The sequence below is a fragment of the Neoarius graeffei genome, chromosome 26, assembly GCF_027579695.1.
Source record: "Neoarius graeffei isolate fNeoGra1 chromosome 26, fNeoGra1.pri, whole genome shotgun sequence".
Lineage (NCBI taxonomy): Eukaryota > Metazoa > Chordata > Actinopteri > Siluriformes > Ariidae > Neoarius > Neoarius graeffei.
Window position 1 is genome coordinate 25,837,605 of NC_083594.1, and position 104,094 is coordinate 25,941,698.

General features: G+C 44.0%; 2 protein-coding genes across 2 annotated transcripts; one reads left to right on the forward strand and one right to left on the reverse strand.

Moving 5' to 3' along the window:
- The first annotated feature begins 14,843 nt into the window (after window positions 1-14,843).
- On the forward strand, window positions 14,844-57,942 carry bloc1s1 (biogenesis of lysosomal organelles complex-1, subunit 1). The gene is made up of 5 exons (XM_060909927.1): window positions 14,844-15,026; window positions 15,115-15,116; window positions 25,760-25,830; window positions 28,660-28,792; window positions 57,547-57,942. The coding sequence occupies exons 1-5, from the start codon at window positions 14,966-14,968 to the stop codon at window positions 57,655-57,657; spliced, it is 378 nt and encodes a 125-aa protein (XP_060765910.1). The 5' UTR covers window positions 14,844-14,965; the 3' UTR covers window positions 57,658-57,942.
- Window positions 57,943-64,021: 6,079 nt separating this feature from the next.
- Window positions 64,022-72,475, reverse strand: LOC132874030 (general transcription factor II-I repeat domain-containing protein 2A-like). Its single transcript, XM_060909899.1, has 4 exons — window positions 72,318-72,475; window positions 71,845-72,066; window positions 65,919-66,054; window positions 64,022-65,815 (listed from the first exon to the last, which is right to left on the reverse strand). Exons 3-4 carry the CDS (start codon window positions 66,001-66,003, stop codon window positions 64,302-64,304), a joined length of 1,599 nt encoding a protein of 532 aa, XP_060765882.1. The 5' UTR covers window positions 66,004-66,054; window positions 71,845-72,066; window positions 72,318-72,475; the 3' UTR covers window positions 64,022-64,301.
- Window positions 72,476-104,094: the final 31,619 nt, after the last annotated feature.

The window sequence follows — 104,094 nt, forward strand, 5'->3', positions numbered from 1 at the left end:
TGTTTTATTTCCCAAATAGCCAATCAGAGACATTTATGACCGTAGGGATGAAAGTAAAATGATTATGGGTTAAATGTGCATTTAGGATGCAGTAATGATGATTTGATGTGATGTATGTTTTATACCGAGAATATATTTTTCTTAATAGTAATGTAGAATGTACATGCATGTATTTTAACAGGGATTTAGAGTAGTATAATTTTGTTGTCTCACCTTTTTGTTTTGTCAGAATGGTTTCAACCACTTATTCAGTTAATTAGGTAATTTGTCAATTAGGCAGTGTATAAAAACAGCAGTTTTCTCAGTCTGGGTGTGGGAGCTTAGGAGAAAGACTGGTGTTGGAGACTGTCTGTTGAAAGCTGTTTTTTTGTGCTTATTGTAGATTTATAGGTAGTTTTATTTGACAACCTTTGTGTTGATTTTTTTTTCTTTTTTGTTTATTTTTGAAAAGTTTTTTTTGTTATTGCACTGTAGAGTACTGCAAATAAATCTGCCCCTCCGCATTTGCACCGTACGTTCCCGTTGTGCTTCCTTTTTCTTCAGTTTGGTGACCACCCTGCAGTGAAGGCTGAGCTGGACGGCTCAGCTACTTCACATTTGGTGTCAGAAGTGGGATTGTGGCGCCGACATTGAGACAGAGGCCAACAAGACGGGCACAGGTACGGAGTAAGATGACATACAGGAAGATGAAGAATGATCTCCTGGGTCAGCTACCAGCCGAGGAGGAGGCCGAAGGAGCCGTAGGACGAGAGCCACAAGCACACCCTGATGACGGCAGACAACCAGAAGCATTTGACCTCTCAGCCCTGTACAGTCTGCTGAAGCAGTCCATGCAGACACAGGAGCAAGAGATGCTTAAGCAAGAGCAGAGGTGGCGCAGCATTCAAATCCAGCTGAACAACGTCTGTGACGAGTTGGAGGCCGACCGCAGGAGTGGCAGTGGAGGACAGCAGCACTGGGGAGAAGGGGCCAGGCCAGCACCAGTACCAGGCACAGCCCCAGCAGTACCACCTCCCGTGATGCCATCCTGGACACCACCTCCTGTACCACCTGCAGCAGCGACAGCAGTAGCACCAGCACCAGTGTATCCAGCTCCATCAGCAGCACCACCCGCAGCACCATCAGCACCCCCTGGGATGCCGGTGAGGCCTCCGGCAGCTCCTCTAGTCTTTCCACCATCCCTGTGTCCCGATCCAGCAGCCCCAGCACCAGCGACGTGGACTCGAGTAGCAGTGCCTAGGCTAGAGGACGGTGAGGATGTGGAGCAGTATATGACCACCTTTGAACGTCTAGCTACAGCCTACAGGTGGCCTCCAGCTGAGTGGGCCACATTCCTTGTGCCATACTTGACTGGCAAGGCTCGGGCTGCCTACGTCGCTATGGACTCGTACGAGGCAGCGGATTACTACAAGGTCAAGGAGGCCATCTTGGCCAAGTACGAAATCAGCACTGAGAGCTACCGGTCACGATTCAGGGAGCCGGATGTTCAACCTGGTGAGACTCCAAAAGAATTTTACAACCGTCTGAAGGACCTGTACCAAAAATGGATACGGCCAATGGAAAAGACTGGGACTGTTGGCTGCCGTACCTGATGTTTGCCTACCGGGAAGTCCCTCAGGCATCCACTGGGTTTTCACCATTTGAGCTCCTGTATGGCCGGCAGGTGCGTGGACCTCTTGACCTGTTGAAGGATGTCTGGGAGTCGCCCAAGTCCACCACCTCCAGCGTGATCTCCTATGTCATGGCCATGAGGGAGAAGATGGAGGAGATGGCCAGCCTGGTGTGCGACAACCTCCAGCGTGCCCAGGAGACTCAGATCACCTGGTACGATCAGAGTGCACGTCGAAGAACTTTTCAGCCAGGCCAGAAAGTCCTTCTTCTCCTGTCCACTGAGGAAAACAAGTTGCTGGCTAAGTGGCAGGGACCCTACTGCATCACCAGGCAGTTGGGACCAACCACGTATGAGCTGGAAATGCCAGAGAGAAGGAAACGGCAGCAGGCATTCCACGTCAACCTCCTCAAAGAGTGGCACGAATGGGAGACGCCACTCAGTCCACAGCTGTTGGTGCAGGCTGTGAAGGAAGAAGAGGACACCCCAGAACAGTTCTTCCCCATAGACCAACCAGCTGGGACATTGGATCTTGCCCACCTAACCTCTCAGCAGCAGCAAGAACTACGGGCCATTGTCCCTGAAGGCCTGTTCAGTGACCAACCGGGGTACACATCAGTGGCCGAGCACTCCATCCGTCTTAAGGATTCTACACCCGCCAGGCAATGGATGTATAGAGTCCCAGAGCGCTTGTTACCTGCTCTCCAGGAGGAGCTGCAGAGACTGGGGGTGATTGAGCGTTCGGAGAGTGCCTGGAGCAGTCCGGTGGTCCTGGTGCCGAAGAAAGATGGCACCATGCGCTTCTGCATTGACTTTCGGGAGGTGAACGCTCAGTCACACTTCGACGCCTACCCCATGCCCAGACTGGAGGACCTTATTGAGCATCTGGGGGGTGCCCACTACATCACCACGCTGGACCTGAGCAAGGGCTACTGGCAGGTGCCGCTGGCTAAAGAGGCGAGACCGTATACGGCCTTCAGGACGCCTCAGGGCCTGTTTCAGTTTACCGTGATGCCCTTTGGCCTACAGGGGGCGCCTGCTACCTTCCAGCGTCTGATGGACCGGGTGCTGGATGGCACCGCCAGCTTCGCGGGGGCCTATCTGGATGACATTATAGTCTACAGCAGCAGTTGGGCAGAGCATGTGCAGCACCTGGCTGAAGTGTTGCGTCGCATTCACGAGGCGGGGCTGACTATTCAGCCCAACAAGTGTGTGTTTGTTCAGCAGGAGGTACGCTACCTGGGACACATTGTTGGACGTGGGGTGATCAAGCCTCAGCAGGACAAGATTGAGGCTATCCGGGACTGCTCGCGACCAGAGACCAAGAAGGGGGTCCAATCCTTCTTGGGGCTTGCGGGGTGGTACCGGAGGTTTGTCCCTAACTTTGCCACCAGAGCTGCACCCCTCACAGATCTCACCAGAAAGGCTGTCTCTGTCCGAGTCAGATGGGAGGAGCAGCATGACAAGGCCTTCAGAGACCTGAAGGAGGCTCTCTGCAGTGGGCCAGTGCTGCAGAGTCCGGACTTCAAGCAGCCGATGACTGTCCAGACTGATGCCTCGGGGGTCAGTCTGGGGGCAGTTCTGCTTCAAGGGGAAGGAGATCAGCAGCGCCCTGTGGCTTATATCAGCCGCAAACTCTTTCCAAGAGAGACCAGGTACTCAGCTGTTGAGCTAGAGTGCCTTGCTGTTAAATGGGCCCTTGATGCTTTTCGTTACTACCTTTTAGGTAGACAATTTGTTTTAGAGACTGACCACCGGGCCTTGAAGTGGCTTGGGCAGATGAAGGACACAAATGCCCGTATCACCCGATGGTTTTTGGCTTTGCAGCCCTACAGTTTCCAGGTCCACTATTGGGCGGGCAAGCAGAACCCAGTGGCGGATTACTTGTCTCGCCACCCCAGTGGCGAGTCTCCAGAGGAAGGGGGAAATGTGAAAAGGCAGCCCTGCCTTTCCACAAACGTGTCAGACTTTTGCGCTACAATTTAGTCTGCTAATGTTATCTGGCAGGCACTAACACGGACACCTGCACACACACACACGCACACACAAATATTGGACTCTCAATCGCGGAGCTAGCAACCGCGTTTGGAGTTCTTTGCAGCACTAAACATTTCAAGAACTTTCAGTACTCACCCAATGGACTAATCAGCACAGCGCTCAGTGAGGTACCCGCCGAGATTGCTCCATACTTCCATTCCATTCCGTTTAACACATTGCATACACAAACACAAACACTCACACTTCCTGGTGCACAAACTTTCTTTCCCCTGGAAAACACGAGCTGTGGGAACTGGGATGTTTTATTTCCCAAATAGCCAATCAGAGACATTTATGACCGTAGGGATGAAAGTAAAATGATTATGGGTTAAATGTGCATTTAGGATGCAGTAATGATGATTTGATGTGATGTATGTTTTATACCGAGAATATATTTTTCTTAATAGTAATGTAGAATGTACATGCATGTATTTTAACAGGGATTTAGAGTAGTATAATTTTGTTGTCTCACCTTTTTGTTTTGTCAGAATGGTTTCAACCATTTATTCAGTTAATTAGGTAATTTGTCAATTAGGCAGTGTATAAAAACAGCAGTTTTCTCAGTCTGGGTGTGGGAGCTTAGGAGAAAGACTGGTGTTGGAGACTGTCTGTTGAAAGCTGGTTTTTTGTGCTTATTGTAGATTTATAGGTAGTTTTATTTGACAACCTTTGTGTTGATTTTTTTTTCTTTTTTGTTTATTTTTGAAAAGTTTTTTTTGTTCTTGCACTGTAGAGTACTGCAAATAAATCTGCCCCTCCGCATTTGCACCGTACGTTCCCGTTGTGCTTCCTTTTCTTCAGTTTGGTGACCACCCTGCAGTGAAGGCTGAGCTGGACGGCTCAGCTACTTCACATGTGACCTATTGTGACTACATCATGTGCACAATGTCTCAGTGAGATTATTTATGTACCCCAGTTCTTGCCCCAAGTCAGCTGGGTTGGCTCCAGCTCCCCTGTGACTCTGACAGATAAGCTGCATAGATAATGGATGGAAATGCACTGCACTGTACTTTTATATATCAGTGGCAGCTGGTAGTTTTTCAAACAGGGGAGACTGGTCGGTTACAATATTTCCAGATTTTAAAAGAAAAAAGAAAAAACACTTCAGTTTTGCCCATACTCTTGCCTCTGATCTGGCTGATTGTTGGCAGGGTCACAAACTGTGAAATAACAGGTTCTTTTGGCCCATTAGCCTACTGTCCAATATACATGATGGTGGTGTTGGGGGGGTATATTTTAACATTTTATATTTTAAAATTGTGGCATGTTGTTTAAAAATTGATCATTATTGAAAGCAGCTCTTTGTCAGGAACCTCAGCAGTAACAGCAGAGTGTTCTGGAATAGGCACAAGCACTGACCTTGGGGAGCCAAACATAGAGCTGGGTGCCACACATTTCATTCAATGACACTTTCCCTATATTTTACTTATTTTGATTGAGAAATGTTTTATTGACAATTTTGATAACCCTTCACTTTTAATCCAGGTCAGTAGTGTGAAATGTTCTCGGCTGTGTTTTTGTTTAAAAATGTTTTCCAAATTGTAGCTGTGTTTAATTCATATCCAGAAAAATATATATTCCAATATAATATACTCGGCATAAACATTTTAAATAGATTCTATATTTTTGGTCCATCCATGACATATTACTCATCCTCATCATCTCTAGCCGCTTTATCCTTCTACAGGGTCGCAGGCAAGCTGGAGCCTATCCCAGCTGACTACGGGCGAAAGGCGGGGTACACCCTGGACAAGTCGCCAGGTCATCACAGGGCTGACACATAGACACAGACAACCATTCACACTCACATTCACACCTACGGTCAATTTAGAGTCACCAGTTAACCTAACCTGCATGTCTTTGGACTGTGGGGGAAACCGGAGCACCCGGAGGAAACCCACGCGGACACGGGGAGAACATGCAAACTCCACACAGAAAGGCCCTCGCCGGCCCCGGGGCTCGAACCCAGGACCTTCTTGCTGTGAGGCGACAGCGCTAACCACTACACCACCGTGCCGCCTTGACATATTACTAAAGTAGCCTATTTACTGTTGTTGATGTGCGTCACTTGCTGTTAGCCAATTCACTTTCTCGTACCAGGAGAGCTGAAAGGAACGAGTATTATTCCCTACCTTTTTCACCAAGTCAATTTGAGGCGTTGCTCTACCCTGCTCTTTAATTTTAATTTTTTCCTCCAAAGGAAGACTGGCAAATGGCTTCGCCAAAATTAAATCAGCAATGCTTGGCATCCGTGCGCAGCTTTCTTGCTAGCTGACTAGCCCCCTCAAGTTCAAGTTCAGTCACTCAAATTAACGAAATTTCTGGAACTAAGATAGCAAACTTGACAACACTATATTTACAATGAAAATATATACAAACTAAAAAAACTGGTAGAAACCGTATGTAATGAATGAAATCGAAATGTAAGCTGATCTCTTACAATATACCACAGCACTTGCGAATCCGCATGGGACTGAACTGAAATTCACCGCTGCCTGTCTATAGTTGAAACGAGCTGTCAATCAAAGAAAATATCCGGCCGCTTTCACCAATCACCAGTCTCCTCGCGGAAAGCTTTGCCATGTCCCTCCCACTGTGAGGCTGGGAGTCCGTGGGTGGGCATTTTCGCAGTATTTGTCCAATAATCGTCTTGCATTTTGATATTGACAAGCGCATAGCTCCCAAATGCCATTGAAGTCCACTGAGGCTGGGAGTCCGTGGGACTCCATGGGCAGGCATTTTCGCAGTATTTGTCCAATAATCATCTTGCATTTTGATATTGAAAAGCGCATAGCTCCCAAATGCCATTGAAGTCCACTGAGGCTGGGAATCCGTGATGCCATTGAAGTGCACTGAGGCTGGGCTGCATCGTGCTGTCACGGGGGGGGGAACTCACGCGCACAATAGGTGAACTGGGGAAAGTTATAACGGAATGATTTCGCACTGTAGTTGGGTTGAGCACATATATTTCTATGATTCTGGATCTGAAATAGCAGTGTTATAAGGTCGGCTATAACATAAGCCTGTGGCGTATTGTAAATAGTTACAGTATTATCTCTGCCCAGATGGGGGAGCTGTTACATGTTTGGGGGTTTATCTGCAAGGGGGGGAGCAGCAAAGAAGAAAATAAAAAGATGGCAGTTCGAAAGCAGTCGAGACTCACGTACAGTTATTTCATAGAACACAACATGGTGTCAGAAGTGCTGTGATTTCGAACATTAGGCACCAGTGCACATTAGGATCACCTGGTGATTAGAAAAGGACAGAGTTGGTGAGGCAGTTTAATGAGTGGCAGCGACAACGGGCAAGTTGAGCAAGCTGAACCAGCACCAGTGCGTGAAGAGGGGGCTAGCAGAATGGCTACTTCCAGCGCAACATTCAGCATTCAGCTGCCTGATCCATTCGACTTCTCCAAACCACATGAGTGGCCAAAGTGGATTAGAAGATTCGAGCGGTTCCACCAGGCAAGCAATTTAACATCAAGCTCGGAGGAAAATCAGGTGAATACTTTAATGTATTGCATGGGAGATGACGCTGATGATGTTTTAAAAGGACTGAAACTAAGTGCTGTGGATCAGCTCAATTATGCCAAAGTAAAAGAGGGGTTTGAGAAGTTCTTTATTGTCAAAAAGAACATTGTTTATGAGTGTGCAAGATTTAATTCCCGGAAGCAAGAACCGAATGAGAGTGTTGAGACATTCGTGACTGCTCTGTACGGACTAGCAGAGCATTGCAAATATGGGACTTTGCATGACGAACTCATCTGAGACAGAAGTCGTCGGATTGGCAGATTTACGGCTCTCGGAGCGTTTGCAAATGGAAGAGAATTTAACCCTTGAGAAGGCCATTGACATGGCTAGACAATCAGAAGAAGTGAAAAAGCAACAGGCTTTATTAAGGCATGATGCAAGCACAAAGCAGACGGATGCTACCTCTGTAGATGCCCTGTGGCAGGGAAGGCCACAGAAAAATAAAAGTAAATTCAATCAATCGAAAGCCTATGGGTCAAAGCCACATGACAGTCAAAGCAAAATTACAAAAGGCTCCAACTGTTATAAATGTGGAGGTGCGCCGCATGGTAAACACGAATGTCCTGCAAACGCCGCCGAGTGTCATGGTTGTGGGAAGATGGGCCACTACCAGCGGGTGTGTCGTGCAGGCAGGGCTGTGCATGGTATAGAAGAGGAAGAGGAAGGCTTCTTCCTTGGCGCTGTGACCAACGACTGTGATGCATGGACTGTTGACATAGGTATACTGGACAAATCACTTACCTTTAAGCTTGACACTGGAGCTGATGTAACAGTTGTCTCACAGTCAGACTTCCACAACATCTTTTCAAATGCCAAGCAACCAGTACTCCAAAAGCCAAAGAAGCCCTTGTATGGGCCGGGACAGATCCCATTGGATGTGGCAAGTTTCACCAGACTGCAATTGGTAATAGGAGATAAGCACGCTCTTGAGAATGTTTATGTAGTCAAAAATTTAAGTAAGCCACTGCTTGGGGTACCGGTCATTAAAGCCCTTGGTCTACTGCACCGTGTCGACAGCATAGACATGGACACACTCAAATCTGCTTACCCCAAACTGTGCAGTGGCCTTGGCATGATACAGCAGCCATACACCATCAAGCTGAAACCAGGAGCTGTACCAGTGTCCCTGAAAACACCACGGAGGATTCCTCTGCCATTGCTGGACAAGGTTAGGGACGAGCTCCAGCGTATGGAAGCCCTGGGTGTTATCAGCCGGGTGGAGGAGCCAACCGATTGGTGCGCAGGAATAGTGGTCGTTCCCAAGAAGGACAACAAGGTCAGGCTGTGTGTGGATTTGACTGGCCTTAATCAGTACATATGTCATGAGAAGTACATATTGCCATCTGTAGAGCAGAGCCTGGGACAACTTGCCGGAGCTAAAGTGTTCAGCAAATTGGATGCCAATATGGGCTTCTGGCAGATTCCCCTTACAGAAGCATCGGCAAAGTACACCATGTTCATCACCCCTTTTGGCCGGTTCCACTTTAATCGGCTTCCCTTCGGCATTGCCTCAGCTTCAGAACATTTTCAGTGCAGGATGGCGGAGGTCATTGAGGGACTGGAAGGAGTGATTTGCCACGTAGACGACCTCCTGGTGTGGGGGCAAGATCGGGGCAGCATGACCTCAGACTGCATACTGTCCTACAAAGACTGGAGGACGCTGGCATTACCCTGAATGCAGAGAAGTGCGAACTCTCAAAGGGAAAAGTCGTCTTCTTAGGCCATGTCATCTCAGTGGAGGGCATACACCCCGACCCAACGAAAACCGATAGTGAAGTGCAAGGCACGTGCTCGTGAGTCTGTGTGGTGGCCGGGACTCAGCCAGCAAGTGAATGATATGGTGCTCAGGTGCAGGACCTGTATTCAAGAACGACACAACCCCAAAGAGCCGCTCCAACCAACAGAATGTCCTCAGTGCCCATGGCAAAAGTTAGGGTCAGACTTATTCACGCTGGAGGGAAAAACTTACCTGCTGGTCGTTGACTACTTTTCCAGGTTCGTTGAAATTGCCTTGTTGTGCCACGCCAGGTCCACCGATGTCATTACTCACCTGAAGTCCATGTTTGCCTGCCATGGCATCCCAGAGACACTGATGTCAGATAACGGGCCACAGTTCTCGAGACAAGCCTTCACTTCTTTTGCGGCTTCCTACGGGTTCAAGCATGTAACTAGCAGCCCAGCATTCCCACAGAGTAACGGGAAAGCGGAGCGGGTGGTCCAAATGGTGAAAAATCTTCTGAAAAAGGCAGAGGACCCCTACCTGGCTCTACTTGCCTATAGGGCCACACCTCTCCAGTGCAGGTACAGCCCAGCCCAGCTGCTTATGGGCTGGCATCTTCATACCACTCTGCCATCCCATCCCTCACAATTTGACCCTGCACTCCCAGACAGTGCCAGTTTTTCGCTGATGGAAAAGGAGGAGAGGATTTCGGCTGCAGAGAATTACAACAGGCGTCACCGTACCCGAGTGCTCTCAAACCTGTCACCAGGTGATGAGGTATGGGTGACCAATGAAAAAGTGCCAGGAACTGTGATTGGAAATCACTCCACCCCCAGGTCGTACCTGGTAGATCTACCTCAGGGGGTAGTCAGAAGAAATCGTCAGCACCTGATACCTCTACAAACACCTGCGCAGGACGCTGGGGCCCCAGCACAGCCAAAAACACCTGAGTCGCCTGCTGTGCCGCCACCTTTGTCACCTGTTGTGACATCACAGGCTGCATCAGCAGGGAGCCCCTCTCTCAGAGCCAGATCTGGGAGGACCATTGTCAAACCTAACAGAATGGACTTGTGAACTGGGGGGGATTTTTATCAGTTAATGTGTGGGATTAGTTACAGTTAGTTACAGTTACTTAGAGTTTCAGGTTATGTGATATTCCAACAACTTTAGTAATTTTTATTTTACATTTTTGTTAGGAACAGACCTTCCAACCACTGGGGCAGAATAAACCCCAAGGTCTGTTGAGACAAAGGCAGTCTACCCTCTGTTCTCTAGGAAAGGGAGATGTGGTGTATTGTAAATAGTTACAGTATTATCTCTGCCCAGATGGGGGAGCTGTTACATGTTTGGGGGTTTAGCTGCAAGGGGGGGGAGCAGCGAAGAAGAAAATTAAAAGATGGCAGTTCGAAAGCAGTCGAGACTCACGCACAGTTATTTCATAGAACACAACAAAGGCTAGCGCAATTCATCCTACACGATGTTCGTCATTTTTAGAGGAGGCTGAGCCTCCCTCGTTGTCTTAGAGCAGGGGTGTCAAACCTGATCCATAAAGGGCCTTGTGGCTGCAGGTTTTCATTCCAGCCATGCAGCAGCACACCTGACTTGGCTCATTCAATCAACTGAACTGTCTTCACACAGTCAAATACTTGCAGCCACACCTACCCTTGATTAAAGGGTGGGTGTGTCAGTTGATTGAATAAGCCAAATCAGGGTGCTGCTGCATGGCTGGAATGAAAACCTGCAGCCACATGGCCCTTTATGGATCAGGTTTGACACCCCTGTCTTAGAGCAATCGCCCGTGATATATATATATATATATATATATATATATATATATATATATATATATATATATATATATATATATATGTGTGTGTGTGTGTGTGTGTGTGTGTGTGTGTGTGTATAAAACCCTTAACTTGTGGGCTTTCGGTACTATACCATCCCCTCTCTAGAGCATGACTGACAATACCAGTCAAAAGTTTGTACACCCCTAGAAAAAAAATCAATTTAGTTCGAATGGGTTGCAGTATTCAACATACTCTTGCAGTAACACAATTTGGATGTTGAGAAGAAGACAAACCCTTTAATATTACGCTGCGTGTGCGCGCGCACACACGTGCACTAATCAGCTCTGATGCCATGTAGCTAAGCTAACTGTATGCACTAACTTCTGCTTCATTTCTTTGAAGGAGGCGTCACGTGAGCTGGTCCTCATTACACTAATGATTATTTTCAAGCACGTGTGTTGTTCGACTTCCTCTCTTCAAAATAACAAAAAGGAGACATAAACATTGTTAATATTTATTAGAGCTAGAAGGTCATCACTTTCATTTCTGATACTCAAACTCTGAGTGTCAGTTTTCTGATTCTGATACACTGTAAAAGGTAACACCACTACTTTATTAAATAGCATTAGTATACATTACTTATTTCATGATGGCCTAGTGTTTTAACTCATATCATTTTAGTAATGTACTCGATTTACATTAAAGAGATCCAATACTTAACATGCCTGAGTAAACCACACAATGTAGCCCAAAGTAAACTGGCAGACCTCTGCAGTGCGCATGTGCAGAGGAGCAATATATGGTGATTTGGTATGCATATTTAAAAAAAATGTTATGGCAGCATGGTGGTTAGTGCTGTCGCCTCACAGCAAGAAGGTCCGGGTTCGAGCCCCGTGGCCGGCGAGGGCCTTTCTGTGTGGAGTTTGCATGTTCTCCCCGTGTCTGCGTGGGTTTCCTCCGGGTGCTCCGGTTTCCCCCACAGTCCAAAGACATGCAGGTTAGGTTAACTGGTGACTCTAAATTGACCGTAGGTGTGAATGTGAGTGTGAATGGTTGTCTGTGTCTATGTGTCAGCCCTGTGCCAGCCTATCAGCTGGGATAGGCTCCAGGTTGCCTGCAACCCTGTAGAACAGGATAAAGCGGCTAGAGATAATTATATATATATATATATATATATATATATATATAGAGAGAGAGAGAGAGAGAGTCAGCTGGGATAGGCTCCAGCTTGCCTGCGACCCTGTAGAACAGGATAAAGCGGTTACAGATAATGAGATGAGATGAGATCTCATCTCATCTCATCTCATTATCTCTAGCCGCTTTATCCTGTTCTACAGGGTCGCAGGCAAGCTGGAGCCTATCCCAGCTGACTACGGGTGAAAGGCGGGGTACACCCTGGACAAGTCGCCAGGTCATCACAGGGCTGACACATAGACACAGACAACCATTCACACTCACATTCACACCTACGGTCAATTTAGAGTCACCAGTTAACCTAACCTGCATGTCTTTGGACTGTGGGGGAAACCGGAGCACCTGGAGGAAACCAACGCGGACACGGGGAGAACATGCAAACTCCGCACAGAAAGGCCCTCACCGGCCACGGGGCTCGAACTCGGACCTTCTTGCTGTGAGGCGACAGCGCTAACCACTACACCACCGTGCCACACCATTTTTATATATATATATATATATATATATATATATATATATATATATATATATATATAAATAAACATTTTCTTATAGAATTTCCTGTAGAAAATCTACAGAACCTTTCCTATGCTACGTTTACAGAATTTCGATTGAAATTCATCTCAAAGTTTGATAAAATATTTTTTCTAAAGAAAACTCTATAGAAAATGGAATTCCTTTTCTATAAGATTTTTCTACAGAATTTCTATATAAAATGTTTCTTATCTCTACAAAAAAAGTCTGTTCTAAAAAGTCTAAAGGGTTTCTATAGAGTTCTATAGGAAGGCATTCATAGGTTTTACTGTATTTTGAATATTTTCTACATTATTGAACAATACTGAAGACATCAAAACTATGAAACAAGCCTGTCAATGACGGCGTAGCTCACTCTGGCCCGTCTAGTCCAGAAGGAACGATCTAAAGTGGGCCACCTTGCGCAATAAATGTTGAAAGCTATATACACTATATACAAGCTATATATAGAAGCAATATACACCCTAGGAATACCTACCTATTTGCCAGAAAGAATCCAAAACGGCGAGGATTCGACCAAGAAGATGCGATTTTTGTTGAACTGCTCATTAAGGCTTAATTAATGCATAACTTCATTAATAATTGCAATTAAGCAAATCTGGGTAGAAGTTATATGCCCCCTAGGTACCCCTACCTTCATGCCAGAAAGAATCAAAATCGGTGAAGAATTAAGGGTGAAGAATTAAGGGAGAAGATGCGATTTGTATGGAAACTGATTTTTAGGGCTTAATTACTCCATCCATGAGTGCAGATCCCGGGGGAGGGGGGGAAATGACCCCCGCCCCCCATTTCTGAAAAACATGAATTGTCCCCCCCCAATAAAAATCCCCTAAATTATTCAAAATTGTACAAACAAATGTATTTTCAGACAAATGATTCCCTGTGCAGTACTTTTTGAATGATGCGGCAAGCCTCTACGAAGTTGTGATTTATGGTTGCATGGTATGAGTTGCATACGGGCAAAAAAAAAAAAAATCACTTTTGTGTCCCCCCCAATCCTGACATCGGATCTGCACCCCTGTCTTTATTATTAATTGCAATTATACAAATTTGAGTAGAAGCTATATGCACCCCAGACAGACCTACCTTCCTGCCAAAAAGAATAAAAATTGGTGAAGAATTGAGAGAGAAGAAGCGATTTTCATGAATTGTGGACAACGCCGGATGGACAACGGACGATGGTTAACACATGATGGCATAAGCTCATCGCCTGTTGGCTGGATGAGATAATAACACATAGAAAATATATGGAATTATGTGGTAAAGAAAAAAAGTGTTCAGAAAACAAAATATGTTTTGTTTTATTTTAGATTCTTCAAAGTAGCCACTGTTTACCTTGATGACCCTTTGCACACTATTAGTATTATCTTAACTAGCTTCATGAGGTAGCCACCTGGAATGCTTTTCAATTAACAGGTGTGCCTCGTCAAAAGTTAATTAGTGCAATTTCTTGCCTTTTAAATGCGTCAAACAGTAAATAGTAAATAATAAAAATACAGTAAATAGCCCAATTCCACAACTGTAGTAATCCATATTATGTCAAGAACCGCTCAATTAAGTAAAGAGAAATGACATCCATCATTACTTTAAGACATGAATGAAATGTCTTAAAGTAATTAAAAAACCCCAAAACATTAAAATAGTTGTGTCCAAACTTTTGAATAGTACTGTATTTGTACTGTCATCTCATCTCATTATCTCATCTCATTCTCTCATCATCTCTAGCCGCTTTATCCTTCTACAGGGTCGCAGGCAAGCTGGAGCCTATCCCAGCTGACTACGGGCGAAAGGCGGGGTACACCCTGGACAAGTCGCCAGGTCATCACAGGGCTGACACATAGACACAGACAACCATTCACACTCACATTCACACCTACGGTCAATTTAGAGTCACCAGTTAACCTAACCTGCATGTCTTTGGACTGTGGGGGAAACCGGAGCACCCGGAGGAAACCCACGCGGACACGGGGAGAACATGCAAACTCCGCACAGAAAGGCCCTCGCCGGCCCCGGGGCTCGAACCCAGGACCTTCTTGCTGTGAGGCGACAGCGCTAACCACTACACCACCGTGCCGCCCTTGTACTGTCATAAGGATGTGTTTTTAATGAAGACTATAAAGCACATCTATGAGTTTTCTCTGCATAATGGCATCTGCCAAATTATGTACATGTAAAATATAGACTGTATTCTAACGTATTTATTTCATTGCCTGTAAATAGACATAATAAGTCCAAGCCCTCGATGTCTTCATTCTCAGCAAAGAAATTAGTCTAACATATAACAACAACTGTTCTTTCATGAAGTAAAACGCGAGGAAGTAAAATGTTTCCTTGTTGTAGTTTACATTATTATTATTATTCACTACCGCCACGTTTTGAGACTTTTAATTTGACAAGTCGCTCCGCTCCGCCCATAGGAATACCCACTGGTCTGTCACATGACTTGGGCCCAAATACCGTCAACAAATAATTCAGGTTTTTTTTTTCCCCCTTCGGAAGATACTGTGCCTTTAAAAATATATATAACATTAATGCAGTAATTTTTGCAGCAATGTTATCGCGGCTGTTAAAGGAACATCAGGCAAAACAAAACGAAAGGAAAGAACTTCAAGGTATGATGTGTGTATTAGAGACGTGTTAAGGTGTGGTAGTGTATCAGAGGAGTTAATGATCTGCATGCATAAATGTGCTTTCCAATAGAGGTACCGCGCCTTAAAATTTGATACCTGGTGTTTGGTTGCAGGCCTACTACCTGTCTTCCATGTACGTGGCCTTGTCTATATATGGGCGTGTCTTTATTTTTAATGTTTGCACTGAGGATGGTCTGATTGTGACCGAAACGTTTGCACTTTTCACTTGGGTAGCACTTTTTTGGTTGTTTTAATATGTAATAACAGTACATTATTACATCGGCATAAATAGGTGTGCGAATTCCTTTTGTTTTGTTTCTGCATGCATAAATACTATCCCGAATAAATACAGTAGACAAACTGAGTCAGATTATAGTAATGTATAACTACAATACAGTAAAGATTGGGCTTTTTTCTGCTCTAATACTTCTACTGAAGCTGAAGGGTATGTTCATTTGGTTTGTGACTTTCTGGTCGTAATACAGTGGACTTGCCCGTTTATTGGTAACTTAAACTTACAAAAACACAGCCTCTGTTCAGGGGAAATGTATGCTCTAAAAGTCGCTAGAAGCCGCCAGATGACGCCGCATAATTATTTACGTGTGCATTGAATCGTCATGGTCATTTGTATATCAAACAGTGTTACATGAAGTAAGATTTTTTGAAGGCACTTACAATAGTTTTTTTTTCCCCTTGCCTATTATTGTAAAGCGACCTTGGGTTTTGAGAGGCGCTATATAAATTGAACATATTATTATTATTATTGTTGTTATTATTATTATTATTATTATTATTATTAATAGTATAATATGGAATATTTTATCAGAATAAAGAAAGGGTTTTTGGTTGTGGTACCCCAAACTATTTATGTATTTACAATTTACACCAAGAACTTTGACATAAAGAATCAATGACATTACATTACATTACATTACATTACAGGCATTTAGCAGATGCTCTTATCCAGAGTAGCATACAACACATCCAGAGCCAAGCTTGTAGTACTTGAGTCCGACTTGTGACTCGACTTGGACTTGAGCACTGATGACTTGGACTCATGCATTAACTGCATTCGGATTTGTAAATTGGAGACAAGGACTTGGATTTTTTCTTTATTTTTTTGTCACATGCCATAATAATTTGGCATAAGATATTTACAGTATATCTACAGTAATTTTGTACTAATTTCGTGCAAGAGTGTCACACCCGCGCGCCTTGCTGCGTGCGTCAGATAGACTCTTGGGCACGACCTGGACAGTGCGCGCGCCAAGCGGACTCTCATGCATGCCATAAACAACTCACACCTGCACAGGATTAAGGCACAATCAGCACGCTTATATAAAAACTGTGAAAACACACTTATTTTGCGAAGTATTGAGTTGTGTTACTGACACATTACTGAGCCTTATTTTCTTGTTTGGTTTCCTGATCCCTGATTTCCTATTTCTTGTCTTTGATTCTGCTGAGTCTATGATGACCTGCTTGTGCCTTGCTTGACCTACTGCCTGTTTCACTGTTTTACGATTTTGCCTGCCTTTCTGGATTGTTTACCTGTCTTCACTTGTATTAAAGGATATGGGACATGGATTTTTTTCTGGGCATAATTATGTATAAAGGACATAAGAAATGCCATCTAAATCACTGCAGGGCGTCAAAAATGTGAAAATCATCACATTATTCAAGTTTTTTTTATACATCAGCGTAAAACAAGGATTCGTTAATGAGCTAGGTGGTCACGTGACCCGTGACGTAACAAAAACTTTCCAAGGAGCCAGCGCTTGGGAATCTAATGTAAACAGGTTACCGAAATGGACACCATCGACAGTGATATTCCCGATGTTTCACAGAGATGTGAAGTTAGACCCTATCAATTCGAACCGATAGCTGGAAATTCACATGAACATGGATCTTGTCTTTACTCTGACGGGTCAGATGATTCTGAGAGTGAGAGTTCATTCAATCCCCATGAAACTGAAAGCGGTCGGCTCGATAACACTTCCTGGTAAGTTAAAAACAATTCTGCTCAAAGGCTAATGATCTGTTGAAAGAAGTATTATTTTTGTATCATACATTGAAAGTTCATCATAGATCTATCTAAAGTCGGTTGCAAGCTAGTTTTTTTTTTTTTGCTGATATTTTTCGAGATTGATTGAGATACAATGCTTCCAGAGTCCGAGATGAAAACATTCAAAATGGCGAAACGAGTCAGAATTATGATAATCAATAATTGATACACCCAAAATTATAATACTAATCCTTACCTCGGCTTTCAGTCGCTTAGCGAATGCACCTCGTGGTGGCCGTAGCACTTCGGGTTTCACTCCGCCGTCTTGTTCCTGAATTGGGACATTGGGAACGGCTCCATCTTTAAGTAGCCTCTTAAATTTGGCTTGGCAATTAATATCGCTCAGTACCTGAGTATTAATGTTGAAAGAATCCTCAGTGAAATGGTCTGAACACAGTTTGTGGGAAACAGTAGGTGCAAAGTTTTTTCAACAGGTGTTCTGTAAAGTTATCTTACCTCTTGGATTTGTCCTACTAAGCCTACTGCGCATGCGCGAATTTCGGCTCTTTTTCGGGAGCCGGCTCTTTTGGCTCTTCTACTATAAGGAGCCGGCTCTTTCGGCTCCCAAACGGCTCCTGGGATTTTATTTTTGATTTAATTGCTGCAATTAACTAGTTAATTAATTACATTATTATTTATATTTTATCAATAGGATGTTTTCCATTTTATTTTTTAGTTTTTGTAGCCATTGTAAAGCTTTGTAAAGTATAGCAGTGTAACAATGTTCTAGCTATAGAAATAAAACTTACTTACCAATTAATAAATTATTTTCTCACAAACATAATGCAAATCTGTGTTATATTACCAATATAAAATACGCAGAAGACATCAACTGTTTATCCTTTATGGCTTTATTTCACACTCGACCTTGAACAAAATGCCACAAAATAAATTATGAAGGCCTAATCAGGCCTAAGAAACTATGAAGCAAAGTTGGAAATTATTTTAACAAACACAGAACAATGTGCAACAAAATATTTTATTAAATAAAATATTAAATAAAATATTAGACTCCTCTCCCCTGTGCTCCACAGCTTTAAGCATTACACCAATTTTCGTATTTTCGCAGCTGTGAATGACATCAAACCCCCCCCCCCCCCCCCCCCCCCCCCCAACCAAAAAAAGTAGGCGTACACCATGCTACTTTTTTTCCTTTGAATGGTAAGCAGAGATGGGACCAAGTCACCCATATGCAAGTCTCAAGTAAGTCTCAGGTCTTAACCTGTAAGTCCCAAGTCTTTTTTGTCTTGGGCAAGTCAAGTCACAGGCTATGTCAAGTCAAGTCCTATAATAAGTCAAGTCCAAGTCAAGTCACCTTAGGCGTATTGGTGTAATTTTAGCAGCAGAATATGAATTTAATACATTGAAAAGGCAATACATAAGTAAATGTCAGTAAACATCCCTGGCACATGTGCCCAACCTGTTAAATATTTGCATTTTAAATACTCATGTTCTGTAAAATACATCATGGAATAAAACAAAACAGGGCGGCACGGTGGTGTAGTGGTTAGCGCTGTCGCCTCACAGCAAGAAGGTCCAGGTTCGAGCCCCGTGGCCGGCGAGGGCCTTTCTGTGTGGAGTTTGCATGTTCTCCTCGTGTCCGCGTGGGTTTCCTCCGGGTGCTCCGGTTTCCCCCACAGTCCAAAGACATGCAGGTTAGGTTAACTGGTGACTCTAAATTGACCGTGAGTGTGAATGGTTGTCTGTGTCTGTGTCAGCCCTGTGATGACCTGGCAACTTGTCCAGGGTGAACCCCGCCTTTCGCCCGTAGTCAGCTGGGATAGGATCCAGCTTGCCTGCGACCCTGTAGAACAGGATAAAGCGGCTACAGATAATGAGATGAGATAAAACAAAACAGTAATAATGTCACAAAGTTATTTATTGATGGCAAAATTGATTGCAAGATTGAAAGCCAACTAAGTTTTTCACATTGTCATCAGCCAACAAGAAAAATAAACAAAGTGTTATAAAAACATATTACGATAGGAGTCATTTTGAAGGAGTAATGTATTTTGAACTTCTTGGCTTGCTATGATAAAGTCTGAGGTATCGATGCCAGGTCCATCGTGTAAACACTCTACCATGCATTCCTATTCACAACTTAAGCCTAGTTGATTGACCTTCCTGTTTTTTTCTTTTCTTTTTTTTACTGCCTTAACTTGTTATAAGTATTATGTTTCATAGTTCACTCTCGCCTGCACAACAGATTCCATGATGCCTTGCATCACAAATTGCAGGTCTACACACTACTGCTTCATTCATTAATTTTTATATTTTATTTATTTCTGGTCAGTGATGGGAATAACAGCAGCCGCTACTAACACCTTTTACTTGATCCAGTAACGGGCCATCTAATTAATTATTAGGGATGCACCGAAATGAAATTTTGGGGCCGAAGTCGAACACCATGTCTAATGCCGTACACACTATGTTTAATGTAATTGTACACCCTGAAGTTTAAGAACAGCAAAGGAAGATGAAAAATTCAGGGCGCTGTCTGTCTCATTTTTCACAATAAAATAAAACTAAACAATATATAAATAAATACATATAAATAGTAAATGCAAAAATTAATGAAAAAAACACCCCATTATGGTAGCCTACTCATGCAGAGAATTGGCATTCTGTTATGTGCGTAGTTAAAAGAGGGTAGGACGACACCTTGGGTTAACAGGGGCATGAGCTCCTCCAATCTCTAATCACGTCAGATGAGATGATTATTATTAATAAGATACACGTGGAGAAACCTGAAGTGACTTTGATGTATGTTCGCGCCAGTAAAAAAAAAAACCCAAAGGATAGAGAAATGTGTCAGACATAATTTAGGTCTCAAAAAGAAGACCTGTTCGCCCGTGCAAAAGTGACATCATCTTACCCCATATGACAAGCTACAGAGGTGTGTGCAAAAGTGCTCTCTCGCTCTCTCCCTCTCCGAGGCTGCCTCAGCCTGTGCGGAGCGGGGACATACGACTTTGGCGCGGGAGTCTTGGTTCCCGCTATAATAGATTGTTACGAAAATAAATGTTACATGAAATATGCATCCCACGCATTCCTTTCCACAGGAACTTTGCTCACAACGTTTCGGTCGTGGCTAACGCACTGTCCTCCTTACCACAAGTGCAACGTTTCGGGAACAATACGGAAAGGACAGTGCGCGGGATTCAGCTTTCCTTGAACAATTACCCAGAGACTTTTTAAATTACCTCACTGGGAAATATCCAATGCACCTGTGCAGTTACAGAGTTGTGCTCTCTAAATTGTAGTCATTCAAACCATTGTTTTGGCAGCCTGGTAGCCTGATATACTAAATGTAAATTCATGGTTTGGATGACTGCACAATTTATTTTCGTAACACTGTTACAGCGGGAACCAAGACTCCCGCGCACAGTCAGCCTATTTTGCAGAGTTTAGTATTGCTGCTAGCCTGTATTCAAACAGCGAGTGGCATGTCGGTGAATCCAAATCGTGGCGCTTTTTTCAATAGTGCATGATAGGCAGTGGGACTGAGTTTTCTTTTCTTTTTTGATCGGGTAGTGTGACGAAAAAAATGTGCAGGTTGCTGCACTGCTATTTCAAACGGCTATGATAAACTCCCCTGCCTCTATGCCCTATGGACAGTCTGGCTAATGTACACGAACACACTTACACGAATTTGTACTGCTTATGAACGTGTACATGTTCACAAGCTGACCATTAGCTTAACCCTGAAACAGAACAACAACAGGGTAGGAAGCTGCTTATGTTATTCAGCATCACGACTGCAAAGTGCACAATCAACTTACTACTACTGATATATCATTAAACTTGACGTAACTACATTGCTTACCAGCATTCACATAAGAATTTCACAATAATAAACTGAATCCCTAGCTACATCTGCAATGGCTAAAATCCTCCTACCGCTCACTCTCGTGGCTAACATTGGCTAACGAGGAGTTTAGCTGCTATCACCAAATAACAACACATTAATAAACTTACTGGGCAGAATGGATCTTCAAATGCCGGACGAAATTGGAGGTTGTGGTCTGGCTGTCAGAAATCGTCACGTTGCAAATCTTGCACTGCGCCGTTCATCGTTTACCTTCTAGGCAGTAGCCCTTGAAGCCGAAAGTGATTACTCTTGGGATGGCTGACATGATGATATGATGTGAAATCTGTGAACACATCGTGGCATGGGGCGTGGTATATAGCCCACGCAGAGAGTGTGCCTGATGGACAGGGCGGTGACAAGGCAACGGCAGTGCAATCAAAATTACTGAAGTATGTGCATATTACATTTTATTTTCACAATAAAAACACGATGGAAATAACACTCAAGTCACTCAAGTCATCGTGTGTCAAGTCAAGTCAAGTCCTGAGTCTTAAACTTCCAAGTCCGAGTCAAGTCTCAAGTATTTTCATGTTTTGTCAAGTCACAAGTCATGAAAACAGTGACTCGAGTCGACTCGAGTCCAAGTCCCCAAGTCTCAAGTCCCCACCTCTGGGTAATAGACAACACAAAGACGCAATCGGACAGCAACTTTTTTTTTTGTGAAAGTCTCTCTCTCTGAGGCACCTAAGGACAAAAAACTAATTCGGCTCCCCAACTCGGCTCCCACTGAAGAGCCGGCTCCCGTCGTTCACTTCAAAGAGCCGGCTCTTTGAACCGGATCGTTCGCGACCGACACATCACTACTGCGCATGCGCAGGTGAGCCCACACTTTCCTCAGCTTCGGGTCCTTGGGGAATGCAAAAAAATCTTACTCCAGGGCATTTCCCATTGGAATTATTGCAACCATAAGCAGCACAATACACCATGATGTTCAATGTACGTTAAAGACTATAAAAACAATTTTCTTGTCATCCACTTCTCCATTCATCTACCCGCTTGTGCTGTGCCCGAAAGTTTTTGTGACGTATGATCACGTGACAGCGGCTCTTCCGGTTGTAGAAAATGCATATCGAAAGTCGAGCAGAAATGCCATATAATCATCACGAATATAACGATTTTGCTGAATTTAATAGATGATTTTGTATTTGTTGATGCAATTAATTCATATTTTTAATGGAAAGAAACTGATATAGCGTGCATTTATGTTTCATGTCCCATATCCTTTAATAAACACAACTTCTGCACTTGTATCTGTCTCCCAACCATCTCTGATAGAATACTTCGCACTCCCTGACAAAGAGAATGCACATTCACCTGTTCATACATCCTGTTCAGGAACAAACTAATGTTAATGGTGCTAAAACAGCCACCGTCAAATGGTGAGGTTGGAATCTTGTTCTTGGACTCAGATCAATAGTGGACTCGACTCGGACTCGACTCAAATTTTTTTTTTAATGACTTGGACTTGACTCAGACTTGAACAGTGGGGACTCGAGACTGGACTCGGACTTGAGGTTTAGTGACTCGAATACAACACTGCCCAGAGCAGCCTGGGGAGCAGTTGGGGGTTAGGCGCCTTGCTCAAGGGCACTTCAGCCATTCCTGCTGGTCCAGGGAATTGAACTGGTGACCTTTTGGTCCCAAAGCTGCTGAGTAGACAAGAAAGAAATGGTCATGAATGGAATGACTTGCTTTATTATTACTTGTAAACATGTAGCCAAGAAGAGAGTTTAAAACAAAGGACAAAGTTCATTGGGAACAATAGTGATCAGTAATTGGTCATTGGGAACAGTAGTGATCAGTGATTAGTTACTGGGAACAATAGTGATCAGTGATTGGACATTTTGGAACAACAGTGGTCAGTGAATGGTTGTTGGGAACAACAGTGATCAGCGATTGGTCATTTGGAACAACAGTGATCTGTGTTTTTTTTTTTTTTTTTCCTTTGTGAATTCAACAATCTGTTGAATTCACAACATAAGTACTAACCCCATTTCCAGAAAAGTTGGGGTATTTTCTAAAAAAACAAAAATCTGTGATTTATTAATTCACGCAAACCTTTATTTAACTGACAAAAGTACAAAGAAAAGATTTTCAGAAGTTTTGCTGACCAACTTAATTGTATTTTGTAAATATAAATGAAGTTAGAATTTGATGCCTGCAACACATTCAGAAGAAAAAGTTGGGACAGAGGCAAAATAAGACTGAAAAGTTTATAGATTATTCAAGTATCTCCATTTTGGAAGATTCCACAATAAGCAAGTTAATTGGTAACGTGATTGAGTATAAAAGGAGCATGCACCAATGGCTGTCTTTGCAAGCAAGGATGGGTCGTGGCTCACTCCTTTGTGCCAAAATTCCTGAGAGAATTGTTAGTCAATTCAAAAAGAACATTTCTCAATGCAGTTTAGAATTTAGGTCTTTCAAAACCTGCAGTAGGCGGCACGGTGGTGTAGTGGTTAGCGCTGTCGCCTCACAGCAAGAAGGTCCTGGGTTCGAGCCCCGGGGCCGGCGAGGGCCTTTCTGTGTGGAGTTTGCATGTTCTCCCCGTGTCCGCGTGGGTTTCCTCCGGGTGCTCCGGTTTCCCCCACAGCCCAAAGACATGCAGGTTAGGTTAACTGGTGACTCTAAATTGACCGTAGGTGTGAATGTGAGTGTGAATGGTTGTCTGTGTCTATGTGTCAGCCCTGTGATGACCTGGCGACTTGTCCAGGGTGTACCCCGCCTTTCGCCCGTAGTCAGCTGGGATAGGCTCCAGCTTGCCTGCGACCCTGTAGAAGGATAAAGCGGCTAGAGATAATGAGATGAGAAAACCTGCAGTACATAATATTGTGAAAGGATTCAGGGAATTTGGAGACATCTCAGTGCATAAAAGGCAAGGTTGGAAACCACTGTTGAATGTGCGTGACCTTCGAGCACTCAGGTGGCACTGCCTGAGAAACTATCATGCTAATGTGACAAATATAGTCACATGGGCTTGGGAGTACTTCGGAAAACTGTTGTCACTTGGCACAGTCCACTGCTGCATCCAGAAATGCAACCTGAAATTGTATTATACAAGTAGGAAGCCATTCATCAATTCTTTGCAGAAACACCGCTGAATTCTCTGGGCCCAAACTTATCTCAGATGACTGAAAGACAGTGGAAATGTGTGCTGTGGTCAGATGAGTCCACATTTCAGCTTGTTTCAGGAAAACCGGATGTCAAGTTCTCACTGTCAAAGGTGAACACAACCATCCAGTTTATCAGAGAAAGGTGCAAAAACCAGCATCTGTGGGGTTCATCAGTGCCTACAGCATGGGTAAGTTACGTGTGTGAAGGTACTATTGACATATTGGGATTTTAGAGAGACATATTCATCAAAGCAACGTCTCTTCCTGGGAAGTCCATGCTTATCAGCAGGACAATGCCAGGCCTCATTCTTCATGGGCTACAAGAGCATGACTTCGAAGACACAGAGTGCATGTGCTTGACTGGCTTGCTGTCAGTCCAGATCTGTCTCCTATTAAGAATACATGGATCATCATGAAGAAGAGAATTGGACAACGGTGATGACGGACTGTTGAGCAGCTGAAGTCTTGTATCAAGCAAGAATGGACAAGTATTACAAAACTACAACAGTTAGTATGATCAGTTCCTATACCAGGGCTTTCCCCAGAAAAAAAAAATATCAGAGCAGTGCTATTGATGCGGGGCCCAGCCCGTAAGGGCTGCCCAGGCCCAGAGTGCCCTGGAGGTTGCTAGGGGGTCTGGAAGCATGCTCCCCTAGAAAATTTTGAAATTGGAGACTTCAAATGGTGCATTCTGGTGGCATCTAGGGCTGATTTAAGCACAATTTAACATTTTATTAAATTTGCTGTTTTTTACCTTGTCAAATATGCAAGGGGCAAAATTTAAAGGGCAAAATTAGATTTGAAATGAAAACACTTCATAGCACGCCTCTTCATTTTTCAATTCCAGGATACCAGGAACAGAATTGAGGTCAAATCACACAACAGCGCCATCTAACAACCAGCGCCTAGTATGGTTGCGAATAGCAGTCAGTGCACGCAGCGAAACCCTTTATTTTCACTTCTGGGTTGAGTGCCAGGATAATCTAGACCTATATATTACAATATCCTCCTATGTCTATAGTTGGAATAGGAGATATTTAGGTGCAGAAAGTACTCTGCACTGCTCAATTTATGGTATTGATTTTTTTATTTTTGGTGTGCAAGTGACAGCATGGCGCTGACATTGCACAGCGCATCGGCGTATCACATATCTGCACTTTGGGGAAAGCCCTACATACGATTAAGTGTTATTAAAAGGAAAGGTGATGTAACACAATGGTAATAATGTCTCTGTCCCAACTTTTTTTGAGTGAGTTGCAGCATCAAATTCTAACTGTTTATATTTGCAAATACAATGACGTTTATCAGTAAAACTATTGAAAATCTTTTCTTTGTGCATTTTGTCAGTTAAATAAAGGTTCATGTGAATAAAACAAATCACAAATTTTTGGTTTTATTGTATTTTGGCAAATATCCCAACTTTTCTGGAAGTGGGGTTTCCTATTTCCCAGTAAAATAATTGTCACAATTTGATTGTTCACAGTTGGTCTTTGCACTTTTTCTGTCAACTGGTTAATTAAAATTATTCCAGCGTTTTTTAAAAACTTCATCTTGCAAAGTGGTAGCATCTGTGATTGGCATGAACAAGTATTTCAAATAACTTTTGCTTTTGCATGCTGTAACTGCTCTTTGATCGCACTTTTGTCCATGTTTCCCTTTAATACAGAGCGCGACGCGTGAAGCCATTGCAGCTGCCACCTGTTTAACAGAGGCCTTAGTGGACCATCTGAATGTGGGGTAAGAGTCTGGTAGAGCTATGCCCTATGATTTTAGTGTAAGTTAAATATTGGTTTGAGTAATGATAGTCATTTATTTATGAACCAGTGCACATAAATAGAAGCACAAAGCTGAAAGAATGTGCATGTGACTTGAGGATCTGTGGCCATAATCATAATCTGGGATTGTAGTGAAGAAACCGTGTGGGGTAATAAAGATTAGAATTAAAGCACTAAAATAGCACAAAAACACTTAAGATTATGAGACTAAATTATTTCTGAATTGGGCCAAAGATTAAAAAAGAAAATAAATTGCACAAATATTGCAAGGACGTGTACAATATGCCAAGTCTTTTGTTGTCTTTGTACAGATTTATACAGACTTTATTTTCCTTAACATGTTTGTTTTATATATCTTTTATACCATCCTGTCTTTTGTTTCATGTTTATTTTTATTATGCTTATTTTTTATGATTAATAAAATAACACTTTTTGTTAACTAATTAATCTGCCCTCTACAGCACTTTTATCATCTCTATTCTTTTCACATTAAATGCACTTCAGAAAATAAAATGCAGTAAATCAGATTGACTTGACATTACATACAGTGGATATAAAGTGTACACACCCCGTTAAAATGATGGGTTTTTTACATCAGAAAAACCTGAGACCAAGACAAATAATTTCAAAACTTTTCCCACCTTTAATGTGACCCATGACCTGTACAATTCAATTGAAAAACAAACATATCTGTTAGGGGGGAAAAAAATAAAAAATGTACAATAAGATGCCCTGTACAGCACTTTTGTCATCTTCTATTCTTTTCACATTAAATGCACTTTGGAAATAAAATGCACAAGTGTGCACACCCTTAAACTAATACTTTGTTGAAGCACCTTTTGATTTAATTACAGCATTCAATCTTTTTGGGTACACATCTGCCATCAATTAAAATTACTCTAATTAACCCCAAATAAAGTTCAGACATTTACTCAGTTGCATCCTCCAGCAAAAGCCATGGTTCACAGATACCCCTTTTCCACCAAATCAGTTCCAGGGCTGGTTCGGGGCTGGTGCTGGTTCACAACTCGTTCAACTTGCGAGCCAGCTGAGAACCAGTTTGCTTTTCCATAGCTCGCGGTGCTAAAGGAAGCCATGTCAATTACGTCGCTGTATACGTCATTACGTCACTGTATACGTCAGTTACGTTGCTACGTTTGCATAAACCTTGGCGCGAATATCGAAGCAAAAACAACGCGTAAGAAACAGCAACAATAATAATAATGGATGACTTCGCGTTTGTACAGCTGCGGCTTCTCGTCGCTTAAAAATGGCGATCTTTCGCGGTCTTGTTATTGTTGTTGGTCTTAACAACTCCCCCCCCCCCCCCCCCCCCCCCCCGCTGACATAAGCGGTTCTTTCCTCTGGCCCAGCAGAGAGTTGGTGCTAGCCTGGAACCGGTTTTTCTGGCCCCAGAGCCAGTTCTTTGTCAGTGGAAACAGAAAACCCGGTTCCAAACTAAGCACTGGCCCCGAACCAGCCCTGGAACTGCTTTGGTGGAAAAGGGGCAAGAGAGCTTACAAAGCATCAAAGGGATCTCATTGTTGAAAGGTATGTCAGGAGAAGGGCACAAAAAAATTTCCATGGCATTAGATATACCATGGAGCACAGTGAAGACAGTCATCAAGAAGTGGAGAAAATATGGGACAACAGTGACATTACCGAGAACTGGACGTCCCTCCAAAATTGATGAAAAGACAAGATGAAAACTGGTCAGGGAAGCTGCCAAGAGGCCTACAGTAACACTGAAGGAGCTGCAGGAATTTCTGGCAAGTACTGGCTGTGTACAACAACAATATCCCGTATTCTCCATATGTCTGGACTATGAGGTAGGGTCAAAGAAAAACATCCAGGCCTGACTAAATTTTGCAAAAAAAAAATGCATCAACTCTCCCAAAAGCATGTGGGGAAAATGTTTTATGGTCTGATGAAACCAAGGTTGAACTTTTTGGCCACAATTCCAAAAGGTATGTTTGGTGCAAAAACAACTGTGCATCACCAAAAGAACGCCATACCCATGGTGAAGCATGGTGGTGGCAGCATCATGTTTTGGGGTTGTTTTTCTTCAGCTGAAACAGGGCTTTAGTCAAGGTGGAGGGAATTATGAACAGTTCCAAATACCAGTCAATTTTGGCCCAAAACTTTCAGGTGTCTGCTAGAAGGCTGAAGATGAAGAGGAATTTCATCTTTCAGCATAACAATGACTTCAAAAAAGTTTTGGAATGGCCCAGCCAGAGCCCAGACCTAAATCCAATTGAAAATCTGTGGGGTGACCTGAAGAGGGCTGTGCACAAGAGATGCCATCGCAATCTGACAGGTTTGGAGCACTTTTGCAAGGAAGAGTGGGCAAATATTGCCAAGTCTAGATGTGGCAGGCTGATAGACTCGTACCCAAAAAGACTGAATGCTGAATTAAATTGAAAGGTGCTTCAACAAAGTATTAGTTTAAGGGTGTGCACACTTATGCAACCAGCTTATTGTACTTTTTTTTTTTAATGTTTTTCCCCCCTAATGTTTTTCAATTGAATTGTACAGGTTATAGGTCACATTAAAGGTGGGTAAAAGTTTTGAAATTATTTATCGTGGTCTCTCTTAGGTTTTTCTGATGCAAAAAAAATTCATTTTAACGGGGTGTGTACACTTTTTTTTTATTTTTATTTTTTTTTTTTATATCCACTGTAGGCTATATTTTAATTCTGTCAGTTCTATGAACTTGCTGCATCTGCCACTTTCCTCTTTTCACTGAGATTATTTCCCTTTAATCTGTCCATCACTTTGTTCCTCTTGTCAGAGTGGCTCAGGCGTATGTTAATCAGCGCAAGTTGGACCATGAGGTGAAGACTCTACAGGTGCAGGCAGCTCAGTTTGCCAAACAGACATCGCAGTGGATCAGCATGGTGGAAAACTTCAACCAGGCATTAAAGGTAGAGTCACATTGTTGTTCTTATGAGTTCAGGCGTACAGTTGTACATTTTGGTATGAAATTATATACAGTATGTCTATATTAGAATGCTTACAAGGTGATAGAGACACCAGTTCAGGGATGAATACTACTATGAAAACAAGTGCTCCCTCATTATTGTTTTTTGTAATATTCTCTGATCTCATAAATTCAAGGTGTGGGTGTTTGTTTATTTTTGTTTGATTGTTTGTTTAAAACTTTCTTACTTAAAGCATATACGCAGAACCATGGCCTCAGTTTTTATTTATAAATGCCTGTGGGTGGTAAAAGGCAGCAACTGGACTTGCTTGAAGATTCTTGAAGACGTTTCACCTCTCATCCGAAAGGCTTCTTCAGTTCTGTCTGACTAATAGGGAGTATCAGGTATTTATCCCCTCATGGATGAAAAGCAATCCTAAGGTGTCATTGAGTCATCCTGTTGGTGTGGGTCACTGGGGGCTGGGTGTGAACGACCTAGAGAGTCATTGGGGTGATCAATGGATTGTTGGTTCTCTCTGTCTTCCTGTGAGTCACTGGAAACAGCTGGGTTTTGGTGTGCATTCAGTTGTCTGGGAAGTGTGCCAAGGACTGCATTGTAGGTGGCTGATAAATGGTGTCTTAGACTAGAGGTCTGCGCGGGTCGGATTTTTCAGTCCCGCCCGCGCCCGCATTGGGCGGTCATGCTCCCGCCCACGCCCGCAAAGAATTATGATTTTCAGTCCCGCTCCCGCCCGCGCCTGCCATATTTTGTCCCGCTCCCGCCCGCAAATCCCGCATGATGCAGACGTTCGCGTTATTTCCCAGGAAAGTTCTTGTCTTGACACAGCGTGATGGTGCCCCGCCCCCTACTTTGAGTGGATTTGAGCATAAATATCTACAGCTCACGTTCACGTTTGTTATTATTTACCTTGTTTCTGAATTCAGCATGTAGTGTCTCTAATAATAAGTGCTGTCAAGCGATTAAAATATTTAATTGCGAATCGCACATTTTTATCACATGAGAAACCATTGTAATTCTCTGATCAGCATAAAAAAGTGAATGGGCTTGCTTTGTACCAATGGTGTCTTTCTTTTTTTTTATTGCAAAGCAGAGCTAGCAAGAGGAGTGAACTTCACTCTTCTTCCACTTCACTCAGTGAAGTGATTTACTGCTTGAGTTAGTCTACAACTCAGAGAAACAGGTTACACAGTGACGGTAGGCTTGACATGCTTGATTATAATATAAAGTACACTATTATATTAACTTTAAGTTGTTCATTGATAAATATTGCATTGAGTCTGATCTTTACTGTTTCATCTCACTTAACACATTTCGTACTTTTACACTTTTTCTGCCTGTTGATGCGTCGCGCTGTCCAATCAGAGGCGGCCAAATTTGCATATTACAGGAAGGATTTCTGGGATAGCATTGAGTTTACAGACGCTGTCTTCTTAAAACTGAATAAATATTTAAAAAGAGCTAAATGAGCCAGTCTTCTGAATGGCTCTTTTCAAAGAACGGATCATAAAGATGCGGCTCCCATCAAAGAGCCATAAATCCCATCTCTACTAGTTTCAAAAGCTTATGAAAAACCTACATCATGTCACAGAGCGTTAATCTCGCGATAAAAAAAATTATCGCCGTTAAAATTGAGTCAAGTTAACGCGATAACGCGACATTTTTTACAGCAATAATAATAATAATAATAATAATAATAATAAAAGACAGGCGAGCACATAATTCCAAGTGGAAATTTGGTGTATTTATTGTTCAGCCATACAAAACATTAGGCTTCCGCGTCGTACACGAGTGAGAACGACTTCCAAATGTCCGATTTCAGGACTCTTGACTTTTTAACGGTAAATGTACCTCTTTTTAAACCAGCACTTACTTTTGAAGCACTGTGAGATTCAGTAAAGGAGCTCTGCTCTTCTGCCATGATCGGAGATCTCAAACACGGAAGAGGAAAAGAATCGAGAAACGAACGAGAGATATTTATCCTCTCCTGAATCAGAATCATAATTCTGATGACCAGCTCATCTAAGGTGTCATTGAGGCATCATGTTAGTGTGGGTCATTGGAGGCTGGGTGTGAACTGCGAGTCATTAGAGTGATCAGAGGATTTCCTGTTAGGGTAATCAATGGCAAATTTAAGATGCCATTCCTCACTCAATCTGGCAATCTGACTCTCTCTGCAAATTTAGGCATCTTAAAATGTTTGTATTAATGCCAAATAAAATATCCAGCACAAATTATATATGATAGACATAAATTAATAATTTATAAATTTTATTTCAAACACGTTTTTAGTTAGCGGGACTGCAGCTTATCACGGCTCCCGCCCGCGCCGCATATGTGCACTCCCGCTCCCGCGCGCATATGTGCACTTCCGGTCCCGCCCGCGCCCGCAATGAGCTTTCAAAATTTGTCCCGCACCGCACTGCTTTGCGGCGAGTCCCGCGGGACTCCCGTGGGAGTGCAGGGCTCTATCTTAGACCACCACCTCTGTCCAGTGATGGTCGTTCCAGGTTGACAAAAATGGCTTCTTTAAATCCTCACTCATACCAACGATCCTCTCTGGCTAAAATGCGTACATTGCAATCCTGAAATGAGTGTCCTTTGTTGTTAAGATGAAGATAGACAGCAGAGTCCTGGCCTGAGGAACTGGCTCTCCTGTGTTGAGCCATGCGCCTGTGAAGCGGTTGTTTTGTTTCCCCAATATGAGTCTGAGCATTCCTCACTGCACTGAATTGCATACACTACGCTATCCTGTTTGTGTCTGGCTATTCTGTCCTTAGGGTGGACCAGTTTCTGCTTCAGGGTGTTACTGGGTCTGAAATGTACCGGATTGTTGTTTATAGAATATCCTCCTGAGTTTCTCAGATAGACCAGAAATGTAGGGAATGACAATGTTCTTGCGTTTGTTCCTGTTATCCTCCTTGTCCTTATGTTCCTTTTTCTGCTCTTGAAGAAAGCCTAGTTGGGATACCCCCAGTTCTGAAGTGCTTTCTTGATGTGATTCTGCGCCTTCTCTTTTCCCTCTACCGTTGTAGGAATATTCTGAGCCCTGTGTTGCAAGGTCCTAATGACCCCCAATTTGTGTTCCAGTGGGTGGTGTGAGTCGAAGAGTAGGTACTGGTCTGTGTGTGTGGGTTTCCGGTAGATCTCGATGCTAAGGCTTCTGTCTTGTCTAATGTGTACATCACAATCCAAGAAGGCTAGATTATTCCCACTGACGTCCTCCCGGGTGAAATTTATGTTGATATCCACTGCATTGATGTGCTTAGAGAAGGCTTCCACCTCAGGTTTTGATCTGTTAGAAAACGACTCCTTCAAGACAGTACCTTACTGGATAGAACAAACCTCACCACGGACCAGATTTGCACCCTGCTTGACCTCTGCCTGACCACCACCTATTTCCAGTTTAATGAAAGTTTCTACAGACAGAAGCATGCATGCGCCATGGGCTCACCAGTGTCCCCTATTGTGGCCAATCTTTACATGGAGGAAGTGGAACATAAAGCTTTGACCACTTTTTCAGGAGTTGCTCCCAGCCACTGGTTCAGATATGTGGATGACACCTGGGTTAAAATCAAAACCCATGAGGTGTATGAGGATAAATACCTGATACTCCCTATTAGTCAGACAGAACTGAAGAAGCCTTTTGGATGAGGGGTGAAACGTCTTCAAGAATCTTCAAGCAAGTCCAGTTGCTCTCTTTTACCACCCACAGTTTACTATGACCTGGATGACTGAGAATCTTCACAGACTTATAAATGCCTGAAACCTCAAGAATGGCATAGGAATATTTTAAGCGTTAACAATAAATCTAATATAGTCATTTTTACAATTAAAGTGATTCATATAGGTAGTGGTCTGAGTGAATGATCTTGAGATCCGTGACGTCACAGCAGGAAGTTTATCGGCCTCATTGCCATTTCCGCTATACTAAAACACAGCTGACTGCAGCGCCGATCCTCCATTTTGAGCTAATTTATCACCATGCCACGTAGATGTGTTTTTGGCGGGTGCAGCAACACGACAAAAGGTGGATTTACCTTGCATTCATGGCCCAAGAATGTTCAAACTGCAAAGATTTGGAAGCGTTTTGTGAGAAATTCACAGGCACGTTGGGCGCCTACGAAGTGGTCTCTGCTCTGCACATTTTACTGAAGACTCGTACAAAACCTCTGATCTGTTGAGGAGTGTTGGCTATAAGCCCGTATTGAAAGAGGGTGCAGTATCAACAATTAAAGGAAAATAAAACTATAAGAAAAGGGAAAGTAAGTTCAGTTGCATCAGTTCCCCCGCGGGGAGTGTGAGCCGAGGGTTGTTGCTAAAACCTGGGAAGAAACGGAACATGTTATCGCTCGAGCAGTTACCTCCCCACGGTTGTTGCTAAAACCGGTGACGTCCCATCCCGTCCCGGGTTTTAGTAATTGCCTGAGCCAAGCAGTAATGGCAGAGTACTCAGTATGGAGAAAATGGAGAATGAGTGGACCAGCCGTCTGATTTCTCCGCTGGATTGCTTGCCTCAGCAGCAATATCTCGCCCTTACGTGGAAGAAGCAAATGAACGGAGAACTGAATGAACAACTGAAAGTCAGATTGTTTCAAAACAATTGGCTACAAGATCGGCCTTCAAGAAGCGAGAACACAGACAGGTAAGCTGTGACTCTCATTTGGATAAAAAACAAAAAAACAAAAACACGACTTGTTGTTTACATGCATTTAGATTAATACATGTAACTTGTATTGTGTATTTAAGTTACCGGAATAAGATTTAATTTGCTTCAGAATGTGATTGTCTCAGTTCATCTGATTATCTAATTAGCCTTTTACATTTTATCAGTGAAAATGCATGCGTTTACATGTACAGTGGTATGCAAAAGTTTGGGCACCCCTGGTCAAAATTGCTGTTACTGTGAACGGTTAAGCAAGTTGAAGATGAAATGATCTCCAAAAGGCATAAAGTTAAAGATGACTCATTCCCTTTATATTTTAAGCAAAAACAATTTTTTATTTTAATCTTTTACATTTTCAAAATGACAAAAAAAGGAAAAGGGCCCGAAGCAAAAGTTTGGGCACCCTGCATGGTTAGTACCTAGTAACACCCCCTTTGGCAAGTATCACAGCTTGTAAACACTTTTTGTAGCCAGCTAATAATCTTTCAGTTCTTACCTGGGGATTTTCACACATTCGTCCTTGCAAAAGGCTTCCAGTTCTACAAGTTTCTTGGGCTGTCTTGCATGCACTGCTCTTTTGAGATCTATCCACAGATTTTCAATGATGTTTAGGTCAGGGGACTGTGAGGGCCAGGGCAAAACCTTCAGCTTGGGCCTCTTGAGGTATTCCATTGTAGAGTTTGAGGTGTGTGTTGGATCATCGTCTTATTGTAGGACCTATCCTCTTTTTAACTTCAACTTTTTTACAGATGGTGTGATGTTTGCCTCCAGAATTTTCTGGTATTTATTCGAATCCATGCTTCCCTCCACCAATGAAATGTGCCCTGTGCCACTGGCTGCAACACAACCCCAAAGCATGATCGATCCACACCCATGCTTCAGAGTTGGAGAGGTGTTCTTTTCCTGGAATTTGGCACCCTTTTTTCTCCAAACATACCTTTGCACATTGTGGCCAAAAAGTTCTATTTTGATTTCATCAGTCCACAGGACTTGTTTCCAAAATGCATCAGGCTTGCTTAGATGTTCATTTGCAAACTTCAGACGCTGAATTTTGTGGCTAGGATGCTGGAACGTTTTTCTTCTGATGACTCTTCCATGAAGGTCATATTTGTTCAGGTGTCGCTGCATAGTAGAACAGTGCACCACCACTCCAGGGTCTGCTCAATCTTTCTGAAGGTCTTTTGCAGTCAAACAGGGGGTTTTATTTGCCTTTCTAGCAATCCAACAAGCAGTTCTTTCAGAAAGTTTTCTTCATCTTCCAGACCTCACTTTGATCGCCACTGTTTGTTAACTGCCATTTCTTAATAACATTACAATCTGAGGAAACAGCTAGCTGAAAACACTTTGCTACGTTCTTGTAGCCTTCTCCTGCTTTGTGAGCATCAATTATTTTATTATTCAGAATGCGAGGGAGTTGCTTAGAGGAGCCCATGGCTGTTGATTTTAGGGACAAGTTTGAGGAGTCAGAGAATTTATACAGCTTTGAAATCTGCATCATCTGACCTTTCCTAATGAAGAATTTGAACAAGCCACAGCTCAATAAGCTAATTAAGGTCTGGAACCTTGGTAAAAGTTACCTGAGAACTCAAATGTATTGGGGTGCCCAAACTTTCGCATGGTGTTCCTTTTCTTATTTCACGCTCCAATTGTACAAAACGAAAATAATACACAAATCTTGCAGAAAACGCTGAAAAGAAATGTGTCATCTTTACCTTTATGCCTTTTGGTGATCAGTTCATCTTCTGCTCACTTAACTATTCATAGTAACAGACATTTTCAGTAAGGGTGCCCAAACTTTTGCATGCCACTGTATGTTGCATAAGTTATAACGCCTATCCTGTTTTAATGAGTCAACCCACAATCAGTGAAGTCAAATCAGTCTCAGTTGAGCAAGTTGGTAACAGTATTTCTTACTTTCACCATAAATTTTTATTTATATGACTTTTTGGTCTATAGCTGTCAAAGGCCTGAAAACCGGTTACTGCTGTGACGTCACTCACCCAGGGCTGGCTGGCTCAGCGGGGCAGCTCGAATGCCAACTTTTGCAGTCGATTTTAACTCTCAAAAATATATTTTTTTCATTCCCATTTATGCAGCATACTAGAGTCAAAGATGGAGATACTATCCACTCAGAAATTTTATTTAAAAATAAAGGTTCTGCGTATCTCCTTTAAACTTACTTGGCAAATAAATAGTCTGGCAGGAGTTTGTAAGAAAGTTGGCCCCAAGCAAGATCAGTCATGAGCTTTATCCACAACAACAAAAGTCTGTGTTCAGCATGCAGAAACATATATTTACGATTGTCCTGTGTCAGTGCTGAGGATCGTTTGCATTCCTAAAAAACAGATTATAACTTGATTTTTTTAAAAATCAAGCTGATTAATCATGATTTGATTTCAATACTTAAGTACTTCTAGATCGAGTGTACAGTATATCTTTGTAACGGAACAGAATACAGCTGTATTTTGTGCTCTAGTATAACCAGTGTGAATGTACAGCATGATACCCATAAAACTCAACATCACAGCTTTCAGTATATCATGGCATCTGTGTACAACTCTATTTTTAAATAGAATGATATAAAATGCAATAACTCTGGAGCACAAAAGCTTAACTTGTATGCTAGAATATTGTTTAAAATTACTTGTTAAGGGGATCAGTGCAGTTTTGTGTGTTTTTAAAAATATGCAAACTTGGATAAAATGTTCAAGCTGATTCACTTGCAGAGGCAGAGATTTCAACTCAGCATGGGTATTCAACAATTAGCAGATATAGACGCCTAATACAAATATTGAATCAGTCTCCTGTTGGAGTCATTTGTGCAATTATTTTTTGTAAATTAGTCACTACATATACACACAATTTATCTGACAACACTTCAATTAACCATTTGAGATATTAATAAATCAGGGCCTTGATCTCCAGTAGTACCGCACTTTGGCTGATTTTGGCCTGGGATGTATTTTATAAGGTAGGCAAACATTTAGCTCTGAAAAATCTATTAATAATAACACATTTCAAACTACTGTTTTTTTTAAAATACTTGTATCACTTAATATTAACAACATAACTATTTATAGTCATTTATTCCCTGTATTGTCATTTGCGGGTGGCATGGTGGTGTAGTGGTTAGCGCTGTCGCCTCACAGCAAGAAGGTCCGGGTTCGAGCCCCGTGGCTGGCTGGAGTTTGCATGTTCTCCCCGTGTCCGCATGGGTTTCCTCCGGGTGCTCCGGTTTCCCCCACAGTCCAAAGACATGCAGGTTAGGTTAACTGGTGACTCTAAATTGACCGTAGGTGTGAATGTGTGTGTGAATGGTTGTCTGTGTCTATGTGTCAGCCCTGTGATGACCTGGCGACTTGTCCAGGGTGTACCCCGCCTTTCGCCCGTAGTCAGCTGGGATAGGCTCCAGCTTGCCTGCGACCCTGTAGAACAGGATAAAGTGGCTAGAGATTGTCATTTGCCTGTAAAAGCCTAAATAATGTCTTTCTGGCATCTGTTAATTTTTGGGTCATGCCTCTAGGTTTATTGGATTAGTTGACTTGTGAAAGGATCTTTTGTCTCTCCGAAGATTAAGTAGGTAATTCTGCCCCAAATCATCAGATTTAGAAAAATGTTCGCCACTGACCATCTCAGATTTGCTTCATACTTTCTGGAAATATTGTCAGTGTGCCCAGTAGTGTACAAAATTTTAGGTTTGTACCTTCATTAGTTTCTGAGATATAGGGGCTTAAAATAAGGGCCGTGGCCCCAATTTCACTGTTGAAACGCGTGCTGCAGAAAACGGACCTAAATTCCATAAGTCATTACTTTTAAACTATTCATGCAAGATACATGAAATTTTTAAGGATTGTTCTTCAATGCCAGACGCCTTTAAAGACCTAAAAGAGAAAGTTCACAGTTCAATATTTGCCAAGTTATGGCTTGCTGAAAATCATAAAAAAATGTCTTCTATCGTGCTTTGGAGCAACTTTGATGCCCCATATCTCCACATTAAAGCACATCAGATCTTTCAAATTTTATTTATTACTCATGTTATAGTACTCTTTAGGCAACTAGGTATGTGTTCAAAAGAAATCAAACTTTCTGATTTATTAGGCTTAAAAAAAAAAAAAACATTTTGCGCCTATAATTAAAATGCATATTACAAATGTATGACCAGGTCTACCATAAAAACAATTATACCACTGGAAAGAGCTTGTTCTGATGAGCAAATTCACAAAATATGAAGTTGGTACCCTAAACCAAACTGTAAATATTAAGGTATCAAGTACAGCATGTTTTACGAAAGACAGAAATGCTGTTTTATTGAAACTCTAACTGAAAAAGCAGACAAACTAGCAGAACATCATTTCATTTCCAAACACCAGAGTGGATGTTTGAAGAATTTGAAGGAAAATCTGTCAGAGGATGAATGCATTATGCTTTTGGATTTTGCTGAAAACTATTCATTCTGTGTACAGGATTCTGCCCAGGGATACCACTGGGATGACAGTCAATGCACTCTTCATCCATTTGCAGTGTACATTAGAGCAAAGAATGAAGATGGTACAAAAGTAACGAAATGCATCTCTATCTGCATAATAAGTGACTGCCTTAACGTGCCATTCCACCATTGGATGTATTCTTTGGCATAAAATACAATATATTTTATGACAACATGACAAGACAGAGAAATCTTTTAGCTTCAAAATGATATATCAAACATAATTTTTTGACAACGACAAGTATATTAATTTTGCGACCAAAGTCACCTACCCTTTTAATTTCCGCGCGGTAGTGAAACGTGATGTCATCGGCAGGTTCCCCTTCTTGTGTACCACGTGTCGGTCTATTTTTAGACCAGGAAACCCCCAAAGTGAGAGTGTCATTTCTCCTTGTATATGGGGGCCAAAAAAATTGCGAAAAATTTTGAGTTAATCTTTCAGTTAGCTAGATTTATTGGTATTAGCTAGATTTATTGGTATTATTTTTATCGCGTTCTATCCGCCATTGCTGATAATATGTGCCACGTCACGTGGTACACAAGAAGGGGAACCTGCCGATGACATCACGTTTCACTACCGCGCGGAAATTAAAAGGGTAGGTGACTTTGGTCGCAAAATTAATATACTTGTCGTTGTCAAAAAATTGTTTATATCATTTTGAAGCTAAAAGATTTCTCTGTCTAGTGATACCATTTATATATGTTGTCAAAATATATTGTATTTTATGCCAAAGAATACATCCAATGGTTGAATGGCACTTTAAGCATGATACAGTGGCCGTGTATGCATTCTTAAAGGTTTTACCATATGTATGCCATTTACATCCCCAGCTGAAAAAGGTCATTTACTTCAGTGACTGATCAGCAGCCCAATACAAAAACTATAAAAAATTTCACAAATCTAATAAAGCATGCAGATGATTTTGGACTTTTGGCAGAATGGCATTTCTTTGCCACTTCTCATGGTAAATCACCCTGTGATGGTATTGGAGGCACTGTAAAGCGGTCAGCAGCTCGAGCTAGCTTACAGGCAGTCATGAATGATCACATACTAACCCTATCTGATCTGTTTTTGTGGGCAGAAAAACATATATCAAGAACATCCATTTCATCTGGGTTGGTAGAGTGGAAAAGCATTGGAGACAAGATTTTCAAGGTCAGCTACTATTCCTGGAACAAGAGACAACCACTCAATTGGCCACAAGTAATGCATAAAACCCCTGTTAAATCAGCAGCCTCTCTGGCAGATACAATTCCTGGTAAATATGTTGTATGTTTTGTATGACAGACAGTGGTGGATTGGCAACATTCGTGCATTATCAGAGGAGGAACAAGATGTACAAGTAACATTTATGTATCCTCATGGTCCCTCTCAGACTTACAGCTGGCCCAGGAGAGAGGATAACTGTTGGGTCCCTCTGGTGCATGTCATGAAAATCATTGATGCCCCACTTGCATCAACTGGCAGGCAGTATGAACTTCCATCTGATGTGAAAAAGCAAATCAACACACTGTTTAAGCTCGTCAAATAAAGTATTTTTAAGGTTATTTTTCCTACACTGTAGGCTTGTAATTGTATTGTAATATGCCTTAAAACAGCATTTCCGTCTATCGTAAAACATGGCGTACTTGATACCTTAATATTTGTAGTTTGGTTTAGGGTACCAACTTCATATTTTGTGCATTTTCTAATCAGAACAAGCTCTTTCCAGTGGTAGAATTGTTTTTATGGTAGACCTTGTCATACATTTGCAATATGCATTTGAATTATAGGTGCAAAATGTTTTTTATTTTTAAAGCCTAATAAATCAAAGTTTGATTTCTTTTGAACACATACCTAGTTGCGTAAAGAGTACTATAACGAGTAATAAATACAACCCCGATTCCAAAAAAGTTGGGACAAAGTACAAATTGTAAATAAAAACGGAATGCAATGATGTGAAAGTTTCAAAATTCCATATTTTATTCAGAATAGAACAAAGATGACATATCAAATGTTTAAAGTGAGAAAATGTATCATTTAAAGAGAAAAATTAGGTAATTTTAAATTTCATGACAACACCACATCTCAAAAAAGTTGGGACAAGGCCATGTTTACCACTGTGAGACATCCCCTTTTCTCTTTACAACAGTCTGTAAATGTCTGGGGACTGAAGAGATAAGTTGCTCAAGTTTAGGGATAGGAATGTTAACCCATTCTTGTCTAATGTAGGATTCTAGTTGCTCAACTGTCTTGGGCCTTTTTTGTCGTATCTTCCGTTTTATGATGCGCCAAACGTTTTCTATGGGTGAAAGATCTGGACTGCAGGCTGGCCAGTTCAGTACCCGGACCCTCCTCCTACGCAGCCATGATGCTGTAATTGATGCAGTATGTGGTTTGGCATTGTCATGTTGAAAAATGCAAGGTCTTCCCTGAAAGAGACGTCGTCTGGATGGGAGCATACAGTGGTTGCTAGTTCAGAATGCTCGCCTGTCTGCCGCAGAACGGTAGGGGCCCTGGCGGTAAGCTGCGGTAAGGGTGCAGTTACAACTTGCAGCCATGGGGGATGCATAACACTGAAGTAGGCTTTGTCAGTGGCTTCCTTGAGAGTGCATACTCCCAGCGCACTGCAAAATTCTTCCGCCCCTTCCAACGAACGTTGTCAGTCACTACGTATACATGCAGAGCTACATAGTCGAGCTACTGGCAGTAATTGAGCTAAGCTCAGAACTGGAGTTCTCCAGATATCCAAGTATGCGCTGTAATAAATCGAATTATTGGATGGTGTAAGTCATACTCCAGGCTGCAGACCCCTTTAGTTGTAGGCTTTTTAATAAGATGTGTAGGTTACTAGCTAAGCAAAATGAATTCAAATAGGCTATATCCTGTCGACAACAGGAACACAAAGTTCGCAAGTTGCAGCGAGAATGTGTTAATCTGTAAATGCGGCGCCCATTGTACTGACATTTATCACATGACATAGACGATAGCCGATTACCTCTACTGCAAACTAATAATAAACACATTCTAAGGCAAACGAGTTGATCATTCTGCGCAAAGCCAGCCGCAAAAACGAACAGAGGTGCCAATTTCTCTCCTCTCCCTCCCTTTCCATTGGCGCAGCCGGCTTAAAAAAACATGTGCGCCCGCCATCTCTCCCTCTCCTTTCGTTGATAATCGGCGATTTGGTGATAGCAAATTACCTCTATTGCTAACTAATAACAGACAACTGAACGCATACGAGTTGATAATTGCACGCCACAAACTTGAGCAGATGCGCCAATTTCTCCTCTCACCTCCTTTCCTCCACGCAGCTGTTAAAAAAATTGCAATTGCACAGTTTGTTTGGCATGCCCCGTCACTTAATTTTTTGTACAGACACGGCCGTTGTTTTGTAGGTGAAGACAGTTCGTCTGGTTATGTTAATTATTAATAAATATCCCAACTTAATTTATAACATTAATATTCTAGCGCACGCCGATTCAGCTGATAACGAGATCATTAAACTACACAGTATTCTCGAGCACACTTCCAGGATTTAAGTTAGAGAGGTGAAGAAGTGGCTGCGCGTGATTTCGGTATTTAAAATAAATGTTTGTATAAACGTAGTTCGGGAGGAAGCCCGCGGAGTGATTGACAGCTGTCAATACCTGCTCCCGCCTTCGCGGAGATTTAATCCCTCCTGCTCCTTTCACCTGTCATGCGCGAAGGCTTCTCGAATTGTCCCACCACCTCTCCCTTCTCCTCCATTTCACTAGAGCACCCAGCTGCAATTCCTCTATTGAGGTATTTCACCCACATGACCAAGTCATGTGATGCTGCCATTTTGGACGGCATGGCTCGAATCAGTTTGAATGCGAGGAAGGCGACAAACGAAAAACATAAAAGAAAAAGGAGCGAGATGCAGAAAGCACCTTCACTATCCAGCGACGTAGGGCATTTACAGGGCGAGCAGAGGGAGAGGTATTTGCAAAAAATTGAGGTTAGCAGGCTTAGAGAACGACGTTTACCTGCTTCCACCAGGATTGTTCACTGACGTACGGAAGTACACGAAGCCCTCGTCTTTACCTGACTTCGGCCCACATGATCTGTATACCTATGTCATTAAAAACCCATCACCATACACAGGTATTGATCTGAAAGCGTATAAGAGTTTGGATACCTCCAAATATTTTGTGTCAGGCTGGGTAACATGCCTACATCAGCGGGTTGTCCCTGGAGCCGGTGGTCACCATCTTATTACAGCTAAGGTTTGTTCACATTTTCATTTACTTTCGGTCCTCAGGATAAACAAAATGTTATTAAATGTCATTGAAATAACTTCTTAGTCTGTTGAGACATGGCCCGTTATAAATTTGCTGTTACCAGACAATGACCAAGAACTGTATTATTAGGGTCGGTGTAGTTGTAGCAGTGTATTAGCAACTAGCTGTTAGCACTAGCTAATGTCAACAACATCATAGCTGGTATGTTACTGTAGCAATGTTTACGTTCAGTCATTTGGATGACTGTTAAAACCTTTCAGTCTCAAGTTTTTCCTTTACTGGATTTACTAGTTTACTGAGCGAGCGTGCTAGCTCAGTAAACTAGTAAATCCAGTAAAGGAAAAACATGAGACTGAAAGGTTTTAACAGTCATCCAAATGACTGAACATAAACATTGCTACAGTAACATACCAGCTACTGTTGTTGACATTAGCTAGCTTGACGTTCAAAATGGCGGACACCGGGGCGTCACGTGACCCTGTGACGTCAGGTGAAATACCTCAATAGGGGGTGTGTGAAGCGGATCTCATCCCGTATGATCTCTGCTGAAAGCATCCAGATACCGAGGCCAGCTGACATGCCAAACATGCTTACTGTACACCAAGCACTCAAGGGCGAACTAGTGAAACTTGGTTTATAATTTACACTATTTTACGCATCTAATGACAAAAGTTAAGATAGGCTACTAAACTGTTGGGATGAAGGCTGAGCATTTTTGCACAAGTGGAATTTAAACACATAGCCTAGTTATCATGCAGTGACGTTTCATTTAATTTCTCAGCATTCCAGCTTGATGCGCGGCAGAAATGATTCATCATAACCCCTGTCTGATTGGCTGCGCTTGCCCTGAGAGAATGTGCACTTGAAGGCAGTAGCCAACAGATAAGATCTGGGCAGACCAGGGGTTTGGGGGAGGGGGGGATACAAGGGTGTAGAAATGTTTCTCTGTGCGTGTGTGTGTGCGTGATGCCCCCTCCCCCAGCCTGGATAGCTTTGTAGACCTTGGTGAGTGATTGCTGCCTGGGTTACTGTACACTATTTCAGTTCTTAAAAGTTTGAAACCTGGCTGACAGTGGCTTGCAGCGGATGGATTGATACGCAAGAATGTTTTACATTCAAAAATAGTAACGCACAGTGTATTAAATAAGTAGGGTGGATTGCCCTAATGTGGGGCATTTTTGTGTCACTTCAACTTTGGTGGACTATTACAATTTAAAGCCATAATCTCAGCGACCTTCATTCTACTCGGCTGCTGGATCACTTTTTTCATTCTCAGATATCTTTCTCTGCCTGCCAATGGGTTTGAGACCAGTGCAGGGCCATAGGAGCACCCGACCCCCTCCCGACCCCCCCCCCCCCCCCCCCAGCAAATCGCACCGTGTGCGCGTGCGCGCATATTGGGGGAGGGGTTGCAAAGTTCATTCACACGATTCAGCCCCCCCCCCCCCCCCCCCACACACACACACAAAAGAGGGTACTTCACGGCAACGACGTATCAAAAACAAACCGCTCTTTTATTTTCACACTCAACATCAAGCAAACAAAATGTGCACCAGGGCACAGGAAAACAAAAAAACGAAGTCATACCAGATATGTCCAATACATACACACATTTGAAGTACATTCCCCTTCCCAGAGTCAAAGTCGTAAAGTCCGCTGAAGCAGTGCGCATCCCGAATCAGCGGCAATCAAGGGATGGATGAATGCAAGTCCACGTGCAGGCGTTTATTATTAGCGCTGCAGTCGCTGACAATTTGGCATGACAAAGATTTCCCTACGAAGGTGTTTGCGTGTGTGCATGTGTGTATGTGAGTGCGTGTCCATGTCTCCTGCGCTCCTTGTCAAAGTGCACAGAAAGCGCCAACCAACTAGTGTCCAGATTTTTTTTAAGTGTACAGAAGTTTTAAAAACAATTTATTTATACATAAAGTGTTCAGTCCTTCGGAGTGTGTGTGTGTGTGTCCTTTCCGTCCTCAATCCCCCTCGTTGCGTCTGTTATCTCACTGACTACGTTTACATGCACGTCCAAATCGAGCTGCTGTTGGTAATCGAGCAAAGGGTCCCAGCAGGGGTGCCAGAGAAATCCAATCCTACATGCACAAGTGAAATCGGGCTATTGTGCAAGGTGCATTGTGCACCCGAGCCACACGTGGCGCTACACGCCCCATCGTGTTGGTACACTTCTGGTTGTCGTCATGAAGAAGAGCTATAGTGTTGCCAGATACTGCTGACGTTTTCCAGCCCAAAACATGTTCAAATCCGCTAAAATGCACTTAAAACCCCCAATCTGGCAACACTAGCAGTTCCGTGTTCAAGCTGTTAGGCTTGCTCTAACAGACTATGGCTACAAACTGTCCGGCGCAGACCACTGTTTTGTAAGACAACTTATTTTGCACAATAATATTTTTCTAAAGTCCATTTTTTGCTTACAATTTAACTTGTGTCTTAATAAACACACAAGTTCAATTGTTTTGTTTTTATTGACATTCTTCAGATGTTGGACATATATACACACACACACACAAATACAATGACTTGTTTATGTACACAATTCACAGCTATGCAACAGCTGTACAGATGTATTTGGTGATACAGTAAGTGAGCTAAATTTTAACAGTGCAAACAATGCCACAAAAAGAAAAGATTCATGCCGTTGTCATGATTCGTTGTCATGCCGACCGAGGCTGTTGTGTTTCCCGCTTGTGGTCTCGTCACTCGTCACTTCCGGAAGTAGCTCGACAACTAGCTCGATAGGGTATACATGCTTAAAGTAGCTCGGCAGAAATCGCATAAACTAGGTCGTGTAGCTCGATTCCGAGAAATCAAGTTCGGTTCAATTTCAGCCGAATTAAGGTGTATACATGGCATTTTGAACTTTGATTTCAGTCGAGCAATGGCAGAAATTCGATTCTCTCTATGTGCATGTAAACGTAGTGACTGAAGCCCCTGTACTGTACGACTTGGCCCTTTCTTAGTCCCATAGGCCTATTAGTGCGCTGCCATGCAATGTTTCCTCTCACATACTGTACGTCCGTTATTTTTTCCAGTGCGCTGTAAAAATTATGTTGTCAGGTATCATTCACAGTTGCCAGAAAAGAACCATAAATAACATCCCTCCACCCCTTCCTCCACCACCGATTTCACTACTGAGGTGGCATTCCAATGAAGTGCCAGAATATTTAAGGCATTCTTCTACTTTGTCATCCATTTGCCGACATTGTACATACACCAGAGAAATGCCAGAAGAATCCAGAGGGGGGGCCGGAGGATTTTGCTATCTGGGGCGAGTGCTCCCAAGTGCTACCTGGTGGTCGTTTGGGTACAGCTCAGTTCAAAACAGATGCAGTACGTACCGCGTCTATACCGCGTGCTTGCCTCGTCAATGCGGGCACATTGAACTCGCAACATCTGTATGTTGCTCTAGAACCTGGATATACCTTTCAGCATTGATGGTGTCTTTCCAGATGTGTAAGCTGCCCATGCCACATGCACTAATGCAACCCCGTACCATCAGAGATGCAGGCTTCTGAACTGAATGCTGATAACAACTTGGGTCGTCCTTCTCCTCTTTAGTCCGAATGACACGGCGTCCATAAAGAACTTCAAATTTTGATTCGTCTGACCACAAAACAGTTTTCCACTTTGCCACGGTCCATTTTAAATGAGCCTTGGCCCAGAGAAGACGTCTGCGCTTCTGGATCATGTTTAGATATGGCTTCTTCTTTGAACTATCGAGTTTTAGCTGACAACGGCGGATGGCACGGTGAATTGTGTTCACAGATAATGTTCTTTGGAAATATTCCTGAGCCCATTTTGTGATTTCCAATACAGAAGCATGCCTGTATGTGATGCAGTGCTGTCTAAGGGCCTGAAGATCACGGGCACCCAGTATGGTTTTCCGGCCTTGACCCTTACGCACAGAGATTCTTCCAGATTCTCTGAATCTTTTGATGACATTATGCACTGTAGATGATATGTTCAAACTCTTTGCAATTTTACACTGTCGAACTCCTAATATTGCTCCACTATTTGTCGGCGCAGAAATAGGGGGATTGGTGGTCCTCTTCCCATCTTTACTTCTGAGAGCCACTGCCACTCCAAGATGCTCTTTTTAAACCCAGTCATGTTAATAACCTATTGCCAATTGACCTAATGAGTTGCAATTTGGTCCTCCAGCTGTTCCTTTTTTGTACCTTTTAACTTTTCCAGCCTCTTATTGCCCCTGTCCTAACTTTTTTTGAGATGTGTTGCTGTCATGAAATTTCAAATGAGCCAATATTTGGCATGAAATTTCAAAATGTCTCACTTTCCGCATTTGATATGTTGTCTATTTTCTATTGTGAATGCAATATTGGTTTTAGAGATTTGTAAATTATTGCATTCCGTTTTTATTTACAATTTGTACTTTGTCCCAACTTTTTTGGAATCGGGGTTGTAAGAAAATTTGAAAGATCTGATGTGCTTTAATGTGGAGATATGGGGGGGGGGGGTCAAAGTTGCTCCAAAGCACGATAGACATTTTATGATTTTCAGCAAGCTATAACTTGGCAAATATTGGACTGTGAACTTTTTCTTTTAGTATTTAAAGGCGTCTGGCATTGAAGAACAATCCTTGAAAATTTCATCTATCTTGCATGAATAGTTTAAAAGTAATGACTTATGGAAGTTAGGTCTGTTTTCTGTAGCACACGTTTTAACAGCAAAATTGGGGCCACGCCCCTTTTTTTAAAGCCCCTATATCTCAGAAACTAATGAAGGAACAAGCCTAAAATTTTGTACACTATTTATTGGGCACACTGACAATATTTCTAGAAAGTATGAAGCAAATCTGAGATGGTCAGTGGCGAGGCCTCTGGTGATTTCACAAGAATTGACCCAAGTCTGACTTCACAAATACCTATTTGTAAATCCATCCCAAGCAGTTAATTCACAAGCAGGTTTACCATAAAAACTAACGGTTGGACATATTGCAGTTAGGTTAATGCAAAACATGCATGTGTGGCAGCCTGGGAACACTTCACATGATCAGATTTGGACATTTTCTACTTGATATAGAGAAGCAGCCGGTTTGATTCCCTGGACTAGCAGGAAACCCTCTGAATGAATGAACAGCACTTTCCCCTCCCTCTGTATCCATGGCTGAAGTGCCCTTGAACAACCCCCATAGCTGTCCACTGCACTGGGTATGTGTGTGTGATCGTTGCTCACTTGTATGCGCATGTGTATGTTCAGTGCTTCAAATGGGTTAAATGCAGAGGAGGAATTTTGCTGTGCTTGAGTGTACATGTGACAGATAAACGCTTCTTCTAGAGAATTTCATTCCAATTCCACTGAAATACACCACACCAACCTCTATTTATAGCTTACCTTCGACTTCGGAAATGAGTTCTCATTGATTTATCAGCACCATCCATATCATCTACTGTCTCTTCACCTAACCTCTTCTTGCTAACATTGTTGTTCTTGCTAACATTCCACTCTTCTGGGAAGGTTTTGCACTAGAGTTTAGATTGTGGCTATAGTGATTTGTGCTCATTTAGCCACAAGAGCATTAGTGAGGTCACTGATATGTGAGAAGGCCTGGTGCGTAGTCAGCATTCCAGTTCATTCCAGAGGTGTTCAGTGGAGTTGATTTCAGGGATCGGGCCACTCAAGTCCTTCCACATAAACTTGGGTGAGCCATATCATTATAGACCTTGCTTTGTGCACAGGAGCATTGTCATGCTGGAACAGGTTTGGGCCACTTAGTTACTGTGAATGGAAATCTTAATTCTACAACACAGACATTCTATACAATTATGTGCTTACAACTTTGTGGCAACAGTTTGGGGCAGCCCTACCTTTGGCTGTGATGGTCAGGGGTTACAAACATTTGGCCATATAGTACATTACATTAATGGCATTTAGCAGACGCTCTTATCCAGAGCGATGTACAACATACCCAGAGCAGCCTGGGGAGCAGTTGGGGGTTAGGTGCCTTGCTCAAGGGCACTTCAACCATTCCTGCTGGTCGAGGGAATTCAACTGACAACTTTTGGGGCTCAAAGCTGCTTCTCTAATCTTTAGGCCATAGCTTCCCCATGTCGTGAAAGTCTGTTTCATTATGGCGTGCAACAATCCAAAACCTTGGTCAAATCTTAAGGAAATCACACTTGGCTAACAAGGTTTAAGACATCTATACGCAGACTGACTGCATTTATAACTGCATATGTTGCTCCTTACCCAACTGTAACCATTCCTTGATGAGGGTGGAGTACAGAAGCATGGCAAGTGGGAACTGATGTACACACACTCTCTTTTATTTATTTTCTGCTTTTCAGCATCTCACACTCTCCCTGTCTCTCTCTCACTCACACACACACACACACACACACACACACACACCCATATGTGTTCTGGTTGGGAGAGCTCTCCTCTGTATGCACTCTCCCTCCTTTTCTATCCTCTGTCACTGCAACACAAACACACATTAATTAGACACAGGTGCATTGACTGCCACTCACCTTCCCTGGCCCCGCCCTCCATTCACAAACCGCCGCTAGGCCACGCCCCAGCTGCCACATACCCCCACCACCCGACTTAGGCCAGGGAGCCGTCCGGCCTGCAGCGGATTCCCCCCGTCACTACCATCTGTGTCCCCGGCCTGTGGACCACCTCGAACTTAAATGGCTGGAGGGCGAGATACCAACGGGTGATCCATGCATTGGCATCTTTCATGCAATGGAGCCACTGGAGGGGTGCGTGGTCCGAACAGAGGGTGAAAGGGTGCCCCAGCAGGTAGTATTGGAGGGTGAGGACTACCCACTTGATGGCCAAGCACTCTTTCTCGATGGTGCTGTACTTACACTCGTGCATCGAGAGTTTGTGGCTGATGTACAGCATGGGGCGTTCCTCATCCTCCACCTCCTGGGACAAAACGGCCCCCAGTCCTCTGTCCGATGCATCCGTATGCAAAATAAAGGGGAGAGAGAAGTCAGGGGAGTATAAGAGTGGGCCTCCCACACAGTGCAGCCTTTACCCTGGTGAAAGCTTGCTGGCACTGCTCCATCCACTGGACCGGATCTGGTGTTCCCTTTTTAGTGAGATCAGTCAGCAGGCTGGTGACGTGACATCCGAATAATTGGGTATGAACCTACGATAGTAGCCAGCCAGCCCCAGGAACTGTCTCGCCCCCTTTATGGTCTTAGGCCTCGGGCAGGCTGCAATCGCTGCTGTCTTGTCAATTTGGGGATGCACCTGCCCATGACCCAAGTGGAAACCCAGATACCATACTTCCACCCACCCAATTGCACACTTTTTCGGGTTGGCTGTGAGACCCACCTGCCTCAGTGACACTAGGATGGCCCTAAGGTGTTCTATGTGCTGCGGCCAGTCACTGCTGTATGTCATCTAAAATAGGCTGTTGCATAGGTGGTATGGGGGCGGAGGATCTTGTCCATGAGCCGCTGGAACGTAGTGGGAGCCCCAAACAATCCAAAAGGAAGTGTGACAAACTAGTGTAATCCAAACGGTGTGGAAAAAGCCATTTTCTCTTGGGATGGAGGAGTCAAGGGGATCTGCCAGTATCCCTTTGTCATATCCAGTGTCGAATAAAAGCGAGCCGCGCCTAACTGATCGAGCAAATCATCTATGCAAGGCATTGGGTACGAGTCAAATTTAGACACCGTGTTGACTTTTTGATAGTCCACACAGAACCGGACTGACCCATCGGCCTTGAATACCAGGACCAGCCACTGTGTGACTCCTCGATTATGCCCATATTGAGTATGGCCTTGAGTTCGTCCCGAACCAACTTTTTTTTGTGTGTGTGTGTGTTCGGGTAAGTGGTACGGGCGGCTACGCACCACCACCCCTGGGGGCATTTCATTGTGGTGTTCTATGAGATGGGTGCAGCCGGGGAGGGGCGAGAACATATTTGGTGGTATATTTGTAGAGCCCTGCCCCATCCGTTCGCCTCACCTCATAGTCAACATCCCCAACTCGCCGTGTGACCTTGAAGGGCCCTTGCCACTTGGTGACTAATTTGGAACTCGACGTGGGCAATAATATGAGTACTTTGTCTCCCGGAGTGACCTCTGTAAGGCGCGTGCCCCTGTCGTACAGCCGGGCTTGACGTTCTTGTGCCTGCTGCAAATTCTCCTGGGTTAAGTGCGTAAGTGTGTGGAGTTTGGCGTGCAGGTCGAGAATGTATTGAATTTCATTTTTACTAGGTGAAGTTCCCTACTCCCAATTTTCCCGTTGCACGTCCAAGATGTCATGTGGCTTTCGCCCATATAATAATTCAAATGGGGAAAATCCCTGGAAGCTTGCGGGACCTCTCGTACTGCAAATAATAGGGGCTCAAGCCATTTATCCCAGTTACGTGCGTCTTCACTTACAAATTTCAAAATGAGATTTTTAAGAGTTTCATTAAATCTCTCTACTAAACCATCCGTTTGTGGGTGATAAACGCTGGTGCGGATGGATTTAATCCCCAATATCCCATACAGCTCGTGCAGTGTGCGTGACATAAACAAAGTGCCTCGGTCTGTCAGGATTTCTTTTGGAATCCCGACCCGGGAGATAATATGGAAGAGTGCTTCCGCAATACTGCGTGCTGAGATACTGCGGAGAGGCACTGCTTCTGGATATCGCGTTGCATAGTCCACCAGAACTAAAATAAAGCGATATCCTCATGCTGACCGATCTAATGGCCCGACGAGATCCATCCCAACTCTTTCAAATGGGGTCTCGATTAAAGGGAGAGAGCGCAAAGGCGCTTTTGGAGTGGCCACGGGATTTACTAATTGGCCTTCACGGCACGCCGCACACCACTGACGAACATCTCCGCGAATCCCTGGTTAATAGAACTGGGCCATTATTCGGGCTAGTGTTTTATCCTGCCCTAAGTGTCCGGCCATGGGATTAAAGTGAGCCGCATGGAAGACAAGTTCCCTGCGGCTCTTAGGGATTAACGACTGGGTCGTTTGTTCACCGGTTTGAGTGTCCTGCGTCACTCGATACAGTCTATCTTTAATAATTGCAAAGTACGGGAAGACGGGTGCCGCATTTGGCTGGAGAATTTGACCATCGATTACTCTCGCTTGGTCAAATGCATGCTGCAGAGTCTCGTCACATGACTGCTCTAAAGGGAAATCCTCGAGGGAATCCCCAAGGGCAGGCGGAGGGCTGCTCCTCACTCCCTGTATCGTCCTGATACAGTGATGACATGGATGGCTCTGTGACAGCTTCTCCAGTCAATGCCACACCGGGATCCCCCCCATGGCATTTTATGGGAGGACCCACTCCCTACTACAGTATGTGTTCCAATAACATTTGAAACCCTGGCCAATCTGTTCCCAAAATCAGTGAGTGGGTGAGACAGGGATTAACCGCTGCCTTAACTCTATGCTTTTGGCCCCGAAATAGAATATGGACAGACACTAGAGGGTAGTTGTGAACATCCCCGTGCACACACAACACCTTCACCGCTTGTGCTCTCTCCAGTGCCTCACCTTGCACCAGGCTTTGGTGGATTGAGGTCTGATTACAACCAGGATCCACCAACGTGTGATATGTATCTCCTTGAACACTTACCATTCCGGCCCGATCGGGGGCGGTCTCTGGTGCATTGGGGATGCAGACCACAGCTCCCACCTCTGTGGCGGAGCCCGGGCTTGAGAGATGCTCTGGCTCCCCATTGCGCCAGCACACCGGCCCAGGCTTTCCCTCTGCATTGGCGTTATGGGCGTCACTCACCTGAGAGGGAGAAGATACAGACACGGAAGAGGGAGATGGGAGGAGTCCACAGGTGTGATGGGCCAGCTGGGGAGGAGCTGGCCGCCACCTCCGCGGTAGGGGAACAGGGTGGGGGGGGGGGAAGGGGGGGACAAAGGAGAGAGAGAAAGAACATGAGAGGCTCCTCGTCCACCTGCCATCGGAACTGCCTCCAGATGGTCCTCTGCCAACTCGATGGCTCGTTCCAGCGACGCCGGGCGATGACACTGGACCTATTCCGCCGTTCCTTCCGGAAGTTGAGAGATGAACTGTTCCAGTGCCACCAGATCGATGATCCCATCAGTGTCATGGTCTTCCGCCCTCAGCCACCGTCGGCAGGCGTCCCGGAGTTGCTGGCCGAGTGTGAACGGCCGGCCGACCTCCTCCAGTGTCAGTGTCCGGAAGCGCTGGCGGTGTTGTTCCGGGGAATGGCCGACATGCTGCAGGATGGCTCTCTTCAGGTCAATGTACCTAAGCCAGCTATCAGCAGGGAGCTGCAGCGCTGCGAGCTGCGCCTTGCCAGTCAGAAGCGGGAGGAGGTGCACTGTGCGCTGCCCAAACGGCCACCCCCATGTTTCAGCCATTTGCTCGAAAAGAGCGAGGAAAGCTTCCGGATCATCCTGCGGGCCCATCTTCGTGAGGATGGCGTGAGGGTCTGCCATGGTGCTAGTCAAAGCCCCTGCTGACGCGAGCAGATGCTGGAACGCTTGGCAATCTTCCTGCTGGGCCAGCATCAAGACTTCAAAGCGTTGCTCCTGCTCCTTCCGGAGGGCGATCAGTGCTTGATGCTGGCTCTGCTGGGTGGTAGTGAGGGCACGGATGAGCTCTTGGAATGGGGAGGACTCCATGTTGTGGTTCCCTTCTGTACGTCCCGGGTTTCGGCACCACTGTAACCGTTCCTTGATGAGGGTGGAGTACAGAAGCACGGCAGGCGGGAACTGATGTGTAGACACTATTTATTTTCCACTTTTCAGCGTCACACACACTCACTCTCCCAGTGTCTGTCTCATCCATCCATCCATATGTGTTCTGGGAGGGAGAGCTCTCCTCTCTCTGCGCTCTCCCTCCTTTTCTATCCTCTGTCCCTGCAACACAAACACGCATTAATTAGACACAGGTGCATTGACTTTGCCACTCACCTTCCCTAGCCCCGCCCTCCATTCACAAATCGATGCTAGGCCATGCCCCTGCTGCCACACCAGCATAATTTTTGCAGGCAGAAAACCAAGGCAAAGTTAGAAGTAGCCTAAATAAAAATATTTCTACATCATTTTGATAAAATATATTTATATTTTTGCAAAGGTAATCTATATTATTGACAGAAAAATGCAATTTTGGTCAAAATAGAATTTTTCAGAAGTTTTGGCTGTTTTGCTCAAATTCAGCCATAAGTGATATCTGATGGGTTTTCCTATACAGCCAAACATACTTTTTGCATCACTGTAAATTACAACCACTGCTATAAGGAAAAATTATGTCTTACATTTTGGAAAATACAGTGCATGACAGATTTTGGGCAGTATGGTGGCGCACTGGTTAGCACTATTGCCTAGAAGGTTCTGAGTTCTAACCTTACTGCCGACTGCGGCCTTTCTGTACGGAGTTTGCATGTTCTCCCCTTGCCAAGGTGGGTTTCCTCCAGGTGCTCTGGTTTCTTCCCACAGTCCAAAGACATGCAGATTAGGTCAACTAGCTACTCTGAATTACCCATAGGTGTGAATGTGTGTGTGAATGGCTGTTCATCTCTTTGTTAGCCCTATGATAGATTGGCGACCTGCCCAGGGTCTACCCCGCCTCTCGCCTGAAGTCAGCTGGGATTGGCTCTAGCTTCTCCTGCAACCCTGATGGATAAGCACTATAGACCCTTTTCAGTCACGTGACCTTCGTAAACGCGACCGCCATTTTGGACATGTAGTGGACTTCGGCTCGAATCAGTTTGAATGCGAGGAAGGCGACAAACGAAAAACATAAAAGAAAAAGGAGCGAGATGCAGAAAACACCTTCACTATCCAGCGACGTAGGGCATTTACAGGGCGAGCAGAGGGAGAGGTATTTGCAAAAATTGAGGTTAGCAGGCTTAGAGAACGACGTTTACCTGCTTCCACCAGGATTGTTCACTGACGTACGGAAGTACACGAAGCCCTCGTCTTTACCTGACTTCGGCCCACATGATCTGTATACCTATGTCATTAAAAACCCATCGCCATACACATACACGCCAACGTCCGAGGTTCCGGAGCGCGCTCCGGCTTGCTCCAGGAGTGCTCCGGCCGAGGTTCCGGAGCGCGCTCCAGCTTGCTCTGGAGCAAGCCACTTAATTTGAGGGCAACCTCGGCCGGAGAGTGCTCCGGAACCTCGGCCGGAGCACTCCGGGAGCAAGCCGGCGCGCGCTGCTTAATTTGAGGGGAACCTCGGCCGGAGCACTCCGGGAGCAAGCTGGAGCGCGCTCCGGAACCTTGGACGTCGGCTCCGGCAGCTATTTATACTGGATCCGGTGTAAATAGCTGCCGGATCATAATTACAGTAAACTAGTAAATACAGTAAAGGAAAAACTGGAGACTGAAAGGTTTTAACAGTCATCCAAATGACTGAACGTAAACATTGCTACAGTAACATACCAGCTACTTGTTGACATTAGCTAGTCAACAATAGCTACTACAGAAGAACAAAGAGGTTACAATGGGTTATTTTAGCCTATTTGGTTACACACTCGCCGCCACAGAATGTTAACAGCAATGTAATGCCTTTTCTGGCTAATTTTATTCGTCTTACCTCCAACAAAGTGGTCACTACACAAGCGTTGGTATGCCGAGGGCTGCCAATCTGTTAATGGCCGCTATCCATTTTCTCCGTCGGGATCCGATAAAATGATAAACCTTGCCTTGTTTGTTGATGGTTACTACATCCAGGTGCACAACAATATAGTGGCATGATGGAAGTCTTGCTGAAAGTAAAAACTTTCTTTGCTGCCATTCCTCAATGTTGGTTGTGGTAAACTACTGGTAGTCCACGTCCAAAATGGCGGCCGCGTTTGTCGTGACGTCACGTGAAAAGGGTCCATAGAGATCTTGCATGTGACGTCACAGCCGATCCAGATTGTGACAGACGCCATCGTGTCGGTCAAACGCCATATTCCGCCTTCTACTTCTGGTTCTACTTCTGCTTTTACTTCTACCTTTTCTTCTGGAAAACCCTACTATATACAATTCTACTACAACGGCTGCGGCTACAAGCTCTCCCCACCTGTGCACGTTTTTTGTTTTTTTGTGTATTTTTGTGTGTTGTTCGTCTGTACCGGACTTCAATATCCACTACAACCGTATGGACTTACTGGACATTGGTTTCCAGCAGAAAATGACGGTTTGTAGCGATTTCCATCGCATGCACAACATTCCGGACGAGAAAAAAAAACAAACATTCCGGACGAGACCAGATTGCGAGACCAGCGGAGTCTCCGTGGATTGTTATCGGAAGCAAAGCGAAGGAGGCAGCGCCGGGAGCCGAAGCAAAAGCGAGGCTACAGGCAGAGCCGGCCTGTTGACTAAGCTCAGAAAACAGCCACTCAAATCTCCACTGCCAAGCCTCTACCTCTTCAGTGCCAGATCCATGTAAACAAGACGGACGATTTGGAATTACCTTATTCTATAATCGGCTGGTCAGTGCTATACTCAATACTTAAGGTGACTTACCCATCCAGTGAGGATCATTTTCTTGTTTACAAGATGCCACATCTGAGTCGCTGACAAATCCTGAATTTCTGTAAAGATAACTGTCCAGAGATTTATAAGCACGCAGTGCTTCACCACTGAACAGCGAGAGAAAGTTGATGAGGTAATCATACACGTCTGGGTATTCCGCTGGCAGTTCAAAATCCGGTCGTGAAAACTCCGTCCGGAAAGCCATAAGGGTCACAAATCTGTAGATCGTTTATTTTAGACATATATCTAGTTATCTGTTCATTAGAAAAATGAGCCGTGTAGTCCGTCGGTTGAAATTGATCCATTCTGTACACGAGTGCAGCAGTATTCAGCGGTGTTTTTGACCGACACGATGGCGGTTGTGTACTTTCCGGTCACGTGACTGCAAGATCTCTATAGATAGTTTTCACATGACGTCACAGAGTCGGGGATTCCCTAGTGGCGGCCATCTTGGGGGTCCAGCTTACCGTACGGGTGACTGAGCACACATTGTAACGCGCGAGTACAAAGTCTTCAAAAGAACCCAAGCAGGCTATTTAAAGCTAGCAATGGTGCACACCTGTTGTATTCACGGCTGTCGTAATAGGTCAGATGATGAAGTCAAGCGGAGCTTTTATGGAATTCCCACTGTACGGGAGCACGAAGGCGAGCAAACAAACTCAGCATACAAAGGAGAAATCTATGGCTTGCGAGAATCAACTGCAAGGATTATCAGCCTTCCAAACACAGCAAAGTCTGCTCTGATCATTTTATAAGTGGTAAGTTGTTCAAATAAACAATCAATTGTGTTTAAGTTTGTTTTTGGAAACCAAAACATCATGTGAACAATCTCTGGAGAATGCCTAACTGGAACTGCTGAGTGTACGTTTACATTGTAATGTACACTTAATATCGCTCGTTTGTCACGTTTCTATTTGAAACTTGTCACTTCACTCACGCAAGGGTCATTTTTGAAAAACATTTTAGGTCTATTCTGTATGATTTGATTTGTGTTTGGGATGCAAACAGCGCGCCTTTTGGCGGATGCTGCCTGAATCGCTGCAGATCCGATTTTTTTTTTTGGGGGGGGGGGCGTTGGAGTGTCTGATTATAATTTCAAAGTAAATTCTGTATTAAAATTACTAAATAAGCAAATCCGTTACAGTCCATGAAACAGGAAGTATAAGGATGAGAAAAAAACAGTTTAAATCGGAAAGCTGCGCACATTTGCGCAGCCCGAGCGGTATGCAGGACTGCGCATATGTGCGCAGCTTTCCGATTTAAACTGTTTTTTTCTCATCCTTATACTTCCTGTTTCATGGACTGTAACAGATTTGCTTATTTAGTAATTTTAATACAGAATTTACTTTGAAATTATAATCAGACACTCCAACGCCCCCCCTAAAAAAAAAATCGGATCTGCGCGATTCAGGCGGCATCCGCCAAAAGGCGCGCTGTGAATATATAAAGTTGTATATATCAGACAGCCTTTAAAGTTTGATGAAGTCAGTTTCAGGCTTTGGAAGCCCTGTATAGTCACTTGAAAATGCATCTTTGTCCACTTCGTAGGGGTCAATTCCCCCAATCAAGGCCAGTTTGGCTGCATACCGTTGTCGTGAGATGTCGTCTAATGTATCTATATACTTCTGTTTGCTTGATTTTGCAGACATTGATCTTTTATTTTAGAAAACTGACTATATAACTTCATAAATTTGTCCGAGATAACGTAGCCGGTAGTGGCGATGGTCCGTTTTGTTTGCCCCCCAAGATGGCGGCTGGGGGGCGTTCCCCGGAATGCCGTGACGTCAGTGAAAATTATCTATAGATAATGGATGGATGGATGACAGATTTTTTTTTAAGTCCTCAAACTTGCCAATTGACCCATTCCTATATATTTTTTTTCAATCAGGAAATTGGTGATGTGGAGAATTGGGCACGCAGCATTGAGATGGACATGAGGACTATCGCCACAGCTCTGGAGTATGTACACAAAGGCCAGATTCAGACAGCGACATCCTAGAATACCCTTTCAGAGGGACAGCAGAACAAGAATACAACACTTAAATAGTAGTGCACACCTTGGATTACTGCTGCAGGGTTGGAAGAATGGACTTGCTTATGATGAACTGCTAATTTCCTGACTGAGACTTTCAGCTTCAGCTTAAACCTAGACATATTTGCAGATGATATTGCTAAATGATGTATTTTGTCTGGAAATGTTTTTTTCATACAAACAACTCCTACCAGGAACAGCTGTGTTTTTATAATGCTGAGCTATATTAAAAAATGTTTGCATTACCTCTCATAGCTTTGATTTATTGTGTCTGTAAATAGTGGGTTTTTTTTTTTGTTTTGTTTTTTTAAAATGATGCAGTATTCACATTATTGTATGTTAGTGTCAGGATGGAGGATAACAGTTCTGAAGGCTCAGGCACAAGTCTGACATGAAGCACAGATAAGCCAGATAGTGACATCGCCTAACTTGTAAATTACTTCGAATAAAAAATAATAAATGTAAATGGAGTGTTTATGTACAAAACTGGCAAGTTGTAGCATGTGCTTACTGTTTTTTTTTTTTTTTTTTTTTTTTAAATAAACAAGACTGGAGGTAAAGATAAGGATAATGATTATTTTCCAATAACAGCATGTCCCAATATGGTTTTTTTCCCTCTTATACAACAGCATTTTGCTGTGTTATTAAATGAAACTTAGTTTATTAATAACGGTTTATTAATATGTAATATAGAACATCCATTAAACAAGTTACTGTATTTCCTCTTTTCAGTTATATTAGCTATAAGCGTCCGTTTCATCACCAGCCTCTCCTCTCCTCTCTCTCTCTCTCGAAGTTAGCAAGAAGCTGCAACGTACAGTCCTCTGTCCTAAAGATTTTCCTATGGTGGAAAAATTACTGACTGTTACAAAATGCTAATGCTGGAGACTCATTCCAAAAATGTTAAATTGCTTCTTACAGAAAACTTCACTATAACAAAACATTACACAATTTCCTTTTTTTTTTTTTAAACAGCAATACATTTTTATCTGGTTATCAGTCTAGATTATGTCAGACAGTAGCTGGCATAACTGTCAGTGCTGCTATTTTAGAAAATTAACACCTTCTGACCAATTGGATTCAAGAGTTCAACAATGCACATGGTAAAAAGTTAATATCACACACAAAAAGACCCAACTTGCTTTTTAAAATATTTTGTGTTTACAGTTATAATCAGAAGTTTACATGAAGGTCATCATGGACATGAATACCATGGCAATATTGGACTTTCAATTATTTTTAAATTTTTTTTTTGTACAACAAACATCTTTAATTTAAAACAAACAAAAAAAGAATTTGTTGCACAAGTTCTCTTTTTTTATTTTAAATTTTCTGAAATCAATATGGGATCAAAACTACATATACCCACTATTTTGTTATTCACATTTTATTTTCAAACACAATGCAACATAACACACCACAGCATTTTACAGACAAAACAACAAAAATTCACAAAACAAAAACATATAACAATTGCACAGCACTACAGATTACAGTCCCCCCTCCCCAACACACATCCTGATATGCCTTGAATCATTACCTTTATCACTGATCCCTACCTTCTATATATGTTAGGAAGCTTCCCCACATATCACTGAATTTTGACACCGAGTCTCTTACTTTGGCTAGCATTAATTCATGAGAGGCTGTATTTGTCATGAGTTCAATCCAGTCCTTGTGACAGGGCATAATTGTACTTTTCCACTGCCTTAGAATGATCCTGGCTGGATTAGGAAAGCCTGCCAAAACCAGCCCAAACTGCCCCTTCATAAGTCCAACGGTTAACAGAATTTTATCACCAAGTAGGCAAAAACGGGGTGAGCTCCAACCACTCCTCCATAGTCATAATTACTTGATCCCAAAAAGGGGATACCAGTGGACATTCCCACATGAGATGTTGAAAAGTACCCAAAGAACCCTTACATTTCCAGCACTCTGAATTAAACCAAGCCTTTTAAGTCTAACAGGGGTCCAGTAATATCTATGAATTGTTTTATAATTAATAAATTTGCTCTTGATATCCCTCACTGGCCAACCCATATTATTAACAATATTCTCCCAAACTTGTCCCATATCAATGCCCAGATCCCTTTGCCATATTATCCTCAGATTGTCACTTTTACCATATAAGGCATTAGCAGCCATTTTATAGAAAACAGAGGAAGTTTGCGCCATGCTGGGAAGCCTCAAATACAGTGGTGCTTGAAAGTTTGTGAACCCTTTAGAATTTTCTATATTTCTACATAAATATGACCTAAAACATCATCAGATTTTCACGCAAGTCCTAAAAGTAGATAAAGAGAACCCAGTTAAACAAATGAGACAAAAATATGATACTTGGTCATTTATTTATGAAGGAAAATGATCCAATATTACATATCTGTGAGTGGCAAAAGTATGTGAACCTTTGCTTTCAGTATCTGGTGTGACCCCCTTGTGCAGCAATAACTGCAACTAAACGTTTGCAGTAACTGTTGATCAGTCCTGCACACTGGCTTGGAGGAATTTTAGCCCATTCCTCCGTACAGAACAGCTTCAACTCTGGGATGTTGGTGGGTTTCCTCACATGAACTGCTCGCTTCAGGTCCTTCCACAACATTTCGATTGGATTAAGGTCAGGACTTTGACTTGGCCATTCCAAAACATTAACTTTATTCTTCTTTAACCATTCTTTGGTAGAACGACTTGTGTGCTTAGGGTCGTTGTCTTGCTGCATGACCCACCTTCTCTTGAGATTCAGTTCATGGACAGATGTCCTGACATTTTCCTTTAGAATTCGCTGGTATAATTCAGAATTCATTGTTCCATCAATGATGGCAAGCCGTCCTGGCCCAGATGCAGCAAAACAGGCCCAAACCATGATACTACCACCACCATGTTTCACAGATGGGATAAGGTTCTTATGCTGGAGTGCAGTGTTTTCCTTTCTCCAAACATAATGCTTCTCATTTAAACCAAAAAGTTCTATTTTGGTCTCATCCGTCCACAAAACATTTTTCCAATAGCCTTCTGGCTTGTCACGTGATCTTTAGCAAACTGCAGACGAGCAGCAATGTTCTTTTTGGAGAGCAGTGGCGTTCTCCTTGCAACCCTGCCATGCACACCATTGTTGTTCAGTGTTCTCCTGATGGTGGACTCATGAACATTAACATTAGCCAGTGTGAGAGAGGCCTTCGGTTGCTTAGAAGTTACCCTGGGGTCCTTTGTGACCTTGCCGACTATTACACGCCTTGCTCTTGGAGTGATCTTTGTTGGTCGACCACTCCTGGGGAGGGTAACAATGGTCTTGAATTCCCTCCATTTGTACACAATCTGTCTGACTGTGGATTGGTGGAGTCCAAACTCTTTCGAGATGGTTTTGTAACCTTTTCCAGCCTGATGAGCATCAACAACGCTTTTTCTGAGGTCCTCAGAAATCTCCTTTGTTCGTGCCATGATACACTTCCACAAACATGTGTTGTGAAGATGAGACTTTGATAGATCCCTGTTCTTTAAATAAAACAGGATGCCCACTCACACCTGATTGTCATCCCACTGATTGAAAACACCTGACTCTAATTTCACCTTCAAATTAACTGCTAATCCTAGAGGTTCACATACTTTTGCCACTCACAGATATGTAATATTGGATCATTTTCCTCAATAAATAAATGACCAAGTATAATATTTTTGTCTCATTTGTTTAACTGGGTTCTCTTTATCTCCTTTTAGGACTTGTGTGAAAATCTGATGTTTTAGGTCATATTTATGCAGAAATGTAGAAAATTCTAAAGTGTTCACAAACTTTCAAGCACCACTGTAGTTATGCAATACATTTTCTGCTTGTTCTGCATTGTGGCCAGTAGACAATACACAACTGTGTAACTGAAGGTATTTCCAAAAGTCCCCCTTGTCATTTAGATTATATCTGTTCCTCAGTCCTTCAAATGAACAGAAGATCCCTTCCTCAAATAAATCCTGAATGGTAACAACTCCTTTGCTATACCATGTTTTCCAAAAGATAGTTTTCTTTCCTATCTTAAAGGCAAGATTTTCCCATAAAGATGAATAACTCTGTTTGTACTGAGACATGCCAAACAGTTTATGGACCTTGAGCCAAACATCCCTTGAGTGTTGTAAAATAGGGTTAACTACCTGAGCATTAGCTAGTTTTTGAGACAGAGCATCCATGTATCCAAATGGAGAGGCCAGCGACCTCTCAATCAAAATCCATCCCAAATTTGACTCCCTTTTGACCAGTGTTTACACAGTCTGACCATTTCAAAGGCTATATTATACAGTTCTATATTTGGCAAAGCCAGACCACCCCTTTCTTTGTTAGTAAACAGCTTATTCATACTGATCTGAGGCTTCTTCCCATTCCACAAATAGTCTCTGACTATAACATTATACTGCTTAATCAGTGCTCCAGGAATTGTCAAAGGGATCATCATTGAAATATAGTTAATCTTTGAAGAAATCATTTTAACTGTATTTATTTTCACCCATAAAGATAAATTGAACAGTTTCCACTTAGCAAAGTTGGTCTGAATAGATTGAAGAACTGGATTCATATTCATTTGGACAAGTTCCTTAAAGTCTGTGGTTAACCTTATGCCCAAATACTTCATTCCTGAAGGTATCCAGGTAAATGGGAATTGTAGCAGCCCTCGGAAGAAAAGGCAGATGGAGTCTCGAAACGGGTGCATTCACTTTTATTTCGTCGTTCCTTCAGCACCGTGAAACTAAAATTTAATAACAAAATATACATCTTTGACAAAGAAGACTAGTCCAGTAATAAAGATAAAAAAGTCTGTGTACAAACAATTCCTACACCTTCACATCACCATAATTACACGTTTACCAATAAGCACAGCCTACATGCATTACAAAACATTCATAGTCACATGTCCTCAACAACAACACTCACGGTTCACACATTTCACTAATTATCTTGACAACAAAAAAAAACAGACATTGCATACCTCGCTCCACTTTCCAAGGGTGCAAACTAGCAGTCCATTCGGCAATCCATTAACACTCCATGTTGCCACTTGTAAACACTTCAACTCAGAATTCCAACTTTGTCGAGACATAAAAAAAGCTTCTAAAACTTAGACAAAGGTGGATTCACGCCATGTGTATATGCTGTGCTGTATGTTCAAAGTCAGACCAAAAACGCCAATCTACTTTTATAAGATGTCTACCATATTGGAGCTGTTATCTGCGCATGCGCATCATCACCAAGGGATTTCAAAATAAAAGTCGCAGAACATAAGCGGTCACTTACACTCCCACCAAATCATGTTATAATGAATGAAGTGCAAACGAACATGAATCACCCATGATTTCTAGGCATAGAACACATCTTAAATTCTTACATACAAGAAAAAAAAATGTATAATGCATGTGATGTGGGTGAAAACTGTTTACTAAGCTTCAAGTAGTAAGACTAATTTTTGGATAGGCCATTCAACAACTGAGGTTTTAAACATGTAGAGTCCTTTCTTTATCAGATTTCGATCTCCAACTTGCACCTTGACACGACGAACCAGCCCATCAGCTCCTTCTATGACGTCAATCACACGTCCAAGATGCCACTCATTCCTAGGGAGCATATCCTCCTTAATAATGACCAGGTCATTTATCCTTAGATTCCTCCGGGGTGCATGCCACTTCTGTCTCAAGGAAACATTCTGGAGATATTCTCTCCTCCACCTACTCCAGAACTGCTCAACAAGGTATTGTACCCTGCGCCACCTTTTTGCAGCATACAAGTCCTCCCTTACAAACTTTCCAGGTGGTGGCAAGGCAATTTTAGACTTCATCAAGACAAGGTGATTTGGAGTCAAGGGCTCCAATGAATGGGGGTCGTTAATTCCCTCAACACTTAAAGGTCGACTGTTTACAATAGCCATTGCTTCGTAGAACAGTGTTCCGAGAGATGAGTCATCTAATCTCCCTGAGCATTGAGCAACAGTAACATTTAACACATTCCGGATTGTACGGATTTGGCGCTCCCAAATGCCCCCTGCATGACTAGCAGAAGAAGCATTGAATATGAATTCACATTGCTTATCTGCCAGAAAAACTTCCAGTGCCTTTATATCGCATTGCTTAAGGCAGGGGTGCCAGGGTGAAATTGGTCAGGGGGCCAGATTGTTTTCAAGTGGGACCTCAGGGGGCCACATTACCGGCGTGACAAGACCAAACACTAAACAAATAGACATACTATTTGATATCATTTATGAATATAAATATTATTTATAAATGTTTGGTTTTTTAAATAATAAAAAAACAAAATGGACAAGGACACATAAAAACACAAACTGTAAATTACTTTGATCAGATTTATTGACAACTTGCACATAAAACCATGTCAATACACAGGCCTAATTAGGCCAATTAAAAAAGATGGCCCTAAGTAGCCCTAAAGAAGTCAAAAGATGTGCCAAGGTTAAGTACTCCACCAACAGGCCAAGTGACTAAATATTCACTAGAACTTAATAATAATAAGACATAAATAACAGATGGTACATTAACTTAAACAACTCCCACAAACTCCCACTCCCACAAACATACCCTCCCAATCATTACTTCACAGCACTATGTTACATGGGCAGACAAGCCAGCTACATTTTACATGTCGAAGCCAGAAGCCTTTTATTTTTCACCAGCTTGTCCACATTGGGGGACAGGCTCTGGGCCGTGGCTATTTTCATGACATCATTGAGATGTCCATGTGTCATACGATTGCGCATTTTCGATTTATTAATATTCATAACTGAAAATGCCTGCTCACATAAATATGTTGTCCCAAACATACAGAGTATTTTACCCGCAAATGCAGTGATAGTCGGGTACTCAGGTGGCAACGATTGGTAGAATGATTCAATACCAACAGATTTGTACATGTCCTTCAACCGCGTGCAGCATTGCAAGTCTATCAGTTCCATTTGCATCGCCTCGGGGACCTCGGAAGCATCCGTGGTGAATGGAGAGCCAAAAAACGCAAAGTCCTTTTCCAGTTCAGTGAAAACCGTGAATCGTTTGGCAAACTCGTGCATGAGACCGGAAAGCAAGTTTGCATACTTGTCCATGCTCTGATGACTGACAGACAGAGATTTCAAACAGGGGAAGTGGGCTGCATTGCGCTGACAGAGCTGTGCCTTCCATAATGCAAGTTTACGTTGAAACGCACGGACACCGTCGTAATACCCAGTAACGAGTTTGTTGCGACCTTGCATATTAACATTCAATAAGTTCAGGTGTTCGGTAATGTCCACTAAAAAGGCAAGGTCCCTGGTCCATTCGGTGTCGTCCAATTCCTCCACAGGCTTCCCTTTAGCCTGCATGAACTCGGCTATCTCTTTGCGCAATTTGTAGAACCGTTTGAGCACTGCGCCTCGGCTCAACCAACGCACATCGGTGTGATAGGGAAGGCCCTGGTGGATGTCATTTTCAGATAAAAATGCATCGAATTGCCGGTGGTTGAGCCCTCTCGCTCTGATAAAATTGACAGTGGCAATAACACTCATAACATGCTCCATTTTCAGACTCTTGCAGCACAAAGCCTCTTGGTGTAATATACAGTGAAAATTCCAGAATACCTGGTCTGGGTTGGCCTCTCGTACCTTTTCTCTCAACTTAACAACCACTCCGGCCTTTCTCCCTACCATGGAAGGTGCACCATCCGTAGCCACACTGACAGCACGACTCCAGTCCACCTCCAGATTGTCAAGGGCCCCGACAAGGCTAACAAACACGTCGTTAGCTGTAGTGGTGTCTGTCAAAGGCACGATGGAAACAAACTCCTCGGTGACATGTAAGGAAGCATCCACTCCGCGAATAAATATCGCCAACTGGGCTGTATCAGTCACATCAGTGCTCTCATCGAGAGCAATGGAGAACGCGATGAAAGACTTAATCTTCTCTTTCAGTTGGCTGTTCAAGTCGCTGGAGAGCTCCTCCACTCTCTCGGTCACTGTAGGTCGGGATAAGCTGATGTTCGCTAGAGCTTGTCGCTTTTCTGGACACGCTAGCTCCGCTGCCTTTATCATGCAGTTCCTCACGAATTCCCCCTCAGAGAAAGGCTTGGATGCTTTTGCTATCTCCCATGTGATGGCATAGCTCGCCTTCACTGCCCCTAAACAAGAAATAAAATGAAAAGTTATATAGAATTCCCATTCAAAAACAGCTGCAGTTAACATAAAAATTAGACTTGAATAAGATATACAATTAAAACGAACCTTCATGTGTATCTCGGCATCTTGAGAAAGCTGCTTGTTGTTTTTGGAGGGATTCAGCGTCAATCTTCCGCTTTTTTGATAACATCCTGACTGACTGATAGTGAGCGAGCGGCTCGTCCCTTGGTCAGTGCACGCGCTGCGACAGAGACGAAGAGAAGGCAACGAGGAGATAGAGTTGAGAACAGAGAAACGAGAGAGAGAGCAAGCGAGAAAGCAGAGATGGATTCAATAATTAATCTTGCGCTGGAGAAGTATGGAGTCCCTGTCCGATGTTGTGATCTGACTTTCACTGTTCGGCCGCTGCTTTTAAACAGTCTGTGGCGCGAATTGGACCGATGCAAATGGAAGGGCCATCAGGCAAATCTCCGCCTCTGACGTCAATGCGATCGGCAGTGAAAGACAGGTAATTGTTCTGTAATAATTGTTCGATGGGGTGCGGCAGACATTGATGGCTCTCTGCCGGCCGAACGATTAGAGGGCCATCAGCAAGGGGGCCGGATTAGATGTTCATTCGGGCCGGATCCGGCCCGCGGGCCGGCACCAGTGGCTTAAGGGCTTCTTTGAGCTCATTTTTAGCGCCAACAAAATTTGTGCCTTGGTCACAGCGTAGCTGACTGACAGCTCCTCTCAGACTGACAAAACATCTTAGGGCAGTGATAAGACAGTCCGTAGACATGTCTTCCAACATTTCAATGTGGACTGCACGTGAATACAAACATGTAAGAATGAGCCCATACCGCTTGTACTCCTTTCGACCCCTTTTAACTATAAATGGACCAAAACAGTCCATCCCACAAAATGTGAAGGGGGCTGAAACTTGGCAGCGTTCTTTGGGGAGATCGGCCATCTTTTGTTCCTCTACAGGTCGTCTAAGCTTTCGACATTTTACACATTTGTGAACAAAGTTGGCTACAGTCTTACTCCCACCTTGAACCCAAAAGCCATTATTTCGCAGCTCCATCAACGTTTGATTACGCCCCTGGTGGCAGATCTGGGTATGATAATAAGCCATTATCAACTCTGTAATATGGCTGCCCTTTGGGAGAATGATGGGGTGCTTTAGCTCTTGACTCAGTGCTGCCTCTTTCAGTCTCCCACCAACACGAAGTAGACCTGCTTCTAGAAAGGGGTCCAGGCAAAACAGAGAACTTGAACTTGGAAGACTCGTGCCATTGCAACTCGTTTGGAGGACCTTCATTTCTGATGCAAAGGCTTGTTGTTGGGCCATTTCAATCACGATCTCTGCAGCTCTTTTCCGTTCTTCAACAGACACACAGTCAGCATATGATGGAGTTTCTCTGGATCCCATTCTCTTAATCCTTGCAATCACCTTGATGAGCTTTGTCCAGGAGGAAAACCGATCCCCGACAATCAATTCTTTAGCCTCTTCCTCTGTTGGGACACTAATCAACCCATCATTCACATAGAAACTGTTCTCTATAAAGGCTGATGCTAGAGGATATTCCGTCTTATGTTGTTGTGCCAGATACCGGAGGCCATAATTAGCACACCCAGGCGAGGAGGCGGCACCAAAAAGGTGGACTGTCATTCTATATTCCTGAGGTTCTGCATTCAATTGACCTCCCTCCCACCAAAGGAACTTCAAATAATTACGGCATTCAGGCACAACAGAGAATTGATGAAACATTTTCTCAATGTCGCAAATCACAGCACTCTTCTAAATCGTAAAAGTACTCCCACCAAGGAGTTGGTTAAATCAGGGCCTGTTAGCAGTGTGTCATTCAAGGATATTCCATTAAACTTAGCAGAGCAATCAAGCACAACTCTAAGTTTATCTGGCTTTTTGGGGTGGTATACCCCATGATGTGGGATATACCACACAGTTTCTTTCTCAGAAGCTGCCGGGGCCAATTCTGCATCACCTCTATGCATTATGTCTTTCATAAAGGCTGTGTACTATCATAATACTGCTCGTTTGCCTTCAACCTTTTCTTCAGGTGTTGTAGCCTAATGGTAGCCAGCTTCTTATTATTTGGAAGAATTGGTGCATCAGTGCCCTTAAAGGGAAGTGGCCTCTCAATGCCCATTGTCCTTCTGCTTAATATTGGCACTCAAGAACTGGATAAACTGAACATCCTCCTGGGACACACATTTATTTTCATAGGTCTTTTCATTCAAGTCAAACTCCAACACCTTTATTACTTCTAGGGCAGAGGGGACTGGGATTTCCCTTACTGAAATTCGATGAACAAAGCTTTGGTTTCCTTGCCTATCTAAATGGGGATTTGCTGACCCAATGATACTCCAACCTAATGCAGTTCTTTGAGCAAAGGGTTCATTTTCACTGCCTGCGATGACCTCAAGGGGGGCTAATGCTGACGGGCAGTCATAACCAATTAATAGTCCCACTTCACAATCTTGCAAAGGTGACATTTTGCCCTTTAGATGTTTCAAATGTGACCACTGAAGTGCAGTGCTGTTAATGGGAATATGTGACTTATCGACTGGAATGAAATCCCGAGTATAGGCTTGCTTCACATTCACATAATTCAGAATTCAACCCTCTAACCTGTAGACTGCTAACAACCTTACTTGCTATTACTATATTGGCGGCAGTCATGGTGCTCAACTTAAGTTGTACTGGAAGTCCGGGCACACCGAGTTCAGAAGCTAAATCATCTAATATGAAAGTAGAATCACTGTGTATCAAGTAATGCATAAGTGAGAACTTCCTTCCCTGGTACTGCTATTGAAGACACAAGAACAGGGACAATGCTAGATGTAGCTAAAGCATGTCGTGTCAAAGCATGTGAATTAACAATATGCGTTTCCTCAGTTGTACATTCCCCCATGGCCCCAGAGTCAGCTGGCGTGACTTCATTTGGAGTTACTCTTCCTTCTATGTGCAGATATGTTGGATGACGTCGACCACACATGTTGCAAATATGACGCCTTTTACAGTCTTTAGTAATGTGTCCTTTCCTTAAGCAGCCAAAACAAAGGTGATGTTCATAAATGAACACTCTTTTAGCATCTATAGATTTTACAGCAAAGGTTGGACATCTAGCAACACCATGAGCTGCATCTTGGCAACATAAGCAAGGTGGCCATGCCTTTGACTGTTCTGTCTCTATGGAGCAATTGCATGTGACGTCACAGCCGATCCAGATTGTGACAGACGCCATCTTGTCGGTCAAACGCCATATTCCGCCTTCTACTTCTAGTTCTACTTTTACTTCTATCTTTTCTTCTGGAAAACCCTACTATATACAATTCTACTACAACGGCTGCGGCTACAAGCTCTCCCTACCTGTGCACGTTTATGGTTTTTTTTGTGTATTTTTGCGTGTTGTTCGTCTGTACCGGACTTCAATATCCACTACAACCGTATGGACTTACTGGACATTGGTTTCCAGCAGAAAATGACGGTTTGTAGCGATTTCCATCGCATGCACAACATTCCGGATGAGATAGCGAGACCAGCAGGGTCTCCGTGGATTGTTATCGGAAGCAAAGCGAAGGAGGCGGTGTCGGGAGCGGAAGCAAAAGCGAGGCTGCAGAGCCGGCCTGTTGACTAAGCTCAGAAAACAGCCACTCAAATCTCCACTGCCAAGCCTCTACCTCTCCAACGCCAGATCCATGTAAACAAGACGGACGATTTGGAATTACAGCTGGAATTACCTTATTCTATTCTATAATCGGCTGGTCAGTGCTATACTCGATATTTAAGTGACTTACCCATCCAATGAGGATTCTTGTTTACAAGATGCCACATCTCAGTCGCTGACAAATCCTGAATTTCTGTAAAGATAACTGTCCAGAGATTTATAAGCACGCAGTGCTTCACCACTGAACAGCGAGGGAAAGTTAATGAGGTAATTATACATGTCTGGGTATTCCACCTCTGGAAGTTCAAAATCCGGTCGTGAAAACTCCGTCCGGTAAGCCATAAGGGTCATAAATCTGTAGATCGTTTATTTTAGACATATATCTAGTTATCTGTTCATTAGAAAAATGAGCCGTGTAGTCCGTCGGTTGAAATTGATCCATTCTGTACACGAGTGCAGCAGTATTCAGCTGTTTTTGACCGACAAGATGGCGGTTGTGTACCTTCCGGTCACGTGACTGCAAGATCTCTATAGAAGAATCCTTCGCTTCAGTGACTGTGCTTAGGGTTTTAACTCGCTGTGAAATCCTCTCATCCATTGTTTTGATATTCAGCAGAAATGGTGAAGCAATGGGGTTACATGCTATTCGTGCTTCCTTTGCCATAAACTCAGCAAAATGCACAAAGCTTGGATAATTTCCACTTTCATCTAATTTTTCTACGACAATACGACTCCACCTGCGCACTAACCAATCAGGGAGCTTTTTAAGAAGTTTATGGTTCTCCTCACAGTCATCAAGAATGCTTAGTCCCTTTACATGTGGAATAGCCTCAGCACATCCTCTAAGAAAATCAGCAAACTCTCTAAGAGCAATTGGGTCATTGGCAGCAATCTTTGGCCACTTTACAAGCTTGTCTCTGAAGGCCTTTTGGATAATGAATGGACTCCCATATCTATCTTGAAGCACTGCCCAAGCGCCCTGATAGGCATCCTCTGCGTTTCGGTAGAAGAATCCTTCCACAGCCTTGCGTGCCTCTCCTGCAAGATAACTCTTTAAATAAAGCATTTTTTCAGCAACAGGAAGTGGCCTCTGATCGATTAAGGCGTTAAAAGACAATTGCCAATCTATGAATTTCAAGGGATCACCGGTGAATGTCGTAGGTTCTGGAACAGGTAGATGACTTAGAGTAAATGAACTAGCAATTTCTCATGCTAAATTGACTGATGGATTTGTCAAAGTTTCTTGTAATGCATAATGTGACTGAAAGAGTTTGGCTTGAGCATTTAATGGAAGTTTTGAAGTGTTTTGGTGGTCCTCTGGGGTTTGAAGTTGTTCACTGCCACGAATGAGGCCTTCACTGTCATTGTAGGCTTTAACACTTGCTGCTGCTACCTTTACGTCACTGTCAGCTTGTAACTGTTGAAGCGTTATTTTTTCCTTTTGCATTTTTAATTTCATTTCAGCCTCCTTTACTTTCCATTCCTGCTCCATTTCATCAAGCTTCGATTGTTGAGCATACAGCTCTTACATAGCCTTTGCCTGTTCCACCTTGGCAGCAAATTCCACCTCAGCATCGGCACGTTTGCTGGACACCGCAGAGTTGGCATTGGAGACTTTATCCGATTCCTTAGACAACCCAGAGACCACAGTTTCTGTGTTTGTTCTACCAAAGACTGATCCATACTCCTGTTTATTCAATATCTGTCTCACTCTTTCCTTTTCAAGTTGGTCATTAAATTCACGTGTGCTCTTTAGTCATCTAGCGACAAGTTCACAAATATCTGATGTTATAGATCCACATGCATCCATTCGTTTTACAATGTCTGGAGTTGTACTACGGTTTCGTTGCATAGCCTGATAATGTTCAGCAATCACCTTATATTTAGACTCAATATTGACTTGGTATAATTCAAGCTCCTCATGCGAGCAACAGGACTTTGTGTTCTTATATCCTTCGCTGACTTTCTCCACAATTCATAAGCCTTATTAAATGCTCTCTCATTTTTCTTTGCGGCCTGTTCATATAAGGCTTGCCCCTTCTCTGTTAACTTTCGCTCGCGAGGGCTGGACCGAATAACTTGTGTTTGATTTGCTTCTCCAGAGATCTCCAACATCTCTGCTTCTTCAGTCTGTTTGGACATATTATTTATCTATGTGTCTATATTGAGTAAGTAAGTGTAGTAGGTATGTGCTCAACTCTGGTAATTACATTTAAAATTACATATGCACGTTTAAAAACGATTTTATAAAATTACCCAACGGTCTGATAAACACACAACCCCAATGAATAGGCTATTTCCATTTCACAACCTTCAATGTCCATGTTAAATGTCACTGAATTTCACTCGTAGGTTACCAAGTCTGAAAAAGTCTCTGGCGGTGGACTTATCTGTAGACCATGGATGGAAATTCGTGCACATTCAGCAAGCTGGTCCTGGTAGATGGTCCTGGCGAAGCACGGTGGTTGACTCAAGCCTCGTGACGAGTTTCACTGTAGCAGCCCTCGGAAGAAAAGGCAGATGGAGTCTCGAAACGGGTGCATTCACTTTTATTTCGTCGTTCCTTCAGCACCGTGAAACTAAAATTTAATAAAATATACATCTTTCACAAAGAAGAAGACTAGTCCAGTAATAAAGATAAAAAAAAAGTCTGTGTACAAACAATTCCTACACCTTCACAATTCACATCACCATAATTACACGTTTACCAATAAGCACAGCCTACATACATTACAAAACATTCATAGTCACATGTCCTCAACAACAACACTCACGGTTCACACATTTCACTAATTATCTTGACAACAAAAAAAAAACAGACATTGCATACCTCGCTCCACTTTCCAAGGGTGCAAACTAGCAGTCCATTCAGCAATCCATTAACACTCCATGTTGCCACTTGTAAACACTTCAACTCAGAATTCCAACTTTGTCGAGACATAAAAAAAAGCTTCTAAAACTTAGACAAAGGTGGATTCACGCCATGTGTATATGCTGTGCTGTATGTTCAAAGTCAGACCAAAAACGCCAATCTACTTTTATAAGATGTCTACCATATTGGAGCTGTTATCTGCGCATGCGCATCATCACCAAGGGATTTCAAAATAAAAGTCGCAGAACATAAGCGGTCACTTACAGGAATGTTCCAATATCTGCATGTGAACAACCAACAGAAATGGGCATTACTTCATATTTCTGCCAATTAATTTTGTAACCTGATATTTCTGAGAAATTCTCAATAATATCCATGACCCCTGGAATGGAAGAGGCCGGATCTGACAATATCAGCAGTATGTCATCCGCATACAAAAATAATTTGTGTATCTGTCCTCCTGCCAGCACACCCTTGATTCTTGAATCGTCTCTTATAGAGACTGCCAATGGCTCCACAAATATAGTAAAAAGCAACGGAGACAAAGGGTCCCCCTGCCTAGTCCCTTGACCGAAATGAAAGAGCGGAGACACAATTCTGTTAGTGAGAACAGCTGCCCGTGGTGCAGAATACAGAACCTTTACCCAATTTATAAATCCATCACCAAATCCAAAGGCCTGTAAAGTACAACCCCGATTCCAAAAAAGTTGGGACAAAGTACAAATTGTAAATAAAAATGGAATGCAATGATGTGGAAGTTTCAAAATTCTATATTTTATTCAGAATAGAACATAGATGAGATATCAAATGTTTAAACTGAGAAAATGTATCATTTAAAGAGAAAAATTAGGTGATTTTAAATTTCATGACAACAACACATCTCAAAAAAGTTGGGACAAGGCCATGTTTACCACTGTGAGACATCCCCTTTTCTCTTTACAACAGTCTGTAAACATCTGGGGACTGAGGAGACAAGTTGCTCAAGTTTAGGGATAGGAATGTTAACCTATTCTCGTCTAATGTAGGATTCTAGTTGCTCAACTGTCTTAGGTCTTTTTTGTCGTATCTTCCGTTTTATGATGCGCCAAATGTTTTCTATGGGTGAAAGATCTGGACTGCAGGCTGGCCAGTTCAGTACCCGGACCCTTCTTCTACGCAGCCATGATGCTGTAATTGATGCAGTATGTGGTTTGGCATTGTCATGTTGGAAAATGCAAGGTCTTTCCTGAAAGAGACGTCGTCTGGATGGGAGCATATGTTGCTCTAGAACCTGGACATACCTTTCAGCATTGATGGTGTCTTTCCTGATGTGTAAGCTGCCCATGCCACACGCACTAATGCAATCCCATACCATCAGAGATGCAGGCTTCTGAACTGAGCGCTGATAACAACTTGGGTCGTCCTTCTCCTCTTTAGTCCCAATGACACGGCGTCCCTGATTTCCATAAAGAACTTCAAATATTGATTCGTCTGACCAAAGAACAGTTTTCCACACTTTGCCACAGTCCATTTTAAATGAGCCTTGGCCCAGAGAAGACGTCTGCGCTTCTGGATCATGTTTAGATACGGCTTCTTCTTTGAACTATAGAGTTTTCACTGGCAACGACGGATGGCACGGTGAATTGTGTTCACAGATAATGTTCTCTGGAAATATTCCTGAGCCCATTTTACGATTTCCAATATAGAAGCATGCCTGTATGTGATGCAGTGCCGTCTAAGGGCCTGAAGATCATGGGCACCCAGTATGGTTTTCCGGCCTTGACCCTTATGCACAGAGATTCTTCCAGATTCTCTGAATCTTTTGATGATATTATGCACTGTTGTTAGGACTGGGACTGTTTTGGCCTCTAGAGGCCGCCACTGTGTTTTGTGTTTGTCTTGATTGCCTGTTTCCTGCCCCGCCTTGTTCCTTAATTGTTTTGTGTATAAATACTCCTCTGTTTGTTCCTGTGTTATGGAGTCTTTATGCTATGTTGTCTAGTGCTAGTTTCCTCTGTCCCACGTATCTTGCCTGTGCCCTTGTGTTTTTGATGTTTTTGCTTTCTTTGGACTTTGTATTTTTGATCTTCTGAGCGTTCTGCATTTTTGCCTTTCCTTTTGTTTTTTGGGACTTTGAACCTTTGGATATTTTTATTTTTGGTCATCTTCTGAGCTTTTGGATTTTATTTTTGTTTTTTCCATCGGATTGTATATATTGTAAATAAACTGTTTTTTGATACTCTACCTACGCCTCACGCCTCTGTACTTGAGTCATCCCCCTGGTGGCCTAGTGGGGGTTTGCTGGATTATCACACCAGCGACCTGGGTTCGAATCCCAGCAAAACCCTAACAGAAAGACTCTGTCATGACTGACCTAGCAGAGGCTTCTTCAACTGTCTACCCGGCTAACCTTCAGGGAATGATGGCCGCGTTAACACGCCTCGGATCCACCATAGACACTCATGGACGGACCCTTGCTCGCCACGAGGTACTGCCCCAGCAAATTGGGAAAACCCTGGCACAGCTGACTTCTCTGCCCCCATCTCCTGCTCCTGCTCCACCATCCGCTCCTGCTCCAGTGCCTCCTGCCATGCTGCCTCCTTCACCTCGCGAACCTAGCCTTCCTGCACCACAGAGGTATGATGGCAAGCACAGTGAGTGTTGGGAGTTCCTTACCCAGTGCCAACTCACCTTTGAGCTCCAGCCTACCACCTACACTATGGATCGCCGCAAGATTGCCTTTGTGATAACCTTGTTAGCTGGTAAGGCACGAGCTTGGGCAACAGCCATCTGGCAGAGACAGGGACCCGAGTGCTCTGATTTCCAGATGTTTACGGAGGAGATGCTTCGTGTCTTCGATCAAGACATCAGCAAAGACGCAGCCAGAAAGTTCATGTCCATCCAGCAAGGAGGAAGCGTCGCAGACTACGCCATCTCGTTCCGGACGCTCGCAGCAGTAAGTGGATGGAACGAGACTGCCCTGGTTTCAGCCTTTCACCATGGTCTGTCTGACCTCATCAAAGATGGTCTGGCCTCTATCGGATGCCAAAGTGACCTCGAAACACTGATTTCTCATGCCATTCGTCTGGACAACAGGATTAGAGAATGCCGCCAAGTCCTGAGTCTCCCCGGCCTCACTGCCTCTACATGGAGCCCATCTACCTCCTCCAGTGACTGTCCAGAACCCATGCAAGTGGGTCATACTCGCCTCTCCGCATCTGAGAGGGAGTGCAGAAGGAGGGACAACTGCTGCATCTACTGTGGCAAGCCTGGTCACTTCCGAGCATCATGTCCCAAGCTCTCAGGAAAAGGACCGCCCTGTCCAGCTGAGGGAGGGTTGTGACGGGCCTACCCTCTCTCCCGGACTTCCTGGCCAAGGACTCTACATCCCGGTTTCCATCTCCTGGGGTGAGTCCGTCCACTCTTGCCAGGCCTTGTTAGACTCAGGGGCGGCTGGAAACTTTATGGATATCCACTTCGCCCAAAGTATCAATGTCCCGACTGTGCCTCTTGAAGTCCCACTGTCTGTGTCTGCCCTGGATGGCCAAGCTTTAGGTGATGGAAGAGTCACCCAAGTTACTTCTCCAGTCTTTCTCCAGTCTCAAGGTCACAAAGAAGAAATATCCCTGCACCTTATTCATTCACCTGAGTTCCCAGTTATTCTAGGCCTTCCTTGGCTTACTCGCCACAACCCTCGCATAGACTGGGTAACAAGCCAGGTTGTGGAACGGGGTCCTGCATGCCATGCCTCTTGTCTGCTCTCTAGCTCTCCTGTGTCTCCTGCCGAGCCTCCTGATCTCACCGAGTTATCTCAAGTTCCCACAGAGTACTGGGATCTGAAAGAGGTTTTTAGCAAGAGCAGGGCTGCCGTCCTTCCTCCGCACCGCGCCTACGACTGTGCCATTGACTTGCTCCCTGGGACGACTACTCCTCGGGGCCGACTGTTCTCCCTCTCTCAGCCAGAACGCAAGGCCATGGAGGAATACATCAAGGAAGCCCTGGTCTCTGGGTTCATTCGACCCTCCACTTCACCTGCTGGTGCAGGCTTCTTCTTTGTCGGCAAGAAGGATGGGGGGCTCCAACCGTGTATTGATTATAGGGGCCTGAACAAGATCACCGTGCGCAACCGCTATCCCCTTCCGCTGATGTCCACAGCATTCGACCTGCTCCAAGGCGCCACCGTCTTCACCAAGTTGGACTTACGGAACGCATACCACCTCGTCCATATCCGACAAGGAGACAAGTAGAAGACTGCCTTTAACACCCCGTCAGGGCACTACGAGTACCAGGTGATGCCCTTCGGACTCACCAACGCACCAGCTGTTTTTCAGGCCCTAATCCAGGGGTGTCAAACCTGATCCATAAAGGGCCATGTGGCTGCAGGTTTTCATTCCAGCCATGCAGCAGCACCCTGATTTGGCTTATTCAATCAACTGACACACCCACCCTTTAATCAAGGGTGGGTGTGGCTGCAAGTATTTGACTGTGTGAAGACAGTTCAGTTGATTGAATGAGCCAAGTCAGTTGTGCTGCTGCATGGCTGGAATGAAAACCTGCAGCCACAAGGCCCTTTATGGATCAGGTTTGACACCCCTGCCCTAATCAATGACATCTTGAGGGACATGATTAACCTGTACATTTTTGTCTACCTCAACGACATCCTAATCTTTTCCAAGACCGTGCAGGAGCACCGCCACCATGTCCGCCAGGTTCTCCAGAGGCTGCTACAGAACAATCTGTTCGCTAAGGCCCAGAAATGCGAATTTCATGTTCCCGAGGTCTCCTTTCTGGGTTTTATTGTACGGACAGGCCAACTCCAGATGGATCCAGCCAAGACCCTGTCCATCCAGGACTGGCCCACCCCCAAGTCCATCAAAGAGGTTCAGTGGTTCTTAGGATTTGCTAACTTCTACCGCAAGTTCATCAAGAACTTTAGTTCTGTAGCAGCGCCCATATCGGACCTCACCAAAGGGACAGGTGGATCATATGTCTGGTCTCCTCAGGCGGAAAAGGCGTTCAAAGACCTCAAGCACCGCTTCTGCACGGCACCCATTCTGGTCCTCCCGGACCCTTCGCAACCCTTCATCGTCGAGGTGGACGCCTCGGACAGCGGTGTCGGCACGGTCCTCTCTCAACGCTTGGAAGGAAGGTTGCACCCCTGCGCATACTTCTCCCACCGCCTGAGTTCTGCGGAGTCCCGGTATGACATGGGGGATCGAGAACTGCTAGCAGTTAAACTGGCCCTTGAGGAGTGGAGGCACTGGCTGGAGGGAGCGCAACACCCATTTTTGGTCTGGACGGACCACAAGAACCTGGAGTACCTCCAGCAAGCAAAGAGACTCAATCCATGACAGGCTAGGTGGGCCTTATTTTTCAGTCAGTTTGACTTTACCCTATCATACCGCCCCGGCTCCAAAAATACCAAACCTGACGCGCTTTCCAGGCTGTTCGCTCCCACCAACAGGGAGAGCGAAGTTGGTCCTATTATCCCTGTATCCCAGATTGTGGCCCCTGTCCGCTGGGGCAGGGCTTTTCAAAGTGTGGGGCGCGCCCCCCCTGGGGGGCGCCAGAGTTCTTCAGGGGGGGCGCAACGTGAGAGACAAAATGGATTGGTTTTTAGTACCTAAAGCTACAGTGAGTGAGGAGACAAAGTCTGGGCCAAGCAAAAAAACAGAGCCTCCAGGATGTTGCGATTTGCAACTTCAGCGCAAATTCAACCAATCCCCGCGAATTCAGGGCGGTGTTGCAATTATATCCAATCACCGCAACTTTCCCGCAAATTTGACCAATCATTGGCGTCGTCTTGAGGTGACGTCGACAAACTACCTTCCGCCTTACTTCCGTGTGTTCAAGAGAAGCAGCATGCACGTCGTGTTGCCAGATTGGACGATTTCAAGTGCATTTTGGCAGGTTTTGAACATATTTTGGACTGGAAAACGTCAGCAGTATCTGACAACACTGAAAGTGTGTTATGTTTACAGTGAAGGACTGTGTGCACTTTATTTTTTTTTTTACTTAATACAAGAAGGTAATGGATGCCAACATTTTTGCCAAAATGGTATTTTATTTTCCATTGTTTAGGTAGCTTCAGCATCATACTGTGAGAGTCTGTTCAAATTGTTTTTTACTTCTATGAAGCCTGAGCCATTTATTTTATTAGTTTATAATTATTGTTTAATTTAGTCTTCAGGAGAGACTGCCTGCACTCAGTACTAGTATTAATAGGTTTTTTTTTTCTTACATAAAAGCTGAGGCATTTATATTATATTTTAAGGTAACTTCATGTTGTGCTGTGAGGTTCTATGCACTTTAACTTTTGAACCAACAGGTGCATTTGGATAAGTAAAGCCTATTTTTCTGCATTTTTGTAGTCCTGGTAATCTTTTATATTGGTAAAGTTGTTTATAGGACCATTTCTCTTTGTTTTTTTAATCAATAGTTGTTCAGTAATAACTTAATATTTAACATATCACTCAATTTTAATCACAAAAAGAGAAAATCGCAACAATTTCTCGCAACTTTCACTTCCTCCCGCAATGTAATCGCAACAAAAACCTAAAAAACACTGCAACTTTCATCACAATTTTTTTGGAAAACCCCCCGCAACATCAGACATTTTAGCCCGCAACAATCACAAAAAAGGCCCGCGGAATCCTGGGGGACTGGAAAAAGAAGGAAGTATGACCACGATTATTTAAAGTTTGGATTTTCATGGACTGGATCTGAAGATGCTCCACTGCCACAGTGTGTTGCCTGCCAAGAGGTGCTAGCTAACGATGCTATGGGATGTTTAAAATGTGTAAAACAAGATGTTTTAAAAAGCACAGATGTTTAAAATGTGAAAAAGAAAAAAATAATGTGTACAACAACCATTTTTTTAAAAATACGAATGGAACATTAAGTATAGCAACAACAAAAATTGTAAGGGGGGCGCTGTTGTTTATTTGCTCTCCGAGGGGGAGCTGACTCTCCCACACTTTGAAAACCCCTGCGCTGGGGTATTGAGGAGGCCATCCGACGAGCCCAACCCCAGGACCCCGGTCCTGGGACGGGGCCACCGGGCCTCTTGTACGTCCCACATCAAGCCCAGGCCAAGGTTCTCCAGTGGGGTCACTCGTCCCCTCTCACCACCCACCCGGGAGCTCGAAGGACCCTGGACTTTTTGAGAAGACGCTTCTGGTGGCCTAGCATGGAGAAGGAAGTGAGGTCATTCGTCCTTTCCTGCGAAGTGTGCACCAGAAGCAAGAACCCACGACAGCATCCCCAGGGTCTCCTGCATCCTCTGACCATTCCCCGGCGTCCCTGGTCCCACGTGGCAGTCGACTTCATCACGGGTCTCCCTGAGTCACAAGGTAATACTGTCATTTTGGTCATAGTAGACAGATTCTCTAAGGCCTGCCGCTTCATAGCACTGTGCAAGCTCCCTTCTGCCCTGGAAACTGCCAAACTCATGTTCACTCATGTCTTCCGAGTTTTTGGTCTCCCACAGGACATCGTTTCTGACCGGGGGCCCCAGTTCTCCTCCCGAGTGTGGCACGGGTTTTGCAAGGTCATCGGAGCCACTGCCAGCCTCTCCTCTGGGTTCCACCCACAGTCCAATGGCCAGACGGAGAGGCTCAACCAGGACCTGGAAACCACCCTGTGAGGCCTGGCTATGGATAACCCGACATCGTGGAGCACCTGGCTGCCATGGGCAGAGTACGCCCACAACACCCTGCAGTCATCGGCCACCAAGCTGTCGCCATTCCAGTGCCAATTCGGGTTCCAGCCACCTCTGTTCCCGGACCAGGAGGAGGACGCGGGAGTGCCCTCGGTCAACCAATATGTGAGACGGTGTCGCAAGACCTGGAGCAAGGTCAGGAAGACCCTCATCCAGACCTCCAGAACCAACCAGACTCAGGCCAACCGCCATAGAAGACCTGCCCACGCTTTCCGCCCTGGGCAGCGGGTTTGGCTGTCCACCAAGGACCTTCCGCTGCGGGTGGAGAACCGCAAGCTTGCTCCTTGCTACATTGGCCCCTTCAAAGTGGTGTGCATGGTGAACCCTGTCGCCTACCAGCTCCAGTTGCCCCGGACTCTGAGGATCAACCCCACATTCCATGTTTCCCTGTTGCGGCCCGTACTGACGTCCACGTATGCCCCTGCCCCTAGGAATCCCTCACCCCCCGCATCTTCCAGGGTCAGACTGTGTTCACCGTGCATCGCCTGCTTGACTCCCGCCGGGTCTGCGGCGGGCTTCAATACCTGGTAGACTGGGAGGGCTATGGCCCCGAGGAACGCTGTTGGGTCCCCGCCCGGGACATTTTCGATAAAGGACTTTATCGGGACTTCCATTCGGCCCATCCGGATCGCCCTGGGAATGTCAGGAGACGCTCCTGGGGGGGTCCTGTTAGGACTGGGACTGTTTTGGCCTCTAGAGGCCGCTGTTATGTTTATCTTGTCATGTTTGTTTTGGCCTCTAGAGGCCGCCACTGTGTTTTGTGTTTGTCTTGATTGCCTGTTTCCTGCCCCGCCTTGTTCCTTAATTGTTTTGTGTATAAATACCCCTCTGTTTGTTCCCGTGTCACGGAGTCTTTATGCTATGTTGTCTAGTGCTAGTTTCCTCTGTCCCATGTATCTTGCCTGTGCCCTTGTGTTTTTGATGTTTTTGCTTTCTTTGGACTTTGTATTTTTGATCTTCTGAGCGTTCTGCATTTTTGCCTTTCCTTTTGTTTTTTGGGACTTTGAACCTTTGGATATTTTTATTTTTGGTCATCTTCTGAGCTTTTGGATTTTATTTTTGTTTTTTCCATCGGATTGTATATATTGTAAATAAACTGTTTTTTGATACTCTACCTACGCCTCACGCCTCTGCACTTGAGTCATCCCCCTGGTGGCCTCGTGGGGGTTTGCTGGATTATCACACCAGTGACCTGGGTTTGAATCCCGGCAAAACCCTAACAACTGTAGATGATAATATGTTCAAACTCTTTGCAATTTTACACTGTTGAACTCCTTTCTGATATTGCTCCACTATTTGTCAGTGCAGAATTAGGGGGATTGGTGATCCTCTTCCCATCTTTACTTCTGAGAGCTGCTGCCACTCCAAGATGCTCTTTTTATACCCAGTCATGTTAATAACCTATTGTCAGTTGACCTAATGAGTTGCAATTTGGTCCTCCAGCTGTTCCTTTTTTGTACCTTTAACTTTTCCAGCCTCTTATTGCCCCTGTCCCAACTTTTTTGAGATATGTTGCTGTCATGAAATTTCAAATGAGCCAATATTTGGCATGAAATTTCAAAATTTCTCATTTTCTACATTTGATATGTTGTCTATGTTCTATTGTGAATACAATATCAGTTTTCGAGATTTGTAAATTATTGCATTCCGTTTTTATTTACAATTTGTACTTTGTCCCAACTTTTTTGGAATCGGGGTTGTATATATCAAATACCCCCACTCTACCCTATCAAATGCTTTCATAGCATCAAGGGAAAAGGCAGCTATGGGAGCATCTTCCTTACAATTTAACCACATAAGAGGTAAAAGGTGCCTAAGGTTATCAGCCGACGATCTACCTTTAATAAATCCAACCTGGTCCTCATTGATAATTTTTTGTCAGAACTTTCTCCAGTCTCATTGCTAATACCTTTGATAGTATCTTGCAGTCCACATTTTCCAAACTAATCGGCCTGTAGCTACTTGGCTCATGTGGGTCCTTATCCTTTTTCAATAATACAGATATCACTGCATCATTAAAAGTAGGAGGCAGTTGCCCCACCTCCAGTGCTTCTGCATAAACCTTGGTCAAGATAGGTGCTAGTAAGTCAATATAAGTCTTGTAATATTCAGCTGGAAAGCCATCTAAACCAGGCGATTTTCCAGCTTTCATTGACACAATAGCCGACCTAACCTCAGATTCATCTATGGGTGCATCTAATATATCCACTTGTGCTGAAGACACCCTGGGAATCTCTATTTTCAAAAAAAAAAATCTTCATACTTAGCCTCATCTACAGATATTTCTGAACTATATAAATTCTCATAGAAACTCTTCAATATACCATTAATTTCCATTTTATCCGTTAATATCTCCCCCTCGTCATTACTGATAGCAGGAATTAAAAGGCTTGCGTCTTTCCGTTTCAACTGTGGCCAACAGCTTGCCTGCCTTCTCTCCGCTTTCATAAAAAGTAGTCTTCATCCTAAAGATGGCATATTACGCCCTTTTATTATATATCTCATTGAGCTGATATTTCAAATTACAGATTTCTTTAAACTTGCGCTCACTATAACATCGTGATAATTCAGTTTCCTTATTCTTAATCTGAGATTCTAAATCTTTAATCTTCTTTTTGGACATTTTTTTCAAATAATGACTGTGAAATAAGATGTCTCCTTATATACACCTTTGATGCTTCCCACACAGTTCCCAATCTCTCTGTTGAGCCCACATTCTCATCTCATCTCATTATCTCTAGCTGCTTTATCCTGTTCTACAGGGTCGCAGGCAAGCTGGAGCCTATCCCAGAGGCTACTGTCCTGTCTGCACATCTTGTGCGCTCACTTTTCAAGAAATAGATACAATCCAAGTCCGCGGTAGAATCAAAATCTTCCTTAGTTAGTAGGTCCATGTACCATGTAGCAAATCCAGCTCCAGAAAAACAAAATAAATAAATAAGAAGAGAAACTATTCAGAAAGTAAACCATATCAAAAGCATTCAGTCCCGAGACCATTCCAACTTAAACTGGGGTCAGCCTTGGCTGATCCCGTTCCAGACAGCAGCTCCATTGCTCTTTGAGGATCCACAAAGCTCACCTTTCCCCCCTTCCATGTAAAACGAAGGACAGCAGGGTATGCCAAAGTGAAATGGACATTCAGCTCGTGCAGTTTCTTCCTGACTTTGGTAAACTGCTTTCTTTTATTGACAACCTCCTTGGTCATATCAGGGAACACAGACATTTTGGAGTCATTCCAATGAATCCCTTCACCAACGCAAGCCTTAGCCCTCATCGCTGCCAAGACAAGTTCTTTTACCAAAAAACTCTGGAAGCGGATGATAACTGGATGAGGAGGCATATTTCCTGATGGCATTTCGTATGAAGCTCTGTGTACCATTTGCAAATCAGAGTCGGCTACATCCACTCCCAAGGCTTCAGAAAAAAAGTCCCTCATGTGCTCACGAAGTTTGATCTGGCTTTCTTTTTTTTCTTTTAAACCAAAGACTCGCACATTGAGGCGCCTCTCCCTATTAGCCATGTCAATTACCTTCTCATGGAGCTCCGAACGCTCTTGAGCACTTGTTTGAACTAATTTCTTCAAGCGTTCGTTCTCATCTTCCAATTCAGATATCCGACCCTCGGCCTCATTCAGACGTTGAAAGATAGATACAACATCCGTCTTCATTTTACCTTGAGTAGTTTTGCCACTGGTCACATCCGCTTGCAAGGTTGACAAAGTTTCACTAAATCGGGCCATCTCCTCCATCGCCCTCTGAAGAGCTGCCTGCAGTTCAGCAAACCCTGGTGGTGCCATAGCAGTTTCGGTTTGCGGCTCCTTATTGGATGTTACACTTGCTACGTTAGCATAGTTAACACCTTGCTTAGCAGTCCTTGGTTTCAAACTTGAATGTGCGTTTGACATGCTTATAGTTCAGCAAACTACCACCTACTCACTTGTAACAGTATTCCCGCACCTACAGATAACCCTTAAACAATATTAAGGAGTCATTGGACACATAATTATCGATTAATTTCGGGAAGTTGTGAAGAGCAACTTTCTCACGCGTCCATCCTGTATCACGGTCCCACGTGACTTCCCTCCCCACTTTGATTATTAAATTCTATAATGTCTTTTAAGTTTCCAAAACCTCTTAACTTCTTGTTATTGATCATGATTGACGTAGCTTCTCTGTTTCAAAATAAAAAGGGCTTGTTTGACAGCACTCATTGGATTGATGACCACATAATACAATGGGGAAAGTCCAAGGAGTTCATGCAGATCTGAAAAAGAGCATCATAGATTTACACAACTCAGAAATGTCTCTTGGAGCCATTTCTAAACACCTGCAGATACTAAGGTCATCAGTTCAAACATATTGTACATAAGTACAAGTTATTGGGAGGTATAGCCATTTTGCCAAGCCACTTTGCTGGAAGAAGAGCCAAACTGTCACCTTTAGCTGAGAGGAAACTGGTTCAGATGGTCAAGAACAACCCAGGAACCATCAAGTCACAGGCCTACCATGCAGTCAAGCGAGTTTTACATTACTATGGACTGAGAGACTACTGTCTAAGAAAGAAGCCCTTGTTCCAAAATCAACACCTTCAAGCTTGACTAAAGTTTGCAGCTGACCACATGGACAAAGAAAAAGCCTCTTGGAGGAAAGTTTTATGTTCAGATGAGACAGAAATTGAGTTGATTGGTCACAATGACCAGATAAGAAGAACACTGTACCAACTGTTAAACATAGTGGTGGTAGCATCATGCTCTGGGGCTGTTTTATTAGTTACTTTTTTTTGTTTCCGTTTCCAGTTGAGAGTACGTCGTGCGCGTTCTGGCTGCCGCTTCTCACCGGAGGTTTTTTTTTAATTTCTTTTTCTATTTTTTTCTGTGTGTTTGTGTAGTTTGATGTTTGTTTGAGTGTTTTTTCCACCGGTTGTGGTGTAGCTCCGGACCTAGTTTTGGGCGTCAGTTCCCTCCAGGCCTTGGTTCGTTGTGGGTGATGCCTGTGCTCCCAGCTGTGGACTGCAGTGAGCTCGTTGCTCATTTTACATCATGGTTGTCCAGCACTCTGCGCTTTAACGCTTGGTGTGATGTTCCGAGCGATGTTGCTTGGTGGTGTCGCGGCGGCTGTGCAGGCGGTTTGGGACACACCAGCGCTCTGCATGGCGGAGCTTCTCTGCTCGCTTTGTGGATCCATGGCGTGGTGTTCAAGCGATGTTGTTGACGGCATCGCGGTGGCGGTGCTGGAGATGTGGGACTTGTTTTCGTGCGCCTTTTGGTGGGACTGTGGCTGCTACACCACGGGAATTACATCCTGACCCCTACCTGGTGGACTTTTTATTACTTTTTATTTATTTATTTATTTATTTATTTATTATTATTATTTTTTAAATTATATTTTTATTTTTTTCTTTCTTTGTTTATTATTGTAAAGCGTTCTTGGGTTTCTTGAAAGGCGCTATATAAATTTAACTTATTATTATTATTATTATTATTTTGCTGCCAGTGGAACTTCTGCATTGCATAAAGTGAATGTAATAATGAAGAAGCTCAGAATTCTTCAGCATAACCTCCAACCATCAGCTAGACAATTGAAACTTGGACACAATTTGGTATTTCTTTTTTTTTAAAGATATTTTTTGGGGGTCTTTTTTCACCTTTATTGGATAGGACAGCGTAGAGACAGGAAATGAGCGGGAGAGATTGGGAAATGACCTCGGGTCGGAATCGAACCTGGGTCCCAGGATTTATGGTATGGCGCCTTATCCACCTGAGCCACGATGCCCCCACAATTTGGTATTCTAACAGGATAATGACTCCAAACACACACAAAATCTGTTTGTGGAATGGATAAAGCAGGCTAATATTAAGATTAAAACAAGTCCTGACCTCAACCCTATTGAAAATATGTGGACTATGCTTAAAAGGGGGGTGGCACGATGGTGTAGTGGTTAGTGCTGTCGCCTCACAGCAAGAAGGTCCAGGTTCGTGGCCGGCGAGGGCCTTTCTGTGCGGAGTTTGCATGTTCTCCCCGTGTCCGCATGGGTTTCCTCCGGGTGCTCCAGTTTCCCCCAAAGACATGCAGGTTAGGTTAACTGGTGACTCTAAATTGACTGTGAGTGTGAATGGTTGTCTGTGTCTATGTGTCAGCCCTGTGATGACCTGGCAACTTGTCCAGGGTGTACCCCGCCTTTCACCCATAGTCAGCTGGGATAGGCTCCAGCTTGCCTGCGACCCTGTAGAACAGGATAAAGCAGCTAGAGATAATCAAATCAAATCAAATCAAGTTTATTTGTACAGCGCTTTTAACAATAAACATTGTCGCAAAGCAGCTTTACAGAATTTGAACGACTTAAAACATGAGCTAATTTTATCCCTAATCTATCCCCAATGAGCAAGCCTGTGGCGACGGTGGCAAGGAAAAACTCCCTCAGACGACATGAGGAAGAAACCTCGAGAGGAACCAGACTCAAAAGGGAACCCATCCTCATTTGGGCAACAACAGACAGCCTGACTATAATATTAACAGTTTTAACAGGTATAAACTGTGAAGGACTGTCCTCATGGGGCCGTCCTTCACAGGAGTGGGGCGATAAAACTCCGACCAGACACAGGGCACCAGGATGGATCAAGCAGGTCCGAGGGGCAGAAGAGGCCAGCATCTCAATCCCAGGATCAACATGTAACTCAGAGGGACAGATGGGGGGGGAGGGGGGAGAGAGAGAGAGAAAGAAAACACGTTGTTAGGTATGCCCTAAAAATGACAAGTATTAAATCTGTGTGGTAGGCTCGCAGAGACGAGAGTCTTTACATCAGGCATGACGCACAATGGCATGTTAATATGGTAAAAAATATATCATGACCTGCTCTGGCTGGATGCTTGATTGGGTGATGGGAGCACACTCCTCAGCAATGATGAGATGCAGATGGGACCCTTAGGCCTGGCCAAGACAATTCAGTTACATTTCACCGGGTCTGGGACATGCGACAGAATGTCTGACGGCCGATTCCCTGCAGGCTACGATAGCCAGTCGAGGTCCCCACCGTCTCCACCAAAAGATTTCCTGTTGACTCCATGTAACTCAGAGGGACAGATTTGGGGGGGGGGGGGAGAGAAAGAAAACACAGGTGGTTAGGTATGCCCAATGTCACCTGAATAAGTAGGAACAGTATACATATTGCACCGAGTACAAGCAGGGACTCCGGCAACTAACTATGACAGCATAACTAAAAGGAGAGAGCCAGAAGGTAACACAGGCATGAGGGAGCCCCGGGACATAAAGCAGCCAGCCACTGCACCGTCAACAAACTCGAGTGAGCAAGCGAGTGGGGACTGACAGCATCCATACATCCCAGTTTACCAAAACACTCTATGTCTGAGGACCCTCCAGATCTATTCCTTTACCTCATAAACACCATTAACAAAAGGCTTGACTAAACAGATATGTTTTCAGCCTAGACTTAAATGCTGAGACTGTGTCTGATTCCCGAACATTACTTGGAAGGCTGTTCCATAACAGTGGGGCTTTGTAAGAAAAGGCTCTGCCCCCTGATGTAGCCTTCACTATACGAGGTACCAGCAGATAGCCTGCACCTTTTGATCTAAGTAGGCGTGGCGGGTCATAGAGGAGCAGAAGTTCACTCAGGTACTGTGGTGCGAGACCATTTAGTGCTTTAAAGGTCAATAGTAGTATTTTATAATCAATACGAAATTTGATTGGGAGCCAATGCAGTGTGGATAAGACAGGCGTGATGTGGTCATATTTTCTAGTTCTAGTAAGGACTCTTGCTGCGGCATTTTGAACTAACTGGAGCTTGTTTATGCACTTATTGGAACATCCAGACAGTAAGGCATTACAATAATCCAACCTGGAGGTAACGAAAGCATGGACTAGTTTTTCTGCATCATGCAATGACATTAAATTTCTTATCTTTGCAATATTTCTGAGATGAAAGAAAGCTATCCGGGTGATGTTATCAATGTGAGTTTCGAATGAAAGACTGGGGTCAATAATCACTCCGAGGTCTTTTACTGCTGCACGTGAAGAAACAGAAAGGCCATCCAGAGTTACTGTGTAATCAGAAAACTTACTTCTAGCTGTATGTGGTCCTAGCACAAGTACTTCAGTCTTGTCAGAGTTAAGCAGAAGGAAATTTATAAGCATCCAGTGTCTAATGTCCTTAACACATTCCTCAATTTTATTAAGCTGGTGTCTCTCATCAGGTTTTGCAGAGACATACAACTGTGTGTCATCAGCATAACAGTGGAAACTAATACAATGTTTATGAATAATACCGCCCAGAGGTAACATATATAGAGAAAAAAGCAGTGGACCCAAGATAATGAGATGAGATGCTTAAAAGGCAGGTCCATGCCAGGAAACACAACAATTTAACCAAACTCTACTAATTCTGCCAAGAAGAGTGATCAAATATCCAACCAGATTCCTGCCAGAAGCTTGTTGATGACTACCAAAAGTGTGTGGTCATGGTGAAATTTGCAAAAGGACATTTAACTCAGTATTAAGTTAATGTATGAATATTTTTGACCTGATGTATAATTTTAACCCTGTGTTGATTTCATTCATCTATCCATCCATTATATATACTGCTTATCCTTCACATTCATGTCTGTGTATATAAACTTCTGACTGCACCTATATGTGTGTGGGTGTGTTCCTTCAGATCTCCTTCAGATAAGCACATTCTTTTTATTTTCTTCTTCTCATACTTTGAAAGATTTGCATTAAAAATTAGAGTTCACAGCAAAAATACTGATTTTATAAAGCTTGAAATTCCAATAATTAATATTATTTATACATACAGGACATTTTTTCGATAGAATAAAAAATTATGTGTTCTATTCCCTTCTAGTGGGTTTCATTCATTTGGTTTGATAGCATGCAATATTGTTAGCATATCGCTTATCCTATGTGTATTACATCACTCTACCCAATGGAGAATGAGCATTGAATATGGTTTACAAGATTGCATGGTTGTCAAGACAACATGACGTCATACGTCGGAGATGTAAAGCTTCCGCGCTAGCGAGCGACTGTTACAATTTATAAACAAACATGGCTGCCAGGTTGCTTCATTAAATACAGAAGATTTCGAGAGAATTTTATTAGAGAAAGATGCATTGAACACCCGAAAGGAATGTGCATGCATAATAATAATAATAATAATATTGGCTGTTTTTTGTGGTATATCAGATAAACAGTGTCTTGCAAAAGTATTCATCCCCTTTGGTGTTTGTCCTGTTTTGTTGCATTACAAGCTGGAAATAAAATGGATTTTTTGGGGGTTAGCACTATTTGATTTACGCAATATGCCTACCACTTTAAAGGTGAAAATTGTTGTTTTATTGTGACACAAACAATAATTAAGATGAAAAAACAGAAATTAGGGCAGCACGGTGGTGTAGTGGTTCGCGCTGTCGCCTCACAGCAAGAAGGTCCGGGTTTGAGCCCCGTGGCCGGCGAGGGCCTATCTGTGTGGAGTTTGCATGTTCTCCCCGTGTCTGCGTGGGTTTCCTCTGGGTGCGCCGGTTTTCCCCACAGTCCAAAGACATGCAGGTTAGGTTAACTGGCGACTCTAAATTGACCGTAAGTGTGAATGTGAGTGTGAATGGTTGTCTATGTCTATGTGTCAGCCCTGTGATGACCTGGCGACTTGTCCAGGGTGTACCCCGCCTTTCGCCCATAGTCAGCTAGGATAGGCTCCAGCTTGCCTGCAACCATGTAGAACAGGATAAAGCGGCTAGAGATAATGAGATGAGAAAACAGAAATCTGCATAGGTATTCAACCCCCAAAGTGAATAATTTGTAGAGCCACCTTTTGCTGCAATTACAGCTGCAAGTCTCTTGCGGTATGTCTCTATTAGCTTAGAGCTAATGGGCAAAAATGGGCCACTGGGATTCTTGCCCATTCTTCAAGGCAAAACTGCTCCAACTCCAACTCCTTCAAGTTAGATGGGTTGTGTTGGTGTACAGCAATCTTCAAGTTATGCCACATATTCTCAATTGGATTGAGGTCTGGGCTTTGGCTAGGCCATTCCAAGACATTTAAATGTTTCCCTTTAAACCACTTCATTGTAGCTTTAGCAGTATGTTTAGGGTCATTTTCCTGCTGGACTGTGAACCTCCATCCCAGTCTCAAACCTCTGGCTGACTCAAACAGGTTTTCCTCCCGAATTGCCCTTTATTTAATGTCATTCTGGCAGCGGGGGCGTGGTCAAGCGTCGGTCTGTGACCGGAGGGCGGAGTCAGGGAAGGTAAGTGGCAGAATCACTACACCTGATGTCAGTTAACGTGTGTTTGTGTGTCTTCCCCAGTGACCACACCCTATATAAGGAGAGAGAGAGCAGAAGAAGAGAGCTCTCTCTCCCCCAACCAGACAACCTGTGTGTGTGCGTGCGTGGCTGGGAGAGTTTAAAAATCACTGAAAAGTGCCAATAAAGAGGGTTTTTTTGAACTCAGTTCTGGCCTGCCATCCTTCTGTGCTCCACCCACCTGTCCAAATTTCTACAGTGGTGCTGAAACCCAGGAATTGGAGCACGGAGAAGTCCTCCTCCTTCGCTGACCTGGTCCATGCCCTCACCACGGCCCAGCAGAGCCAGCACCAGGTGCTAGTCGCCCTCTGGAAGGAGCAGGAGCAAAGGTTCGAGGCCCTGGTAATGGCGCAGCAGGAAGATAGTCAGGCATTCTGGCACCTCCTTGCGTCAGCGGGGTCCACCACCTCCACCGTCGCGGGCCCTCCCCGCCTCACCCTAACGAAGATGGGCCCGCACGACAACCCCGAGGCCTTCCTCGCGCTCTTTGAACAAGCAGCAGAGGCCTCGGGCTGGTCGGTGGAACAATGCATGGCGCGCCTCCTCCCCCTGCTAACGGGCGAGGCGCAGCTGGCCACGATACAGCTCCCTGCCGACAGCCGGCTGGTCTATGCAGACCTCCGCCGGGCTGTCCTCCAGCGTGTGGGTGCACCCCAGAACAACATTGACAGCGCTTCCGCGCTCTGCGCCTGGAGGAGGTCGGCCAGCCATTTGCGTTTGGCCAGCAACTCCGGGATGTCTGTCGGCAGTGGCTGAGAGCTGACAACTGCGACACCGAGGAAATCGTCGATCTGGTGGTACTGGAGCAGTTCATCGCCCGACTACCCAAAGGGACCGTGGAGTGGGTCCAGTGCCATCGCCCGGCGTCGCTGGATCAGGCCATGGAGCTGGCAGAGGACCATTTGGCGGCTGTTCCGATGGCAGGACAGCAGATCTCCTCTTCTCCCCTCTCTCTCTCTCCCCCTCCCCTTCTGTGTCTCGTCCTCGCCCCGTTCCCCCACCGCGGAGGCGGGGGCCGACTCCACCCCAGCCAGCCCGCCGCACCTGCGGTGCCCTCCCGTTTCCCACTTCCGTGTCTGTCTCTTCCCCCCCTCAGGTGAGTGAGCCCCAGAGTGCCGGGGCAGAGAGAAAGCCTGGGCCGGTTTGCTGACGCTGTGGGGAGCCGGGCCACCTCCAGCAGCAGTGCTCGGCAATGGAGGTGGGCACGGTGGTCCGGATCCCCGATGCGCCAGGAACCGCCCTCGATCGGGCCGGAGCGTATCGCATACTGGTGAGTGTCCAAGGGGATATGTATCAGGCTCTGGTGGATTGTGGCTGTAATCAGAACTCAATCCACCAAAGCCTGGTGCAAGATGAGGCATTGTGGGGAGCACAATTGGTGAAGGTGTTGTGTGTGAATGGGGATGTTCACAACTACCCTTTAGTGTCGGTCCACATTCTTTTTCGAGGGGAAAAATTTAGTGTAAAGGCAGCAGTTAATCCTCACCTTACCCACTCGATAATTTTGGGGACTGATTGGCTGGGAATTAATGACTCATTTAGTGAAGAGTGGGCCCTGCCATAGTTTAGCAGGGGGAGGTCCCGGTGTGGCATTGGCGGGAGCAGCTGTCACAGAGCCGTCTACGTCATCACTGCGTCAGAGTGAGGAGCCACAGGCTCCTCCTCCTTCTCTTGGGGAATCCCTTGCGGATTTCCCGTTAGAGCAGTCGCGGGACGAGACTCTGCGGCATGCGTTTGAACAAGTGAGAGTAATCGATGGTCAAATGCTCCAGCCAAACGCCACCCCGTCCTTCCCCTATTTCTCCATTATTAAGGATAGGTTGTTATACCGAGTGACGCAGGACACTCAGACTAAGGAGCCGATTACACAACTTTTGATTCCAAAGAGCCGCCGGGAATTGGTATTCCAGGTGGCTCACTTTAATCCCATGGCTGGACACTTGGGGCAGGATAAGACACTAGCCCGAATAATGGCCCGGTTCTATTGGCCAGGGATTCGCGGCGATGTCCGTAGGTGGTGTACGGCATGCCGTGAATGCCAGTTAGTAAATCCAGAGGCCATTCCAAAAGTGCCTTTGCGCCCTCTACCATTAATCGAGACCCCGTTCGAAAGAATTGGAATGGATCTCGTCGGGCCATTAGATCGGTCAACACGAGGGTATCGCTTTATTTTAGTTCTGGTGGACTATGCAACGCGATACCTGGAAGCAGTGCCTCTTCGCAATATCTCAGCACGCAGTATTGCGGAAGCGCTCTTCCGCATCATCTCCCGAGTTGGAATCCCCAAAGAGATTCTGACTGATCAAGGCACCTCGTTTATGTCACGCACACTGCGCGAACTGTATGGGTTACTGGGAATTAAGCCGATCCGCACCAGCGTTTATCACCCACAAATGGACGGTTTAGTCAAACAGTTCAATCGCACACTCAAGAATATAATTAAAAAGTTTGTTCGCAAGGACGCACGCAATTGGGATAAATGGCTCGAACCCCTGTTATTTGCAGTGCGAGAGGTCTCACAAGCCTCCACAGGGTTCTCCCCATTCTAATTATTATATGGGCGTAAGCCGTGCGGCATCCTAGATGTACTGCGGGAAAATTGGGAGGAGGGACCTTCACCAAGCAAAAATGAAATCCAATACGTTATTGACCTGCACGCAAAACTCCACACACTCACACACCTAACCCAGGAGAATTTGAGGCAGGTCCAAGAATGGCAAACCCGCCTGTACGACAGGGGTACACTCCTTAGGGAGTTCGCACCAGGAGATAAAGTACTCGTACTGTTGCCCACGTCGAGCTCCAAATTGGTCGCCAAGTGGCAAGGACCCTTTGAGGTCACATGGTGAGTCGGGGACGTTGACTATGAGGTGAGGCGAACGGACAGGGGTGGGGCACTACAGATTTACCACCTCAATCTGCTCAAACTCTGGAACGAGAAGGTCGCTGTGGCGTTGGTGTCATTGGTTCCAGAGAAAGCGGAGCTGGGGCCGGAGGTTCAAAAAGGGACACTGACATTGCTTACCTCTCTGGTCCCCTGTGGAGACCACCTCTCCCTGACCCAACTCACAGAGGTTGCCCAGTTGCAGACTGAATTTTCTGACGTGTTCTCACCCCTGCCCTGCCGCACCCGCCTCATAGAACACCACATTGAGACACTCCGGGGGTGGTAGTGCGCAGCCGCTCTTACAGGCTACCCGAACACAAGAAAAAAGTGGTTCAGGAAGAACTCGAGGCCATGTTCGAAATGGGCATCGTCGAGGAGTCCCACAGTGACTGGAGCAGCCCGGTGGTCTTGGTTCCCAAGGCCGACGGGTCGGTCCGGTTCTGTGTGGACCGATCTGTCTAAACGCAGTGTCTAAATTCAATACATACCCAATGCCTCGTATTGACGAGTTGCTGGATCGACTAGGCACGGCTCACTTTTATTCGACGTTGGATTTAACAAAGGGATATTGGCAGATCCCCTTGACTCCACTATCCCGGGAAAAAACGGCCTTTTCCACACCGTTTGGCTGACACCAATTTGTCACACTTCCTTTTGGGCTGTTTGGGGCGCCTGCTACGTTCCAGCGGCTTATGGATAGGGTCCTCCGCCCCCACGCCACCTATGCGGCCGCATACTTAGACGATATTATAATCTATAGTAATGACTGGCCGCGGCATCTACAACACCTGAGGGCCGTCCTTGGGTCGCTGAGGCGAGCGGGTCATCATCATCATGGTTTCCCTAGTGCGGCTGCACAACAGCCTTAGGGCGTTCTTCCTTAAAACAGTTTTTGAGGAATCACAAGAAATCGTTCTTCTTCATCATCATTCTTCTGGCCTGCTCTTTGTCGATGTCAAGAGCACGCTCAACCTTGTTCCACAGTCTACCCTGCGTGTCTCCAAACAGCATTTGCTTTTGATACGAGTCATTGTCCATTCTACATATGTGGGCCAGGTATTTAAGGTGTTGTTTAACACAGAACTTATGGATAGAGAGAGTTTTAGTGATATCAAAAAGTTGTCTATTGGATATCTCAAAGCTCCAGTCAACTGGTTCAGCTGTGGCGGCCGTGTTATTCATCTTTCTCTTTTTTGGATCCAGGGCATTCCTCCGTTTGTAACCTCCTCAAATCATCTTCCTTAAGAACCCATTCCATACGACTTCCATTTTTTTCAATTCTTCTTCTGATAACTCCCATGCTTGAATGCTGTACAGCAATCATGATCTTACACATGCAGTCAAGAACTTAATTCTGGTTGAAAGCTGAATGAGCTTGTCTGTTAGGATATGTTTCAGCTGTTCCCATTTCTGAAAAGCAGATCCTGTTCTCGTGTAGAGTGATTGTGGGGTATTGATAGAGTTAGTTATTGTGTATCCAAGATACTTGAAACTTCTGACATTCTTCATCGCCTTTGAACCAATAGTAACCAAGCTTTCCTTTTTCCATCAATGCTTCATCTACATTAAAAAGCATGGTTTCTGTTTTGATATATGACATTTGAAGTCCAAAGCGTTTGTAAGTATTATCGTAGATAGACAACATTTTCTGTAGATCTTCCAGAGAATTTGCAAATATGGCTTGGTCATCCGCATAAGAGTTCAATAATCTGATTGTGACCACATGGCAGGGACTTCTTTCGATACTCCCTAGGAGAAACTTCATTTGGAATGATGTAGTTCACATTAAAGCCTGCCCTTGGGATGCATTGTAATATTTCATGCCGTGCAACTCTAACCACAAAGTCTAGGTACACATTAAAGATGGACGGGGATTCCAAGGCACCTTGACGGCAACCCACCAGTGTTTTGAAGAATGTTTTTGAACCTTTAATGCAAGCTTTTGTACCGGTGTATAAAGCCTGCAGAATTGTTATGAGGTGAGGACATCTGAGCCGTACTTCTAGGCGTACTTCTAATGCCTCTCTAGGAATCCAATCATATGCTGCTTTTAAATCAATAAAGGTTACAAATAACGGTGTTTTTGATTTTCTGGAAGATTGTAAAATATGGCGCAAAATAAATATGGCATCACACATGGACCTGTTTGCACGGAAGCCAAATTGAGAAGGCAGAAGGATCAACTCGTAGATTTCTCTGAGTCTCTCAATAATAATCCCTGATAGTATTTTAGAGATCGTCGCTATTATACTTAGGCCTCTATAATTTTCAAGAAGTGATTTCAGACCTTTTTTGTACAAGCATGTTATTGATGCTGTGCACCATGCAGCTGGGACCCGAGCACAAGACCATATCAATCCAACTAGCAGAAGGATATAATTTATCAATCTCACAGATGTGGCGTATTTCAGCTGTTCGGAGTACACTTTGTCGATGCCTTGACATTTTTGATTCTTTAATTTTTTGATGGTATTTACAATCTCCTCATGGCTGGGTGTAGATTCGTCTATCTTGGGGAGGTCATCTGGTGGCAGCAAGTGTGGGAAGTCCTGGGGACGCTGTAGTTCCGGCTGTGGTGTATATGGGCGATCAGCAAAATGGCTTGAAAAGTGATCCTCAAGTTTCTTTAAATTAATCAGTGGCCGTGTTTCCTTTGAGAGTGATGTATAGTTGTTCATCAGACGGAATTCTTCTTCAGCATTGCGTTGTTCACTGGCCAAGTTTATTTGGGTTGCTTTGGCTTCAAAGAATTCATTCTTCAACTTAATGCGATGTTTTCTCACTTCTTTGGTAAGCGCCTTCTTCTTTGATAGATCTTTCTCATGATGTTGTTTCGCCAGGAGCTCTTGGTATTCCAGGTTTGTCCAGGGTTTCGCAGTTTCCCCTTTCACTATCTGTGGAATTGTTTCTTTTGATGCTTCCTGAATGGAATTACTCAGCAGCTCTTCAACATGATCTATAGTTAAAGGTTGTGGGTCAACTGGTAGTATCGAATCCAATTTAGCACTATATAGGGTTTGGATATAGGGGTCATCACGAAGGCATCGTAAGTCTGGGAAATACTTTGCAGGTCGTTTACTACTATTGGTGAAGATCCTCTTAACCATTTTTTTAGTTGGAAAATTTGCATCCATCACAACTAGGCAGTGATCGGATTCAAAAGGCTGGCTTTGCTTGGGATAAGATCTGCAATTATTAGTTGAAGTCTTAACAAACCATTCAGCCAGGATATAGTCAAGCCTTCGTTTGTAGCCCAAGTTGGAGTGGAATGTCCACAGATGTTCATTAGATCTTGTTGCAAAGGTGGTGTTTAGACTACATAAAGCATTACTCTCTGCTGTTTCTATCAGTTTCATTCCATTAAAGCTGCTCTTATTGTTAATGTGATAGGGGCCTAGACATTTCCAGGTACTGGGATCGTAGTCATGCCCAATTGTAGCATTAAAGTCACCAGCGGCTATGACTTTATATGATGAGTGGTCTTTTTTCATCTTTTGTATAGCTTTGCTTAGTGTTCGGTAGAAAGTTTCCTTGGTGCTATCAGCATGTTCCTCAGTTGGACAGTAGCAGCTGTATATTGCCAGTTTTATGCCTTTCACTTTAACCTTTGTCACAGTGAGTCTTCCCTCTATAATGTGCTGAATATCTACCAGTATAACATGCGGAGCCAATACCACAGCCACTCCTGTTCTTGCTGTCTGCATTCCATTATAGATCACTCGCCAACCATTTAGAACATCATCTTTAAAACATATTTCACCATTCCCCGTCTGACGGACTTCTTGCATACATGTTACATCATGCCCTAACCTCTTAGAATGTCTCACACAGTCTGCCAGTTTGCTTTCACATTTACACGTTCGTACGTTAATAGTTCCTAATCGGAAGGTATGGACATTGGTATTGATATTTTTTCCCATTTGGATGGAGCAATAACAAACACAAAAGAACAATAAATTACAAAGAATTAAATAAATTGGCAATAAACCTCAAAAGAGGTGAAAAAAGAGGTGAAAAAAAGAAGTGAGGAGAAAAGAAAAAAAAGGTGAAAAAAGGTGAAAAAACGATTTGGTTACCTTTTCTAGATGTTAATATTAAGAATGGTTCTATATAACTCAGATGAAAGAGGCTACTTTACATCCCAGTGCCAGTGACTCCGTTGGCTCGCAAAGTTGCAAGACTAAGCTCCCCAGGGTGCACCTGTCCTATTGACAGAGGTGGAGTTTGGCTTGAGTGTGATAGGCGTTTTAGGCTTAGCAGGACTTATAGACAATGCCTTCTAAGTCTAGCGGATAAATCCGAAAGTTACGCTTCAACACCCCATGCTCCCCAACCCGGGCCGTGAGACCCGGGTTGGGTCTCACGGCCAACCCGAAGAAGTGTGCAATTGGGTGGGTGGAAGTACGGTATCTGGGCTTCCACTTGGGCAATGGGCAGGTGCGTCCCCAAATTAATAAGACAGCAGCGATTGCGGCCTGCCCGAGGCCCAAGACCAAAAAGGGGGTGAAACAGTTCCTGGGGCTGGCTGGCTACTATCGTAGGTTCATACCTAATTATTCGGATGTCACCAGCCCGCTGACTGATCTCACTAAAAAGGGGGCACCAGATCCGGTCCAGTGGAAGGAGCAATGCCAGCGGGCTTTCTCTGAGGTGAAGGCTGCACTGTGTGGGGGGCCACTGTTACACTCCCCTGACTTTTCTCTCCCCTTTATCTTGCAGACGGACGCGTCGGACAGAGGGCTGGGGCTGTTCTGTCCCAGGAGGTGGAGGGGGAGGATCACCGCATGCTGTACATCAGCAGAAAGCTGTCGGTGCATGAGGGGTGCTACAGCACAATTGAGAAAGAGTGCTTGGCCATCAAGTGGGCAGTCCTCGCCCTCTGCTACTACCTGCTGGGATGCCCTTTCACCCTCTGTTCAGACCACGCGCCCCTCCAGTGGCTCCACCGCATGAAGGATGCCAACGCACAGATCACCCGTTGGTATCTGGCACTCCAGCCCCTTAACTTCAAGGTGATCCACAGGCCAGGGGTGCAGATGGTCGTGGCGGACTTCCTCTCCCGTCGGGGGGGAGGGGAGGGGGAGAGTCGGCTGCAGGCCCGACGGCTGCTCGGCCTGAGTCGGGCGGTGGGGGTATGTGGCAGCGGGGGCGTGGTCAAGCGTCGGTCTGTGACCAGAGGGCGGAGTCAGGGAAGGTAAGTGGCAGAATCACTACACCTGATGTCAGTTAACGTGTGTTTGTGTGTGTGTCTTCCCCAGTGACCGCGCCCTATATAAGGAGAGAGACAGTAGAGGAAGAGAGCTCTCTCCCCAACCAGACGACCTGTGTGTGCGCGTGTGTGGCTGGGAGAGTTTAAAAATCACTGAAAAGTGCCAATAAAGAGGGTTTTTTTGAACTCAGTTCTGGCCTGCCGTCCTTCTGTGCTCCACCCACCCATCCGAATTTCTACAGTCGTCCATCTTTCCTTCAGTCCTGACCAGCTTTTCTGTCCCTGCAGATGAAAAATATCCCCAAAACATGATGCTGCCACCACCATGCTTCACTGTAGGAATGGTGTGCTCAGGGTGTTGGGTTTGCGCCACACATGGCATTTCCCATGATGGCCAAAAAGATCTATTTTAGTCTCATTTGACCAGAGAATCTTCTTCCATATGTTTGGGGAGTCTGCCACATGCTGTTGGGCAAACTCCAAACATGTTTTCTTAAGCAATTACTTTTTTCTGGCCACTCTTCCATAAAGCCCTGCTCTGTGGAGTGTATGGCTTAAAGTGGTCCTATGGACAGTTACTCCCATCTCCACTGTGGATCTTTGCAGCTCCTTCAGTGTTATTTTTGGTGTCTTTGTTGCATCTCTGATTAATGCCCTCCTTGCCCAGTCTGTGAGTTTTGGTGGGTGGCCTTCTCTTGTCAGGTTTGTAGTGATGCCATATAGTAGTAGTAGTAGTACTTTATTGTCACCATACAAGTACAGTGAGATGTCGTTTAGAAACAGCCCACAGATGCCCATAAAAGTAATAAGTAAGTTAAGTAGTTAAGCTATATAGGTACTGTACATCAATATTTAAAATATATATATACACTGTAAAAAATATAAATGACAGTTGTTGTTCAAGCTCACAATTTTATTGTAAACTGACTCAGAAAAACAATTTTGACATCTAACAAACAAACTCACGTTTGTACAACTCATTTTTCTTAGAAAATAACTAACAAAGATACTTGATTAAGCAAAACAAGTTTTTCTTAGTTTCCCTCAAATTTCTAAAGACTGTCCTACTCTCTAACAAGAAGTTTTAAGTTTTCTTACTTTATGTTCATTGACACGCCTACTACGGGGTTTCCTTCCTTTCTCCACAAGCCCAACGTTTTCTCCTTTGGTCGCAAAGGAGGTTGACACGATTGGCTGTCTCCAGAGTTTCATAGGTAATTATCGTAATTTCTTGACCGTAAAACTTTATAGAAGACATATGTGCCCTGTTCATAGGGCACGAGTCTGTGAATTCACAATTGTAATGTGAAATTTTCAAAATGGTGAATAAAAGGTTTTTTTTTAACTACACTTTGTGTTGTGTTGAATGATGGGGTGTGGTGAAAATTGTTAGAACTCAAAAAACAAAATTGGTAGAAGTTAGATTTTACATATGAAACTGAAAGTCTTTGTTGATCAAACTTAGTATAATGAGTTTGTATTATTAAAAACAAAAGGTTGGCAGAATTCGCAAATTTGTGTTGTGTCAACCTTTGGCTTATTTAGGTAAAGAGAACTCAAAAAAACAAATGCATCACGTTGCCTAGATAATTTCAGTTCTGTCAACCATTTTTTTTTTTACAGTGTAGAAAATATAAAAATCCACAATAAATATATACAATCAAATGTGCTGGTAAGGTTGAAAGTGATGATATAAAATTAAGATAAATAATAAATAGGTGCAGGGTTCAGGTATTCACTGACCAAGTTAGCAGCGCAGTAGAGGTAGATTAATGTTGGTATGGGACACATACCCATACACACACACAGTTGGTAAGATAAAAGTAAAGGTATAAATAGTAATAGTAATAAATAAGGTGCAAGTGAGTCATCATATTACATTACAAAGCTGTGGCCACAGAATGCAATATAGTTACCCAGACCAATGCACAGGGTCCTATTGCACAGTCCCCACTGCACAGTCCAGGAAAGCAGGGGTCAGTATCAGTAATGTCCTAATACAGTGATCACACTATTGGACAGACAATGGTCACTATTGGACAGACACCCCCCCACCCCCACCACACACACACACACGCACACACAGCCTGCGGCTACAGGCACACACACACACATGCCTTCCAGGTTTCCCAGCCTGGGGGGACCACTGGCATCTCACAGTTCAGCACGTCCTGAAGTAATGGGGGGGCAGGTGACGCATGGAGTTCAAAAGTCTGATGGCGGTGGGATAGAAACTGTTCTTCAGTCTTGTAGTGCGGCTGCGCAGCGTCCTGAAGCGTCTGCCAGATGGCAGCATGGTGAAGAGCCTGTGACCGGGGTGTGTGTGATCCTTCAGTATGTTTATTGCTCTGTTTGTGCAGCGTGTGTGATGAATCTCCTCAAGTGTGGGGAGTTGGCTGCCAATGATCCTCTGTGCCGTTTTAATGATGCGCTGTAGCGTCTTCTTGTTGTCGGAGGTGCAGTTGGAGTACCATGATGTAATGCAGTATGTAATGACTGATTCAATGGTGCAGTGGTAGAAATTGATGAGCAGATTTTGTGGTAGTTGGGCCTTCTTCAGTGTCCGCAGGAAGTGCAGCCTTTGGGCCCCCTTTTTGGCTATTGCCGAGGTGTTGGTGGTCCATGACAGGTCCTGGCTGATGTGAACTCCTAGGAACCTAAAGCTCTGCACCACCTCCACTGACTCCCCTCCAATGCTGATGGATTGGTGGTGGTCACCCTGGCCACGCCGCCTGAAGTCCAAGATCACCTCCTTCGTCTTCTTGGAGTTCAGGGCCAGGTGCTCCACCTCTTCCCTGTAGACCGACTCATTGTTGTTGGAGATCAGGCCAATCACGGTTGTGTCGTCAGCAAACTTCACGATTGTGTTCGTGCTGTGCTTAGGAACACAGTCATGTGTGAAGAGGGAGTAGAGAAGGGGGCTGAGCACACATCCCTGTGGAGCGCCTGTGTTTATTTAATGGTGCTCCGTGGGATATCCAAAGTTTGGGATATTTTTTATAACCCAACCCTGATCTTCTTCACAACTTTGTCTCTGATGCCCCTTTTCCACCAAATCAGTTCCAGGGCTGGTTCAGGGCCAGTGCTTAGTTTGGAACCGGGTTTTCTGTTTCCACTGACAAAGAACTGGCTCTGGGGCCAGAAAAAACGGTTCCAGGCTAGCACCAGCTCTTTGCTGGGCCAGAGGAAAGAACCGCTTACGTCAGCGGGGGGGGGAGTTGTTAAGACCAACAACAATAGCAAGACTGCCAAAGCCGACATAACACCGGCTAACGTTAGCTCATAACAAAGGTTAACATAACCATCTCACATTCAGTGTAAGTAAGAGTCAAAACGTCATTAGGTTATTACCTGTCTCCTAGAACGTAATCACCGTCCACTCAAAACCTGTCGATCAACACAAACATATTGGATCTGCCGTTTTCTGATCCCAGTGAAGCACCGTAAAGCCAGAAGCAGCAGCTGTACAAACGCGAAGTCATCCATTATTGTTGTTGTTGCTGCTTCTTCTTCTCCGTGTTGTTGTTGCTTCGATATTCTCGCCAAGGTTTATGCAAATGCAGCGACGTAACTGACGTATACAGTGACGTAATGATGTGGCTCCCCTTAGCATCCCCGAGCTATGGAAAAGCAAACTGGTTCTCAGCTGGCTCGCAAGTTGAACGAGTTGTGAACCAGCACCAGCACTGGCCCCGAACCAGCCCTGGAACTGATTTGGTGGAAAAGGGGTATGAGTGCTCCTTGGTTTTCATGTTGGTTGCTTAGTAGTATTGCAGTGTCAGGGTCCTTCCAGAACAGGTTGATTTATACAGACATCATGTGACAAATCATGTGACACTTTGATTGCACACAGGTGGATCTTAATTAACTAATTATGTGACTTATGAAGTGAATTGTTTGGACCAGCTCTTATTTAGGGGTTTCATTACAAAAAGGGGGTGAATACTTATGCACACTCCAGATTTCTGTTTTTTCATCTTATTGTTTGTGTCACAATAAAAAAAACAATTTGTATCTTCAAAGTGGTAGGCATGTTGTGTAAATCAAATGGTGCTAACCCCCCCAAAAATGCATTTTAATTCCAGCTTGTAATGTGACAAAACAGGACAAACACCAAGGGGGATGAATACTTTTGCAAGACACTGTAAAGCCATGGAATGTTAAAAAACAAACAAACAAAAAAGGCATGTTGGTGTGTGTTGGTATAAATAATACACTTAATTTAAAATCCACATTTAAAACCTTAAACTGACTTACTGTTGTGTGGAAGTAGTAAAATCACAAGGAAACATGTAACTAGACTGAAAAAGGAGAAATTCACCACTGTATTTTCATATAAATGCCATACGGTGTCATCATAAAATATCAATAGTACAACGTAAAAATACGTGAGCAACTTTTTAAATTGTTGTTTATTGAAAAAAAAGAATTGTACTCAGCTGCTAATTATTTAAGACTATAATACCTGACATGATACACAAAATTTAAATCTATTTGAAGACCCATTTCACACACTGTTTGAATAATTTCCCCTCAAATAGTTAAAATACCATATATTTGTCAAATGGAAAATAAAGCACACACACACTATATATATATATATATATATATACTGGGTGCGATTTGCTGGGGGGGATCATCCCCTTCTGGTTTTTATCTCTGCTGAAAAAAAATCCTCAGGGACAACCCCGTCAATAAAACAAACAAACCAAAAAAAAAATTGACATGACAGGCATGTTGTGACACAGTTTTCTATGGTCTACACTGCACTCACTTTCAAAATGACCCGAAGTGTCAGCTTTGATGTTCACGAACGTCACACACACACACACACATTATCTCTAGCCGCTTTATCCTTCTACAGGGTCGCAGGCAAGCTGGAGCCTATCCCAGCTGACTACGGGCGAAAGGCGGGGTACACCCTGGACAAGTCGCCAGGTCATCACAGGGCTGACACATAGACACAGACAACCATTCACACTCACATTCACACCTACGGTCAATTTAGAGTCACCAGTTAACCTAACCTGCATGTCTTTGGACTGTGGGGGAAACCGGAGCACCCGGAGGAAACCCACGCGGACACGGGGAGAACATGCAAACTCCACACAGAAAGGCCCTCGCCGGCCCCGGGGCTCGAACCCAGGACCTTCTTGCTGTGAGGCGACAGCGCTAACCACTACACCACCGTGCCGCCCTGTTCACGAACGTCCCCAGCAAATAGATACATTGTAGATAATAACAATATCTTTGCATTCTATGTAGGGATGCAAACAGCTCGCCTTTTTCACGGCCGATTTTTTTTTTAGGGGGGACGTTGGAGTGTCTGATTATAATTTCAAAGTAAATTCTGTATTAAAATTACTAAATAAGCAAATCCGTTACAGTCCATGAAACAGGAAGTATAAGGATGAGAAAAAAACAGTTTAAATCAGAAAGCTGCGCACAATGTGAACTGCGCCATCAGAGCAAACTGTTCATTTAGTATTCATGCATTTTAGTGATTTTCGAGTCACTGTCCATTTAATCCGGAGGGAGAGAAACATCACAGCAACGCGACAAGCAATGCGAACTTTGTTGTGTTAGTGTTCGTGTATTTAGTCAGAGAGATAGGAAGATGA

Bases quoted from the DNA above. Each gene is read 5' to 3' on its own strand.
- LOC132874030 (XM_060909899.1), bottom strand. From the start codon at position 66,003: ATGTTATCAAAAAAGCGGAAGATTGACGCTGAATCCCTCCAAAAACAA. The intron at 65,816-65,918 runs GTTCGTTTTAAT...TTTCTTGTTTAG, and splicing joins ATGCCGAGATACACATGAAG to GGGCAGTGAAGGCGAGCTAT.
- bloc1s1 (XM_060909927.1), top strand. From the start codon at position 14,966: ATGTTATCGCGGCTGTTAAAGGAACATCAGGCAAAACAAAACGAAAGG. The intron at 25,831-28,659 runs GTAAGAGTCTGG...TCCTCTTGTCAG, and splicing joins GTGGACCATCTGAATGTGGG to AGTGGCTCAGGCGTATGTTA. The intron at 28,793-57,546 runs GTAGAGTCACAT...TTTTTCAATCAG, and splicing joins ACTTCAACCAGGCATTAAAG to GAAATTGGTGATGTGGAGAA.